Source organism: Amphiprion ocellaris, chromosome 14, assembly GCF_022539595.1.
Source record: "Amphiprion ocellaris isolate individual 3 ecotype Okinawa chromosome 14, ASM2253959v1, whole genome shotgun sequence".
Lineage (NCBI taxonomy): Eukaryota > Metazoa > Chordata > Actinopteri > Pomacentridae > Amphiprion > Amphiprion ocellaris.
Window position 1 is genome coordinate 10460361 of NC_072779.1, and position 124811 is coordinate 10585171.

Sequence of the window (124811 nt, forward strand, 5' to 3'; positions counted from 1 at the left end):
TAGATGAAGGAGGAGAGGTGATGAGGTAAGAAAGTGGGTGTAAAAAGTGATATTTTAGTGCTGGAAGGGGAACAGGGTTGAGGACACCGGAGAAAGAAGAGTGAAGGGAAAAATATGATAGAAGAAGAAATGAGTGTCAGGAGAGCAATCCTGGGATGCCTAATGAGGAAACAGCAGCAGCAGAGTTAAACCAGGGGAAACAATAAGTGGGCCAGATGGATTGCTTCTGAATATATAAACAGCCTCTGTCTTGAAACCAGGAACCCCTGCATGAACTCCATCTGAATTGCCCCTGCACTGCACTGCACTCCAAATCCAGCCTCCAGTAAAAGCTATTTATTGCTGCATTTTTTTCCTCTTTTTTTAAAACTGTGTATTCTTCCACGTTTGAACCTTCGCAGCCACTAAGTCTTAACAAAATCTATTAAGCAACAAAGCAAAACAACAACATCCAGCGGTTTTGGGCGCTGCTGTGCTCTGTATGAACCCATGCATGGATGGCTCCATGTTATTCCGCTTCAGCACCCTCCCAGAAAGGCCGCAGGTGCGCATGCGCGGCCAAAGCGCGCTACCGCAGACAGGGGGCGTCAACATGGCGCTGTCTCCTCGACGACCGCACTGACTGCAACCTGCCAATGAGAGAGAGACAGAAAGAGGAGAGAGAGAAGCGTAGGCTACCGTTCCGTCAAGCCTCCGTCCTCTTTTTTTCTAGCCCTATGAATCCCTATACATTTTCAGGAGGATAGGGTGAATTCAGAGGATTTTTTTTTTTTTCAAAAAGCGGCGCTCCCCCCCTTGTTTTTCCTGCGCAGTTGGATGGTTTTTGTGCGGCGGTAGCAGCAGACGCCCGAGCTTGTAGAGCAGGTGTGAGAGACAGCGGCGACCGCTCCTCTCCTCCCTGTTTCCAAAGGGGAAATGTCGAGCGAGAAGCCGGTTTCAGCACCACCGGGCTCTGCTTCTTCGCTCACGGACACAGACCGAGACCCCCATCCTCCGCCGGGCTCCTCCGCGCTGCAGCAGCAGCAGCAGCAGCAGCAGGTCGCCGCGGGCGCTGGCTCCGGCTCCACCGGGGAAAGGATGGTGTCTGCAGCCGGCTCTATGGTTCTCCCGGCCGGGGTGATCAACCCCGCCGTGCCGATCAGGAATATCCAGATGAAATTCGCCGTGCTGGTGGGCCTGATCCAGGTCGGGGAGGTTAGCAACAGGGACATCGTGGAGACGGTGCTGAACCTGGTGAGTTAAGCGGGACCACGCAGTGTTGGAAAACAGAAGGGAAGCCATAGAACACAGTAGAATCACTGCGCCCTAACCCGCTATGTTTTATTTACGATGCTTCACTCCCCTGGTTGTGTGGCTTTCAGGGGATGATGTCATTTGTTTGTTCGGAACATGGATGTGTTGTTTATTTTCTTCATTTTCTGTAGATTAAGAAAGGAGCGAGGCTTCCTGTTGGGGGGAGGATAAATAAAGCAGTATTATTGTAAAGCTGAATGAAGCATGTGACCCCACCAAGGCAGTGAGGGTTGTCTGATCTCCAGCCATTGTTGACTAAATGACCCGTTTGCGGTGCAGACGGGCAAAAGACGTTTAGAGTGAAACTGTGCGGAGTGTGCAGGTTATTCTCCTGACCCCGATCTGTGCCCTGAAGTGATGCATAGGCAGTTTGCAACAGACGGCGAACGGTCACAACGTTGCGCACAACACCGAACCCCCCCCCAAAATCGGAATCAAATCGATTTCCTAAAGAGCCGAATCACGTCTGTCAGCACGGAAACACAGTGATCCAACGCGGACAAAGGCCGACTAGCATTAATGCTACCCATCGACATATGTGTGTGGATGAGAATGGCTCCAATTTATGCACAGGCCTATTGTTGAAGGCTGGGCCCTGCATCCTGTGCGCAAAGGAGTGATGTATAGGTAGCTTTGAGGCGGTTAGTGCTTTATATTACTGTGCTTCAAACCGCGATTATTTATGGAGCAGATATACGTTGCCACCCCCCTCCTCCTCTCAGCTTTTGCCCCTTCACATCGGAGGTTGTGTCGGCGATGCTGGGCCTACCCCCTACACAACACATCCAGAGGATTTAATCCAGCCGGGGGGGTTTGACATGACTGGTGTGCATCGTTACGAAACAGATGAGCAAAATGCACAGGTCCGGAAGACTTAGAGGGATATAGGACGTGTGTGTTGGCTGTTTTCCCCTCTCCATGCATCAGGCGATGGCGTGTACTGCATGATATTCCATATCTGCCAAGGAAAAAGGGGGGCTCTGATCATCTGATCGTTTCTCTTTTGAGGAAGAGGTGGACTAATATAGAGCTGGTATTTAAACTGATTTCAGTGCAGTGTTTTCTGGACTATTTCAGGGTTTCATGTTGCCAGTGGCCTATTTACTCAGTGGATGCTTGGAGCAGGACAGCCTACAGCTGGGCTAAGCCATTTTCCCTAACAGTCAGAGTGGTGAGCCATCCTGATTCAGGTTGCCTCTCATCTCCCAATCGATTATCGGTAGTACACGGAAGAGCAGAGGGGCTTTGCTGGCTCACTCCAACCTTGTTTCCTTCTCGTACAACCCCCCGGGTCGCACAGGCCGATAACCATCCATCCTGCTTCATGGCCTCCTCCTCATCCTCATCCTCCTCCTCCTCCACTCAGGAGGGACGGAGAGAAGTGATTCTGCCTGCATAGACTGGCTTGGCAGGGCAGCGCCATGCATTTAAAAGCAGGTGGAGAGGGGTTGGGGGAGGAGAAGAGAGAATGGAGGAGGAGGAGGAGGAGGAGGAGGTTGTAGGATGCTGCAGTGGCTATGTGCTCAGAAATCACCAGCTGATGCAGCGGAAGAGGAGAGTACTCTGGATTGGCCCACATCAGATCAGTGAAAGCTCATCAGAGCATTCATCTGAAATGCACTCTCTGGTGATTTTTATGTAAATACCTGCTTTTAGGCCAACATTTTTTATTTGTGGACGTTGGTCCGATGCATTAACGCACAAAAGGCCCGACAAATTAAAGCAGTATGCGTTGGTCATACAAAGCCTTACTTGCTAAATCCTGAATTGAACAATCAGTTCTGGTTTGCAAGGCTGCCAATAGCTAAGCCTGTTAGGGAATTCTGCTGCCCAGCTCCTTAATTAAAAGAGTTGAAACAAAGAGGTGTGGAGGCAGGAAACCTCAGTGGTCATGCTGCTGGTACAATGAGTCCACTGTGACCCAAAAGCTGATCCATTATTCCAGTCAATGTGGGAGACCACAGCAGACACATTCTCCGTCCACCGTGGTCGTATTGATCAGATCCCACTGCGGCTTCTGGGAACAGATGGCTTGTCGGCTCTATCAGATACGCTCCCTGTTCTATACGGCACGACGCTGGCCTGTGCCTGGAGATGAACTATGGAATTAAAGAAAAGAAAAGGAGAGAGATAACAGTTGACATGGCCAGAGTGCTGCATTGCTGCCTTGTGTAGCGCACAACTAATATATTGAACTAATAGTATTTTTTAAATACAATTCAACACTTGCAGTCCATGCAGTGCATACGTATGCGTGCATTAATTGCGTGGGGTGCTAGCGGTGAGGTGCTCGGCTATTATCATCAACAAGGCATCACAGTTGTCAAGGCAACACTGCTCTTTGACTGCCTGCATCCAGACGCTCGACCACCTGGTGTTGCTTTCCACTTCCGGACTTCTCACACAGCACTCTGTCACAGCGCTTCTCTCTATCTCTCATGCTTCTCCTTTGTCTTTCTGCCTCCTATCATGTGCTAATATTTCTCTGCACTAGACGGCAACAACAAGGACCAAATCAGAGAGCAAGGTGCGCTCCAGTGCAGCTGTATTAGTCTATAGGGTTGATTTATATTCAGATGGGTAAATTTATTCTCAAACCTCCCATAGGGGTTGAAGTGAATTGAGATTTGGCTTCGAAGGCCGTAGCGTGTGATTCATACAATTTTCATACTTCAGTGATCCCTACATGGAAGCATCTGTGATGTTTCTCTTCTCATTTGTTCAGCTTTTTAATTTGTCACCAGTCCGTCCATGTTTAGATGTGCATCAAGACGGCTAATGCAAATGTTACAGCTGAGCGGTTCTCAGCCTGGGAGTTTAGTCCCTTCCAAGGGGCTGTGAGATAAATCTGAGGGGTCATGAGATGATTAATGGGGCAGGAGAGCAGAAGCAGATTTATTTTTCCAGATATTCCTTTAATCTTTGATTTTTTTCCCCCCTCTTCTTGAGAATTACTGAGCAGTTTTTAGCTTTTCAGGCCTCGGATAAAACCGGACAACAAAATCTCTCGTTGGTTGGCCTGGATGTATTCAATTGGTGATGCTCTACTTTGTGGACAAACAAAAAGGTTGGATGTCACTATTGCAGATGATACTCCACAGGACAGGATACTTTGTGGTGTAGTGATGGGCCCATTTACTGCTTGTGTCATCCCCTTTAGAAGACATTGCTTTCTTTTTTCTCACTGCACTGCTGGTTCTGTGGATTGAAACCTCATATGTTTCTCCTCGATGTGCAGCCACTTCTCTTCCAGCCTCTGCTTATTTGTGTTGTGCTGTTGGTTATCCAGAGAGGAAACCAGGTGAGGAGCAGAGTTTGCTGACAGAAGGAAAGGGGTTGACATGTGACTTGTCTGTCTGAACCCTACTGTCATTTCTTATTCTTTATTTGAAGTACTGAGACATACATTTCAAATGCATCCACAGACAGTACTGTCATTCTTTCTGCCTAAGTACAGCACCAGCTGTGCTTATTTATAGGCAGCTTTATCTGGTTGTAATGCTTTTTTGGGATCAAAACAGTGAGTTTCTCTGGCTTAGAAAACGATAGGTGACACACTCCTGGTCTTCATGTCGGCACGTTGCCTTTTATGTCCTCATGCATCATCCTCCTTGGTCAGATGCAATATCTTCTGGCAGTGTCAATCCCCACCTGAGCTCCTTCAGAGGTCCCCCCGAGTCTCTGTTAGCAAACGTCTCATTATCCTTGTCCACACACACTCCACAATCACCAAGGTCACCTGATACTGAGTCCACAGCCAGCAGAGTCGGAGTCAGCACAACATATTGAGTCACACAGACCCAAAAAACACACATGCGCTCACTCAGATGTGCTTATTTTGACATTGAATCATGAATACAGACACAAACTCAAACTACACACATTTTTTTTTTTTAACTCTTTTCTGAATGATACCAGAGAAAGTTCAAGGAAGATGAGGAAAAATGAGGGTGTTTTGTCATGTGTTCAGCACTGCTTGACAGACTGTCTGGAGTGCAGCGACACTGGCATGCTGATTTATACCTCGCAGATTTGGAAAGGAATAGGTCGCCTGTTTTCAAAATGTATTATGCGGTATGCCATTTTGCCCTGAGGTGGTTTGAAACATCAGTACTGAGGACTCAGTTTAATTGAACCGATCATCCAGCTTGCCCTGTGGCTGCAGACTTGGGGCAGAGGCTAACTATTTCCCTGAAGCGCCGTTATCTGCTTGTATGGCCATGCAGGCGAATAACAATGCGTCATTGTGCTTGCACAGCCATGCTGCTGAGTGTCCCAACAAACATCTCACTAATAGACGTAAGTAGTCGAATAAATAATGCATTTCCTGGCAAGTGTGGATTGAAATATACTTTGACATAAACACAACAGATGTTTATTTAGATATACCAGTTATCTGACATTGAGTATAGTGTTGTTTCCAAAAGACATTTATTTTCCACTGTGTTTTTTATTGTAGCTATAGTGCACAATTAAAAGTAAACAATAATTCAATACCAATGCCATCTCCAGGTGAAGACCTTACAATATTACATTAGAGAGAGAAACCCAACAAAAGACAAAGAAAAGACAGTCTTAAACATCACTATGTTAGTCTGTTTGTCAGTGAGATTACACAAAAACTAACTGGCCAAATTTCATGAACTTTAGTGGAGAGGGGGGACCACTTTATTTAAAATTGTGAGCTAGGGCATTTCCCCTGGTGAATGATGCTTTTTGAAGAACACAAACGTTGCAGGTTTCAACTTGTTAAATGTGAAGATTTGCTGTATTCTTATTTCCTGTCTTAAGTGACGCTTAATTAATTCGGGCAATGGACTTTCAAATATAACAAGACTAAAATAGATGCGCGATTTGAAGACATCATCATGGGCTTTAAAAAATTAGAATTGTATTTTTTTTTTTTACAAATTTTTGACAGACAATTCGACTTATCAGGAAAAGAATTGAGTGATAATGAAAATAATTGTTAGTTTTAGTTTGTTTAGTTTATATTCAGCCAGAGTTACCTTTTACTGTGATTTTTCATTAAATTTGATGTAATGTCAGCGTAAAATAGCATATGAGACAGTTCCAATCATTGTGTTTAATTTCTCCATTTTACTATGATTGTAGTAATATTTTCTGTTCACATGCCCATTTTCACTATATGTATTTGGATGTAATGTTAGAAGTACTTGTGTAATCTCCTTAAAATGAGAAAAACAATGAATAAAACATTGTCCATTACAATTTCAAAATGTCTTTTTTTAAGGTGAGGGTCAGTCCAATAAAAATATTCATTCTACCATCACATAAGACAAAAACCGCTTCAGATCTCCACAACGCAGAAACGGCAATTTGAAAGAACAAATGTGAAAATAGTTGCAATTTTTTTTCCTGTTCATCGGCTAACCAATTAATTGGCTGATCATGTCCACTTTTAATGCAAACTTAGTTATTTCTGAACTAATTTCTACTTTAATTTTTGTGAAGAAGAGCAAACATCATGCTCAAGCTCATGCTGGAGCAAAGAGAAGACACATCAGCAGCCTCTCACCCTAAAAACCCAATCATTTGCTTCATAAGAATCAAACTGAGAAACATATGCTGTTTTGTAGCACTGATGCAGTTGAGATTCACACCAGTTTCCGCTGTCTGGTGGCAGGAGGGAGCAGGTGGAGATGAATTTCAAACAGTCACAATACTTTAAATAAGAGTGTTCTTATCAGTAATAGGAATTAGAATGGCAGTTGTTCAAGAGCCATGACTTGTGTCAATTGTGTCACATCAGAGCACTGGGGATTGACCCGTAAATGAAGTTGTTGTCATGAAACCTTACACAAGTGTAGTAGATGTATGGACTGTGAGGAAAAGATCTTTTCTTTATACCTTTATTTTGGTACAAAAATAGGACACTAAAATGTTTTTCATTAGATTTCACTGCCAATTTGTTCCACAGCATTGCATTGTATTATTGCTCTCTCCCCATTCACTTAGTCTAGTTAACCCAAAATAACTGCACAGGGGAGTTACCAAAATGGTTGCTGAGTGGTGAGACTTGCCTACAAGTACTTTGAAAAAGTGTCTAAGGAACCCTGAAATTTCAACACAAAAATGTTCTAAAAGGAGGATGCACATTTTGTTTCTTCACCGGGTGTTTTGCAGTCTCCTGCCAGATCATATTTGGGGGTTATTTTTGGGAAAGATTAGCCGCTGTAATGCTGCAGAGGAGCTTAGTCAGTTTGTGCCTGGGGTCCACTGCCAGTGCCGGTCCCGACCCGAGGGAGAAAACTCAATGTTTTTACATGTGGTGACCTGCCACTTTAACTGCATGAACACACACACACACACACATATACACTCTCTGTGCCTGTTTGTCCCTCTCTCTCGCTCACACACACACATACATACGTGGGTGTGTGCATGTACGAAAAGCTGGAGGATGGAGGGTGTGGCTTCTGCTGCAAGGTCATGAGTGACTTTGCGATCTATCACACAGCTGGGTTGTCCTGACCCCTGCAGGAGCCACAGAGAGCGTGAAAGACAGGAGGAAGGAGATGATGTGAGAAGGATGCCCTTTTGCTGTAGGGAGAGCGACGGCGGGAGAAAGGTGGCGAACTAAAGATAGCAAAATGATGAGAAGCATTCAGAGAGTTTCAGAGGGGAATATTGAAAAGTCTGTGATTGTCCTTCAGGTGTTCTTTTCTTCGGTCCAGCTGTATGGTGTTCTGTCGGGGTCTGATGAGTTCCAGCCCCCCTGTGGTGCCTCATCACGCTGTGGGTATCGCAGCTCTCCCCTCTGCTCTGCACCCGGTGACACAGCAGTGAAATACAGTAGGAAGCCCATGGGCCTTAGTACACGGCCGAGTTTGCACAGTTTTTGTACAGAGCACGAGAGATGCCTTGACATTTTGAGATTTAATTGGCCATTTTTCTTCATCACTCAGGTGTCACTGTGTGGGATTAGCTTGTACTGGCTTGTTAGCATGAGCAGCTCTGTGAAATCAAGGTCACCAGTGACAGCTTCTGCCCGCCGAAGCATCCTGGACAAATGTGGAAAACCCGACAAATATCTGGAAAAGGAAATTACCCAATTAAAAATATAAATGTCAGATTGCTCCGTAAACCACAAACCCTTTCAATCCCAAATCCTCTTACTGGGATCTGCTTGCTTCAGACTTGCATGAGTCTTTTTAAGGTGTAATACTGATTCCTCCCAGCTTCATTATCTTTTCAGTTTCAGTCCTTCTGACTTGGTAACACGATTTGTGTCAAACTCTCACCGGCCTGATTTGTATGCGTGCCTACGAGGCATCCAGCTAAACCGTTCACCTCTCCGCGTCTTAAAGCACCTCAATCCTCCTTCACTTTCGCTAAATTCCTCCTCATCCTTTGTTAGCTGCTATTTCCGGATGTCTGGATTTTTCCCAGGATAAGCCATGTAAGATTTTGGGGGTGAAGGCACCTTCTGGGAATCGGAGGAACACAGAAAAAAATGTCCCATCCTTGCTTAACGACACGTTTTGTTAGCTTCCTGTCGCTTCCTCCATCTCTCCATTCTTTATCTCCTCTAAGCACATCCATCCTCCTAACCCCTCGGTGTAATCTGGTCCCCCGCTCCCTGACTCTGGCTGGGTGAAGCGGCTGGTGGATGAATGTGGATGATCCCTATTGTGTGGAGGTAATGGAGCTGTCTGCATTGCCGTCCCTCTCCGGTTCCTTTTCTCCACACACACTTTCTCCTTCTACTCATCTTTTCCACATTTTGAGCTAAGAAAGTCTGGTGGGAGACAATTTGTGGTTAACCATACATCTGCCATCACCTCTTACTTACTGTAGCTATAGGCTTTTGTCAGTGTGGATGTAGAAACTGGAAAAGAAGGACGGGGGAGACGACATAAGAATCTTAGGCCCAGCTGCTGCTGTCACCGATGAAAGAAAGTGACAGAAAAGGATCGCAACACTGCAAGAGCTGCAATGACTGTCTGAAGCTTCAAACCACCTATTTTGTGTTGTTTTTTTTTACCACTTTGAAACACAGTGAATAGTAGAGCCTTTTGTTTTAGTGCTCTAAAAATTTTGTTTGCGTTGGTACACAGATTAATAATCAGCCATATAGAAATTGCACTTACCTGCTACAGAAGTAAAAATTATGAAGCAAAAATGAATTTGACAAGGACAGCAATTGCTCGTCGTCAACTGCTGAACTGTGGTAGAATTTAATTACTGTTAAACCCAACACTGACATTCTCTTTGCTTTAAATAAGCTTATTTTCTGATTGAAGTTGTAGTAATCATATTCATTCATTTAAGTTTTGTTGATTTTAAAAAGTGGCCGGGCATTTCGACATGAGAGGGTTCGATTAAGATCAATTTAATTTTTAATTTTTAATTTAACCGGTCAAGTCCTTATTGACAGTGGTGGCCATCCACTACTTCACAGGTCCTTAGGCATTGAAGGTGGATCAGAATATAGTTGGAGAAACACAGTTATTGAACATGTGGGGTTTAAAGACTTGTCAGTGATGCTGTAGTCATTACACTCCGATGCTGGAGAAACTATAAATTGCAGAGTTTGGCATTTTACCTGCAAGTAATTTTCACCTTGTACTATGAATGTCTTTTGTTCAGTTTCCTCAGGGTTATTACACCCAAAATGAATGAGGACAAATTCTGAGATTGCTCTTTGAAATAAAAACTTTAAATATAGTCAAAACTTTCTGCATAAAACGTTTAAAGAAATAAAATGAAAATATTACGTAAGCCCTAAGAAATAGTTTTGCTTTGTCCAACAGTGAAAAATACTCAGCTAAATAATGACGGATGCCAAAGACAAACAAATGCATTTGTAAAACCATAAAAAGCCATTGTTATTCTTATTTAGTAACCAAAATGATGACTTCATTATTAAAGCATTATTTTGTGAATCAATTTCCAGTTACTTTTGCAGACCTAGTAAATAATTCATTTGTGCACTTTCATGTAAAGGCCACGAGAAGCTTGTGCTCTTGATCATTCTTGTTGTCTTCCTCTGTGCTCTCTATTTCAACACTATTGTGTCTGGCTGGTTCATGCTATTGTGTCTGCCCCTTTTGTGTGTTTTTTTTGTCTTCCTAAAATGTGTGCATTGTCTGTGTGTGCAAGGGGGGACGGTGGGGGCCATATGGGGATCATTTCTATGGAGTCTTCATACACAGCATTTGGCTCAAAACCGCTGCTGAGACTTGGTTGTTGCTTAGTGTGCATCTGTGTGTGTGGATGTGTGTGTTTCTGTCTGGCACCCCTACAATGCGGTAATCTCCAATTTATAACAAGCTGCTTTGTTTGAATTACCTGGTGTTTGTGCGCTGGCGAGTGTGTGCCCCCGACATCCCCGAGAGTTGATAAATGAGTGTTCCTACAAACCTTTGCTTTAGTCTCCTACACCTTCATCTGCACATTTTCTCTGGCAACGTTCACAAACACACACATGCACACAAAAAAAAATACACAGTCCTCTCTTCCTTCTTGTAGCTCACATCATTGCCTGGCAGGGGTGATTTTATATTCATGCTGGCCTACTTCGCCTCGCTCCCTTGGCTCCACACACACACACACACACACACACACACACACACACACACACACACACACACACACACACACACACACACACACACACACACACACACACACACACACACACACACCTCACATCTGCTTTACTGGAAGTATATCTAACTCTGTAGCTATTCATCATACTGCATACTGCAGTGGCCGAAGGTTGATTATAGCCAACTTTGTAGTGTGTGTGTGTGTGTGTTTGCATGTGTGTAACTTTCGTATTCCACTTCATACATGTAGCGTCTCCCTGCTACGCTCATACATGCCCTGCAGCCTGCAAAACAGTGTCAGTAGCTGCAACAAGTCATTTAACACCACATTAGACTGGTTTGTAGATCGACACTCGGTCTCCAGCCAAAACATTTTCTCTTTCTGTTTCTTCCATCTGCACCGAGCGAACAATCCATCAGGACGGCGTGTTCCCCCCTCCATGAAATAGACTTTAACTAGTGACTGCAGAGAGAGCTGCAATCCCTAAAGGATTTCATCTAATAAATCCACTTCAGTAATGGCAATGAGCTCTAGATGAAGGGGAGGGTTAAACAAGGATTTTTTTTTTTTTGGCTTTCAGAATGGAATTTTTCATAAGACAGCACAGCTTGATAAGAAAAAAGCCTCGGTAATGATGTGTAGACTCAAAAGAGAACTAGTTAAACAGCTCGGACAGTGACACAACATGCTTCTTTATTGTGCTCCTTTTCTGTGGAAGTGATACATTCTGACTAACACTGCTGCAGCACTGGTTTTAGCAATAAGGTTTGGTCTGTGTGCTCTGGTTCGTATCAGCAAGGGAAATAAGAATGGTATCATAATCTTCTGTCGAGTACCCAGTCTTTATTTGACAATAACATTCTCTATGAGGGCTGGATGTCCTTCCAGTAGTGTTGATGACTGATATGAGAATATTTTAGGCCTATGTTTGACACCATGACAAATTTACGTAGTCTGTTGAATAATATTTTCACACAAATTCTAAGATCCTGCATTGTTTAACAGTTAAAAGTGACTGCTGGTTGGTACTTACTTTCACTTTAAAAAAAAAAAAACATTAATTCAGACTTTGCTACACCTTTATCTCTCGATAAGTAAAAAAAAAGAGGCAAAAACCGTGTGAACAAAAGACTGCAAATCCATTAAAATTGATGACAAGATGTGGATGGTGTAATGTTGAGACCAGTAAATCACTTGATCATCATGGAAAAGAAAAATGTTGTGCTTTTGAAAAACAGCTTTTCAAAAAGCAGCAATAAAATACGCTACTCAGGAAATAAATAGAGAGCTTGGACTTTAAATTAAATAAATGAAGAGAATGAAAATTCACACTTGCAAATTCATTTTTTAACCGGTGAAAATCAGTGCTAACAGTTGGACGAAGGTCTGGATGTAGGGATGAACCATTCATTGCTTTTGAATTGAAATCAATATTTGAAACAATGCATTTAGCAAACTGCAAAGTCTACAATTTTGGAAATCCAGGGTTTTACATGTCATGTCTGTGGTTTTCAAACCCATGCCATCACCAGGTCGATTAGGACAAACAGGTTGTGCAATAATATGATAATGTGGAAGAGTATTTTTGAAAGAATTTTGAATGCAGGCACCAAAACAATGATTTTGTTCTGGTATTGAAGGTTCACATTTATTCATTTTATGCTCGAGCACAATTAAGAGTGTACAACAACAGTAGGGGCTTCTATAAGTGCAATGGTGTATGGAGCTAAATGCTAATAGCAATGCTAACCTGCACACAATAGCAGTTGTAATATGCTGACGTTTGCAGGTGTAATCATCATCATGGTCGCCATCTAGGCTTAGCATGTTAGCATGCTAACATTTGCTATTTAGCACCAAACACAAAGTACAGTTGAGACTGATAGGAATATCATTAAGAAACTTTCCTTCAATGCTTCCTAGGTTTTTCCATACTCCTAGTGGCTGTAACTCTCTTTGTCCCTTTCGCTGCAGTTGTTTTCCTCTTTAGCTGGGAAATTATTGCAGATTCACATAAAATGCATCACTACCGACCACAGATACCAGATTTTAAACTCCACCGTCCTGCAAAATACAGAAAGATTTACCTCGTGGTGATAGTCTCAATCAGCATTGTCTGAACTTGTTGGGAAGACCTTGAATATAACAAATGCTAATTGCTAAGTAGAATTTCACAATTCAGCATTAAGTTGTCTTGAAAGTTACTGTAGTTTATCCCGGACAGGTCAGTGTATATAGCATGGCAATCCAACCAACTTTTGCTCAGTTTTCAAGTAAAACCACAAATGTAAAGCTGGTATGCATTGTGCCAATATATCCAGTAGATGTTGACACATTTCTCTGGATATGAAAAAAATTCGACCTACTGGTGGCACTAGGGCAAAGTGATGGAAAAACCAACACTGATATCCCTAGAGGTACATTACTGTGGATATTGAATTGAATTTCTATACACTGTAGGTGATTCTAAGAAATGTAAGCTGGAAATCAGACAACGTATAGTCCTGATCCATCCTAAGAAGTTTTCTTTCCTGGCACCAGTAGCACAACTGAGATTGATATCTTACAGCACCTTGCCAGGCATTAGCTTCACCCCTCCTGCGAGCACTTTCGCACTCAGAAACCCTGGAAGAGAGAGAGATGAAGGAAGAGGTTTGGAATCCAGTGCTAGGCAGTGATGGTGACTCACCCTGCGGACTCCTCTCCACCTCACCCACCCACATCCTCCCCAGCACCACTCCCCTCCCTTCTTTGACCCTCACCCTGCCTCCACCAAGCTTGGGCTCTGGCTCCAGGAAAACTGTTAGGTTGGAATACAGAATATGAATGCAGAGAAGCACGCTCCTATAATCAAGCTAATGTATGGATCCGTAAGAGTTTCAGTCTGAGTGTGTTTGTTCGTGTCACCGCTGGGGTCACAAATGGAAATTATGGTTTATTTAGTTACACAAATAACTAAATGGGTATTCGACTAATTTGGCATTGCTGTTATGGATCACGCACACATTGATTAGTGTGTATCTATTGTTTTAACTTCAGATATTATTGTGTTGTTTGCCTGAGGGACTGGATCTACACAGGAATGTTTACCTCCAAGTAAATACCGTATATATGATTTCTGAACTTCCTGCTTTTGATTTTCAAAATTGACTCACTCATCCTCCTCCCCTGTCTGCAGAGTTATTTCTCCTGTGGACATTACTCTAGACTTTAGAAATTTTTCTATTCTATCTTAATCTTTCAATCCCTTTGAAGTCATATGTGTTTATTTTCTATTCCAAGTGTCTGGCCTTCTCAAAAAAGAGAGTCGGAGCTCTCAAGGCTGCAAGTGCATGCTGGCAATGCGCTGTGATATTTGAGAATGGATTTTGTGCTGATATGACCTTTTGATAGGAAATTGTTTTTTGTGAGTGAATTTGACATTTGACATCATCATCCGGGGAGCCTGAATTTCTTTGCAAGGAACTAGCTTGATCACATTCTGCACCCAAAATTCATGTGTGACTGTCATTATGCAATACTCTTGTTGTAATTTAATATTATTTCAATTAACTTTGACGGGAGCTGTGTTGGATATGGGCCACTGATACCAACTACATGGAGGCTGCACTGAGCCATTTAACTTTAAACAGCACTGTTACCAATTAAAGATTAAATATCTAGTAATCAGCGTTTCAGTGTTTTGTCTACTTCATGCATAATAGATGGTTGTTGCAGATATGACCCTTTTGAAACTTAACTCTTATCTTCATCATTCGGAGTTTCAGTTGCAGCTGTTTGAATCTTAAATGTCTCACTTAGTTCTCCATTAGTATCCATGAAAATATCCTCCAGGATGATGGCACGGTTTCTAAATTATTCCATCGAAATGGAATCTATGAGATAAAGTATTAATGTATTAAATCCCTGAAAGGCATGCAAATAAGGCGAAGTTTCCAGTGTTAGACAGTAAAATAAGGTTCACGTTAAAAAAAAAGAAAAAAATTGCCTAAACACGTAAGACACTGGAATCATAGTTGATCACCACAAATGCAAACTTCAAATGGTCCCCTTTCAAGGTTTAACTTCCAAAGCATGAGATTCTGACAACTGCTACACTGTTACTGCTGTGTCTGCTGTACTTCAAACAGCACCGGCTTCAAACGGCGTGTCTTCACCACTGTCCAGTGTGGAGGACAAGTCTGAAGTAAGGCTGATGTAGTGACAGGCCTATAGCACAGAAACACCTTGACAGCAGTTGAAGTTGGAGCTGATTCTCTGGACCAAACCTCTAATTAAAAACAGGTTTTCTCTTGCGTTAAAAATAATAAGTGGTATGTTGAGAGCCAAGTTTGCTTTCAGAGTTTCCATGTGTTTCTTTAGCTCGGAATTACAGTCTGTGATTGTCTCGCTTGACTTATGATTATCTTTCGGGTGCCCACTGTGTGTGGTCTTTTTGTACAAAAAAACCCCCCCACAAAGTGCATCTTGCTCAGTGTGTGTGTGTGTGTGCGCATTTGTGTGTCATTCCCGACCCTGTCTTATGATGATGGATTACTGAGACTCATTGGTGCTGCTTGCTGCCTCTCTTATCCTCCATCAACTGTGGCTCAGTGGAACAGTGCTCTCCATTGTTTCACGGATGGCGAACACGCGCGCAGGCTTGTGCACGTGTGAGCACTGACATACATGCGTGCACACATGCTTTCTGCCGCAGCGCACACACTCACAGCCAAACCAAACAAACAGATTAGTGATCCTGAATTGCCACCAGCTTGGCCTGAGTCGGGTCTGCAGGGCTTATCTGGTGACCTTCGAACTTAACATCGGCTAGTCCACACCTGCCTGACCTCAAGGTTAGACGCTCAGATACATTTAGAAAAGGTGATGGTCACTCATAACTAGATATGATTTGTTGCACAGATCAATTGTTCCTTGTTGAGGCTCAGTAAAAATAATGAGTTCGTAGTGACTTGTAGCTCTCTCTTGTCTTTATTTTCATCTCTGACAAACCCAGTGAGGTGTTAGCAACACACAGGATGCCCTGTAGGACTTTGCTTCCTCTCAGCTTTTTTAAAATGAGCACATTTGAAATGAAAAAATCAGGAGACAAGGCGTGAAGGCCTTGTTAAAGTACAAAATAGAAGCCTCGAGTCCTTCCTTTCGCGGCTTCTGTGACATTAACACACAAAAATGTCTTTCCTGCTTCGCATCTTGAAGAAAAAAACAAAAAGAGTGAAAGTGAGTTACCTTTAGTCCTAGACAGAATCTGCTTTTTCCGTGTAGAAAAGGGCAAAAATGTGAAAGACAGCACCTGAACACCTGCCTCCTACATGCCATCATTTAACTTGTGCCTTCTTTCTGCTCTCTGTGACTGGTAGAATCCAGCAGCATGTCTCATTTGTTTCACGCTGTCCCTCCAATGCTGAGCTCTCAATTACTCCCTCTCCTTGATGCTACTGTTCTCCCTGCCTCGTAGTTTTTCTCTTTGCACTTTGTTCTTTTTTTGTCCTCTCTCAGAGCCTCGCTACTTTAGATGTTTTCTCTCTCCTTCGCTCTCCTCGAGACCTTTTCGTTCCCTGTTGAGAGAAGGCCCTTTTTAACGATAAGACTGAAGGACTTGAGACATAAATCATAAAGGTTTCTGTTCTGGTAAGGCCCAGGCATTTCCCTGAAGGAGGGTAGGTGTCCCATTGCTACTGGAGGTTTTAGATTTTCTTAAACGTTGATGAGGCTATGAAGAAGATAAATCTATGCTCATCCAGTAATTTGTGCTTTTGGGTTCAGGTGTTGAATTACCAAAGATCCACATTTTCTTGATATGACTCATGGCAAATAGTGATTCTGGGATATTTTTGGGTCTATAAAGCTAACAGTGCTGTCCAAATTGCAAGAAGATGCTCATTTGATAATTTGTTAGACGTTCTGCACGTTCCAGTGTTTTTGTTGTCTGATCAACTGCGGTGGCTATCACTGCTAATGCTAGCTTGTTTTGATAAAATTCGTGCCTTTCTTTTCTGTCAGTCTCGTGTATTCCTTCCTGCTGTCTAAGACCCAGCTATCACTACATAAAAGTGGATTGACTGCCCCCCCCCCAAACTGAATAAGCATTAGCTTGAATTGTGTTGCATAAAAAAAGAAAAATGTAAATTTATTCATGAGAAAGTGCAGTGGATTATTATTTTAGCTGAGAGGCATGATTCTACACAGTGGTTCAATACTGTCAGTCTCAAGCACACACGTTCAGTCACTAAATGTATATGACAAATTGTTTGATGCGGGGAATATACACAGAATTGAAATTGAAATATCCATCTCCTTTTTATCCATGGTTCAAGAATGGCACGAAAATGACTTTAAATTGGCGGATATTTCCAAATCCAGATTTCCACTGAAATCTAATCAATTCTTCTTTGGCTTACAGCCTGCCAGTTCTTCAGATTTAATGGAAATTAATAGAAAAAATGATATTAATTCAATATCCCACTGACAGACAAACAGCCAAAAGGCAAAAACAACCAACTTGGCGGATATGAATTTTTTAAAACTATAATGCCAAACTTTTTTCATAACTGCAGTATTTTCTGTCATAATAAAACCACCATAGAATGTAGATTTCCATGCAGACGCTAGAATGCTGTTTGGAAATTGTGAAAGCTTTGTGAATCTATAAACAGTGCTTGTAATAATGTGTGTGAGAGTGTCATGTGGTGTTCTGTGGGACAAAAAGGGAAAAATGTTTTTTGTTTGTTACCCAATAGCATGTGACAAGGCTTATTGCTAGATCCGTTACTAAGCCTCTTTGGCCAATCAGGTGGCAGACATTTTAAACTGCAGTTGGACGAAGTCAGCTTTGTGATCACTTGGCTGCAGTTCTCAGTTCCTGCAGTGTGTATGTACGTGCATGTGTTTCTGACGTGGATTTTTCTGTTTTTATTCTTTCCTGAGAATATCAGCCATGAAACAGTGCAGCTCTGTTTTGCTGCTGCACCTTCAAACAGTGTGACTCTCACAACTTTGAATTTGGTGCCATTCATATCTTGCTGTCACAGGCTTTTAGTCCTTGAAAAATATTGACTGTATTAATACAGCAATTAGTACAGTTGCAGCTTCAGCTGTTTGTCAATGAACTTTGCAGCCCCAGTGACGGATTTCCACCGTAGCTTCTCCCCGTCAGTGTATCTGTCAGCAAAGAGAGCAGGAGCTGTCCGTTGTGCTGAAAAGAATCTGCTGTGTTTGACTGTCTTCTCTATTTATCTGTCATTTCTTTCTGCTTTCCCCAGCAAACATTCACACCATTACTGTTACTGTGCATTTCCTTTCTGCCCTGTTTGTGATGTCTGACCTCACTTTCATGTGGCCTCTCTTTCCCCCTCTTGATCTCTTTCTCTTTGCTGCTCTCTTTCTTCTCTGCTCTGCTCTTTTTAAAGCTCCTCGCCTTCCACTCCAGTAAACAGACTTTTAAAAAATTAAATTTGTTTTTCTTTTACAAGCTACTCATATGCAAATGAAATGGCACCTCGTTATTATTGGATTATTTTGTGTAGATTCTCTGCAACCGTGCCGTTCTCTTCCCCCATCTCCAGTGTCTTCTCTTTTAGTGTTTACTCATGCTGTCATTCATGTGTGTTGCTGCGGCTGCTGTGAGCGTGTATGAATGTGTTAGTGACGAACTCAGTGAGAGTGTTGGTGCGAATGACTAAGACCTACAAGACTTTTTTGCAATGAATTGTTTAAAAGGCTTTTGCCCTTTGAATGCTGAGTGTGTGTGTTTTGACTGACTTTCTCGAATGTGTGCGCGAGTGTGAGTGCGCGCTTCTCTGTGTGTTTGTGTACAGTATGTTTTAAGCTTGCACTTAAGGTTTGAGTCAGATGTTGGAGGCGGGAAAAGGCACATTGAAGTGGTCTGCAACAAACTGGAGTCTTTCTAGAGGTTTTCATGGAGACAGATCTCAGTAAGTATTACTGTCTCATCTTGCCTTCTCTCATGCCTCTTTTATCCCGCTCTTTGGTTTCTGGCAGTGTTAATAGAAACTGACAAGCCAATACATGGGAACGCTCAATAGCTTTGCTTTTCTTTGATGTATGTACAGATGCACGTTCGTGGTTATTTTTGTGGAAAATGTGCTCAGGGTATAACTCTTGGCACAGAGAACACAAATGTCAGTGTTTTGACTCTAATAGAACTGCAGAGCATACACATATTTGCTAAATTGGAGGCTTGATTGGAATTTGTCACCTTCCTCGCACAGCGGCCTTGACAGGATCACACTAGCTCATTGGATAAAAGCCTTCTTTGCCCATGGGCCACAATGTTTATGCATACATGACTTTCCCCATATGCCAAATTAGGCCCTGAAACGGTACAAGAACTGAATAGCTAATTTTGCATTTGGTGCATTATGGTCCGCACTTACTGTATATACTGTGTACATGTAAAACACAAAGACTAATTCCCTCTGAAGATTTGCATTATAGTTATTTTCAAACCAAATTTGACCTTTGCTTACTAAGTAAAGCCACATGACAAGAAACAAACAGAAAGATCGCTTGGGCAAAACAAATTGTTACAAACCCTGATCCAAAAATACAACGGATAAGCGCTCTAAACCAAACCTTTAGCCCAGCTTATTTTCTCCTGTTTTCTCTATTATTGGCCCTGTGATTGGATGGCTTATGTGTGGGAGAGAAGTGAGAGAGATGAAGACAGTGTTGATGTCATAGAAAGAAGCATGGCTGCGGCATGGAGCTGCTGTATGTGGCTGACGTATGGGCTTGTAATGAGATGCCATCTGCATGTTGTGTAGTTCGTTCCGGTCTCAGTTGGCAACGTTAACTTCTGGGTGATTTTTGTCTTCTGATGGTGGCTCATAAATGTCTAGTTGAGCTTTTCACTGTTGGGTAGGGGGAAGATGAAAGGTGGTGCTATACAGGCCCATTAGTCTCAGTGCAATCACTGAGAGTGGTTGGATGGAGATCTGTCAGTTTCTAGTGAACCATGGTATTTTTTTTTTTTTTTTTTTACATATATAATGCAACCAATAGCGAGGGTGACGCATTTGGCTTAAAAGGTGGTGCAATTATCCTTTAAATTAATTTTATTTGTCACATATCACAAACAACAAAAACAGTTCTGACATACAGTATGCTGACATTTAGAAAATCACACCCAGATTACTGTTCATGCTACCAACTCTTTGAGGCTGTACTTTGGCACATTGGTACCATGCTCACACTAGTCTGACTCACCTGATGTAGACTTAGAATAGCAGTCAGCCATTTCCACCATATAATTCACAACTATCTCCTTCCCTTCCACTATTTGCATAACACAAATTTTAAGAAAATCCCTTCCCTACAGGAAACAACAACAGTAAATTACATGCTGAAAATGGCAAATTTTAGTTGGTACAATACAGCAGACTTACTCTTTTTGTGACCCATTTCAATAACAGTGCTTTCCTCCATAGTTGCAAATGTTCCCCATACCACTGTTTTGCAGGGGCACCGTCACTGCATCCTGGGCTTAGCACTGCCCAGCATGACTCTAATTTGTCAAAAGAAATGCAAACAAGCAACAACACTCTTTCTTCATATCAGAATGAGGAGAAGTCATACCATTCCACTCATGTTCTGAGGAGACAGGTCTGGTTATACAAGATGACTGTTCTCACAGCAATTATACTCACATAATGGTATTTTATTTACCATGTTCCCAACCGCACAAAATGTGACCAAGGCTGATTGGAGTGTTCAACAAATAGAAATTTTGACCTCATTATTGTGTTTTATTAGTTGCCAAGGAATCACCAGTGCCATTAAAAATTACCTATCTGTGCCAAGGTAATCTGTCTAGTGCTTTTCAAAACACAACCTGTTAACCTGCGACGGAGGGAAAGTCAGGGGATCACCAAAGTCAGTAGTATTCATCCTCTGAGGTTTATTAACAGCTGTTCCAAACTCCTTGGCAATCCATTTAGCAGTTGCTTAGTTATTTCACTCTACAGTATTGGACTATTAGACTAGTAAATATAAAGATGTGCGGTATATAATGCATCATCTACACGTGTATAAAACCTGTGTAGAGTCAGTGTAGTTGTGGCAGGTATCCTTGTCTACAGGTTCGCTTATTGTCAGATTTTGCTCTGTCAAGTCACTTCAAGTCTCTGAGGAGACTTAACTGCCTGAAGGGATCTATATCATTGCTGTGTTGTATTGTGTCTCGTAGACTCAAGACATGTGCCTGTGTCATTTAACGTTACTGTTGTGACTCAAAATAGCTACCCAGGTCACAAAGTGCTTGATTCATGCTGGCCTAAACCAAACATACATCCATCCTCCAGTGTGGATTTCTGTAATCAGTGGTGAATTTTTGCAGTGTCTGATGTATGTGTTGAAACTGTATTTTTCTGCAACGAACTTCCCTTTCCTCCTCTCGTCTCTCTCCAAAGCCTGAAGTAAAGGCGCTACACTTTATGCAGAACAGCTCTTAGACATTCCATACACTCGAGGCTGATGATGTTTGTTTTGCTGACTCCTGCATGTGTGTGCTGACTATGTGTGATGTTGTTGTTCTGTATAGGGTTTCATGAGCGGGGGCTGTTTCTTGTCCCATCTGCCATCTGTGCCTGCACTGGTACAAAGGCCCATGGGAAATGCAGTCTACAGGGCTGTCCCCTCCTCCCTCTGTGTCTGGAGGCTACAGTCAGTCAACATGTCTTTGTTGATTACTATCACAGAGACAGAGACACATACGCTGCCCTTTTCTATTTCAGCTCCTTATCCCTAACTTCCATTCCTTTTCTTTACAGCTTTTCCAATTTCTCTCACACTAACATTCAGAGAGTTACTAACCAAGGGCCTAAACTAACCGTATTTAGCTATTATGAATTTATGTAATTAGAATTTTTGAGATTATTCTGTTAATTGTTTAGTGTACATAGTGTACAAATATACTCAGTTTACAGCGATATAAAACAAAAACAGAAGCTTCAAAGCTGCCAAGGTGACAAATCCATATTGCTAGCTGGTCAAATAATCTGTCCAAAACATTACAGTCATCACTATAAGATAAAGAAAAGCAGTGTTTATCACCAGCCTATATAAGGAATCAGTCCTAGTGAGACACACTATAATATATTTTGTTTTCAAATTTTGCTCCAAATCTTATTCTTTAACCCATTTTATTGAAGCCACTAAGCTCACATATATTCTCAACCTAAAGCAATGGAAAAACAAGATTAGAAGAAGTTTATCCTCTGAATATAAATCTGATCTGGTGATAAAATTAACCGCTGCTCTTATCAATGCAGTTTGCCAAAAATGAGGTCATGCAGAAAACAGAATGTGGATTATTGAGTGTTTAGTGGCCAGTTTAGCCCTTGTGTAATCCATATCTTTGCAGAGATTTGCTATGGTCATCACTGGAGCACTAAACCCTCCACTGCACATTGTAAGGCTGCAGGCAATAAAATTGCTCTGCCGTCCTGATAAGAAAAGCACAATAGCATTCAGCTGCTGTCTCGCCCTCATTTTCTTTCTCGCTCCACCTCTCCTACCCAGTCTCCCAAACGCACTCTTTCTCATCACTGTTTTCCCTTCTGCACAATCTGCTTCCTCTTGCCCCTTTTGCAGTTCACACTGTTCATCCTCTTGTTTGTTTTTTCTCTCTTTCATCTCCCTCTCTTGTTCCCTTTTTGTCCCCCCTCGCTCTCCTTCAAATTTTGCTCTCCTGCGCTCCGTCGAGCCCTCTTGGCGAAGCGTTAAGTGTATAATCTGTGATCTCATGTCTAGATGGGCCTCTCGTCTCCTCTCACTCTGCGCACAAAGGAGCTGAATGGTCGCAACTCACTCAGGGGACACAAATGAGTAATGAGCCGCACACAAATGCACACACCAAACAAACACGTGCGTGGCTGCGCCTCTCCAGCGCACTCCCAGGGGCTTTGAAGTTGCATATTGATGATGCCAGTTCCAGAGGCTCAATTGAATGTGCAGAGGAGGTAGCTATTGACCGTCCACTCGCCTCTCTGACCTGTCATCTCTGATGGGCATAATGAGCAACAGGTGCCTCTTTTGCCAGGTTTGGCCTTGATAGAATATTCAACAGTAAGTCATAGTAATCAACCAGAGTAATTGCTTGTTTGATGTGCCATCACAGCACTACACCATGGGCTGTGAGAGATTAAATCATTATTATTGTGATTAATGTATCCCCTTTCAGAATACACTTTGAATAGCTGTGTTCAAAATCTGAATGAATCAAAACCAGAATTTTTATTATAAGGCTACGTAAACCAACTAAAAAGCAAACAATTGGTTTAGTAAAAAAAATAGGTTCTCTGGAAAACCAATGATTTGACACAGTTGTAAAAGGTTTTAGCATATGGTAAGTTTCTCAGCCATTCATTTCAGTGCCATGTCAAGACATTCTCACATGTCACAGCAGGAAAAGCACAAGTCTAAAAATTCCGTTTAATGATTGCTACATTCCATTTAGCTGCTTCAGTTCTGGGTACTGGTATTGGCCTCGCTGGCTCATGGTCATGACATACTAGGGCACTTGAATAGAGTCGCAAATGAACAGCTGCGGTTTTATATTAGGCCAAAATAAAATGAAGAGACCTAAAGACCTGAATCAAACAGCCTTTTTAACTTCATATTTTGTTTGTTTTATTCTCGTCCTAGATGACTCAGGAGCATCAAGCTGGATTACACAAAACCTTAAAAGGAGGTTTCAATATTTCATGTGACATTGTCTTTTTTTAACTTTTATTTGTTGTTGAGTAGAGAGAAAAAATGTGTGAGGAAAGAGAGCAGGCGAATGACACGAAGCAATGAGGGATTTTAAACCACACTGCTTGATAGCACCTGCACCCACACGGTATTTCCAGAACAATAGTATTTGCTAAGCTAAGTTTGTATGGTTACATTTTATCTCATACTCACGAGGGTGCTACATGTTCATGTCTGTGCTTTTTAAACTATGCAGTGACTATTTTGCCAGAAATTTGCCAAAAAAATTTAAGGTTGGAAGAAAGTGGTTTACATCTAGTCTCAACAATGAGCGTTGGATTCTGTTCACCTTCACCACGATCTTTCTCTTACCTTTACCATGTAGTGTTATTTGAAATTAAGCAAATCTTATAATAGCTATAGTTGGAATTTTATAGTAATTATGATTCAAGTCATAATGTAAAAGAGGTTGCTTGTATGGATGAACCTGTAGAAATGATCACTGGCCGTCTACAGCTTTATTGTGTTGACCCACTCTGTGTTTTTGGCTGCAGCCAACAGTTTATATTTTACTAAAGAAGCTCTAAAAATCTATTGTTCACCATCTGCTCAGCACCAGTGACAGACACAGTTAGCAGCTAGCTGGTAAAAACAGATAGTGTAGCAGCTAAGAGGCAGATACTCTTCAAAGCTGGGAGAGACCAAAAACAGAGCTAAAAGAGAGTTAATGTTGGACTTTGGAAACACAACTCCTATTGAATGCTGATGGGATGTCAAAATGTGGAATAGGCCTTTTTCATAGAAGACATTTTAAACTGTTTTAGTACGAAAGCCCAGATGTTAATCATAAGGATCTCTTCTTCTTATTCAAATATCCCCCTAAGCCTTGACAATGTGACAATCAGCCCCCATTTATTACTTAAACCTTTACTTTTGCTACTGTTATGCATCCTCACTGGAAGAGGCCTTTTACCATTGGAGCAACTCAGTTTCAACTCAACTGTTCCTGAGCAGTTTAGCTGGTGAGAAAGGGTCACATGGACACAGGGAGTGTTTGTTTTACCAACCTCTTATGAGAGCTGGTTTTGGCTGGTCAAGGGGCCTGCTCATATAAGCTCTTTGTGGTGTGAAGACGGTCCTGGCACTCAGACACCCTCTGCCCTCCTTAAACCCCCACCTCCCTGACACAGCCTGAGTGATGCCAAGCTGAGTGCCAGCTTCCTTCAGGGTTTGAATGAGCTGCACTGGAAAGCTGATCAGGACAGAATTAGAAACAGGGGAAGCCGGCGGGGGAAAGGTAACACGGAAGTGTGCGGGTTACGGAGCTGATATGTTGCATGAAAAGTGAACTTCGCATGAGCAGTGTCTGGCAGACAGACTTCTCTCAAGGCCATACAATCTCCACAATATGAGGAGATTAGTCATCAGTGATAAGCCCAGTGAGAGACATTCATACATTTCAGACGAAATGTGTTTCAAGGTTAAACATAACATAACTGGTGCTCTAAGCATATAACATGCAGACTCATATTCATGTCTACCAGCTCCAGCTTCTAATGTTTTGTTGTCCACTTCCTTAGCAACTGGTTGATGACAGACTGCTTGATTCAGCCGCCAGTTTCCTTGATGTTTTGTGTGTGTGTGCGTGTGTGTGTGTGTGTGTGTGTGTGTGTGTGTGTGTGTGTACATGAACGGAACATACAGAAACGAGCTGTGCGCTTGGGGAGCAATCATTGTCATAATGCTGCCAAAGCAAATGTCTTGGACCCGTTGCCAAGAAGGCCGTGAGGTCAGCGCCTCAGAGGAGAGAGGAAGGGTGGCAGTGCCAGGCCTCTTTCTCCTGAAGCATGTGGCATAATGTGTGTCCCTGTGTATGTTTGTCCTTTAACCACCAGGGGATGTGTCGGCGTAGTAAAGGCCTCTTGTGCGTGCTCAATGATGTGATTACTCGTCCCTTTTGTGAGTGCTTTTCCCATTACGGGTGGGAGCCGACATTGTGGACTCGCAGAGTGGGGTGAAATGAGAGACTGAAGGTTACGAGTGTTTACGCAAAAGAATCATGTTCTCTCATAAAACTAATTAGCAATCTTTTGTCGGTGTGCACGATGGCGACGGTGATGGTGCTTGAGTGCGCTCGAGTGTGCTCAGGCTGTTTGTGATCAACCTTATTGCTATTTAGGCAGCACGTTTATTTATACATCAATTAAAAGCGCCGTTCGAGCAAATAATGGGCTCATGCATCTGTCATTTTTACTGAAGCCACGTGAAATGGAGAACATATATTTGATGTGAATGTTTTCATATTGGAGAATATTTTCTCCCGCACCCTTTCTGTCTCCCTTTGGCTTCTTTTTTCCGCTGATGTTGGAGGTCCTGGCAGCTCTTGGCAGTGTCGTCCAGGATTTAATCGCCTTTCCAGATGTTGCTGCTGGTGGAGGAGAGATAATAATTATCGAGACGCTTCCTTCTTTTTCTCCCACCGTGTTTTCAGCACTCAGGCTCCTTTTTTTTTATGCTTATTGTTTGTCACGAGACTCAATTTGTTACAGTCGTTTGCATCACCCCTCTCATCTTGCTGTGATGTGCCGTACATGGGTGGCAAGTGTAAGCAGAGAGAGATTAAGCCTTTGCTGTACATGTGTAGGTAATACCCCGGGGACGTGTGCGATCCTGTGTTCAAGTCGCTGCGTATCCCCGAGCAAGTTTCTACAAAGACTGACTGCGCCGTCTTCGCACCCCTTAAGCTTCGGTTGCGCGGTATATCGAACATCTTCAGTCTGACAGGTTGTGGGTAGGACGCAGTGGTCCCCAGCGAGCTCCGTAATTGGGAATCTCAGAGGAGAGGGGAGAATTCAATGTGGGATGAATTAATTCTTCCTGCCTTTATTCTATACCTCGTTCAGGGGTCCTCTCTAATCTGTGCTAATGTGTTCGGAGTGCACTGGATCAATTCACTTCGGTGAGACAGAGGGACAGAATGAGAGAGGAGTAAGAGGCAGTAGCTCTGACTGAAGAGAGGAGAGGGATGGGAAGCAGGAGACGAACATGGAGACTGTTTGATAAATGTTGCGTTAATGACAGAGGCCTGATCAATCATAAGGAAGGAGAAGGAAACTATCATATTCAAGGCCTAACCCTTACTCTTTAATGTGTCATTGGACCTGAGACCAAGTCTGTCGATGGGACACATCTAATGAAAGCTGCTGTTACTAATGGTCAGTTAGCTAATGTTCCATCTTATATCAATATTATATACAGAGGCATCGTTGTTCTTCAAAGTGATGTCTGTAAGAGCTTCAATGACAAATAAGTCACATTCTTTGTGGTTTACTCACAAGTCAACATTGTCTTTTTTTGCATATTTGGATTGCTGAAAGAATTCAACCTGTGATTTTCTTTTGGTTACGAATCATCCAACGTAACCATTTATTGAATGAGTTGCTCTTTCTCAGTTTTTTACTGCTCAAATTGAAAATGCATGTGAAAATAGGTGGAAGGAAACACACTTTTCTTCTGAACAGCAGCTCCAGTTGTGGGATAACATACTTAAAATCTACTGTAGCAGTAGTACAAGTAGAAATGAGTAATGAGGTCGGTCAGCTGATTCAGAAATGCCTAATTTGAAACAATATTTGACTACGTTTAACACTGGCCACCAGGATGTGTTTCATTATTAATGAATTCAACTTTTCCTCTGTCAGTTGATGAATATGCATGTTTTATTTCATAAGTTTCAGTGGGGAGTAAAAAAATATAAAATCTCGTCCCGCATGTAAGACAGTTTTTGCAATTACAGCTACACACACAACACAGTTTGTAAAATGACAAAATAATCATCTCATTAAGATAAAAGTTAGCCGAGAATGCACAGACAGTAACTGTGAATTAATTCCCTGCCCTGCTCGGAAGAGTTTTTTAATTTTTTCCCATTTAAATGTTGTTGAACCGAATGCAGAATAAATTATCGAGAATGAACCCCCTCTGCAAAACACCACCGTTTTCGCTTTTCTTTTCATCTCATGGTAACACATACTGACTGTACTTGATTTATTTTCATTCCTCTCACTGTGCAGAGACCCAATAGTCACAATGTTTACTCGCTGCCTTGCGAGTTCGTCATAATCTGTTGCATGTTTCTGTTTCATCAGATTTAATAACCTCAATGGGGCTCTCTTAGCTTGCTGGTTGCCATGGTTACCCTGTTTCCTGGATGGTGTAGTATGCTGAGGATGAACTGTGTGGGTACGCTTGTGTTCATGTGGTGCATGAGTGAATGTGTGTGTGCGTGTGTGTGTGTGTGTGCGTGAAGCACAGTCATATGAAGGCTGTACTTTTGCAAGTAATTACAGTGCATCAGCCATTAGGAGACAGAACATTTGCACTCGTTTTTAAAAGTATGGTATCCTGTGACTAATGCCATCTGAGAGGGCCGGGACTGAAATTTGTGTTAATCAGTGTCTTTGTGTGAATCTGCGTGTGTTCGCCTGGTGTTGTGTGCGTTGGATGTAGTAGAAGGGGCCATTTTTATGCCTGCTGCCGTATTTTCAGACTGATTGTAGTTCAGAGAGAAGAGTGCTTTTCTCCTCACATTAGAGGGAAAAGTGGAGATAGTGTTTGTGTGTGTGTCTCTGTGTGTGTGTGTGTCTGTGTGTCTAGATGAAGGACATTTATTTGTTGCAGCATGTGTGGCCCCTGGCAGAAGAAATGCTTTCCTGACCACAATCAGCATCCATCAGAAGCCAAGCTTACTTCTCCTGCAGACAAAAGGTTAAATGCTTCGCTAAATCATTCACTCTTTTTGTTCTCTCTCTCTCTTTCCACCCACCCCACCCTCCCAATTCTTTCACTGCCTGCCCTCACCTTTACATTCGTTTCCTGTCCTTTTCCTCGCTCCCCAAAACCATACTCCTCCTCCCCTTCCATGTTGTCGTCCTCCTCCCTCCTCTCCTTCCCTCTTCATCATCCTCCTCCAGCTGGTGGGCGGCGAGTTCGACCTGGAGATGAACTTCATCATCCAGGAGGCGGAAAGCATTGGCTGCATGGTGGAGCTGCTGTCCCACTGCGAGGTGACGTGCCAGGCCGAGATCTGGAGCATGTTCACGGCCATCCTCCGCAAGAGCGTACGCAACCTGCAGACCAGCACCGAGGTCGGCCTCATCCAGCAGGTGCTGCTCAAGATGAGCACTGTGGACGACATGATCGCGGGTGAGACACATGGAGGGACAACTGAAGACACAGAGTGCACAATGACAGAAAAAATCAGGAGTAGCTGTACTGTATGTTGGTATTAGCCATCTGAACCTCAAGAAGTTTCTGGGTGTTTTTTGGTTCTGTCATATCTTTACTCACTGTCGGCTCAATTTTTTTTCCACAATATTAAGTCCTGCACCTCTGTGGAAAAAGCACAACCATAAATAGAAGCAGATAAAGTGTCCTCTGTGCAGCATAAATAAGTTATATTGTCTTAAATCATAAAGAAACAAAAAAAACAAAAGTGGAATTTTCTTAATTACGCTTTGATTGTTTATATTATCTTTGATTTTTTTACAAAACTTAAACAACACCCGGATTGTTCCAAATGACCACATGTGCTACTATCACTAGAAAAGTCATGGCTCTATATACTGTAGATACTTCATTCGTGTTTTCTACCTGTTCTGTGTAAACACAGCATAGACATCCGTAAAATTTTGCCCTATGACTGTTTGTTACAGCCGAGTCACTCATGGCTTCATGGTTGCACTATGGATTTTGATAAAATATCGCAGTTTTAAGCATGGATTTGTTTAAATTTTACTGATGAAATAGCATGTCATAGATGACTCATTCAAGGACACTGAAAGTTGAACATCTGACGATTCTTTTTGTTTTCGCATATGATGAAATTTTAGCGATTTAAAAAACATAACGGTAAACAAAAATATAACGTACTTTTCAAACTCGGCAGGTTTTGAGGTTTAAAGGGTTTGTATCACAATATTAATTCTGTATCAATACATTATATATTGTGATATGGCAAATGTCTACACAGAAGGCATAAAATTATTAATTTTACACCCACAAAGAAACCTGAACATGTAATTGTCATAATTTTACATTAAGCTTGGTTTGGAATCATTAAATTGTACAGTAAGTATAAAATTGGAATACAGCTACCTCTAAATTTGATGTATGATGGTAGAATTGCTGGCAAGCTGAAAGACAAACACACACAAATGTTGAGAGAAAGCTTTGTTGATCCTCATTTACCTGTACTTTCAGTAAAATGTGAATTAATTATTATTTTGTACCACATTAAATGAGTTATTGAATCAGAATTAGGTCTTTGATCACAGTTTGATCTCACTGCAAATGTTGAAGTCAGTGCTAGTTGGCCAGAAGTGAATAGAATTATATAGAAATACAGACGCACTCACTTATATAAACACTGTAACATATGCTCACACTGTCTTATGTCATTAATTTATGTTGTTAAGTGAGCACGAACGCAGGTGTTGTGAAGGTCTGTTGTTTGAGCTAGATTTTCCCTCTTATCCTCAATGTGCTCGGCCCAGGCAGTTAAGGATTTTCCCGCAAATGTCTTTCAAAATCACATAAAGAGCTTTTGGAAAGTTGGAAAGAGTGAAACTCACATGCTGTGTTGAAAACAGCATTCCTTAAGACTGCATTCTGGTATATCGGAGGTGCTTTTTGTTAGATTAAATATCTGATGTAGGACTATTGATGGAGAAGTTCAGACCCAGTGGATGAAGATCTGTTTGACTCACCCAAGGTTTTTGGCCAAAATCTTAAAACAAAATGTATTTCGAGCGTGCATGCGTGTTTGCCCTGCAGTCACACATCCAGAACAATCCATGGCAATCCTCCGGTGCAGCAAAAGCAGAATAATGACCTCTGTGTGTTTCTGCGTGTGCTGCCATTTGTACAAAGGGCTTGATTGCAAAACAGCACATACACAGTCACCTCTTTACATGATCATATTGACCTTGGCTTCCCTTTAATGATGCCTCTGAATGCATATCCTCTCCTCCCTTCCCCCCCCCCCCGAGTGTCCTCTCCGTCCTACCTACCGCCTGCAGGATAATGTGTTTTATAACTTCTATGACTTATTACTGCTCACCACAGCAGAGTATACGCCGCTTAAATCAATTTAATGCCGATTCTCGCAGACTGCCTCCATGAACCGTGATTCTAACACTTTTCTAAAACTATTTAAAATGACCTACATGGATTGATCGCACCAAAAAACAGAGCTTAGGGGTTTTGAATCTAGGACATTGTGTGTTGCGTTTTCCTGTCACACCAAGCACCTCGGTGAGCTAGCCTTCTCCTTTATTCCCTGTCGCTGGGCTCTGGCTAATGAAATATTGTGGGAAGGCTCTATTCATATCTAGCAGGCCTAATGGGAAAGAAGAGCCTTTCTAAGCAGATTGCCTCACTCTGAGAGGCTGCGCTGTATCTCTGCCATATCCACACTGATCTGTTGTGGTTGTGTAAAGTGAAAGTCAATGAGGCAGGAAGGTCATTCTGACTAAACAAAAGCCTCAATGTGGCATTTAATTATATGCCTAAATATTCAGAGGGAATTGTTTTTAAGGCCATGTTTATATAATTTCATAAGATGTAGTTATTCAGCATGACTTCTTGTATGGTTGTTGACAGATTGTTACAAGGAGTGACTATAAAAATGTAAACACATTAAAGGAATGGTTCAGTAATTTGGCAGTTAAACTTGCTTTCTTGCAGAGAGTTAGGTGCAAAGATTGATACCTCTCTGTATGCTAAATATGAAGCTAGAGCCAGCAGATGATTAAATTAGCTCTGTATAAAGACTAGATGCAGAACAAAACCGTCACTGGCCTGGATAAGACATATATTTTTTTAGGTTTTACATTTGTGTTTTGGTTCAAGGTGTTAAAAGACAATTTTTGTGTAACTTTTCAACAAAATCTGGTTCAGCTGTGTCCCCACGCAGTGTAGTTTGATGTTTAGTGTTAATTAATGCATCTAAATCTGAGCAAAATAACAGGATTTCCAATATGTCAAGAGTTACTTCACAGAAATGTAGAAATAATTTTCTAAAATACATGTGCAGCTGTTTTTTTTTTAGAGCTGGACATGAACTGATCATACAGTGCTGACTTCACTGCAGTAGATGCTGTTTTCAGTGATTTTAAAAAAAAGTTTATTTGAGTTTTTAATAGAAAGGTGTATAATAATAAATTAGCATTCATTAAATGTCCGTTTTGCCAATGTGCTAAACAGTTTCTCAGTTGTTTGAACTCATATTACCTGAGGTGGAGGAAGTACTCAGATCTGGTAGTTATGTAGTACCAATACCACAGTGTAGAAATACTCTGTTACGCATAAAAGTCATGCATTTAAATGTATACGTAAGTAAAAGTACAAAAGTATTGGAATCAAAATAAATATAAAGTACCAAAAGTAACATACTGTATTTCACCATAATATATATCATTGGATTATAATTATTGATGTGGTAACGATAATTGAACTACTTGCATCTGATGATTTTTTTTCCTTGAGGATCAATAAAGTTTTATCTTAATGTACAGAATTCTGTTATAACATATTTGTTGATTATATAACTAAAGTTATTAAATAAATGTAACGGAGTAAAAGGTACGCTATGTGCTTCTTAATTGTATTGGAATAGAAGTGTAAAGTGGCAGACAATGGAAGTAGAAGCAATTAAATGATGTACTTAAGTATTTGAGTAAATTTACTGAAATACTTTAGACCACTGCATGTTACTTGATGCTTCAAGATCATTATATACTAACGCAACATTCATTTATTGGTATGAATGCATTCACCATGCTAAGTAATGCTGTGCACAGCGACTCTTGTTGAGAGTCAAGGTTGTTGTGTGTTTTGTTCACAGCGGAGCAGCTCTGACTACTCGGGAGGAGGCACTTGAATTTTAGCTACACAGAAAAATAAATTGCTCAACACTCACAGTCTTCAAACTGTCTCTGTCTTATGACCTCACCATATTTTATCAGAGAAATGTCAGCAGAGGGCTTTCCAAATGCTGATTCACAAACACACGCACACACACACATGTATTCGGGGTGTCTTCCGCTCACTTCCTGCCTCTGTCTGTGTTTTCCCAGACCTGCTGGTGGACATGCTGGGAGTCATGGCCAGTTACAGCATCACAGTCAAGGAGCTGAAGCTGCTCTTCAGTATGCTGAGGGGAGACAACGGCATCTGGGTGAGTTGGTGGCGACTTTACCAAATCTCTGCGTGAAGTGATCAAACTTCTACGTTGTGTGCGTGCAGCATTATATTTTTGCTTTAAAAAACACACTCAGACACACACCTCTATTGGTGCTTTGCAGGTGCTGGGTGGCAGACATTATTAGAAGTGATTAGCAAAGACATCTTCGTTATTGTATATCATTTTATGTCGTAAATTCCTCTTTATTTCATTTTGTGAGCGTGTCTGACATCAGAGCCTTTATATAGGCAAGTCATTAAGAATCACTTATGCAGCACTCCATTGGAAATGGCAGAAGGAGCTTCAATCCAATCCCACTGTTGGCGCAGACGGCAGCAGACTAACAAATGCATTAGAGAATCTCCGGTCTGTTTTGACAGGAGCTGGTATTCATGATTGGATTCAGTAATTTTCTCTACAAAGACACGGACATATTTTACTGTTAAAAGTCACGTTTTGATTAATTTTGCGAAAAATGGCTTAAGTGATCATCATTGTGTCATTATAAAAGTGTATATGTTTGGACATTTAATTAAAATGAAAAGCTCCTCAGGATTTCACACTGACTGTTTGCTGCTAAAAAAATGAAATATTTGACTGTTTCTGACAAGCCAGTATTCGACAATTAATGGTGGTGGAAGTTTAATTTATTTGATGCGAGATTAATTATATAGCATGGGTTTGTTTGTGTGTCATTAGTCTGGATGTCGCTTAATGGGATGATTGTGCTAATAGACTAGAATAACAGAGGACGGGTGTGTATCTATGTTTGGATTGATTTGTGAGTGTGTGTCAAGACAAGGGCAATTTAGTTCGCATTCAGTGCTTTGTTCTCATCTAATTGACTTTATTAATGTAACAGAGGATTGATTATGTTACTGTTGTTGAGTAATAAAAGCATGGTGGAAAAAAAAACGCAGTGACAGCCCTATCAGGTGTGGAGGTAAAACAGTCGGCACAGTTCAGGATGTTCACACTCGCTATACATATAGCCACTATTTTCTGTTACTGAGCTCTGCTGCGCTAAATGCTTTGCTCAAGGACTCATTTTTTTCTCTTTTTATTCCATCCTGTCAGACTGTCTCACCACATCTCCTCATCTCTAACTTTCTCCCACAGTCAGCCAAACAAGCTTTTGTTATCATGAGCTGCCAGAAAGGGATTTTCTCTGCTCTTGGTTATTGTCAAGGGACTGGAAAAGAGTTACAGTTATTAAGTTAACTTTGACATAAAGTTCTATTGCACCTGACTGCTTTAGGCTTTTATAGTGAGAACTCATCTACTGTTTTTTGTGGAATTTTGCCACCAGTGTGCTTGCTCTCCACACTTGCTGATTCATGCTTACTCTTAGCGTTACAATGCGCATTTTCTGTTAATGAGATTAATTCAGGAGCTGAGACTTTCCAAGCGCTTAGTACAACCTCAGCTTACATTGCTTCTTGTTATGTCACCTTAGCTGCTCCCTTTAGTTTGCTGATTGGCTTGGCTTCCGCTCATTTGGTGTAGTCGATTCCAAGTGGATGCTTTAGAACTGCTTTGCAGATTAAGGACGGTTTTATGAGGCTAAACCTTCCCCTCTGACATCCCTGCTCTCTGTGGGGTTGGCAAATATGCGATTCCTTGGTGTCCGCCAGCTTATTCAATATACCTCCTCGTCAATCTCCCCCTCCACTCCGTCATCAGCAACCTCTGGTCACTGATCAGCGGTTCACAGCAAGACCATCATCTATTCCTCCAGCCCTCACTCACTACCTCCCGTGTCCAATAACTATCGCCAACCCATCCACCTTGCTGCTATTTCCCCCGTCTTCTCCAATTTCTCCTCCCCCAACAGCCCTCTCCGGAGACAGATCGATTAAAGGGTTGCCATGGTATTGATGGGCTGTTGACGGTGGGGGGGAGGGTGCCGGTGATTGAAGAGTTATTGATCCAGTGGGGTTGTGGTAGAGATGTGATGTCACACCGTGTTTCTCCCCTGTGAATCTGTTAGGTAGCATCTGTCATGTAATAATGACAATCACTCTCTCCTCTCCTCTCCTCTCCTCTCCTCTCCTCTCCTCTCCTCTCCTCTCCTCTCCTCTCCTCTCCTCTCCTCTCCTCTCCTCTCCACTCCTCTTCCTCCTCCTCTTCCTCCTCCTCTTCCTCCTCCTCTTTCTCCTCCAGCCAAGACACGCTATCAAGCTCTTGTCGGTCTTGAACCAGATGCCTCAGAGACACGGTCCTGACACCTTCTTCAACTTTCCAGGCCGCAGTGCAGCGGTGAGACTGACCACTTACACACAAAATAATAAATACTCAGATTTACTCTCTACGCTCCCAAATTGCTAAAGAGCCTGTCGTGCCATTCTTGTTTGCAATTCATCAGCGCATCTTAATTGGCACTTTGCTCCACTAGTGCGAGGAGTTGAATGGTGAAAAAGGAAGTAATGACTAACTGAGTGACATATTGATTGCTGTAAACATTTGCAAGAGCTCCTCTGATGTGTGTGTGTCCCACTCCAGGCTATAGCGTTGCCACCGATTGCCAAATGGCCGTACCAGAACGGATTTACTATCAACACTTGGTTCAGACAGGATCCTCTCAACAACATCAATGTGGATAAAGACAAACCGTACCTCTATTGGTAAGTAGAGCATCATTCATCTGGACTGTTGTATAATGAAAATAAAATCCCTGTAATGGCATACTGAGACAGAAAAAACCCCATCGTAAAGTCCTTGTTCTGAACTTAAATGAAAAATCTATTCTTTGACGCTTTAGGACTGTCTGAGTGTTTCTATTAGCCACGAATCTTTCATTTCTTTGCCCATTTTGTTGACCCAATGACATCACATTGATATTTTTGCGAGTGCAGTCACAGATGAGCTTGATTGAAGAAAAGGAATCAAAAACATCAATGGTTTACATCATTTTTTTGTGTCAGTCATTCAGGATCACAGTGGAAGGGTCTCTTTGTAGACTCAGTCATCTGGACAAAAAAATAGTCTAAAACATGCAGAAATGCTTTGGCTTCTCTATCGCCAGTGCTTAATTCTGCACTGCTTTACGGAATTTTACTCTTTGTGTAAGAAGTGCAATTAACTGTTGCTGTGCAAACTTGCTTCTGCTCTCACTATTGATCTGAGCAAAGAAAAGCACATGGTTGAATGAAGCGAGTTCAGCCCTGCTCCTTCTAGATGTCAAAATGTATTGTGGTTGGAGTAAGAGGAAACTAACTGAAGTGAACACAGATGGCGTGGTTTGAAGGAGAGTGTGCTGCACTTAATCCCAGCATGAGAAAGCACTTAATACACTGCAGACTTTTCCTCAGTTCTAATAATTTCCTACAGTAGCTATCAACCCTGTGCAGGGTACGTGAAGAAATACTTGGGTGAATATAACCAGAGTTTCACTTGGTGCTTCTCGAAAGGTTGAGAGGACTGGCGAGAATAGGAGACTGGTTTCTGTTGCTAGAGTCTGAAAATGGCTTTTGTGCATATCATGTTTTTATCCTTGGGAAAATTGTGTTTTTTTTGTGCTGGAAGACACATCATGAGTGAAATAAACAGTCAGGGCCAAGGGTGAACATTTTTACCTTGAAGCCGCAGAAATACAGATGACAGTCTTAGAAACAAGGATTCAGACTTCTGGGGTTTCATACATGACAAATGGAACAAACCAGTCCCATCAACCTGCAGTGAAGCTTTCATTATTAATCTTTAGAATCAATTTCCCATTCCAACACGAATGACAGAAGTAATCTAATTTTACAATGTGCCATTGCGTAGCGTAGAGTAGTTTTATGGTGTTTCAGTAGAGTTGCAAGTAAGCCAGTGTGCTCGAGCTGCAGTGACTGGGGAGGGATGTGTGGAGAAAGTGGCAGGGAATTCATATATGTGCATTTCCTGAAGTAAAAGCAACTCTTCAGAGTTACGTCTAAGCTATTTTAGGGCAGGAAGATAGTTTAATGGAAAAAAACTTTTAAATATAATTTTATAAGATAGAACAATATAAGAGAGATGAGTAGTAAGAGGTTTATCAATCACCAGAGATGTATTTTAAGCAACAAGCCAAAACCCAAATATATTCATTGTAGGATAATATATTAAAGTGAAGCAGCAAGTCCTTACATTTGAGATGCTCTACCCACAGAATGTGTGGCAGATTTGTCTGATAAATGAGAAAAACAATTTATTTTCAATTCTTTTAGTACTACCAAAATTCTGAAGTTTATCCATCTTGGCAGTGTTGCTGTGTTCAGCTTATTTCATACCAGCTAGCCAAAGATGCCTTTTTGGCCACAGACACAGAGATGCTCAAACAGCAAAATGTGCATCTTTGCAAGTATTAATTCCTCCTCCTGAATCCTGCAAGAGATGTGTTTAAAACTTTACTTCAAGCACTTTCGCTATTATTTTTCTTCAGAATTTGCCAAATGAGGCACTGCAGATGATAAACACTTAACTCATCAGACTGAATGACATGGACAGGAAGTTAATAGATAAACCGATAATGAATTGGAACATAACTTTAAATGTCAAGCCTCTCCATTAAGACTGTGCTGTTGGGTGGATGCCTCCGCGCAACTCTGGACCTCGCCGGCCTCCCTGTTTCTGTTGTAAGAGCAAGCCGTTAGCCACTATGAAGCTTCATTAACTTTGACCTTTTATTTAATTGAACTCCTTTACTCCACCGCTCGCCTTCTGCCCTCCATGTCTTCACTCTGTGGCGCTAACTAGCGGCATCCTCCCTTCACCTCTCCCTCCTCGCAGAGCCAAACGGTGATTCATTACCGACAGAAAGGTTTTGCTCAAGAATCAGGGAGCTGAGTTGTCTACAGGGAGGATGACATACATCCGTTTATTCTACAGATACCATCAGCAGAGATGAGCTGTAATCATGAAAAGTGTTAGGATGTAAGCCTGTTTCCTTAGTAACCGTTTGTCAGGTTGTCATGGTAAGTGAGGTGCGAGAGGGAGGGGGGGTCGTCCTCCTCTCCTCTGGCCCAGGTCTTATCATCCTCCCCCAGATGCAGCTGCTACTCCAGCGGCCTGTCTGATGCTGGCCTCCGCAGATGTATGAAGGCCATGATAACACGCTATATGCACTCCTAATGTTTACCGGGGATTCACTTGAGCAGGATTTATATCTGCTTTCTGGCTCTGCTGTGTGTGTGATCCTTCTGGGCCTATTTTAGAAGTGAAATGTGTCTTCTTGTTTCATGAATAAGCTCAGCTGTGAGACTGGGTTTTACATGGGGGTTACGTGTGTGGGAAGAGAAATATTATGTGGGGAAAAATGGAGGGAAGGGGATTAGTAGTGTTTCTCACAAACCTGTGATCTGGGACCCCTGGTGCTGCTGCAAAGAGAACACTGAAATCCTGCTTTTTGTGGCTGGTACTGGCTTAAATCATGTGATATGTAGGTGTGAAAGGTACCCTGCGAATATTTTGGTCAACTGGATTTCTTTTGGTGCAGTTTCATCTGTAAAAAATAGTTTGCTTCCTTTTTCATTTGTAGTTTCTGGTTTGATTGAAACTTCAAGGTCAACATGTAATTTAGTCACACAGAAACTTCAACGCTCCAGCACTTATATGTACCAAAATTAGTTTTAATCCAGAGCCAGCAGAAGGAGTTATTTTGAATTGTTAACTAATTGAAATGACTGTAATTCTCTCTGATTCTTCTGCAGTTTTCGCACCAGTAAAGGAATAGGCTATTCTGCTCACTTCGTGGGAAACTGTCTCATCGTGACATCGTTGAAGTCAAAAGGAAAAGGCTTTCAGCACTGTGTGAAATATGATTTCCAGCCCCGCAAGGTAAGAAAACACACACACACAGTTTGGAAATCCTGTGCCACTTGTTAGATGAGAGAGCATCAGGAATGTGTTGCTGCACTTCTATCTCTCCCTGCACTCGCCGGGAATGTTGATGAGTCTCGATAAGGTCTGTCAATTAAGACCTGCACGCTCCCCCTCTACCGCACCGTCAGCACTATGCTACTGTCCAGATGCACACATCCCTGCGTGCACACATAAACAAACACACATCCGCTTGATGAGATGGCCTTCCGCGGTATTTGCTGACCCAGTAGAATCCCTGCGCTGCCTAACAAAGTTCCCAGTGGTTCCATTTGATCAATTTTTTAAGTCACCATGTCTCACAGCATTTTGTGTACCGTGCGCATGTGTTAATGTGTGTGGACATGTGTGTGTGTGAGAGTGCGGATGCTTGCATACACGTGCGATGCTGAACACTCTCCGCTGAATTTCCGTCTTTCCTCGGGGGAACCCGTGTGTTTTATCACTGGAGAAGATGCTTTTTAATCAAAGACACTCACACACACATGCATACTGTTATTGCTGTACAGTATTAAGATGAGCAGAGGGAGGGAAACACACTGTAATCATCTCTGTTAGCTCACCTGCTTATAGAGTTACAATCTTAGCTTGTTAGAGGAAATTCTCAGTTTCTCAGTTCTCAGTTCTGTGAGGACATGAATTTTAACTAAAAACATCTTGACATACAGTAGTTGACTAAAAAAGCTAAAAATTAATCACTGCACAGCAGAAGGCTTGTGTCAATATTCCCCAATAGTTTAGTGCTTATTAAATAACAAAGTGCAAAGGTACGAACAACACATTTTGCTCACCGCAGGCTTCAAGAGGTTTGCTTTTACTGTAGTTGAGTCAATATGATGCATTTGGCCTCCAACAGAGCCAGTGTACAAAATAATGTACAAAAATATCTAGTACTTTGAGGCAGGCAAGGTAAGGCATCATCTATCAAACAGCGAGCAAACGGTACATTTAAAAATAAAAAGGGAAAGTAAAATCAATTAAAATAAAGCTCTCTTCACATGAAAAAGAAAATAGGAAAGGTCTTAATCAGCATGAAACACAGTTCTGAAGAGAAACTCCCACTTGAACTGTTCAAATACAAGAACCTAAAGGAAAACAAACAACTGTTCTTCTTTTCTCTCTAATTCAGTGCATTGTTGCATGAGAGATTATTTTAAATTCATCATCCTGTTTGTGTCCTAATTTCTGAATGGTTGTTGTATTTTTCAGTGGTACATGATCAGCATCGTCCACATCTACAACCGCTGGAGGAACTCCGAGATCCGTTGCTACGTCAACGGTCAACTGGTCTCCTACGGCGATATGGCCTGGCATGTCAACACCAATGATGTAAGAGCACTAATGTTGGCTTTGAGATGAGTAATGAGTTTATTTTAACTGCTTGTGGTTAAATGGGTTTGGCTCTTAACTCATATATTTGATTAATGACGGTTAAGAGAAAAAAAATCTCTGCTTCCAGATAAGTGATTGTGTAGCAGTCTCAGAAATCCAGTAATAGTCTGGCTCTAATTTCCTCCCATTGTGATACTGGCAAACATTTGAGTTTTGCCCTCTGCGTTTGTCAGCTGGGCCAGAGTTGCCCTTGGGCCCCTTTCCAGCACAGTTCACCCAAACTCCAACTCCCAACTTTTTCATTTAGCACAGGACAGGTAGCCTGACCTCTCAGTGGCAGCCTGGCCCTCATTACTTGGGGTCATTCTCGGTATGAAATTCCTTGGCCTTTACGGAAAATGTTTTACAATTCGTGCAACTCGGAAAGACTTGGAAGAAGCAAAAGATCAGGTCTCAGAATGTGTTGATGCTATCGGGGTTTGTTTTGTCCTGGAGGCTGTAGATACCATTTTGAAAAAGCAGAAGGGTAAAGATCTCATTGAGATAAAGGGTATCAGAGGGATGCAGTTGATGAAAAGCGAGTGGATGGAAAAAATGTAATAGCAGGTGATAGCAAAGTTGGAGCGGAGTGATTAGAAACCAGCAAGTATCAAGAGTTCATCAGTTTTTCTCCATCCTCTGTGTTCATTACTGTTATGAACTTATGACCAGAGATGAAAAATGGGCAATAATTAACTCCTGAGGTGTCTTACAATGTAACGATCAACACATTTCACCATCTTAAACCATGTTAGCACGTTGAGTTCCCCATTCCCCTTTGCAAGACAAAAGCTGAAAAGTTTGAAATGATGGCTAATATTTTCTTGCATCCTTTTTTCAGAGCTATGATAAGTGTTTCCTGGGATCGTCAGAGACAGCAGATGCTAACCGGGTGTTTTGTGGTCAGCTGGGAGCTATTTACGTTTTCAGCGAAGCTCTCAACCCAGCTCAGATCTTTGCCATTCACCAACTTGGTCCTGGATACAAGGTAAGACAGCACCCACAAGCTATCTTACCTCCCACTACATTGTGCATGCAATTTTTGGCAGGTATAAACATCCCAGAACCCTGGCGATTTCATTGTCATCGTTGCTTAATGCTGTCTTTCCCTGTTCACATTGTCAGCTATTGGTTGCTGATCATTCCTGCTTTGTCAGATTCAGTGTATCTCTTACATTGGTACCAGTTTGTTGTCATTTGATGTTTATACTGTTGATTCTCTGGAGCACAAGGTACCTGTTTTATGTCACAAAGCATCTTTGTACTTTTTTTGTGTGGGCAGTGGCAGTGGTTCCTTTTTCGATCTATCCTGGCAACGTATATGAACACAAGTGCTTCTTCAGCCACACCACCATGTTCCAGATGTGTTCATTTCAATGGGGTATTATTTAACACTGCAACACATGTGAAGATGGATATTTTTACAAGTCTGTTTTCAATTTTCAAGTGAATTGTCAGTGTAGAGATTGGTTGGGTGAAAGAAAAAAGACTTTTCAACCGCTTATCCATTATTCTTTTTTAGCTATTTCAGTTGTTTAACCACTGTTAGTCGACTATTGGGACCATTTTCCATTACATTCAGCTAAATATTTCAACTAGTTACCCATTACCTTTGGATACATATTTGAGGTGTTAGGTTTCAAATATTTTAAAGTTATTTTTTGCTATCCATTTTGCATGTTTATCCATTGATTTTTAATATAACTTTTCAATTCCTAGCTATTTCACTATTTCTACATAGAACCTAAAAACATCGAGCAGTTTCTGGGCATTTTATGCTCATGTTTTTACTCACAGTGGGTTCTTTTTCACTGTAATTCAAAGTCTTGCACATCTATGGAAAGGGCACAACAATGGCTAGAAGTAGAGAGAACTTGAAAATATCTTTCATACAGAATGACAAAGCTGTAATTCCACAAATCATACAAGAAGTAAAGGTTAAAGTAGATTTTGTCTGATTATTCACTTTACAAAAAAAATGTAAAACCTAGACTCAGCATGTGTAACATTTTTTCAAGTGCCTCCAGTGTTACCAAGACTGGAAAAAAGGTTCGCTCTATGTACTATTGATGTTTTACTATTCATCTACATTTTTTCATTTGGCTCCATACTTCATTATACTCTGTGTAAAACTTCAACCCAGCTCCACTGAAAGTCCTACAATTTTTTGCTGCTGAGTCATTCGTGGCTTCATGGTTGTGCTGAGGAGTGTTGAATTATTCGTTTTCTACAGAATATGGTTAGATCAAACCATTTATTTTAGGAAAATATATGAATGAGATATGTGGAATAAAATAATTTTGATGTAATATCCTAATTTTAATCTAAGCATTTCCAGTTAAACAGAGAAGTGGTTTATTGAATGATGAAAAGCTGAGAATATGTCAATTTGTCCATCTAATTGTTTTTTTTTTCCATTGAGATATGGCGTAATAATATTTATTCTTTTATAGATAACATGCCTTTCAGCTGGCAGCTGGTTTTGGGTTCAGTAAGTTAATATTGACTTCTCTGCTCTCTTGGTGCTAATATGAGCTACTTCTTTTTAAAAACTAATTTATGAAGAAAAATTTCAAAGTAACTTAAAAACATAATATTATATGTCTAGACCCCATTTTTAACAAGTACACATGCTCAAATTTAGTTTAGATTATGCAAATGTGATGAAAATGTAAAACATATCATAGCTCTCATAACCTTGAAGCAACAGGTTTTACTCTCCAAAGCCCAGCTTTTGACAGTGGAGTTGTCTTCAGTGGGGTAATCCAATCGGCACAGGAGTTTTTCAGTTTAATTTATTATGTTCCTGTCAGTCATGACATCACCACCATCGGTTTGAGACGGGGCTGGAATTCAAAATCTCAACACTATATCATAATGCGGTGCAGCTGAAAGACACTGAGTGAGAGGCTGAGTTGCAGTCTTCTTCAGAGACCTTAGAGCTGCATAGGTTTAAAGCCCATACCCCAGCTTTTCATTCTCATGAGGTAACAGAAATGCATCCGTGCAAATGAAGGGTAAGTTCAAATAGATGGAAAAAGATTAGGTTGAAGACGGCACAACAACAACATTTACAAAGATGTTGCTAAATACTAAAATCCACTCTTGGATTTTGCCTTCAAACCCCAAGTCTAGACACAGAACTTTGTGTTCTTATAGTGATAAAAATTATTCAAATGAGGCTTCACAATGTTGAATGTCGAGCTCTGATAGCTTTAGAAATCACCATCTCTGCCTTTTGGCCTGGCTACCGGTGACACCTGAGATGCCGCAGTACCTTGCCAGCTGTCTGCTTCTTGTTTTGGCAGACTTTCACACCTCAGGCCACTTACAGCTTGTTTATGAAAGTGTCCAAAGCTGTCAAGACTTCAGCACCATGAGATTGCACGAATATGCGGCTGCTGATGTGCAAACAGCTGCTGGTATTTCAGAAGCTCCATCGGAAGAGCAAATCCTCAAACAGAAATGTGTTTTATCTACCGAGACTTCGCAACGGATGGAGAAACATGCTGATGACATGCAAAGCACATATTTATACAACATGATGTGTCGAGCCTCGTCTCACATTGTAGCGTTGATCACACATGTTGAGTCTCGCATCTTTCTCTCATAATCGTACGCTTCTCCTAAACAGTCTCCCTCACCTATTACAACAGAAGGCTTTTTATAGACTAGACCTTTCATACGTTCCTCCTAATAATCACGTACTTGGCGTTTTGCTGTCTCTCTGCCATGAATACTGATTTCTCTCTCTGTCACAGCCCACACTTTCCCGAGGCTGATCAGTCAGATGATTGCCTCGCTGCACGGCGGAGAATGGGCTTCTCAGATGCCCAGAAGAGACCATTAAATGGCTCAGTTGTTTCAAAGCCTCAGGCCTCGGTGCTTGTATTGTAATGATGAGTGCGTGGGCTTCTTTTTCGGACGGCTAAAGGAGGACGCTAGTGCGACTCCGTTTGTGTCACACAGCTTCCTGCCTTAATGTGAATGTAGGCCAGTTCTTGTTCTCGCCGCTTCACACGGATGAAGCCGTGCGTGTATGACAAGCTGCTCCTTGGGTATTGCCTGATCGGCGTCGAGGAAGACTGTATCGATGTATACTGTGCAGTCTGTAGAGTATGCAGCCTGTTGGTCATGCGACTGTCACTGTGCAGTAATGAGGAGTGAAAAAGCAGACAGACGCTCTGCTTGCTCTGCTAAAGAAGCCTTCAGCACAGTGAGGGTGCTCGTGGTCTTCTTGTTCCAAGCGGCTTATGATGGCCGACACACTGTGTGTACTGATTGTCTGTATGTGTGCACAGTTCAGCGCTTCCATGCTCCCCTAATGACGAGAAGAAGATGGAACATAACATCTTGTTTTTTTGTCAGTGTGGGCTCTGGTGAAAAGAAACCTCAAGTGTTAGTTTGTCGTTGTGTTTGTGTGTGTGTGTGTGTGTGTGTGTGTGTGTGTGTGTGTGTGTGTGTGTGTGTGTGTGTGTGTGTGTGTGTGTGTGTGTGTGTGTGTGTGTGTGTGTGTGTGTGTGTGTCCTGTCGCTCACATGTTGCTCAGTGTGTTACTGGTTGCACTCTTCATCAGGGGTCCAGATGTCGTCATTGCCGAGCACTGCCAACAATCTGGACACAACGTAATTAATGAACCGTGCGAGTCTGTCTGGACACCTGTATTGTATGCCTGTGCACATGCCTCTTGTGTGTATTTGTCACAGTGAAAGTCTTTGTGTGTTGTGCGTTTATAATACTGAACTTGTAGAACATTCTATTTCATAAAAACAGAAATGTATTTGGCTCAATAACATATCTTTCTAGAGCTGGAAACCAAATATGTAGTGTTTTTTTACCTATTATTAATTAAATCTTGATTTTCTTTGGTATATTGTGGTATATTTTAAGTTTTTCAGGTGATTTACAGTCCTATATTTCTATTTATGACAGTATTTACAAGCTTTATGAGCTGAATTATTTCCAAAATAAGTTTTACAACATTCCTGTCACATGCTGGACTTCACATTTTTGGAGGGTTGGCCTTTATTCAGCAAACTGTCTAGAGATGCAGGGCTGAGCTGAATGGATTAGATGTGTGTGCCGTTATCACTGCAGGCCAGTGTCGTATCTGCAGCTGTCAGGTGTGAGAAAGGCGAGAGTTGTCGCTTTCATTCCTCTGTGTGTGAGGGACACATATGCCTGTAAGCGTTGCTCTGTAAAGCTTTACATATGTAAAATTTTGCACTTTTCTGCACTCTTGCATGTTTCTCCTGCTACCTGTCGAATGCCTCCGTGCATCCCTTAATACTTTAAAGAGTCAGCAAAGCTCTTTTGCACTCTGAGCTACCTGCCCCCCAACTCCTTTTAGCACGACAACATAAATACAAGCTCACATTTGCAGAGCCACATCGGTACAACTACACACACGCTGTAAGTGCAGCACAATAAATGGGCTTACGCTGCAGAAAATGTGCATTTTAATAAGCGTATTAATTTCACATTCAGGCAATTTGGTATTTTTTGTGCCGACTAACCTTCAAAATAAACTGAAGAGCGATTTATTTGTGTTTGTGATTGATTATGCGTGCACAAAGCTGCAGTCTTCTAGGTTGCTTCTAATGGATACGTTTTTAACATAGCTGTTTAATGGGGAAGCTTTTTATCACCAGGTCATCAGCCCTTGTATTTCACTACAGTAATATGTTGTGAAGTCAGAAAATATGAACATAGGCATGCTGTAATTGTCATTAATTATTCTTGTGAATGATGTTTTGCTGTGTACGTAGGTGTGTTTGGAAAGTGGATTTAGATGCAAATTAGTGTTTGCCTTTATAAGTTTACAGCATTTACGCAAATTTTTTGTGATTCCGATAATTGTAATGGTGAAAATTGGTGAAGTTGTGCTCAGCTGTTAGATGGAGTTAAGGCTGTTAGATTCTGTACTGCTTGGTTCAAACTGCTCAGGGCGCATGTTTTACTATAGACCTCAGATGAAAGGTTTAGAGCAAGATGAGCCTGGAGGCCTGTGAGCGGCCCGAAGCTTTCCTGTGCAGTCAGGCTGAGCAAGGCACCTGGGGAATGAGCCGCTTGAAGGGGAGAGCGGCCCCCGCCTGGAGCCGCTGCAAAGGTTGGCAGAGCAACTCGCTGGCCTTTCATCTGTAGGACTTCGTATGTGTAGCAGCACTGCTGCAGGATACACAGACCCACAGACCTGTGCAGACAGACAGATATAGCCATAAAGGCACAGGCACACAAAGTACAAACCACAGTTGCTACAGTTTGTGCATCGACAAAAGGCACGTATCTCCATTTTGCACTTTCTTGTGTGCTTGTTTAAACATGACTTACAATTTCCTTATATACTGTATGCCAAAGATTTGCAGAACTCATTTCCTCTCAAGAATAGAAATAACATGGTGAAGATGTGTTAGATTTCAGCTGGATAAAGACTTAACAGCTCATGGAAAAGGTTATATTTTTGCAATATGTAGAAACTGAATAAGACAAATGCGTGTATTCTCTTTTTTTTGGTTGGGAGACTACAAGGAGAAAGAGATAAATTTGGATCTCTGAGTGCTTCTCTCCCACACATCCGCTCCCCCTCTCCGTCTCTTATTCTGGGCTAATTGAATTAGTGCCCGGGTTAGCACTGTGTTCATTAAGCTAATGCTGTGTTGTTTACACACGACTCATGCTGCAATTAGGCAGACTCCATTTTAGGCGTTGAACTTGTGCACGCAGAGACGCTGCCCTTGTCTCTGGACAAGTCATTTTGTCCCTCCGACTCAAGGTTTTTCCCCTCACGCAACCTCTGACACCTTCTGTCTTCTCTGTCGCTGCAGAGCACTTTCAAGTTTAAGTCGGAGAGTGACATCCACCTGGCTGAGCACCACAAGCAGGTGTTGTACGATGGCAAGCTGGCCAGCTCCATCTCCTTCACCTACAACGCCAAGGCGACCGATGCCCAACTCTGCCTGGAGTCGTCGCCCAGGGAAAACCCGTCCATCTTCGTCCACTCACCGCACGCACTCATGTTACAGGTTGGTTTGATTCCACTGAGTGAGTGTTCATCACATGGCTGGCTCTAGACCTCTAAATCGCCGCCCACATCTCTTCATTTGTTCAACCATATGGATGATTGAAGTGAAATGGAATAACAGTTCAGTTTGATTTTCTTGCTAATTTGTCACAGGCTGAGTCACACCTGCTTCAATTGCATTTGTGAAAAATCTGTAGTATCCGCCTTGTGTGGACTGCTGTATGTACAGGGTTTACCACAGATTTTCACTGTAGATATTATTAAGTAAAACATATGAAATGCAGTTACTGCTGTACCCTTCACTCAGTGTAGCTGCCATGTAGCTCAGACTTTCAGATTCTTCCTCCAAATCTCAGCTGTTTGTTTAGCCCTTTACAACATTATGCTTGTAGTTGTATTCAAGCAAATATGCTTCCAAGTGTCCTTCATTCAAGGTTGGTTGGCCTCTTCTTCGCTAATGATGGTTCTTTTTTTTAATATCACATCTGATTTCTAAGAATTTCCTAATTTGCTCAGTGTGTGAAAACTGCACCAGCAATTCAAGCAGCAAATGCTGTAGTTTACAATGATGAAGGCGACAAGTGAGTCATATTTCATTTTAGTTATACATTACTTTCATCTAGCAGAGGTTGTGTAGTCAGCTTTATCCTGAGTTAATTTCAGTGAGTTGAAGCGGCTTATAAAGGTATATAGGTGCCATTTACAGTTCAATGGAAATTTCCAGTTTTGCTGCAATTGTGATTATTTCAAAATTATAGGATTTAGTGTTTTTCTCTCTGGCAACAAAAATGTTTTCATCAGTTCATCAAATAGCAGATGTGTGAAAGGAAGATAATGGACCAAACAACAGTGTGTACATCACGGTTCAGTTCTGTTGCAGTTCAGGAAGAAACTGCAGGTTTTAAGCTTTAGTTACAGTGCAAAATTGAGGTAATGATATATTGGAAATGAGATGGATCATCTGCTGTAAATTTGTATATAAACTGTTTATCTTTGAATAGCAGTGCATGATTTTGTCCATGTGTACATACAGAATAATAATCTGTCAGCACTAATAGTCAGTTTCCAACCCCCAGGACGTGAAGGCCATTGTTACCCACTCCATCCACAGTGCCATCCACTCTATAGGAGGCATCCAGGTCCTGTTCCCTCTCTTCGCTCAGCTGGACTACAAACAGCTCAATGACAGCAGTGTGGACACCACAGTCTGGTGCGTAATCTATGAAAATACATGGATCTCAAAGAGCAGTGATATACTCAGTACAAAGGATTTCTAGCTCAGGAAACATCCCAAAATGCAGGTTTTGACTAATGACCAACACCTACTGGAGCTGAACCTGAGAGTGACCCAGAAACGAACCAGGGAAAAGGAGAGGAAGTTTAAAAAAAAAGAGGCTTTAAGTGCAGTTACATGAAGATTAATGTTCTATGTTATGTGGGAGAATTATCTTTCACACAAAAGACTAACCTTAGACACTTGTGCTGTAGGATTATAGAGAGCATGGGCTTTAAGTGTGAAAGGAAGAAGAGGAAGGTGGTTTTCCTCGGAGCGATGAGGGGTTTTTAGAGAGTCAGAGTGTCTGTGTTCCTCTCCCTCAAAGATCTCCCTGATACCGCTCCATCAAACGAGCCCTAATGCAGTTACATATCAGGCAGCATCTGCACATCATGTTAGCACCAGCAGTCACATCATTTATCAAATATGATCAGGGAGATAACAGTAAGAAATTAAAAAATTGAACTCCTTATGGAAACTAAATGAAAGAGAAGGTGAGACGAACGTGCTGCAGGTTTTCTTGCCCCTGCGTTTGAGTACTGCAGCGGAAAACATGTTAAAATCCATCAAGGATTTCTACACAGCATTTCTGAAATGTGTGCGTTCGATGTGTATGTTGCAGTGCGACCCTGCTGGCATTCCTGGTGGAGCTGTTGAAAAGCTCAGTGGCCATGCAGGAACAAATGCTGGGCGGGAAGGGCTTTCTGGTGATTGGATACCTGCTGGAGAAGGTCAGTGCAAAAGTCCCCACAGTGGAGAGTTTGTGTTTCATGTTATATTTATATGGTATATTTAGTTTTTTCAAGGCTTTAAAGGTGTGTGGCTTTATAACGCTTATGTAACTACATACCTTCTTTATATTGTATAGTTCAGTTGCCCTTACACTCATGCTTAAAAACTAATGTTGTCGAAGTCAAGCCAGATTTATTTACCTGTTTGACTATTTAAATTTTAGAAGTGAATGTAAAGATTTTCAGATGCATTAGGTTTCTTTTTTGGGAGGTTTGGTATTTACAGTGGGAAATAACAGACAGATTTGCTAAAAGAATGCCGCTGTGGAATACAGGAGACAGAGTTCACATGAGCATTTTCTAGCATTACACTTGGTGGTGTAAACGAATAACTCAACACCTCTTTCACCTCCTAACGCAGGCACCTAATACGATGCAATAAAAAGCATAAGGCAGCAGGTGACTGACTGCATCCAAGGTTACACCAGCGGTATTGAAAGTTAACAGCATCTCCTGACAAAGTAGCAGAAATAAAACCTGTGTAATTTGAATTACGCTGTTATGAAAATTGTGGTTCTTAGACAGTGAAGCGAACAAGTGCAGGACAGTTTTTCTGTGGTGTTTCATTGGCACACATGCCGACTGTGTATGTACTTTGTATACTGTAGTATGGATACAGTTATCCTGCGTTGCATAACATTAAAAAAAATTACTTTAATTGTACTCTGTTGCTAAAGCCTTGCCCTACTTTAACCCTTTGAATCCCTGAAGGGCATGTTATTTGTAAAAACATTTATCAGAGCCAGAAACTGAAAAAGAACAAGGTCAAATTATCAACTTGTGTCAACTTCTGTGACGTATTGTTCTGTCAGAAAATTTCGCCAAATATAAGCTTAAAATTGTGACATTTCATCAAAATCAATTTATCATTCTACATGTCGTATTTTGAAAAAAAAAATTAGGAACTTGCACCAGCCAGATCCTGTAAAAAAGAAGAAATTCTGCACTCCTTGGCGCAACCATGAAACAATTTGTGACTCAGCTGCAGCCAACAGTCACATGGCAAAAATTCAGGGACCAAAGTAAATAAAAACTGCAGATAGTAAAATATCTGTCGTATATAGAGTCATAATTTTTTCCAGTATTGGTAACACTTGTAAGCTCTTGATGTAATACTGCACGAGTTACATTTTTGAGCTCTCTCCACTTCTAGCCATGGTTGTGCAGCTTCCATAGAGGTGCAGGACTTTATATTCCTCTAAAAAATGAGCCCACACTGGAGAAAAGGTGTGACAGGAGCAAAAAAAAAACACTTAGAAACTGGTTAATGTCTTAGAGGATTAAATCATTCCAGGAAGATGTTATTTCTATTTTTAGTCAGAACCTATTGTAAAGACATTGAAGAGATATTAAAACTCAACAATGTCATTTTAAAAAAAGCAGCTTTATATGACTATTCAGCGGAGTTAAATTACAACTAACGTTTGCGCTTCTTTGTCCAGTCATCACGAGTCCACATCACCAGAGCGGTACTTGAACAGTTCCTGTCCTTCGCCAAGTATCTGGATGGTTTACCTCATGGAGCGCCTCTCCTCAAACAGCTCTGTGACCATGTCCTCTTCAACGCTGCCATCTGGATACACACCCCCGCCAAGGTCTGCTTATTTTTGTGCATCTCCTGAAAGTGTGTGTGCGTGTAGATGTGTGACCTTGCTGCAGAAGAAAATAAAACGGAAAATGAAGGTTTGAATAATACAACTAATGAGGTGACAGACAGAGAAAAACAGATAGAGAGGACTCATTTTGTGATTATAGCGTTCACAAGGTTTTGGCTGAATGCGAGGAAAATTGAGACAAGCATAAAAAACGAAGAGGGAGGAGACATGTTAGTGGCCTTTACAATAATATAATAAATGAGATTGGAGGACGTGAATGGAGGAAGTGGCACATCAGAAAAGGACAGAACAAGCGAGTGAGAGGAAACAAAGAGAAAAAGTGACATTTGAAAAGACCCCAGGACAACAGAGAGATGCGTAGCTCCTCTTCCCACTCTGAACTAGATGTGAGTGTTGCTGGCATCCCCGCAGGGCCAGTCAGCTCCTGCCTCCATGATTTTCAGAACTTCCCAACTCCCTGTCTTCTCCCCTCTGACCCTGAGAGGCGACTGGCTCCCGAGTACAGCGGCGTCGCTCTTCAGGGCATGCTGGAGAAAAAACGGTGGAGCAAGCAGTTGATGGGGAGAATAAGGAGTTTGTGAAAAGCCAGTATCCAACACTGCATAAATATCAATCTCAGCTGTCAGCACAAACAAGTTCAAAGTGACGACATGATTGTTTATTGGGCTTTTACCTTCAATCGAGTGCCAATGCAGAAAATTACAGTGACTAGCCAGTAAACATTAACACAATTCAGCAGGGTTATAATGAGAACAAGGCAGGAATAATAAATGTACTAAGCAGCAACATGCAGAAAATCTTTTAATCCTTTAATCTTGCTTTCCCTGTACCATTCAGTCTCCCATTGAGCTTTATTATTTTCTATTTCTCAGAGTGTTGTCATTACCTTCATTATTAGCAAGAATAGCCTTGGTCATAGTCAGGAATTAATGAAACAGTTGAAGTAATCATATCTGAACCGCATCTCTCCTAACGTCTCCCCCTGCCCACATTGAAAGTACAGTAAGTTTATTTCGACCAAGCATTCGTGGTGAATATAATGCTTTCAGAGATGGAGAAATGTTTGTTTTTTTTTTTTTCCCTTTCCTTTTTCAAAGCCATTGTTGCAGCATGGCAGCGTTACGCTATGATCGAGGAATTTCTGACTTTTGTTCAGCTAAACTGGCTGTAAATCGCACCAGATAAACAGCTCAGTGTGAAACCTAATGTAATGAAGGCCGTTTAAGTCAGCCAAGTACACTCTCCTTTCTAGATGAGCTGTGATGTGGTATGGTCAGGCCGCGGCACTCCGCTAATTTCATCCACTTAAACAGAGCTACCTCGTTAAGGCTGGTCCTTAGCGTCGTGGTCACTGTAATGAGCTCAGAGATTTGTGAGCGTACAGCAGACTCATATCAGACGATGGAGAGGATTGGTTGGAGGAATATTAAGAGAGGGAAAAGGGAACAGAAGGAGGGAAGGAGCAAATGAGCAATTCTAAATGTCAGCGCTGGTGAGAAGCTCCTCAGATGAGCCTTGATGGCTTCAGGCACAGAACAACATCAAAAATAATACAAAACAGAAAACACTGCAGGGAAGTTTCCTCTCATTTCCCCTACGGGTGTCTTTTATCAGTTAAACTTCCTTTTGTTGTAGCATTTTAAACACATGCTGATGATTTGTTCCTACCTAGACAATTTGTATGTGTGAATGTACCTATGTGGACACTATAAATGGATTGTGTGTGCATACAGGTCCAGCTGTCCCTCTACACATACCTGTCATCGGAGTTCATCGGCACCGCCACCATCTACACCACCATTCGCCGCGTTGGCACTGTCCTGCAGCTGATGCACACACTAAAGTACTACTACTGGGCCATCAATCCTCTGGAGTGCAGTGGAATCACCCCCAAAGGTCTTGGTATGTTCACACCGGCATGCAATTTGCACATATGAAGGCATGAACACTAACTGTAAAAGAGTGAAGGAGACATAAAGAGTCCCTTTGGCAGTCCTGATGACCGCACTAGTGAAGCAAAGACACTACCGTGACCTCTTATTTATAGCTGCATATACAGCATTCTATGGCAGTGCTTGGTTCTTTGGTCTCAGATTCTTTTCAAGCCAGAATTTTTCTCATGCTCTAAACTTTTGCTTTCTCTGCTCATCTTAACCCTGTGAGCCCCAAAACCAGCCAGCAGGTTTGAAGGGCATGTTGTTTTTTTTCAGATCGTCAAAATTATACCATCTATCAAAGAAAGAAACTGTAGAAACAGGAAAAATATATATGTTATCTCTTCTAAATCACTCTGCATTACATGTCTCATGTTAAAAAAAAGGCCCAAAATGTATCTTTTTCACTAACCAGATTAGGCTTAAAACAAAAAAAACATTCTACGCTCTTCAGCTCTTCTCTATGTACTTACATAAAGCACACTATTGAGAAAGGTAAAAACAAATTAAAAATGTATGCAGTAAAATATCAACAGTGAGTAGAGCCACCATATTTTCTTACTGTTGCTAAGACCTGTGTGCACAAAAACATTGGCTCAAAGTTTTTTTTCAGTTTTTGCTAGATAAATTATTCACATTCTTTATGGTTTGTGGCACTGACATCTATGTCATGCTACACAGAAGACATTTCTGAGTTCTCTCTACTTCTAGCCATAGTTGTGCTGTTTCCATAGAGATGCAGAGCTTTATATTACAAGGAAAATGACTCCACAGTGAGTATATATGTGACAGGAACAAAAACAAAAAAATGGCCTGAAACTGTTGATGATTCAAAGGGAACATATTAAACATTTCTCTCCTGTTGTCACACAAAAGTACAAAGTTGTCATTTCACAAGTCTTACAAATATTTTTTAAAAAAAAGCATTTATCTTATGGTTTTAATATCAGTATGTGACATGCATCAAATATGTCATACATTATACCTCTGTCCATCAGTTTGCCCATCCATGCGTCTTCTATGATTAAGGACAAAGGACACTATTACATTCAAGCCAGTGAGCTATTTTGCTGGTATTGTGCTTGTCATGAAAATATAGAAGATAGAGTAACATTTTATAGCTAAATACTTAGAAGAGTTTAACTATAATACTCAGTGACATATTTCCTCACAATCTGTCGCTGTCACTCTTACAAATGAAAGCAGTAATGCATGAAGGGTTATTATAGGGTCTTCTAAGGTTGAAGAGCTTCCGTATCTTAAAATAATCAGAATTTGTTTTAACAGTATGTTCTATAGAATTAATATTTTCTTTCACAGTGATAAGTGTTTTATAATTTTAATAACCTTACCAATACAGCTGGAAGTCTTCAGTACAGTTATATGAAGGCAGTAAAAACTAATTTTAATTGTATGTTGTTTTCCTATTAACAGTGATTTCTGGGAAAAAGATGACCTTTTTAGAGTCAGTGACAAAAATAGAAATTGAGTTTTTTTTTTTATTACAGCTGAAAATTGAGGTCCCTTATTCAATAATCAATGAGACTTAAATTAGTGAGCTTAGTGTTTAATAGCTCTGAATGGCTTTGCTAGTTTTCAGTGTCATGCCAGGTCCAGTAATTACAGCTACGCTAAGTTGTACAAAATTCAGATAGCTGCGTGATCATCGCTTTAACGTAGGATCATGACAAGAAAGATGTAATGTTTGCCACGTGCACAAATTTCACATTACTTCAGAGGATATTATATTGACTTACATTCGTTTCCTGGAGACTTACCCCAACCCTAAACCAAAAGCTTTATGCCAAAATGTGTTGATTTACCATATAAAGTCTTCTTTTCTTTCCCCAAAAAAGTCTCCACAATGTAAAACAGTTCTCAATATGTTCCCATAACATGAATAATTCAAGTAAACACAAGGTCACACACATATGCATTATGATTAATTCTCTCTTCCCTTAGCAGCTTCTCACAGTAAAAGGCTGAGCAGCTCCATGGTGCAAATGTTGCTGTGTATGTGAGAGTAAATAAGACCATTTCAGAAACATTCGTTTTTTTCATTTTTTAAATTTACCTGTAAGCCACTAGGTTTTTTTCTTTCTTCAGAAAATTAATAATGCAGCCTACAAAGCCTGTGTGAAGAAATCTTTTATATTTGCCGATATGTAAGCTCATCCTTTCATTCTTCCTGTGAATGAAGTGTGTTTGGAAACAAAACTACAAAAAGATCTGTCCATATTTGAAAAAAAAAAAAAATCACAATTACACAACACATCGTACTTCAACCACAACACGGTACCAAATCAGATTTTACTTTTCCGTTGTAATAGAGCAGAGAACAGCGTTAACACAGAAGCTGCTGCCGTACACTTGAGCCTCAGAAGGTCGGATTAGACCTTTCTCTTTAATCAACCACGTCTTCTGCCCGGGACCCTCCGCTGACTAGGAGTACGCATCCCATGTCGCCATGGGAACAGACGGATTTGATTGGCAGATCCAAGGGAGCCTTTGGAATTTCTAATCAAGTGGCTGTCTGGCTTCTTCTCTGTTTGGCGATACTGTTGTTTGACTGCTGGGATTTTGCCCTATAAGAACCACCGATAACAGTACAGTAGCAATTAGCCTCAGATACGTTCTAAGTGCTGTTCAAAGCTAAAAGCTGCTTGTTGTGGTTTGAAAGTCTGCATAATGTGTACTTGGCTATACTGGATGAGTGTGATATGCACTCATTTCCATATTAATGGACAGATAGTTGGATGATATTGGGGGCTTTGTGGATAAAGACGTATTCAGCTGTGTCTGAGGGAACAAGGTTGAATTCAAGTTGCAGATTTTTTCGTATTAATGTATTTTTATCCTGCGACTGCTTTGAATCGGCTTAGAAATACTTAATTTATCACTGAGTTGTCTTCATATTTGACAAATAACTTTATTTATTGTTAATAAAAAATAGCCTTCAGGACCACACAACTGAAAAGAAAAAAAAGCACTGTACCTAATAAGTCACTCCAGGCCCTTTGCATTTACAGTACATTGCTTTTGAACTCTGCTGCAGAATTATAATACCACGGAAAACAGTAATTAAATGTCCTCTGTTGACTGAAAAAAGAATGTAGCTGAGGCAAATTAACAATGACATAAAGGTTCTCCCAACATGCTTATATTAGCTGAGATTTATTTATTTATTCATAGTTTTTCCTTATGCATAAGGACTTTTTCTGTTTATATTCCATGATTTTATTTTCATGTATTCACATTTAGTTGACCTGACATGTCGTAAATCTTACATGTCAGGCAGATTGACAAACAAACCTCAAAGAAATTCAGGTTTTTACATTAAATCAGCATGTGTGTGCAGTTGTAGCAGGAGGCCTGAAGTCACAACCAACACACACTCATGTACGTATACATGCACACTCACAGATTCATGAATAGTTTCATTAAAGAAACACCTCTTTGACTCTTTACGGGATGCCATTATCTAGCAGGAGAAAAACCTCTCATTCTTTATCACAGTGTCTAGATAAAACTGTTGAGTCAGCTCAGGAGCATAAGAAGAAGAAAATTAATTTCAAAGAGTAAAAAACGATAATTGAAGCTGCCCCCGAGAAGCGATTTAGATGAATGTAGGCTTTCTTCGAGTCCTCTGTGAACAAAAGACTCTTTAAATCGGAGGTTACTCTCACACACGTTCACCCGACGCGTCCGTGCACTCGTTGGAGCTGCTTCGTAACCATGATGGATGGTCAGTGTCACTATTCCAGCAACATGTAGCAGCTTGACAGATAAGGATGACGGATCACAATGGATTGCTTCAGTGTCATGTTTTCGCTTTGTGAAGAGCAGGTGAGGCGACTGAAACACGCGCACACTCGCGTGATTCAAGGGCGGCAGAGCGTGACAAAGAAATGGAGGGACAAGCTTCATATCTTCTTCCTTTCACACCCTCAGTCTTTTATGTTTCCTCCCAGCTTACTTCCGCTGGCTAAGCAGCAGCGGGTCAAATATCGGTTTAAATTTCTCTGAGAGGACGCGCTTGCATTTTATTTTCAGCATACAATAAACACTGTTTGCCGTTGCATTACTCTCCCTTTGTAGCATGCATAAAATAAGGATGATTCCAAGACGTCCTGACACAGCAAAGTGCACAGAAGCAAATGTGCACAAGCCAAACATCAAAAATGTTTATTGTTCCTTATAAACTGAACAAGACTCTGTTGGGAAATGAGGTTTATTGTGTTGCTTCTGAGTGTTTATTTGTTAATGTCAGCTGTGGAAGAGTAGATGTGGAAGATGGAGAATGAGAAGGAAAGCAAGAAGGAGAAAAAAAAGTCTTTATCTGGCTGCAGTGGGACCATTAAAGCAAAAAAATGCCCTTGTTTTTAAAGGGTAGGTGTTATATCGCTATTGCTTTGATCTGAATCAATGCATCTTTTAGACTATTTGGCACCACATTCCATTAGCAAGTTTTTTGGCAGCAGGTTTGAGACGATTCATCATCGCCATAAGCTTCGAGTGTATCAGATGTGCACATTAAACACCTCAAAAATGAGTTAAATACGGGTACATCAATGAAATTCCACTGCCAGCGTCTGAGTCGCCAGTTCTTCTCTTAAGCGCTTTAAAAGTGCTGGTATAGATAGCTCAGCTGGCTGAATGGGTGACCCATAAATAGGGGCTGTAGTCCCCGACGCAGTGGTCATGGGTTCGAATCCAGCCCATGGCCATTTAGTGCATGTCGTTCCTGCACTCTTCTACCCATGTTTCCTGTCTCTCTCTGCACTGTCCTATAGAATAAAGGCCAAAAAGTATCAGAATGAAGAAACAAACAAAAAGGCCATGCATCTGTGTGACTCTTTGAAGCCAACAAAGGTCTGTGGCGGTTGAATAAATGAATAACGGCGAAATACCCAATGCTACAAGAGTGGCGAAAGATTTTAGGCGCACGTGAGAAATGGCTTGGGTTGTTGCGTCAGATGCTTTTGTGTTTTTAGCTTGATTATTTCTTTGTAGCCCCCTACAGCAAACAACTGATTGCGTGCCAGAGCTTGAAAGTAGATACAGTTGGATTACAGTGGTTGTTTGGTTTGGATCATTTCGACCATCAATCACATTTTTGTAAATGACTGTCTTTGCTTAATAAGTTAGATTAGTGCAACCATAAAATATCTAGATTGCCAAATTGCTACTGGAGTTAATGACAGTGATTTACAGTTCTGCCGTGGAGTGAGTGTGTGTGCGTTTGTGTGTGTTTACATGTTTTTCACAGCTCTCCGGGAAGCCTAATAAAAAGTGAATATCAGTAAACAGTAGGACTCACTCAGACAGAGCTGCAGACTTATGCAGCTGATCATTATCAAGTACAAAAATGGATTTTTAACAGGAAATTATTTTTTGTTTGTGTGTTGCTTTGCTTAGATGGACCGCGGCCATCCCAAAAGGAGATCATCTCGCTCAGAGCCTTCATGCTTCTCTTCCTCAAACAACTCATACTTAAGGTAAACTAAAAGATGCTGATTATCATGATCTTCATCACATAGTTTAAGCTTCAAGAAATGCACTTTTTTTCCCCCCTATTATATTCTCTGTTGTTTTCCGCCTGGGGTTTTCTGGCTTAATCTAAAATGTGTGTGTGTGTGTGTGTGTGTGTGTGTGTGTGTGTGTGTGTGTGTGTGTGTGTGTGTGTGTGTGTGTGTGTGTAGAGGAGACTTATGGATCAGCAGCCTGAATGAAACACTGTAGCTTTTGTGTTTGGGTGCTCGTATTGATTTCCCCCTGCATTTGCATGACTGTGAGGTTGTTGCTGCTTCACGGTTAAAATGCATTACCCCGGAACAGATTTAATGAAGTCATCTGAGGTTAGCAAGAAGCCAAAAACAACTGAAGATCATGAATGTTCTGGTTGATGTCTGTTTTTCGTAGGACCGAGGCGTGAAGGAGGACGAGCTGCAAAGCATCCTCAACTATCTGTTGACCATGCATGAGGTAAATGCTGACTTCTGTATTAAAATAGACACGGAGAGAGAGGCCATAGAGAGACACTGAGAGTGGCTGAGTGGAGCTGGTGACGAAATGTGCATTATAAATTGTGGGCTGGAGTTATGGTCCACTTAAGCGAGTGAGAGTGTGAGTCAGCTTTGGTGCTGTGACAGCATGAAAAATGGCGCAACAATGGACTGAACAGAATGTACTCTTCTGTAACAATTATAGCTATTCTTTCTCTGAAATACCATCTGCCCTTCCACAATCACCCCTTTCCTACATCCACCCCTGCAAGCGTCTCTTTGTCTCCTTAACCCTCTGTTCGTTTGTCCCTGCGGGGGCTTTCTCCTCCTCCTCACCTGTTCAACATTGGTTTCTTTCCTTTGCAGGATGAGAATATTCACGATGTGCTGCAGCTGTTGGTGGCTCTTATGTCTGAACACCCGGCGTCCATGATCCCTGCGTTTGACCAGAGAAATGGCATAAGGTGAAGGCTGGCCTCACATTCACGAGTATAGATTTGACAAGATCACACTGGCCTAAAAGTGTCAGTTTTATCCATTTAGACATTTTCTGCTTGTGTATTTTGATTACACCAAGTTACCATTACGATATAAATTATTTTGTATCACCAGACTCACCCTCTTTAAAGAATTCACAAAGCGGTTTTAATTATATATCTGCTCATGTCTCTTTATGTTTCCATTTATAAGTCAAGAATTTTAAAACTAGGATAGAAAATTTTGACTTTCTGATGTAAAATTTTCCAAAATCAAGTGTTCTCTGGATTAATCACCTCACGACAAATTTATTATGTTTTCCCTTATAAGCAAAGAGAATTTTCAGTTTTCTTCCACAGTGGTTTCATACAGCAACCCTACAACGAATGCTTTTCGTATGGTTAAGCCGTTGTTTATATGTTCAGTTACAGTACTGATGTGAAGAATACAAAGGGTAGCTTGAACCAAACAGCAAGACTTTTCAAAGATGGACTCTGACTGTGCTGGTAATTCCCCTAAAGCACAGCTACACATGGATGTCTTTTAGGTTGCTATGGCAACTCTTCTGTTGCTAGAGAGCTAGTTGCAAACTGTGTTGTCTTTTTTTATATATATATTTATGCCCTCTGTGTACACTGCTTTGAAGAAAATGCTTCAGTCAGCGCACGTGTTGTTAACTGTAAGTTGGAGGATGTTTACTGAGTATCAGGCAGCAGGTGTTTACTACGCACTGAAGAACTCATCGATTCTTTTTTTTCTTTTTTTTACTTTTAGCATACATGTGAGGTATTGTAATTCTTCCTACTGACATGTGAAATGTGTGGCTGTGTGTTTGACATGTTGCAGGGTGATCTGCAAGCTGCTGGCCTCTAAGAGTGAGAGTATTCGGGTCCAGGCCCTCAAAGTCTTGGGCTACTTCCTCAAACACCTCGGTCACAAGTCAGTACCTTTCTTTGTACTTTCCTGATACACCGATCAGGCATAGCGTTATGACCATCTTCCAAATATTGTGTTGGTCCCCTTTATGCTGCTAAAACTTCTCCTATCCAGTGGGCCATGGACACAGGACCTCTGGGGATGTCCTGCTGCACCAGTGAGTTCTGTGGGTCCGGTGGGTTGCAGGGTGGGACCTATCTAGATCAGGCTTATCCTTGCACATTCTACAGATGCTCAGTAAGATTTGGAAGTGCGGAGCATGGAACCTGGGTGAACAGCTCAGCTCTTTTCAGCAGTTTTTCCTGTGCGTCTGGGTGCATTGTCCTCCTAAGGGTGGCAGCTGGCATCTGGGACTGCTGTTGCTATCAGGGGTGGGGGAGTTGCTTGACCTGCAATGTTTAGGTGGGTGGTACATGTCAAACATCCACATGAATGTCAGGACTCAAGGTTTTCCAGCAGAACATTGCATTATGACAAGATGATCGATGTTATTCACTACACCTGTCAGTGGTCATAATGTTGTGGCTGATCGATGTATATTCCTCTGTTTTATATTCAACAAATGTGGAATCACTGAATCACTGAGCACCAAAATTTCCCAACTCTTTCCTGTCATAACTGAAACACAAATGCTGCATCAGTGTAGGGAGATGGAGAGGCACCACATATCATAGATCAGAGAGCGAAGACGGCAGTAAAAAAACGGAAAAAAAAAACTACAGCAGTGCCGTCTCCACTGAGCCTTCGAAAGACTGTTTGTTTGTGTGTATGTGAAGATAATGTCCTCATCATCACGTCCAGGCGGAATAATCATTTTGACAGTGCACACTGGCAGGGAGGTGGGACCTTGATGAGCAGCAATGAATGCTGGGGGATTTATTCATCCCATGTGACACGCACGCCTCGCGCTGCACGACATGAAAGCAGGCTGCCGTGCTGCACCTGAGCCCTGCACTGTCAGTCCCCCACCTCCTTAACATCTGCTCCAACCAAACATCCTGTAGGGCTGCCTCTTTTGGTTTACATGTCATTTCAACACTTATGGAAATTTAATATCGATCCAGAGGGCACTTTAGTGTTACATAAAACAGGACACAGTACAGCCGAACACTTTGGCTCTAACTTTATCGAACATGACCTATTTCTTGTGTTTTACAGATAATCTGGTGATTTATTGACTTAAATACAAGATAAAAAAATAAGAGTTCTGCTGTAACTTTGATTTGTTTCAGAGCGATTGATTTTTTTGCAGTATTGTTGATAGCTGACACAAATTACAAAATGGTTTAGATTATATTGGGTTTCTAACAAACACCTTAATGCTCAAGTTTTTCCTCATTAATATTAAATGTTACACCTGCTTTCTAATAATACAATTGAGGAACTGCTTGCTTGCTAATGCCATCTGGTGAGAGTTAATTAGTAATCTTGACAAATCTTTCGCAGTTTTCTGCAAAATGAAAATGCCTTGCAGGTGTGTGCACCTCTTGAGAGATGATATGTAAAAATGCACTTTTAGCTGTCTGTGTTTTAAGTGTGTTGTGTAGTGTAGTGTGTAGTGTCTCAAGTCCGACTGATGCAGATGGTAGATATTTTTATTGTATGATAAAGGTTTGTCGTAACAGCCATCCTCTGCATTGGCCTACCAAGTTTCTTATGCTTATTTATTAGTGGAGAACAGATTAAAATAGCAAACAAATTCTCAACTCTTTTTTTAAACTACTCACCACAGCATATGATTAAATGTTGTGCAAAATGTAGTCAGGAATATACAGACGCTTGGAGCATTTTTCACTTAATTCAATTTCAAAAATACTCCAAGTCAGTCAACCCTGATTTCTGAGCCTCTCAAGTTAAAAGCCTCTTAGAAACATAAATTTCACCCACTACCAAGGTTAATAATCAAAGCTAACAAAGTTAACAGCCACATGAGCATTGCCCCGGTGTCTCCTGCATTGTTAGCGTAGTTCTGTTAATGCGGCTTGTTAATTTCTCTTGTTGGTATTCAGCTCTTTATCCTCTCTGGTGCCATCATAACTGACAGGGCCACATGTTGCCACCTGCCAATATCAGACCGTCATCCGGTCAGTGACAATCAATGCCACTTTCAGCTGTCATAAAGCTGTTATGAATGTGTGCGCTTTTCTTCTCTGCAGGAGGAAGGTTGAGATCATGCACACGCACAGCTTGTTCACACTGCTGGGAGAAAGGCTGATGATGCACACCAACACAGTCTCCGTCACCACCTATAACACTCTATATGAGGTAGGTGATTGTCTCACAGCAGCTTATTCACATGCTGCGTTTCTATAGTAATGTTACGCAGTGGTCTATTTTGAGGAGGTCGATTTAAAGGCTTTTGATTGATTGTTGTCAATCCTGTGTCTGTGCAGATTCTCACAGAGCAGGTCTGCACTCAGGTGGTTCACAAACCGCATCCTGAGCCCGACTCCACCGTCAAAATCCAGAATCCCAGTAAGTACAAAAACACAGTCGCTTGCATCTCTCTGTCTCTCTGTGTTCTTTGGTCTGCCAATAATGCAGTTCCGTTTTAATGCGAGTAAACAAACAACAAAGCTGGAATTGAGAAACCGACGCCGCTGCCATCTCCCACTTATTGATCTGCCGAACATTCTCCTGTCCCTCACATTTTTCTACCTCATTCAAAAAACATTCTCCTACATTTGCTTCTCCCGCTCTCTCATCGTGTTGTTTTCTCCCCATTAACTGGTTTATTTCCTCCCACCCAGTGATTCTAAAAGTAGTGGCCACCCTGCTTAAGAACTCCACTCCCAGTGCTGAGCTGATGGAAGTCAGGAGACTCTTTCTTTCAGACATGATAAAACTCTTCAGCAACAGCCGCGAAAACCGACGGTAAAAACCACACAAATGACTATACTTGCATTTATTCAGCTGCTTCTTTCAATGATTATTGTTATGTTTTGAGATGTGAGAAGCCCATCCTTCAGCCCAGCTCACATACTCTGTTTGTGTTGTGCACCAGCTGCTTGCTGCAGTGCTCTGTGTGGCAGGACTGGATGTTCTCCCTCGGATACATCAATCCCAAGAATCCTGAGGAGCAGAAAATCACGGAGATGGTGTACAACATCTTCAGGATCCTTCTCTACCACGCCATCAAATATGAATGGGGAGGCTGGAGGGTCTGGGTTGATACCCTGTCAATTGCACACTCTAAGGTAAGAGTGGGATATGTACATTTCAGAAAATAGTCTTTATCACATTGTTACATAACAGCTCCTGCTGAAGCACTTTCATTTGTAGATTCAGTGTGTTGTGTGGCTAAAAATGAACAAATACTAATAGTGGTAATGATTTGTAGATATTGATATTTGACTGAAGATATCTTTAAAGCTGAAGTAAAGCATATTCGTTTGTTTATATTGACTTGTTATTCAAGGCAAGACCCAAAATGAAAATATATCAATTTCAATAACTGCTCACTGCTTTTCACTGTTCAGTGATGGGAGTTTAACTCACCCAGTTAGTCATCACAGTGTGAAAGTGAGTGGACATTATAGATGGAGGTCTAAGAGCCCCGAGAGGCTGGTGTCCCAGTTTTATCCATGCGGCCTTTGGTTTAGATGATCTATGAGCCTCCTTAGACCACCTGTTTGTTATTGATGCAGAAGTTAACCTTGACATTGCTTATGATCTGATCACATAACCAATTACACTCCACCATCTGTAACAGGTGACCTATGAAGCCCATAAAGAGTATTTGGCAAAGATGTACGAAGAATACCAGCGTCAGGAGGAGGAGAACATGAAGAAGGGAAAGAAAGGCTCTGTGTCCACTATCTCTGGACTTTCAGCTACGCCCGCTCCTGTTGTCAATGGCAACCTGGAGATCGATGACAACTCTCAGACACAGACACCTGAGAGCGAGGCTGAATACAGCGAGGGTGCTGGCGGCGACTCACGCAACCTCCTGGCAGAAGGCGCTGTGAAGCGACCCAATGGAGAAGCACTGACTCCTGGGGAGCAGAGTGCTGGTCCGGGGGTGAGGGTGGAGGTCCACGACCTTCTGGTAGACATTAAAGCAGAGAAGGTAGAGGCCACAGAGGTAAAGTTGGATGACCTGGACCTCTCTCCAGAAGGCCTCGGTGGAAGTGTAGGTGGAGGAGGTGGGGGAGGAATGGAGAATGGCCCTCTGGTGGAGGTTGATTCTCTCCTGGACAGTGCTTACTGCTCTGTGGTTCAGAACCTAAATGGGAATCTGGCGCCTAAAGATGACACGCCAGGATCAGGGGTTGGAATAGGCTCGAGTTTGGGGCTTTCAGGAGTCAACCTGGAGGATGATGGGAATATGGGTCCACTCATCACATTGGCTGATGAAAAAGACAGTGTCCCGAGTAACAACGGATTTCTTTTCAGCAAGGTAGGACGTTATATGAAGATTATTCTCACTGGTTAATTAAAATCTTATCTGTGGAGCCACATCTTTTCCTGCAGTCCAAGAATATAATTTCACCAATCAATCACTGTTGTATCTCTGCGACTTTCCATCCTTCTTTCTTTTTGTACCTTCCCAACATTAAAAAAGTTATAGCCACAGGCTTTTCCTAATGTCTTAAAGCGAGTCTATATTTCCTTACGCCATTCATGTCTCCCAGGTTGATGAGAAGCTGCTCCCGGCTCTGGCAGCCACAGATCCCCTTGTACTGCCCAGTCCAGACCAGCCCACTCCATCCGGTCCAGCTCACTCCAACACCAGCGCCAGCGATGACCTCAGCCTTCTGGCCCACATGACTAGCTGTGGCTCAGATTTAACACAGACCCAGAGCCACACTCCTGGGGAACTTCCAGAGGATGGGCCCTTCAAGATCCAGAGCCCTCTAGCTGACATCAGCTCCATTGCTGAAGCTGAGAGCCAAACCCAAATCCAAGGAGCTTCAAGACCAGATTTTCCGGAGGGAGAGGGAACATCCGGTGCAGAGGGAGAAGCTGTGGGGCTTAAGACTGGGGGAGACACAGCCAGCACCACCTCTGATACAGAGAGGTCAGATGATGGGAAAGACAAGGACACAAAGAAGATCCAAACTACTGCAACCACTCAGGTGTGTTTATGTGTGTTTGTACACTCATCTGTTAGTGAGTTGCAAGGTCACTTTTATTGCACTTGTACCTGTGTACTGTAGTGGTGCAATGAAGCTACAGTACATGCTGTACTTTTTATTCCTTGTATGTATTTACATTTATAAAAATGTGTGGTTTTGATAAATCGGCATTCAAATGAAAATGCTAACATTCTCCAGATTCTGTTTTTGGATGTCTATTCCTGTCTTTCAACTCAAGGTTAACAATTCTTAGATGGCTTTGACTGGTTGTATTTGCTTGTTGGAACTTGCTTAAATATAATCACATCGCTGGGGGAAATCGCTCTTTGACCTTCTCCACTGAGATTTATCCGTTCAGTTCACGGATTGAACAGACTCTCTCGTTTCTCTAACCTGCCCATTGTGATTGACTGTGTTGTGATTAGCTTGAACAGCTCTGCCATGGCCAGATTGTCTAAGCCAAAAAAGCTGCCCACGCATGGGCTAAGTTTTCCTACCAGTTCAGTGAAAGCAGAATAAGTAGCTGCCTGTGTTTTTCTTTCAACAACTGTAGCAGAATTTTATAACTGTATGTATTCCAAGATTGGTATTGAACCAAAAGGAGATGCAACCAAAGCCCTCTGCTGGCTGATGGAACTGTCATCCTCTCCACTGCAGGCCCTCCATGGTCGTACTGCAGCCCAGCTGGAGCGCGACCTGCGTGTCGATCTGGGTTTCAGGGGCATGCCCATGACAGAGGAGCAGCGGCGTCAGTTCAGCCCTGGCCCCCGCACCACCATGTTCCGCATCCCAGAATTCAAGTGGTCTCCGATGCACCAGAGGTTGCTGACTGACCTGCTGTTCGCCCTTGAGACGGACGTGCACGTGTGGAGGAGGTGAGTTAGGCTGTTTGAGATGCATCTTGCTTGCAAATCAGGCACAGAATAAGATTAACTGCATTGCATGACTATGTTAGTTTACCATTTTTAGGTCTAAAATTGATTGTAGTAAACTTGTGAATGTGGTTTTAGAAAACCGTCTAATATGTCGCAGTAATATTTCTTATTCCAGCAGCTAACGTTTGCACTGTTTTTAATACATCAATCACATGTTTTGAAAAGTAAATTGGAATAAAGCCATTTAAAAACAAAAGCAATACCTGTAATGTACACAGTGTCTCAAATTGAAATTGTGTTTTTGTATCAACTCTCCAGCGTTTATTTTCTGTTTCAGCCACTCCACCAAGTCAGTGATGGATTTTGTGAACAGCAATGAGAACATCATCTTCGTCCACAACACGATCCACCTCATTTCTCAGATGGTGGACAACATCATCATCGCCTGTGGAGGCATTCTGCCTCTCCTGTCTGCTGCCACCTCCCCTTCTGTAAGTGGCTCCACTGCACCCCTCTGTGGTGGGAGAGGGAACTGCAGGTCAACAGCTCATACAGGCCTGTAGCTCAGGATGCCAAACAGACTTGCAAATACCTGCTAAACATGCGTTGATCTTGCGCGATTTTATAGGTTAAAAAATGTGTTGTGTGTTTTATTTGTTGCTTTTTTAACCTATGAAATCATGGTAGATCATCAATGACTTGAACAATTAGACTAAAATTGTCTTTAGTTTGGCCATGAATTAAAAATTTTGTGAACTAATTAAACTTTCAAGAACATTTTCTGAAGTCCTCTCATCAGTATCTTTATGTGTTTGACTGTCAATCTAACACTTCTTCTGTAGTATTTTGACCTTTATTTAAACTTTGTTCTAATCCTTTTTAATTAACAATCAATTTGATTTGATAGTTTGCTAATCTATTTATTTTAATCATCTTTACATTTTAATCTTTCTTTTCCTCTCTGTGTTACATGTATTTTGTGTATTTTCTTGTCTTTTTTTGTCTCTGTTTTTGTCTGTTTTGCATGGACAGAGTTCTAAGAGTAGTGCCAACACTGTAAGTTGCGGTTTCTTCCTCTCTTTCTATTCTACTAATACTTACTTCTGGTTTATTTATCATTGTGACTGACACTAACATTTGCCTGTCTGACATCCATAGTGTTTCTATTTGTTGTGCTCCTCTGCTGCTTATCAATACTCCACCTTATATTGTTTATATCTATTGTGGGGATGCCTTGATCTCTGTGCCTCAGTGTATTTAGTTCTTTAAGATAAAATATTCTAACTCTGTTAGAATATTATATGAATAAGAGGGATAGAACAGCCTAAACATACAAGAGGTGGATCAATACTATAGAAAACAGGAGCGAGATTATTTAGAGGAGAAAATAAATAAAGCATATTTTATAAGAGAAAGAGCATGAGAGTTTTCCAAAAATCCTTGGGGGTTGCATCTGCTAAGCCTGTCCCATTTGTATCAACACTAAAGAAGGCAGGAGGAGCCGGACCCCAGAGGGGGTCAAAGGGAGAGGAGGTGACCCCTGTTCCTGGGGGAGGAGGCGCAGGGGGAGAGGTGCGTAAAGAGCCTGAGACTCTCATCATCACCAGAAGAGCTAAGAGCACCAACCCAAGCCCTTCTGTCCTCACCTTGTGTGTCTGTTATTTCCCAAATGTCTGTGCTCACTTGCTCCCGATGAGCCTCCAGATGCTTGCACTTTGTCGGCTCTCCACAGCCCTGCACATCCTGCTTACTGAAGCAGAGACACAGCAAATCACACACTTGGTTTTAACCCCTGCTATGCTGCCATCCGATTTCTTTTCAGTGTCGAATTTGGTAATTAAAGGGGACTTGGTTTGATTGTGTCATGATCAATTCAAGGCTAGCTTTACATGTCCCTACACTTCTACTGTTACTGCTAATCAGCCACACTGCTACTGTCACAATCCCACTGTAACCATTATCTGTGTGTCATCAGGCTGTACTTCCTGTGTGTTGTGTAGAACACCTCATGTTGCCAGATTTCATCATAAAAGTCTGTTTTTCACTGAACCAGCATGATACTCCAGGTTGCTTTTCCTGTTTGTTGGTACAACCAGCCATGACTGTTGCGGTTCTGCTCATGTAAGACCCAGCTGCATACATTTCCTAAAGGCCTACTTCTGTTGTTTTTTAAAAAATAGGATACTAAAGGATTTTACCATCTTTCGACAACCAGTGAGAGATCATCCAGCTCACTGTGTTTACATCCTAGTTTTTCACTGATTAACTGGCGAGCTCTGTGTCTATTTTTCCTCCCTTTCTCAGACGGAGTTGGAGAACATTGAGGCAACACAGGGCATGTCCTCAGAGACAGCGGTCACTTTCCTTTCTCGTCTCATGGCCATGGTAGACGTCCTGGTGTTTGCCAGCTCCCTCAACTTCAGTGAGATCGAGGCAGAAAAGAACATGTCATCAGGAGGGCTGATGAGGCAGTGTCTCCGCCTGGGTGTGTGCTAGTTTCATGTGTTCAGTATTAACCAGAATTTATAAAACGGTTCACTGTGGGATTGAAGTGACTCACAGCTCCTTGGTCTTGTTGAGAACGGCTGCAGATAGCAGGTATTTTTATTAGCAATGAATTTGTTGATTATTTTTTCTGATTAATAATATTATCCTAGAAGAACGTAGTACAAGTGCCTATTACAGTTTCCCCACAGGGGTTAAAAGTTTAGATTGCCTTTTTTTTTACATCACATAACTGTAGATCTAATAAAGAAGCACCAATTTGTCATTTTGCTTTACTAGCTGACAACAGAGAGGTTGAATTTTTGAAGTATAAAACAAAACATGTCAACTTTTGGCAATCATTTTCCCAATTAAAAATGAGTGTTTAGGTCTGACCAAAAATAGATTTACATTGCTACAGATAGGCTTATAGTCACTGGAGATTTCTGTTTTTGTAACTTTTCACCTCTGAGTTAAAGTATTCATTTAAATTTTTCTTTTTCTGTATCATCTTTTTCTATTCCGAGCTGTGAGGGGACAAGATGTAGGGTAACACTGTCCACATTGCCAATTTACAGCAATGTTTTGATTATGCAGTGATGTATGAGTAATATGTGATAATACCTGCAACAAAGATGACTAATCAGTTTGCCATTTTAATAATAATTGATTATGCAAGTCATTTTCTCCAAAAATATCACATATTTGGTCTTTTTGTGTTTTTTTATGTTCTTATAATTAAGTTGAATATTTGGAGACATTTTGTGATGTTACAGTGAACAAATAGTCAAATTACTGACAAGATGAGTAACATATTAATTTAGAAGTGTGAATTTGTTAACTTCATTGCTACATGGGATTTATTTTCCTTATGCAGAACCTTAAACTGTTCAAAGAATGCTTTTACACAGCGCTCTGCATCGAAAACACCACAAAGCAGAAAGCAATCAATAAGTCACTGAAGTGCCATGAAATGTAAAAGCCCCAGCCATCATACGATACTTACATGTTTCTTCTCCACCTGTCCTGTCTCCAGTTTGCTGTGTGGCAGTTCGGAACTGCCTGGAGTGCAGGCAGAGACAGAGAGATCGGAGCTGCAAGTCCTCTTTAACCAGCAGCAAGTCACAGGACAGCCTCCACAGTGCCTCCACCGCCAGCAAGGTACCACAGACACATGAATCAAATGCACATCCGGCAACAGTCAAAATCTGACACAGAAACATGCATGTGTAAGACGCAGCACATTCTGACATTCTGTCTTCCATATTTAGCAGGATCCAGACAGACTCCTGCAGGATGTAGATATTAATCGTCTTCGAGCCGTGGTTTTCAGGGATGTGGTAAGTGTGTGTGTATGTAGGTTTGGTGTACACAGTGTTTGCCTGGTGATAAATATAAGAGAAAAATACCTGAATGTTGTTTTTTTTTTTTTTTTTGCTGAATAATTTTGTGTGCTTGTGTTGTTTTTCCGTAGGATGACAGTAAGCAGGCTCAGTTTCTGGCGCTGGCAGTCGTTTACTTTATCTCAGTTCTCATGGTATCTAAGTACCGGGACATTTTGGAACCCCAGCGAGAGATCGGCAGGTCTACCAGCCTATCAGGGAGAAGCATCCGCCACGAGATCAACTCTCCAACCAGTACAGGTGATCCTTGTTGTTCTTTTGTTGCAGTATCCTCAGTATTAGAGGATAATTTTGGATTAGCCAGCGGTGACTCATTGTTGTAATGTCGGTGTAGTGAATGCAGCCTTCTGGCAAACAACAATGCCTTTGTCAAGAACATAAAACCATTATAAGAAAAAAGAAAATGGAAGAAGAAAGAAGCATATTACTTGGCAGAGAAAGGCTTACAGGCTTGCAAGCAGGAAGAAACAACAAAGAAACATCAAAAACAAGCAATTTCTTGACTATGCATTTTACACAAAGAAATTCTCCTTGTGCAATTATATTACTGTTTATCATAGAAAAGAATAAAAATCACATTGCATCCTTTATTTCTGTCTCCAGAGCACCCGTCCACAGCTTTCTCTGATCGTGACAAACAGACCCCCACCCCTGTGGATGACTCTCCCCGGGCCGGACTCCCGCACACGGACTCCGGCATCGGAGAAGAGGGTCACGTGGCCGGATCCCTCAACGGCTCGGAGATGGGTCTGGGCCTCGGGCTCGGCCTGGTGGGGAGAGAGACAGACAGAGACCGGGACAGAGACATCGGCGGAGGGGGAGGCGGGGGAGGAGGCACAGATCTGTTGTGCAGTCTGTCGTCCGACGTTCGGAGATCACAGGAGAGCCTGCTGGACTCTCCCCACAACCCCAGTTCCACCCCCAACTCCAGCCAAGCCCCGCCTTCGTCCATCTCCAGCATCAGTCAAACAAACAAAGGCATCAACGTCAAGGTGGGTCTCTGACAATCCCCCATTCACACCTGGCTGAGGGGATTTGTCTAAATTCACTCTCTGGTGACCGATTGTGAATTCTTTCTTCATCTGATATGGATTCAGTTTTAATATCTATATTTTTACACTCTTATTGCTAAATGTAGTTCGGAAATGCATTTGCTTTTACCATGTATTGTTGTATTATTGGGGGTCACATGCATCCTAGACAGAATGGATTTTTTTCTATATATGTACCTTGCATTTAGGCTATTGATCCATTATCTATACACCACTTACTCCTCATTAGGGTCGTCGGGGGGCTGGAGCCTATCCCTGCTGACTTAGGGCGAAGGCAGGGGACACCCTGGACAGGTCACCAGTCTATCATAGGGTTACACATAGAGACAAACAAGCACACTCACATTCACGCCTATGGACAATTTAGAATTACTAATTAACCTCAGCACATGTTTGGATGGTGGAAGGAAGTCGGAGAGAACATGCAACCTCCACACAGAAAGATCCCAGGCCCAGGCCAGGATGTAAACCGGGGATCTTTCTGCTGCCAGATAACAGTGCTAGCCACCGATTATCATTTAGGTTTTGTATATTTATAGTTTACTGCTTTCTCTTTGTTGAATTTCACCTGATGTTTTTGCAGCATAATAAATATTAAAGTGCAGACTGAAAACAAGTTACAACATCCTGATACTTCTCAGTTTCGCCAGCTTGTCTCTTACACCATCGTCATCATATTTTGTTGTTCTCTCTGAAATCCAGGAGATCCTGAAGAGCTTGGTGGCGGCCCCCGTCGATGGTGGAGAGCTGGGACAGGACTCTGGGCCGACACCCTACCACCCAGACCCTGCCCTGAAGACGCACCCCATGCTGCCCATGCAGTTCCACTCCTTCGACAGGTCAATCCCAGCCACCATTTGACCTATAAAGGGCTTTAGAACAGGCAAAAACATCAGTCAGTACAGCTTGACGCATCCATCATTTAATCAATTGTTGCAGCCAATACTGATACAGACACGTGTAATATACTGCTGTTTGTCAAATTGCTGTACATCAGTTTTGGAAAAACAGTGTGAGCAAAAACTGATCAGTTGCCTTGTTTGAAGAAAACAATTCTCATCTTTGAACAAAGCTTTTTGGATGACACTATTTACAAAGATACTGTACTTCACTTGCCAGAAGTCATATTGGTATTTTTTATTTGATTGACTCTTAGATAATGCACAAACGAGAAAAGCATAAAAATGTAAATTCAGCATCTTCTTCTTTTCGGTGATAGTATGACACCGGAGATTAATTTTCTCCCCATTTTTGAAACAGATTTTGAACAAAACTCTCATAAAAACGGAGATGTTGTTGCTGCATAATACAGTCATTAGACACGATAGGACATAAACAAAGTCTGCAAACAGGTTTAAATTTTTGCTTGTTGTGTAAACTGTTACCGAACAGACTCTCCACTGAGTGATGACCTGCTAATATCTCCTGTGCATCACTTAGTCTCCTTGATCCTGCCCTGTCACAGTCCTTGAGAGCTAAGTTATTGATTGAAGACGATGTGCATAATAGATCTTTGAGGGCTCCATATCCATCTCCAGGATATCCACCCCATGTATCAAGCCTGTCTTCATAGGTCAGACAGGCTTGATACATCTAATCCATCAACAAATATAAATTGCAAGTACACTGCTAACAACAAACAGTATTTTCAAAATGTTTTTAGGTAAATGTATATTATTTCTTCTGAGCAATCAGAGCTGTATTATTCAAACTTTTAATACTGATTTACTCACCATTCCAAGATTCTAGTTACAAGATTTTAAAATGGTGACATTTTAGAAAATTGTATATATTTTATTGTGCTACATCTTGATAAATAAGAAAGCTCTTTATTTTAGTGTCTTTCTGTTGTAACACATAGAACCTTGAGGAGGTAATACCTTGACACCAATTAAAAATACATCTTTGTTTTTCTGTCTGCACAAAACAACAGCACATGGTGGTACGCTTAAAAAAAATTACGATTTTTTTTTAGAGCTACTTACATATTTGTTTGATGTTAAAAGTCTTCTGTCATGTTGTTGCTAAAACTTCCAAAAGTGTTGATTCCGATGTCATCACCTCACAGATGTTTCCACACACTGCTAGCAACTAGAGGAGACAAAATACGACAGTGGAGCATTCAGTTAAGAACTTTGTGTGCATAAAACTGGTGCCTTTCTCTCTCTTCTCTTACAGGAGTGTCGTGGTTCCAGTCAAAAAGCCGCCACCCGGCAGCCTGTCAGTCAACACTGTGGGCACGCCCACCACGAGTGGAGCAGCCACTGCCGGCAGCACACCCAACATTTTTGCGGCTGCGACAGCAACACCCAAGAGCATGATCAACACTACAGGTGAGAGACAGCATGCAGATATAGTGCACTCACAGATATACATCTTCTTCTTCACACCCACATCTTTGTGATGCTGTTAAAATTAAATCTTGAACGTGTATCTTTGAATAGTTTCACTAGATATTTTATGTGCTGCCTCTATTTCGTGTGCATTCAAGGAGAGGCAGCAGACAGACACCTGCAATATGACAAAGGTGCTGGTGTGAAAGACCCACAACGAATTCAAAGGCTGCTCAATCACGCAGGACTGAATTTCTTCTCTTGTTCCAAAACTCTTTGGTGCTTCACTCCGCTGTCCTTTGACAGCAACAACAAATAAGAATAGAAACAAACTGAACCAGCAGATCCTTCAGGATTAGCTGTAGCCTATTTCGGATCCAGATGAATGAAGTTGCAGACAGCAGAACAAGTGTGGAATATCTTAACCATCAAGTTATTTAATAAACTCTCCTCTGCTGGGCAGTGTACTTGCCACATGGTTCATATTTAATACTCCATGCAAAAAAACATGCATTTGATTTTCTTTGAACCAGATATGATATTAAATAAGAGCAAATTTAGGATAACAAGAGGAGAATCTAATACACATCAGCTGACAAGCAGGTCAGTGTCGCCTCGTGCTCAGCAAATGTATTATAGCAGATTGGATTTGTATTCAAGGCTTTTCGAGCCTGTCAGACACAATGTACTGTATCATACATGCATAACAGTCAAGGAGCAGAGCTGCTCCCTGGAATGGATTCTGTATATTGATTGCAAAGCTATTTTCACAAATGGGGGCCTATTACCAGCAGACAAGCAGCAGCATGTCCGGTGAAATACTATCCAAATTGAATTTGGGAGCAGCCGATCCACAGCATTAGTACATTTGCTGTATTATTATCCTGCATGCTAATCGTGGCCACTCTCGATTCGTGTTTCTACTATACTTGTTTTATTTTTCACCACTCTCTGTCCTGTCCAGGTGCCACAGACTCTGCCTCGTCCTCCTCCTCCTCCTCTTCGTCGTTTGTCAATGGTGCAACTAGTAAGAATCTGCCCGCAGTGCAGACAGTGGCACCGATGCCAGAAGACACCATGGAGAATATGAGGTCAGAACTCCCACCATCATAAAGCTCCTAATTGCTTCAAGCATTCTGTTTCCTCCCACTCTTTCTTTTTTCCTCCTTTTGTTCTTATATTGATTTATCTGTTTTCTTGGGAGTCTGTCTCTTTTCCACTTCATTCCTGTCCCTTCATCCTTCCCAAAGACTACTCACCAGCAGTTCACTCACACAGTTATCACTGATATTATAGAATTAGATAAGTTTTGTCTGGAATTGGCGGAAACAGGGGTGCGCCCCCATCCTTTTTGAGACTCAAGTAAAAAGTACGTGATTTTAGACATTGTAATTATATTAGAATGTCAATGGAGATGTAGAAATGTTCTGACATATTGGAATAATCAAGCAGAAAAGACGAAGCTTTGATTGCTAATTTGACACTTGTACTGGGTGGCAAACGACTAGAAAATCAAAAGAAAAATCCAGTTCCAGATTGATTTAGCAGCTGTCTACATTGTTGTTCTTTAAAGGTGACATTAATTATAATAGCTACACATATTTTATGCTGTCATACACAGAAACCACCAACACATCTCACTCAGTCTACACTAAAACTGTGTTTTAATGTCACAATTTACTGTAGAGCATGAAAACAGCACCGCTTATTAATACGCCGTGATATTTTCTTGAGCTTGACGGTCTTAATGGATTCCGGAGTACATATTTGAAAACATGCAAAATGAAATTGTCATTAACATAAATCTGTGTTTTATTTGTGTTTCCGTATTGTGTAGGTGTCACTAATCAAATATAAGACGATCTGCAGTACGAGGCTTTTACTAAGCAGGAAATAGCATCACAAGAAGACATTTGAACACTGCAGCACTTTGTATTGTAACGTTTCTGTTAATGTCCTCTCTCCTTTAGACGTGTTAGCAGATATCCACTCTTCTAAATGTGCACACACACGTGAGCGGGCGGGTGGGTGCGTGCGTGTGCTTGTGTTCCTTAATCAGTGTGCGTGTCTGTACGTGTGTTTTTGTGTGTGTGTGTGTGTGTGTGTGTGTGTGTGTGTGTGTGTGGTTTGTATTGCAGTGCCTATTGTGAGGTGGCGCAGTGTGCGCTGCGCAGCGGTCAGACGCCCCCTGAGCTCAAGTCTTTTAGCTCTCTGGCAGGCTTCCAGGCAGCCCCCCGAGATGCAGGACAGTGTTTTAGGCAAGGAGATACTCGTCCTGTCCCCATGCCCCTCCCTCTGCCCCACCTCCACCACACACACCCTCTGCTACGCCCGACCACTACTAAATGTTCCCAGAACGCCATGCAAGAAAAGACAGACATCTCTGCTTCAGGGAGATGCTAACAGCCTCAACAGTTAGCATCGCTTTTTGTTTTAGGCCGGCAGCTTCTATTTTCTTTACATCCACAGCAGCACAGTCATGTCTGTCACTTCTGGCATGGTCGCCTTTTCACACTAACCCCAAACTCCAGATCAGACCTGAGTCAGACTGTCTTGTTTTAACCTCCACTGCAGCTTCTGCAAATGTCACTCATTTAGTCGTTTCTAAGCAGGTTAAAACGACATTTCTAAACACTAGTGACCCAGGTCTGTTTCAGAAATCACATGCTTATAAGGCCAAGAACATGTTTTTAGCCTGCTTTGCTGCCTTTCTTTCCCCATTTCTTAATTGAACATAGAATAGAAAGTATCTTGCTCTGCACATGATCTACACCTGTACACGCATAAAGACACTAAGAAATGCAAATAAAAATTCAAGAATTTCCTTCAGGATTAATAAAGTTTTACCTTATCATTTCTTATCTTATCATATAGAGATGTATAGCATTTATAACTAAAGTCAAGATACAATATATTAAGTGCGGTCTAAGTATCAGGCTTAGTTTTTATTGCATTTGCAGGTTGATTAGCTCTTAAACTATAATACCATCAACCTTTTCTTACCAGTACTAACCCTGACTAGCGCTTCCATTCCATCATCACGTATTTGACTCTGTAAATTTTTTGTCTTTTGTGTCCATTTCACACCTTTTTCTATTTCTTTCACTTGCCTTTTCCCTTCTCCTGTGTTTTGCTGTGCTTCCCTCTCCTCCTTTGTTCTCACCTGTCTGTAGGTGAGAACAATGCGTTCATGCTCCCTTTTCTCACCGACTGTATTCCCCCTGAGGTTTTTTTTTTTTTTTTTGCCTCATGCGCTCTTCTACCCTCATCTGTATGTTGCTTATTTTACCATCACTCCTATTCCCTTCATCTGTTTCTCACTTATTTTCCCTGCCACAGCATCACCACCAAGCTGGAGCGCGCTTTGGAGAAGGTGGCGCCTCTGCTGAGGGAAATTTTCGTGGACTTTGCGCCCTTCCTGTCCAGGACGCTGCTGGGTAGCCATGGGCAGGAACTGCTCATAGAAGGTACAGGTGCTGTACACGGCTCCTTTTTCTCTAACTGGCGTCTCTCTGTGGAGTCTCCTCATTCACTGTCCCTCACCGCGATGTTTGTGAAAGACTGAGAGCGAAAGGGGAGAGTGAATGAACCGGGTGAGAAGTTGAGTTAATGAGCGAGTGCGTGTCTTTGAGCTGGCTGCTTCACTCATTCGTCAAGCAGGTATGAAGTCAGCATTTTGCACTTTTTTCAACCCAGCTAGCCAGATATGTCAACATTTTTAGATCAGATTACGTCAATTTCAACTTTACTTGTATTATAGATTGTACTAAATGTGTCCTCTCTCTGCCCACCTGCTTCCTGGCGTCCTGTTTTTGTGATCCACTGTCTCAGTGTTGATTTCTCCCTCTTCCTCTCCTTAGATCTGCTCCTTCTCTCCTCCTCCTTCTCCTCCTCTTCCTCTCTTTCCTCATCTTTCCCTCTGCTGTTTGTTCCTGTCTTTTCCGTGGCATGCTTTTTATAAACCTGACTGTGATGACTGTATACGATAGCAGAACCTACTTGACACTACGCTGTCTACTTTGATGATATTTTTGTGTCTCGCAGTGGTGAGTGTGTCAGAGAGAAAGAAAGAGAGGCTCCTGACTGTGCTGTGTGTCTCTGTGCTGCAGGTCTGGTGTGCATGAAGTCGAGTACGTCTGTGGTGGAGCTCGTAATGCTGCTCTGTTCTCAGGTTGGTAGCGCCTCGCCGTCTCCTCCCTGCCTCACTGTTTGCTTCCCTTCACGCTTTGGAGACATTTTGTCAAAGCCTGAACCCATGTTGTCAATTTGTCACACTTTCATCAAATTCTGAAGTTTTTTTCCTGTGTGTTTTTTGATTGGTAAAGTTTAATGCACGCAGGGAGCTGTCCGGTTATTGATTTGCCCTGTGTGGCAGGATCGACTATGTAATGAGTGCATTGCAGATGTAATAGAATATCAGCTTATATGCATCATCACAGCAGTTTTTCCTCATCAGTAGTAAGGCCACAAAGGTCACACGCATCTCTTTTTTTTTTTACTCAACAAAACATCACAGATTAATAATGTAGAAGTTTACGTGGCATGTTAATGTATTTGCGTTCATAACCAGTATCTCAGTTTTGCTAAATTCTAGCAAAAAAAAGTGACACTTACCGTTTCAGAGCTTTCCTCTTATGGCGTAGGTGACCAATTTTCTTGTTCTTTCAAGTTATGAAGTTTGTCTCCCATCTCCTCTGCGTTTTCTTGCCCTGTAGCAGCTCGTCTTCTTCGAGTAACCTCTGTGCACTCCTGTTTCTTCAACTCTATCACCGAGTCTCTACTTTCCTCGCTCCATTTTTTCCTCGCTCCATCTTCAATCGTGGCCAATTTTAACAGTGTTTCAGTAGCAACTGCTTTCATCTTCTACCGCTCTCCACACTGCACTTTTCCTCTCCACCACTCCCTTCCCTTTTCCCCCCTCTCTCCTCCACTCTTCTGGGCGTCTGCTTGTCAGCATGTATAGTATTACCATTGGCTCCGGCCCTGTCTGCCATTAGAGGCCCGGGAGAGCGAACCCTAGCCCAGAAATCGATCCTCTGGATGGGGGGGATGTAACAGGAGATAGTCCCACGTGTCCTTCACAGCCTTAAGAGCCAGTGGAGCTAATGGAGCTCTGATAGTTTGAGGCTTTCAGCCACACTCTTGTCCTGCTCAGAAGTCTCCACTCTCATATGCACAGACACTCTCATGCGCTTAGATGGGTGCATTTTCGCTGACATTCAGTGGGCTCTTAAGGTGCTTTTTCGTGCTTATTTTGAGCAGTTCTGTGTTAGTGTACACTGTTTAGACTGGCGATGGTAGATGATGAAGCTGTTTCCAGAAAGCTGATTACAACCTGCTTAGCTCTCTCAAGCAGGTTTTGATGAAGAAACAATATTCACAGTGGAACAATATATATTCTGATTTAGCTCTGGTAACCATACACAATGCACATTTTTGTGCTTTATGGTAACGTTGAATTCACCAGATTTTTCTGTGTTTGTATATTATGTATTTTTTAACAAATGTAACCTCATTCTATTACCAACCGTGCTTCAACATGGTGATTTTGATGTGACTTCTACACTCAGGAGTGGCAGAACTCCATTCAGAAGAACGCAGGACTGGCCTTCATTGAGCTCATCAATGAGGGAAGGTAATCCATCACACTGAATGATATTTTCCACACAACTCACTGTGATTCACACATTAGCAGTATTACTGTTATCAGTGCTCAACAACTAATGGCTGTGATAGGGTCCTAATGGGAATCTTGCCAGGATAAGTATACAATGCCATGTGTGTTCAGCAGGAAGTCGAATCATTAAAGTGCAATTAAGTTTACAGCTGATTTGGGCCGGTCTAATTTCAGTGCCTGTAATTTTGTCTTTTTTTCATTACTCCAAAGTGTTTATTGGACTATCATTCTAAAACTTAGAGAGACAAACAATACCAAACTGAAAAATATAGATCCACAAGAACATTGATGTCACATAATGTTTACTCCTACACACATAAGCTTAAGCTCAAATCATGGATCAGGCTAATTACATTCCATCTTGTTGAGAATCACTCTTGAACTTTGCTTCGTTTCTCCCTCCTTCGCCAGACTTCTGTGTCACGCCATGAAGGATCATATTGTGCGTGTTGCCAACGAAGCCGAGTTCATCCTAAACAGACAGAGAGCCGAGGATGTTCACAAACACGCTGAGTTTGAGGTAAACACACACGACACCACTTCTGTTTGTCAAGACACTGTATGTTAGACTGCAGATGAAAGTGAAGAGGTGAACATGTAATGCTCATTTGTTCAATTGATTGCCACCAACAAATACCTGGATTTAAAAAAAATTAATTGTACCTCAAAATATCAGGAGAGATTAGTATGTTAGGTTCTCTTTTATTAATGAGTGTTTCAGAAAAGACACTTTCAGGCTCATGTTGTGCTTTGGGAAACCACAAAAAAACCTACAGAGTATTTCTAACCACTAAAGAAAAACAACAAATAATCCTTCAATGACTTTGCTCTGGAAATTGTCTTTTTATTATGTACATTATTTCATGTCTGAATTTGGTAACTTTCAATGAAAATTACAAGCTGTATGTTTAGACCTTAAAATTGTGAAAACTAAAATTTAAACAAATATTATATTTTAGAGTTAATTTGATAACAGTGTTGTACAATGATCAATATTCATTTTTGAACATAAATGCATAACATATTCTAATATTTTTGACCAGGATTCCTTAAATTTCATCTAAATTAGTCTTGTTAGTGGTCCACAGTGGCCAGCTTTTATATTAATGAATCCGTTTCTAAATAACCTGAAACAAATTTTTGGCATTTCTATACTAAATGACATGTACCCAGTATTAAGATATGACTGTTAAGCTAAATCACTGATGGCATATATACATTTTATTATAATCAAATATCCTTGTCTAAAAACCTAAAATGTACTTACATGGTTCTTCATCTAAAGGCTTTAGTGGTTTAACAAAAAACTCAACAAAAAACACACAAACTGTACAACTGAAACTCTTTCCTTGTTGCCACAAATCTCTTTTTTCGATATAATGTTTGGTTTCTTCCTTTCTCCTCCAGTCTAACTGTGCCCAGTACGCTGCGGACCGGAGGGAGGAGGAGAAAATGTGCGATCACCTCATCAGCGCTGCCAAACACAGAGATCACGTGACCGCTAACCAGCTGAAACAGAAGATCCTCAACATCCTGACCAATAAGCACGGAGCGTGGGGCACAATGTCACAGAGGTGAGCGGAAGATGCATTGAACTGTCAAATTACACTGCGGGACATTTTCAGGTTACCGTTTATGCACGTAGGATGTCATTTGACAGCAGACTTTGCACCGCTTCAGTGCTCAGGAGGAACGCTTCTCGCATATAAGGAGAAAATTACAAGAGTTTGGGCAGGGATTTTTTTATATAAACTAACAAAAACAAGATTCATGAAACACTCAACACTGATTTAACTGTACAACACACACAAAGACTTGGCTCTTAACATTGGAGCTGCCTGGTAACTGTGTGTGACTTATTTCTCCTTATTTAGCACTCACACACACCTGTTAAATCCGTGATTGCTTGTTATCCGGATCTGCCTCCAGGCTGGCAGCTGCTTTAAGGGCATGTGATGCAACCTGAGGACATGGGACATCTGAACCCTGTCTTCCTCATGTCACTATTGTTGAAAATTGTAAATGTCAACATGCATGCTGTTGTAAAAGAAACCCTTATGATATATTTAACTTTTTAGGACATTAGCATAATTCATATTGAAAAATTTATCAATTTTATGTTTTTGTTCTCTCAACTAAATTAAGCCAGTTTTTGGTATTTACAGACTGGGAAAGGCCCTTATGGTTAAACACTGCCCTTTATCCCAATAATGAGAAACCTTCTGACTGTAGGAAATTAGTTTTAGAAGTTGCTAGCGTAAATGTCACATGTAAGTTCATCTCTAACTTCAATTTCCCAAATGTTGTTTGCTACCCACCACTGAAATGACTAATCTTTGCTCATCCTCTTTTGTGTCTTCAGCCAATTACACGATTTCTGGCGCCTGGACTACTGGGAGGACGACCTCAGGAGGAGGCGGAGATTCGTGCGAAACGCCTTTGGGTCCACTCATGCCGACGTGTCACTCAAAGCTCTGGCCGACTACGGTCAGTAGTGTGCACAAATACTAAAATCAAATCAGTCTGGAGCTGCTTTTTTTCTTACTCTCATCTGCAAACAGGTACAGAAGAGGAGGAGGAGGGGGTCAAGTCGAAAAAGAGTTTCCGCAGCCAGTCGGTGGTCACCCAGAACCCGGAGGCCGAGTTAATGCTGGAGGGAGACGACGATGCTGTTAGTCTGCTGCAGGAAAAAGAGATTGATAACCTTGCTGGTAAGATGCAAACAAATCAAGACACACAAACAGACACAACGTTAAAGTCCAACTAAACATCAAGCTGTCTATGACTCTTGTTTTTAGTACGTTTTCGTCCAAGACTTTTTACCTCCAAAGGCAAGTTGGACATTAGAAAGCTTTGCAGCTCCGCTAACCATCTGGCTGATTTGTCTGACTCGAGAAAATTATGCCTTAATTGACTAAAAATTGATTAACAAAATCAGACTAAACACCTAATTTCATCCAGTGCTTTCTCTCTGAGTTTTAAACCTGATAGGTCATTTATTTAATGATAGAAAAAGTAGATGAAAAACAGGAGTGATCTTGACTAACCTGAAATGACTCTGTATGTGTTGTTTTTGACTCCTTATCATGAGCTGCTGTCAGTGCTGTGAATACCTAAAGCAGCAGAACCTGACTGATACATTCCTCCCCTCAGGCCCTGTGGTTTTGAGTACTCCAGCTCAGTTGGTAGCTCCAGTGGTGGTGGCTCGAGGCACTCTGTCCATCACTACCACCGAGATCTACTTTGAGGTAGATGAAGAGGATCCTACATTCAAGAAGACGGATGCTAAAGTGAGAACGGCTTTCCTTTATTATTAATCAATGCATGGAAAGAGAAAGGGGGAACAAGACCAAATTCTCTGCAAGATTTGGCAGATCACTAAGCTTGAGAGTTGTTTGCATTTTTGCTTGCTACTTTTCTTTTTTTAATTATTTTTTTTATCAGTGAGATCATACATAGTGTAACATTCATATCAAGTTCAAATCATTCAAACATTACACATATCTTTATGCACATATATGCCATGTAAAATATCACCTAGTAGTCTAAGACACGTTTCAATGATACTGACCTTTCAGCTACTGCTCTCCCTTTCATTTTCAATTACATTTTAAGCAAATGCATACATTCCTGAACCGAAAAATAAATGAACAAAGAAGCTGTCATTTTTACTCATCTATTCATAAAGATACACTGACAGCACAATCTGTTTGGTAGGGGGGGAGAGAAAGAATTTTTCTGATTGCATCTTTATAGAAAATGTCAGTCTTTCCATAATGTCAATGTCATGTATAATTTTATACCAATCATCTAATGTTGGAGCATCTGGTTGTAACCACTTCTTAGTCAAGGCCTTCTTCCCTCCCACAAGTAATACTCTCATTAAGTATTTGTCTGCCGTACTGCAGCTCCCCAATACAGTGTGAAAACGTCAAAAGGAAAAATTATTTGAAATACAGTTTCCAAACATTTATGAACGTCTCGCCAAAAGGATGTGAGTTTGCTTGCTGCTTTTCTTTATGTTTAAAGGGTTTATTTTCAATTCTGTCCATCTTCAACAGGTCCTGGCCTACTCTGAAGGTTTGCACGGCAAATGGATGTTCAGTGAGATCCGAGCTGTGTTCTCCAGACGTTATCTGCTGCAGAATACCGGACTAGAAGTCTTCATGGCTAACAGAAGTAAGCTTGCAGAGTTCTAATGACTGACATTACAATGCTGACTGGAGTGTGATGTTGTATGTAACATGGTCCCATTGCATTGTGGGACTTTTAACCCCTCTGAACTTAGTGTTGAGTAAAGAACACTGACACTGCCTGTACTGTTTGTGTAAATCTCCTCCAGCCCGTATAATGTCCCATTGCATACCTAGTGTATTTAGATACTCTGTTTGGTACCGTCTCAACGTTAACTAAACAATTAACTCTACTTTGTCAACATGTTGACTGTATCTTCTCTCTTCTTCTCTCCAGCGTCAGTGATGTTTAACTTCCCTGATCAGGCCACCGTCAAAAGGGTCGTCTACAGTCTCCCTCGGGTCGGCGTGGGAACGAGTTACGGTCTGCCACAGGCCAGGTTTGTACATGATGTACTCATGTAGTCCAGTTTCGTGTTAGAAATGCAGTTACCGGGTTTGATAGAAGGAAATATATAATGCATTATGTATGTGTACGTCTCAGGCGGATTTCCTTGGCCACTCCTCGTCAGCTCTTCAAGTCATCCAACATGACGCAGCGCTGGCAGAGGAGAGAGATCTCCAACTTTGAGTACCTCATGTTCCTCAATACTATTGCAGGTAAAGTACACGTGTAATGATTTTCATGAGCTCTAATTCCGCTGTGTTTGTTATTGTGGATCTTATATAACATATGAACAGAACAGTGATCAAACAGATGACTCTGTCTCATGTGTTTTTCTTCTTGAATTAGTGGAAACAGTGCTTCCTGTTTTCATAATTTTCTCTCTGCTCTGTGATGTGAACATTTGTTTAGCTTATTTGTTGGGAAGATTTTACTAATTCAACTTCATGTGGTTGCTTTGACAGTTGCTATTGTGCTGCCATGTTCAAAAATAACTGCACAGCCAGAAAATGCACACTTGTCTTGTTTGCACATCTCTTCATGCCCAGTTTATAAGAATAGACCAGTTAGATAAATATCAGCTATATTGCTGACCTGTAAATGCATATAGAAAAACACTTAAAGACTGTAGACTATATTCAGTGTGATACAAGTATTTAAGAATTATATACTAGAAAATTTGTACAGTAGTAGAAAAAAGAATCAATAAATGAAACCATATTTTATAATAGGTATTGAATGACGTATGTAATAGAAATACAGAATGAGGTTCAATTCTGCATGAAGATAAACAAGTGAATATTTGTTTAACTCCTTTAGAAATGCTGGCATGTTGCAGTTGTCAGCAGCCTGTGCTTTTATTCTTCTCTCTGCTGAATTGTCTTTTTCTCACACTAACTTACATCCTTAGTTGGCGTAATTGTAAGTCTGCCGCTTATTCTTGGCTTGGAAGTTAGTTTCACTAATTAAACATTTCAGCGTGAGTTTGGAAAAAAATATATAGCAATAGTCCTATAAATAAGCTTTACACTTTGGTTAACAACATTATAAAATGTAATAATCTGATCATTTATAACACAAAGCGATGTTGTAGGATCCTCCTGTGTGTTTTTATAGTAGCTCTTATAATACACAAACAGACTACCAGCTGGTCAGCATGTTGTGACAATATGAGGGCATCTGGTGATGCAACTAAACTGAAACACTGACACATCAGTGCATTTAGTTTGTCATTTTTTTCATCTCCCGTCTATCTTTTGCCCCTGCAGGGAGAACTTACAATGATTTGAACCAGTACCCTGTGTTCCCCTGGGTCCTGACCAACTATGACTCAGAGGAACTCGATCTTACTCTGCCCGGCAACTTCAGAGACCTTTCCAAGGTTAGAACACTCTGACACACTTTATGCACCAGTGAATTTCATGTCTCGAAGATGCTATAATCCCAAATGAATAGGAAAGTACAGCTCAAGTAGTATGTTTAATATACCAGGATTCTCCTCTTGTCACATTCCCACTAAAAGTAAGGAAAAAATGAGCTGCATCATATCATTGTTCCCTCTACCTGCTATCAGCGATGCTCTCTGAAAAGAAAATAAAGATGATTTTTTCTTATAATTGTTGACTTGATCCAGTTATTTCTATTTTTTCTAGCCAATCGGTGCGCTGAATCCCAAGCGAGCAGCGTTTTATGCAGAGCGCTACGAGACATGGGACGATGACGGCACACCTCCTCACCACTACACAACCTTATACTCCACCGCTCATTCAACGCTGATGTGGATGCTCAGAATAGTGAGTGTCTACTTAACACACTTACAGACTGTAACATTCAGCAGCTATTTGAACGCATGCCAGACACTCAAGGCTTCTTTTGAATCGTACGTGTCTGTTTTTGTGCCTGTAGGAGCCATTCACCACGTTTTTCCTCAACGCTAACGATAGTAAGTTTGACCATCCAGAGAGAGCCTTCTCTGGTATCGGCCGCTCGTGGAGGAACTGCCAGAGGGACACGGCTGATGTAAAGGTAATTACTCCTCATTAGTTAAGATTATTGGAAAACAATAAATTCAGCCTGAAATACGCCACCATTTGAGAAACTGAAACTGAAAATGCAATGAAGCTAATCACCAAAAGTGTTGTGTTATTCAGTTTTGAAAACACCATGTTGCTGGTCGTCCTAGTTTTAAATGAAAGGTCTTAAAATACATGAGGAGTGCCAGTAACTGATACAGAAAGCATCCAAACAATGTTCACAGCCTTGGATCTCTCTGGTTTACTGTGGTTGTTTACTGTCATTCCAATTATCAGTGTTATTATCTTTATTGATACCCCCAAAAAATGAAATGTGCGACTTTGACTCTCTGTCTGTAGCCACTCTATAGTCTCAAGCAATGTCCTGATGTCTGATTGGTTAAACGTCACAAGTAGCAGCCAATCAACAATGAAAACTCCTGTTATGAGCACAGAGATGTGCATTTGCAGATTAGATATGATTGACAGGCTCCCCACCTTCACATGCTATTAATATGTTCATATTCAGTTATAGTAATTATTATTAATGAAGAAGCGTAGTTATGAATGACAGGTTCCCTGCTCTTACATGCTTTAAAATGCATCAGTTCCTTCTTTGACTACCACTAATCGGCATAAAAATAAACCATATAGGTAAAACGTTATTGTGGTTCATTTATAAAGTAGCCTGATAGGGGAGCAAATGAATTTTTAAATATGTATATTGGCAAAAACTGCTCCTTTGTGTCTGCTTTCATACAACACTAATTACTGTTGTCATCTCCCAGATTTTGTTAAGTTGTTGGTAGTAACTTTGTTAAATCAATAATTATGTTTCTGTTGTGTCAATTAGGAGCTGATCCCGGAGTTCTACTACTTGCCGGAGATGTTTGTCAACAGTAATGAATATGAACTGGGGATGCGTGAAGATGGAGTTCCTGTGTGTGACGTGGAGCTTCCTGCTTGGGCCAAGAAACCTGAAGACTTTGTCCGCATCAACCGCATGGTGAGATACAATCGTTTCTTAAATATGATAATTTTTTTTGTCTTGCTTTTACATGTCACTCCACAGAAACTGAGCATATTCTTGACCTTTCTTTTTCTCTCTCGACACCTCTTACTCTGTCCAGGCGTTGGAGAGCGAGTTTGTGTCGTGCCAGCTTCACCAGTGGATCGATCTAATATTTGGCTACAAACAGCGAGGGCCTGAAGCGGTCCGAGCTCTCAATGTGTTCAGCTTCTTGTCTTATGAGGGAGCGGTCACCCTGGACAATCTAGACGCTGTGCAGCGTGAGGTTGGTTTCTATGACAACACATCGGCATTGACAGATTTGCAGATTATTATTATTATTAGTAGAGTGCAGAAATCTCCTTTACATGAGTTTCTAGTGGCACAATAGTGACTGATTGTCAGCCGAATAAAAAATCTGAGAAAATAGTTAGTTCAAAGTACATACAGCGCCTGTCAATATTCACCCACTCTGAATACTTTAATCTTTTTGTTTTAAATTAGTATTTTACGTATTTTGGCGTTACTTTGCAGAAATCTGTTTTTACTTTAACGTTGAAGTCTTTTTTTGTAAATTCTCACAAAAGCCAAATTATATTGAAAATGGTTCAGTGTTGAAAAACAAAAAAGAAGAAGCCTTCCCAGTACAGTGAATACTTTTTATAGGGACTGTACAGTACAAATAGTATGTAGTCCAGTGGTGTATTTCTATGCATATTTAGGAAAAATAAAGAAAAGAAAGAGGAAAGTAAACAGGTGCGTGTTCCTCATTCTCAAATGTGTGTATTTTTCTCCTTTTCTTGTTCCTCTTCTTCTCTTTTTCTGTGTTAACTCTGTCTCTTTGACTGCAGGTGATTGAGACCCAGATTCAGCTCTGTGGTCAGGTTCCCTCCCAGCTGCTGATAGAACCACATCCACCACGCTCCTCCGCCATGCACCTGGTGAGAACTCCCAGACAGACTTAGCAAAGCTGAAAGTGGCTTTAAATTTCTCTGCATATGCCTACAAAAAGAGGAAAAAACACCAAATCAAGTGTGGTCACATATTAGTTCTCAGCTACAGCTACTGAAATACAAAACAGGAAGCAAGTTTTTCCCACTTCTCTTCTTTTATTATTCATTTATTAGCCAACTGTGTGTTTAGAATCTACATTGTTTACAGCTATTTTTCATATTTTTAAAACCAATTATTTTCCGAGTCTATTGACGTGAATGGCCTCCATTACTCCGCTGTATGGATAAGTGGCATTTTATTACATACAAGTGTATGTAATGAAGTTTTTAGCCCCTCTGTCCTCCCTGCTACCCTCAGCAGCATGAGGCCTCAGTGTCTCTGCATCAGAGTCATCCATGTCAATCCCAAACCCGTCAGTCCTGAACTCAACCAGCGCCTCCACCTCCTCTCCAAGGCCCAGAGCCGCCGCCCTCAGTGTGTGCACCTGCTCTGACCCTGTGCTCCCACTAATATACCTTCTCCCCTCCCTCCCTCCCTCCTGTCCCATCTGTTCTGTCTCTCCCTCTTCCTCCGTCTCCATCCCCCACCTCTCCCCCGATCCTTCCCTTCCTCCTCGCTCTGCCCTTTTTCCTTCTCTTCTTTCTCTGTCTGTCTCACCAGTGTTTCCTTCCCCAGAGCCCTCTGATGTTTAAGGATCAGATGCAGCAGGACGTCATCATGGTGCTCAAGTTTCCCTCCAACTCCCCCGTCACGCACGTCGCCGCCAACACCCTTCCTCACCTCAGCATACCAGCAGCCGTCACCGTCACGTGTAGCCGACTGTTCGCCGTAAACCGCTGGCACAACACAGTCGGTGAGTCCGTGGGCTGTTTTATAGACGAAATGATTTAACAGTGAATCAGAACGGTCATATCAGTATCCATGCAATTAAAACCAACCTTCTGAAGCCTGTAATTTTTGTAAACTCACTGGATGTAATTTCAGTGGGTGTTCGTGAGCCCTCATTTTGTTGTTTTTTTTCTTCTCACCGTGGATGCGGACATAGAAATATTTGTTAATTAAAACCTCAATTAACCTCATTAATGACCTAATTTGCACAACGCGCAGGGTTTAATTAATCATGGTAATTATGGAGGGTCATGGGGCAGCTCAAGAGACTTTAAATATTGATTGCCACATGAGGCACTTAATTTTTAAGCAAAGCCTGGATCAGAGGTTCTGTCAGAAAGCAGTCGACCTGCTGACTATAAGAGGTGGTGTAGCTTATGATTTATTCTTTACCATTTTATGACGTGTGTATGTACTTGTGTGTTTGTGTGACTTAATATTTGACCCATAAACCCTTCAGGCCTCCGTGGAGCTCCGGGATACTCCCTGGAACAGGCTCATCATCTCCCCATTGAGATGGACCCTCTCATAGGTCTGTGTACAAACATCCCCACAGCAGATTTTATTGGTTTTATATTTTTTTAACACTAAAAAGAATACTGAAAGCTTCTAGCCAGACTTTTTTCTTTATGTATGCAGCTGTAGAATTGTCTTACATCTATCTTAATATTAATGATGAGTTTTCTGTAAGCAAGAGAATGAGGGCAGTGAGGTCACTGGAGGTGCTGAAGTCGGTGTATTACCTGATACATGAGGAGTTTATATACACATGCTACTTAAACACAGGGTGCAAGATCTGCAGGGCTAGCAGATAGCAGCATTGTCCTCAATTAAAACTCTGACCTGAACACTGAATTATAAGAAAAGGTTGGAGTTTATTAGATAATTTGTGAACCATATTGTCTTTGTATGCCTTCATTAACCCAATGACATCTCCATGTTCTGTTGTAGCAAACAACTCAGGCGTGAACAAGCGTCAGATCACTGACTTGGTGGACCAGAGCATCCAAATCAACACACACTGTTTTGTGGTTACTGCCGATAACCGCTACATCCTGGTCTGCGGCTTCTGGGACAAGAGCTTCCGTGTTTACTCCACTGAAACAGGTTGGTTTTTCGATTATTTATAAGGCATTGTGCAATTAGTAAACTAGAAATTTACTCAGCAGCAATTTATGATTCTGTCAGAAGTCCTGTTTTGAATGTGTATATACATTATTGTGTAAAGATTTGGAAAGCTGTTTTTGACCAATATATTAACCCCAAAACTTACCAGTGGGTTTCAAAGGCATGCTGTCCTAACAAACTCGCCAAAGTGACACCATGTGTCAGAGCCAGAAACTGTGAAAACAGAAAGAATTGTAGAATTTATAACTCTCTGACTGTCCTTGAAGTACTGATTTGTGACATGCTGTTTTATCTGAAAGGTTAAATGGTGATATTTCATCAAAATCACTTTGTTCTGTGTGTTTCATTAAAAAATTTCCCCCCAAAATGTCTAAGAAGGTTCTGTAAAAATCAAAATAAAAAATTCTGCCGAACAGCGAAGACATTAGTGATTCAGTTGCACTCCTCTCAAAATTCAAGGACTTTTCAGCTGAGCTGCAGGCTGCATTTAGACAGAGCAGAACCACGTATAAACTAAATAAACATCTAAATTTAAAAACATCAGTAGTATATAGAGTCACCAGTTTTTTCCTGTATTGCACTTGGAAAAAAGTTGTACATGTTGATTCTAGGGTATTTCAATTTTTGCTAAGTCAGTAGTAAGATGAAATAATTTTTTACTTTTTTGTTTTTTATGATTTATGACAGGATAACATTATTATACTGCATAAAAGGCAATTTCTGAGTTCTCTAATTCTAGCTATGTTTCTGCTGTTTTCAAAGAGGTTCAGGATTTTGTATTGCACTAAAAATTGAACTCACAGTGAGCAAAAGTGTCTCGGGACGCTGCTTGGGGTTCAGAGGGTTAAACAGATGACTCTGTAGTAACCAGCCTGTTTGTTTAACCTGCCATCATGAAGTAATTTTATCCTCTAAGTTGTCATGGCCTTCAAACCTGAGTAGAGGACACACACTGACTAAGATGTCTCCCTCCTTCCTCTCCACAGGAAAGCTGACCCAGATAGTTTTTGGCCACTGGGATGTGGTGACGTGTCTGGCGAGGTCAGAGTCCTACATCGGAGGAGACTGCTACATCGTGTCAGGCTCTAGAGATGCCACTCTTCTCCTGTGGTACTGGAGCGGACGACACCACATTATAGGGGACAACCCTAACAACAGTGAGTGGAAGCAGCATGTGTGAATGACTTCCTGTGTCAGTGTGTGCATGAACATGTTCCTAGTTCAGCAAACGGCTTCTAACCAGAGACGTGTGGCGGTGTGTGTCTGACTGTGTTTTGTTCAGGTGACTACCCAGCTCCCAGGGCCGTACTGACAGGACACGACCACGAGGTGGTGTGTGTGTCTGTCTGTGCAGAGCTGGGATTGGTCATCAGTGGAGCCAAAGGTTTGTGTGTCTCCAAAAATTTAAAACCCTCTGATGCATTTAGAATAGTAGTACTAGCTTGACTTCACTGAATACTAATATCTTTGCCAAAGCTGCATGTTTTGTTGTATTTTCTTTAAAAAAATACAAAGCCTCTATACTGTTTTGCTTTGGTGTTGCCTCTCAGAGGGCCCATGCTTGGTCCACACGATCACAGGGGACCTGCTGAGGGCCCTGGAGGGTCCAGAGCTTTGCCAGCGGCCACGTCTCATCTCAGTGTCCAGCGAGGGACACTGTATCATCTACTATGAGAGAGGCCGCTTCTGCAACTTCAGCATAAATGGAAAACTGCTGGCACAAATGGAGGTCAACGATTCCACACGGGTAAGGCTTTTTCTTGAAGTATTGGATATTTTGTGATGCAGATTTATGAATGAACAGCCGCCTCATTCACCCTTAAACCATGAAATATACCTTTTCAGGCACTGCGAGTGTCTTTGGACCTCAGTTTTTCTTATTTTTTTGTCTCTAGGCAATCTTATTGAGTAGCGATGGACAGAACCTGGTGACAGGAGGCGATAATGGAGTTGTGGAGGTGTGGCAGGCATGCGACTTCAAACAGCTTTACATATATCCAGGCTGTGATGCCGGCATCCGTGCCATGGACCTCTCACATGACCAGAGGTAAAACAGACAGGCAGGAACTGGCTCACCTCCAAGGCGACAGCAGAGGACAGTTATTTTAGCCAAATAATAAATAGGCCCAGGGAAAGTGATATAATGAGATTTGTTTGATGTCCTGCCACCTTTTTAATAGGTTTTCATGCAGATGATATACATTAGATTTTCACAGAGAGTCATTTCCTGTGTTGTCTGCCCTCAGGACTTTGATCACTGGCATGGCATCCGGCAGCATTGTGGCATTCAACATAGACTTCAACCGCTGGCACTACGAACACCAGAACAGGTACTGAGGTGGACAGTGTGAGGAAGAGGAGGACGGAGAGAGGAGAGAAGAACAAGAGGGAGAAGAGGTGAAGCATTCTGCTGTGTATCTGCAACGCAGGGAAACTACAGGTACCGAGACGAAGGAAAAACAAGTACCGGACCTAAGGCTCTATTTCCCTTGTGAAGTTTACTTGATTTGAGGATGCGACAGCGCTGGTGGAAACAGCTTCCTCTGTGCATACGTGTACGTACACACACACACGTGTGTAACCACAGACACATAATACCTAGAAGATACACACCAAAACCTGCTAATAAAATAGAAAGACTGCAGAGTGGGGGGAAAAGAGCAAGTCAAGCAGACCTTCTAGAGGTCGATCATAACCGTACCACTCACAGGACCGGTGCAGTTGCTGTTCCTGGTGCGTTTAATTCTTCACAAACATGACTTTCGTTTTCCCTTTTTGTTTTTTGACCTCTTTGAAAAATTTTGTTCTATGCTTTTCTTTATGAGGGGAGTTCAATATGGGAATTGTTTGGGTGGACTATAAATTAAGACTCCTTCAACGTGTCTAAACTGATTAGAAACGGTCAGATATGAACCAGCCCCACCCACTATTCAAAAACCGGTGCTATTGGCTTGATCTTAAATTCACCCTTGAAAAATTGCGTGGGGGTTTTAATTTCATTCTATTTAGTTTAATTTGATCTGGGTTTACTTCATTTTAAAATGTTCGTTTTATTCCTTTCACCCACAGCAGGGTTAAATCTGATTTTTATGTAAATAAGGCTCTGCCACCTTCAGAGTCAACACTTGTTCTTTCACTACACAAACTGCGCTTATCACCTTTAATTTATTAATGACTTGCTGTATGTAAAATACTGTGTAATAATTATTATAATGTTGACAAGACTGATGGTAATAAAGGTGGTGTCAAGGATGGTGATTGTTTTGCCGGAGGAGGTAATGATACAGAGATCTTGCCAGTGCCACCAAGGATGAAGACCACAAGACTGACATGATTTCCTTTGTATATTTGGTGATTGTTTTGTCAAATATGTACATATAGTCTTGGTTCAGGCTTGGTGGGAGACTTAATCAGCTGAATAAGACTGAAAGCGCAAAGGAAAGCTTCACTTACCCACATTTGTTGATTATTTAAAAAAAGAGAATCAAATCAATGTAAAAGTTTGTTTTGTATTTGCACTTTGCACCAATCACATATCATTATTTATTAGCTTGGTTCTTTCTGGTCGGCTGCCATTTTGTTTAGGTCCATTTTCCTACGGGATTATTTGTGCATTGATGTTTGTATTTAAAGCGTTGAGCTCATGTGTGATTATAAGTTTTACAACCTCACAGTTGTAAGCAATATCATGATTCTGTAGCTGATAGAGGCGGGACGGCGGGAGGCGAGAGGATGAAAGGTGAGATGTACTGTATGTGTGAAGCCATCTTGATCAAATGCGCACATGCACATACTCTATCGACAGGTTCAACTTACGTATCCAAAAAAAAGGTTAAATATTTTTGGATCTATGAAACCCTAAAAACTATTGTATTCATGTTTTATTGCAAAGATGTAAAATATGACATGTGTGAGTTGGAAAAAAAATCATGATAAGAAAAATAAAATATGCAAAGAATTTGATGACTTATTCATGTTTTGTTTTTAATTGAATATAATTTTGTTTACTTTTATTTTAATGTGCTTTTCTTTTGCTCACAGTAATATTTTTGATGTAAATAAGGCTTTGCTTCCTTCTGAGTCAGCACTTGTTCTTTCACTATACAAACTGCAGTCATCACCTTTAAATTTTTAATGACCTGCTGTATTTTAAGTAATGTAATGATTATTTTAATGCTAACAAATAGTGATGCCAATAACAGGGGAATCAAGGATGGTGATGGAGATAATCTTCAGGTAGAAAAAGTACAACATTTCCAGCCTCGACCACCAGCTTTGTCGTTCCTTAAGCCTGTAACTCCAAGCTACTGCAGTGGAGCATCTTAAAGGTACACAGTGTTAAAATGTGCTTGAACTGGGTGATTTGTGTCTTCCCAAACACCCTGGCTGGTTTAGAAATGGCAGAAGATACTTTTAATGATGTCACAGAGGAAGACTAGAATGAATTGTGGTGTTTGACAGGATTTGATTTAATGACATGCTCCTAATCCACCTTAGAGTACATGTAGGCTAAATATACAAATATGGCAGCACAGTATCTTCAGAGTCCAACAGGAATATCTGTAGCTGTAATGTTCATATATGACTGTAGTCTACTTCAGTACCTCCAATAGGTGCTTATGGCTCACTGTGTAGAGTGAATAAACCATTGTTTGTTTTGACCAGTTGTGATTATCCCCAGTTGACATGGGCGTGATTCCTGAACGATCACCAGGTGTTAAACACCTGACAGGATGACAGTGGTCCATATAGATGAAGCAGAATGTTTGTAGAGCTGATCGGTAGCACAATGAATAAAACGGTGGTTTCGTAATTTTATCGCTGGATTACGTGGTTTCGAATCCTCTCACCTACTTGAAAAATACGTGTTTTTTATTTCGGCCCGCACGTTTCTTTTTACTGTCTGTAGATGATATTTACATGGATACAGACTTCATTATGTAGTGATGCCGACGTTTTTCGGTGAGGTCTTCTTTATCTGGTATCTTTATTTCACGTAAATCCAGATCTGATCGTGACGAATCTGCCGACGAAACATCTGGAGACGGAAACTATCGCCAGTTAACCTGATCACCTGTTAAACTGGAACACCGGAACCGTCTTTGACTTTGTGTTTGTGCATGCTTGTTGACCTATGTTAGCCACTAAAAATGCAAAAACTTCTGTAGAATGGTTTGTCCATTCGGGGCTACCGTAGCAAGATGGCGGTGCAACATGGTAGACTCTGGAAAAGGACCTGCTCCCTCTGGAAATATACAGGGCCGGTTTTAAGGTAACCCAAAATATAATTCTTATTTTTACTTTATGAAGACATAATCAGGATTATTATGTTCCATTTTTGCTGATATGTCCCCTGAAGGAAACAAAAACAACAGACTCACTAGAATTTAAAGTTGCTGTTTTTGTGTTTTTTATAACTTTGTCACATTAACACACTAATTTGGTAACTTGCTTAACTTTATAACAAATGTTTTTGCGTAATTGTTATTTTGAATGTGCATTTTTTTGCTACATTAAACCAAAAACTGAAATAACTGACCAGTTTTTAGAGATAGCACTATGAGCCTGTTAATCCACTTCACATGCTTTGCTTTCCCCTTTGCTTCTGATTGTGCACTTTTATTTTGTCAGTATTGATTGATTTTGAAAAGTTGCCTGTTGCTGATAGCTGAAACCTGTGTATGTACAGATCACATGCAATCTAGTGATTTACTGCTTGACATTAATCCTCCTAAATTTATAAAGCAAATAGAGCCTTTAAACATCTCATTTGTAATCGAAATGATAAGCAGAAGTGTTGCCCTCACTCCATCCAAAATGAGGACCACAGATAGTTTTTTTAAAAGTAAATATGATTTTTGAGTCCATGTTTCAATATCTACAGAAGTTCAACGGATTTTATTTTATGATAAATGCTTAAACGTGTGAGATCCATGTGTTAGTTTGGCAGATACCATCACCTCACATTAAGCTTAATGTGGTAACAATGAGGATTTGTCAAGAAAACTAATTGATGTGTCGTCTCTGCTTTCTGAGCTTTTCTGTTCTTTATTGAATTTTGTGTGGCAAAGATGAATGAACCTTTTTCACATAGTTTGCTCTGAATTTCTGGTGTATATTTTTTTTACAATGTGGAATAAACTTCATCTCACAATGCCGAAACATAGATGATGTATTGTGAGGTGAGCCATTACTGTAGCTTAAGTCAGTAATACATACAAAGACAAAGCTGCTCAGAGTTCACCTACTTCGGTCTCTATGGAGACTGGGATCAGATGTCATGTGGGATGACAGGCAGGAGATGGTAATCCGTTACGCTGGTAGATCTGTCTGTCAGGACGGGAATTTCAGCTTGTAGTTTATGCCATTTTTGACCTGGTCTCTCTGCAGCTGCAGTCAGACGGTGCAGGTCTGTCAACAGTCTTCAACCTTCATTTCATTCTCACCTCCACTTCCACAGCGCCATGTCTGCCGTCTTCTTTGTGTAACCTCTTTTTCCTCATTATGAGCCAATTTGGCATGTACACAGATTGCAACCTCTGAACCTCAGGCGCTTTCTGAGTGTTTTTTGCTTCTGTCACATTTTTTTCCTCACTCTGAGCTCACTTTTCATTTGCAATTCAAAGTCCTGCACCTCTATGGAAGCAACAAAACCATGACTAGAAGTAGAGAGAACTCTGTTATAGACACAGTTACAATGGCATAAATTATATAAATATATAATTTGAAAGAAAAAAATCCTTTGGTTATATATTTTATAAAAATTTTAAAGACCTTGTACATTTTTCTGGGTGTGTCCAGGTGATTCTGCATACTATAGACATGCGACTGCCCACATTTTGTATTTGTTTCCAACTTCTCTCTGGTCTGTGTGAACACAGTTCAGCTCAGTTCAGTCAAAAAAACAAAATGATTTTTTGTCAAGTTACTGTTGGTCACAGCTGAGTCACTAATGGTTCCGTAGTTGTGCCAGTAAGCACAGAATTTCTTGTTTTTTGCAGAATCCTGTGCATGCAAACTTTTTTTTGGATGAATTGTAAAAAAAGGAACTGTAGCACAACTATTTTGATGAACTCTGACAATTTAAACTTACATTTGGTTGTTTTTCTGAAGAAACCATATGTCAAGCATGATACATTCATGCACCGTAAGAAAGTTGGAAATGCGGTCATTCTATTTTGCAGGGATTCTGATAAAGAGAAGTGAAGTCATTTTGACAATTTTTAATTAATATAACATAACTTTCAAACCCAGCAGCAGGCTTTGAAAGTTCAGAGGATTAATGTAGCTTATTCTTTCATCTCAAAGTCTGACTCAACAACTAAGACACATGCACGCATTTCTGTACGAAGTAGTATTTAATATTATTATGATGCTGTTTTTGCAATGTAATCTACAGACATTTTGAGACATGCTGTACAAAACTTCACCTTAAAACAATGCTATTTCTTTTAAAGTAAGTGACACGTACAACACAAGACAGGGAAGGAATGATAATTGCTAGTTGCTCATTATGTTTTTCCTGCAGAGACAAGGCAGTTTCTCAGGTTCATTTGTCTTAATTGTAAAACTCGGAAGGGTCACTCTCACCCCTCAAGACCTCTTCATCACATTGTGAGCTTTATTTCCCCTTTGCCCTCGGAAATTGCATCGACACTCCAGAATTACTGGACCATCAGGATTAGAAAATGCATGCATGGAGTGTAATACCATGTTGTCAGCATCTTTGCAGCTGACAAAGTGTTTTCGTGTTTCTATGTCACAATGTGGAGATGTCACGCCTCTGTGTGCTTCATGTGTGTGTGCATGCCTTCGTGTTGCGTGCACGAAGGAGAGCACATAGATGTGTATGTGTCTCTTCTATATGTGCTCCTTCACATTCCCCTCAGGTGGAGAGCGAGGAGATGGTCGACCTCTGAGACGAGATGCTGCAGATCTCCATGTTGGTGAAGGAGCTTCCTCCCTCGCTGCTGCAGTCGGGCACAGAGGAGGAGGAGGAGATGATGTTCTTCAGCCTGTGGAGAGAGATGATGAGCAGCGTCAGCAGGAACACCAGCAGGCCGAGGAAGAGCCACACGTAGACGTAAACGTTGCCCGGACGTCCTGGAGATGAAGCAGCCGCCGACGTGGAGGAGGAGGTTGGAGAGAAACGGAGGAAAGTCCCATTGTCTACTGAAGAGATTCCAGTCTCGTTATGGTCCACTAATGGGACATCCATCCCTGACATCCTGGCTGATGATTCACCGCGGGTTTGCAAGAGAGATAAAGAAAGACAAGTGAGATTTAATGTGAAACAACAGAGACACGCTTAACTTCAACATTCATTATTTAAACGACCTGTCAGAGAAACTCTCTTTTGTCTGCTGGAGCTGCCAGGGAATCGACTCTCTCTGCAGGACATTTAGGCATGGCAGATGCTTGCTGACACAAGAGCTTTCACCCACGTCCTCACACAACCTCTAAATGACTTTTGCTGGCGATTAGACAGAAAACAGAGAGCGCTTCTGCAATTCTAATTCTGCACTAACAAGAGGCACAGATGCAGAATGGACTTCAATCAAAGTAACAGAGGCAAACAATAATAATTTAGTTTTGTTGCCTTGGAGCACCAGATTGAGAGTTCAGGAAAATTAAGAAATGACTTGCAAACATTACTACAATACATATTACATTTTATTGCATTGCCCTATATGGTCACTGCAGGCATGTGGCATTTACGTGCACCAAAGAAACAGGCCTGAGTAAATCATTATCTTTAATTGTGCTATAATATGTAGAATCTCTATTGAAAACTCATGATCAAAGTATAGACAAAATACACATAGGTGTGTCTGACATGGGACTTTAAGGTTGAAGTGAAGATTAGGATTCTCAGTATTATGACTTGACAGCTAGAAGTTGATGCAATGAGAAAAAAATATGATCTGTAAGGATGATTTTCTGGTTAACAAAAAAAATCCTACAGATCCTGGTCCACTGTGGTTTATAGGGTTGTTCACATGTAAAGTAGGTGAGTTTGTTAAATTTTAAGAATCATGTCTTCTATAGTGACCAAACAGTAATGAACAGCAGGGGGAGTGCTTGTCTCATTGAATGCCTGTCAGACTTCGTGCCTGGAGTTACTCATAAATGAAGGCACCCTTATCTGATGAAATTAACCTCCTCCTAATCAGCTTTCACAAAGACAGCTGAGAGCCAATCGTCCTCCCATGTATATTAATACTGCTAATAATGTCCCATCTCAAATTACTGCATGGCACAAAAACTGGCTAGAAGATGGGGCTGAGCATTGAAATGTAGAAACACCCCCATCCTTTGTGTTTGGTGGGAGATAGAGGGGGAAGGATAAGGCTGTATTTGGGTTAGGCCAGCCTTGTGTCTTGACTTGATCTATGACAGTGGAGAAAGACACTTCAAAGGGAGAAATAAATGACCATGACCAGAATGAAAGCAAGAGGTCAGCACACACTCCTCCTCTCACAGCGGTGTGCCCTCGCTTCCCTCGTATCCATCATCCCTCCCTGTTCTTCTCTCTCCATTTCATTACTCATTTCACCGTGTCCCATGTGTGTGCCCGGCCACTTGCATGACATTGAGGGGAGTGAAGTAAACTCTTTTCAGGAGCCTTTGAGATTCAGTAACTGGCTGTGTGGCCCCTATTGAGAGCACATTTTACAGTGTTTTTGTACAGAATAGCACAGCAGCTTCAATTTAAAGAGCAGTTTACAGAACACTAAATGTATATGGCTAAGGGGCTGCCAGGCATAAATATGTTTTCCACTGGTGACTGGAAATGTTACTGTGACAATGTATTGTACAAATAAGAGCAGCTTTTGTTAAGTCGGGAATGACACTGAGTTTTTATGCAAGCCTGTGCTGGAAACATCAGACTTCTCTTAATTAGCTGCTGACTGCCATTAGTGATTAGCATTAGTAGTTCACTAATTGGTAGTAGAAGTAGTCATTTGCAGTCAAATGACTGTAAAATGTTTAATGCACACCAACATCAGTAATTTGTTTGATGTTGCCAGAGTCTGTACAGGCAAGTCTGAGTATCTTGGTAACACCTCTGGGCAGTTTATTCTGGTTAACAAGACCAGAGGCCTGTCTAAATAAATGAAGAGGGAGCTCACTGGGACATAAAAACTGCATGTATAGACTCAGTAGTCAAATTTAATTTCAAAAAACACTTTAGCATTTTGGTGACTTTGCCCCAAAATAAAATATTTTCCCCTAAACATTATAATTCAGCTACGCATGCGTATAGTCTCACAACAGCATGATTTAGTCAATGCGACCCGATTGGCTGGATGGTTATTAGTTTGGCTGTTAAAAGGCAGACAATTGGCTTTTTGGGGTAGGGTTGGGACGTGAAATACAACCGCCTTCTCTGACATTACAGAAGTCTCCCATAGACTTCTATTCACTTTTTTAAGTGATGAGTCTCTCTTGTATAAAGTCTCTGGTGTTACTATATGATTTTTTATTCTGACCCAAACAGTGTCTTGTATATTTAGAGTGTGCTAGATTTAATAAAACTGCAGAGACACAAGAATTATGATGCAAAGTTAAGCCCTTTAGGATAAAAATAAAGCATCCATCCATCCATCCATCCATCCATCCATCCATCCATCCATCCAGGCCAAATGAGATAGATATGTAATTATTTAACTTAATTCTCGGTCTATCCCCAGTAGGACATGCACAGAAACCTCCAAAGCAAAATGCAAAGCAGCAGCAAATCTACACAGAGGTCACTTCACATGTCCAGGCTCTTCACCCTATCTTTAAGTCTGAACTCAACCACGCTAGGAAACCTATTTCAGCCGCTTGTATCTGCAATTTTATTCTTTCGGTCTCTACCTACCTACATTGCATGACTACAAGTGAAGGCTGGAACATTAAATTGAGAGCTTTGTCTTTTGGCTCAAATCCCTGATCACCCCAGAAGTCCAGTACAGCACCAGCATTACTGTATACGCTGATGATGTCCATCTTTCTGTCTACCTCATGCTCCATATGTCCATTAGTCATGAACAAGATCCCAATATGGTTAACCTCCCTTTCCTTCATGCAGCAGCTAAGCCCCAACCCAGTGGAAGCAACCCACCAGGTTCAGGCAGACAGCTATGTCCTCAGACTTGAAGGTGCTGACTTTCATCCTGCTAGTCGGGATCAGATGCCTACTGTATTAGCCAGCAGGTAAAATGGCTAGTTAGACTGTAGGTCATACAGTAAATGTAATTAATATGTAAGTCTGACTTTTCAACCTGTAAATCAGTTGTGTTTGTGCAGTATTTCTACCATCATAAATATTCTCATGTTTAATATTGCACTGGCAAACCCTTTAATTTAATTTGTTGTACCAGTTTAAACACAGCCTTCAGTTTCAGCGAGTTTCATTTTGCTACAAAACTTTTCTTTCGTGTCACTTATGAAGTTTGGCAGACCGCTCTGTCCCCAAACTCTTTTCTTCTTCTCCAGTTATTCACTCCCTTTCATTCTCTGTCTCTCTCTGGATGGTCTATTTGACAAGAACTCTGCTCTCTTTAATTTACAGCCCAAAGTACCTTCAGGGAGATACACAGCATAATAAGGAGGGATGAGTTGGGCTGCAGTCTTTTTGTGATAACATAGTCTCTCGCCCCAGCTCAGTTTTCTCTGTCAAATGTTCCCAGTGGTAGTCCTAACCCAGTGAAAAACTGTCTCATCGCTTTGTTAGCGTACATTGTCTCTTTCTCCCCAGACTCTTGTCAGAGTTATAGTATTGACATTCTCTGCACAGACACTGTCTTTCCCTCCTTTTGCTGTCATGCATCAATGTGTCTTTTCTGTTTTCTCTCAACAGACTATCACCAATTTCATTCCTGAAATGATCAGAACATTTGCATCTGCAATGTGTAATTTCACTAAGTGATCCTTTTTTAACTCCAAATTCCACCTCTGCTCAAAATAGACACATTCATCTGAAACATCCAAAAACAGGACATTGAACTCCTTTCTGCTCATCTGTCTTCAGATATCTTCTTCTCTCCCACCTTTTCCCTCGTCTTATCTACCGTCCTGGTCTTGTCTCTCCATCCTACTCGCTCCTGCTCTGTATAGGTTGCTGTCGTTAATGATATGTTGTTTTGAAATCTGTGATGAAGCTTGTTCATTGTGATGTGAAGTGGGTGATAATTGTGCTTAATGATGCTTTTTGTATCCAGGCAACAAGGTGTGCTCCGTTCTTTTTCAAGCTAATCTACTTTAAGAGGGCAGGCCAGGCAGTCCCGCTGAGTCTGAAGAGGTTACGTACGCATGCACACACACTCCCGCCTACGCTTAATAAATACCGCTAGTTATTTTCCTTAGGAATAGCTGCAAATGCAATACAGAAAAGACCAAGGCCTAATTGGGAAAATGGTACAATCGTTACTGGCGAAAATTATATGAACATTGAAAGCTTCTTCTTTTTCCGAGAATTTAGCCCGTACGTCATGTTGGATACGTGTAGTTTATTCTTGTCACAAAATTGTCAGCAATCTCGAACATTTTGTGCTTCTTGCTGAGTAACAAAACCATGGCTCCTCTATTTCTCCATTTCCTCATTTTCTTCCGTCTTAAACAGTAACCCAACACTAACACTTTATTTCTGTAAATTACTTCTACAGATACTTTATGACACCGTCTATTGCTCCTGGTTTCATTTTTTATTTCTTTTCAGATAGAAAATCAGGGATTTCAGCCTGGTATGATGAAACAGTGTATGAATAATACACCAAACCACTTGGTGAATTATCACAACACTTTTTTTTCTTTTTGCAAGCCATTTCATGCAATGCTGTCCCAATAAGTGACATCCTCTCCTTGACCTCAACCCTAATATTTCACATCATTTGAACACCGTACAAGGACTTGCATAGACATGACACACAGGATATCCCTCAAGTGGAGTGCAAATTATATGCAATCCTGTGATATTATGTTGGGGATTTTTTTCCTGAGATGCGCCTTGGGACACTCCACTTCCTGACTCTAAGGATGTTCAGCTTAGAATGGGGTGTTAGCCTACTCTTTCAACACCACGACGAAATGGAGAATTTTACTTCCCTCCCTGGTTATAAGGTTCAGGTCTGTTTTACTGACTGTATATAAAGGTGGACAAACCTTCTGTGATGTTACCCATATGTGTTCTCACCATGGTGTACTGACTTTGCCAAAGTCCTGGCTAACATGAACATGCTTATGCCGGCCATGCAAATGTGTATGGGCTATAGAACGTCCCACAATGGCACCCACCTGTCACTCAGAGAGGCCGCCGATATAATTATGCATAATTTTAAGCCATAGTAAAAATTTAAACGGATGGGTTATATAAAAATACTCCTCCCATACAGTTGTCATGAATGAAGGATTTAGCTATAGAGACCAAAACCAGTTTTTATACCAGGCTATTAACATATTTATCTGTCGTAAAGTTGGCAGTTTTAACACGGAGGTCAGTGGGGATTGACTCGCCTTTGAAGCAAGTGGCCATTGGAGGAACTGCAGATTTTGCATAAGGGCTTTGATGTAGACTTTTCAAAAACCATTAGGCACCTTTTCTCTGAGTCCATATATCTGCAGTTTTGGGAGCTGCCCATAATTTATCAAAAGATTGTTGACATATGTATGTGGTTGTGCTGCCCACCACAAAGAGTCAAACGTGGATGGTGTTGGGAATGAATCTGCGAGCATCTGGCTGCTCTGTTTTGATTAAGTTTGTATAGATTTTTGTATTTTTAGTTAAATGTTTAAATGTCTGCAAAGGATTTTTAGATGTTCTTGGCTTTCCTGGCTTTTCTTGTATTCTGGCTTTTGTTGCTCTGTTGCCACAAGCAGGAAGTGAGTAAATGAGCAGCTAATCAAACTGAGAATGGAGCACATGTCCAATTTTTTTAAAATATTGTTTATTTGCAAGCATTGTTTGCTGTCATGGTACTGTGTCCCACTCATTCCTTGACTGTTTCGTGTCTCATGAACTCACACCCAGACACCGCAGCAGTTACGTCAGAGGGTTTAGTGATTAAGCCTGGGAGTGGAGATTGGTGGTGAGCCATAGAAGTTAAAACCACTGGGCATCAGCACAAAGCAGATTTTAAGGGGGATTTAAGATAATACTTAAATTATCATCATCTTATTTCTTTTTTTCTTCTGTGTGATAGGTCTGGGTTTAATTTTCTCCCGCTTAGATACGTTTCGATGCAGTCATGCCTCGCTCACTACCTATTCAGCTAACTTTTCTTTGATTATCTGGGCCTGAGCGTCGCTACATCTCATTACTGAGACTGAAAGAACAAATTGCTGGCTATTGAGGATGGAATTGATTTAATTTTTTGTGGAATTTGTGGCTCCCTGTTGTTTATCTGTCTCCCACTGAGTTGAAATGTCATTTGTCATTGAGTCTCCGAAACAACAGCCTGGCTTAACGTCATGTTCTGTTTTGTGTCTGGCAACCACAGGTTCTTCGAAACAGCGCAATAATAAATTCTTCTATCAGTTTGATCTTTCATTTGTCATGATCCCCGTTCCAGCCCCTGCCTTTCTCCCTTTTTTCCCCTCATTCACCCTCTCGCTCTCCCTCTCCTGCAGTGATCAGCTCACCTGCCCGTAATCACCTCACTCTTTATAAGCCCAGCTCATTCATTTACTCTCCGCCAGACCATAGACTCACATCCCCGTAATCCTGCCGGTCCCGATCTGTTGCCAACCAGCCTGCTTCTAGCCTCTCCTGCCAGTCCACCTTGTATCAGCGACTAACACACTTTGTAACTTTATTCTACTTTATTTGTGGAGAGTATAATTAGTCCTTGTGGTTATTTTAGTTAGGTTTGGTTTTGTCTAGTTAACCCTGCTGGTTTTCCCTGAGTTGTAGCGTGAGGTTTTGTTTGTTTAAATAAACTCCATGTTGCTCGTATCTGTCTGTCCTCCTCTGTGTCCACACCTGGGTTCTCTGATTTGCCCCATGACATCATTACTTTCCCCAATTTTGTAAGGATTGCTTTTAAACATGAACATCCATCTAATGTGCAAACCCTGTTTGGAACCTAAGGTGACCCTTTGTTTTAAAGACATTGCATTCTGAGTTTTACTGAGTTCAGAGTTCAAATTTTTACAGCTGTGAGGTCAAACCAATGCACTGTACGATAAGGTTTAAGGTCTGATACGGAAGTCCTCTGGTTTTTCAGCTCAGTACACTTTTGAAGGTGAAATTTAAAAAAAAAACATGTACAGCATCCACTTGCTCCTCTACCTGTCAATTTCCGTCAGAGGAAGGAAATCTCGCCAAGTGTCAGACTCACTCAGGTGTGATCTAAGCTGCTTTTACACCTCCTCCTGAGCAGATATTGCTTTTTTAAAAGCCAGAATAACTTCTCTGTATGACTGGAAGCTGCTGATCTGAGAAGAAATAACCTGACTGGTCTCAGGAGTCATTCCTGGAACCTGGAATCACCAGACTTTATATGATGGGGCTTATACATCTCCTTCTTTAACAGCTTCATACAGAAGAAGCCTCTTCCCCTCACTTCCAGTCAGGGTTGTATAGAGTCCGGGTATTTTGAGGTGGTTCAGCCTTCTTACTCTTAGGTCTCCCAGCCTGGTGGCCCTCGATAGGTTCTTGCAGAATTACTCTTCCTTTTCACTCTCAGCTATGACTTCTTTCTTCTTTCTGATTAGGTATTTCAGCTTTTTCAATGTCAGCAGCGGCTTCTCGGCTATGTCAAGAGCTTTAAATATATTCTGTGCAGGCTTGGCTCTCTGCTGCACACTCTTCAAACTGGGCTGCCTTCAGCGAATTTCATTTCTGGAGTTCTGCAGCTTTCTTCTCTCACTGCTGTACCTCTGCTTGTTCAGTCTTTTGTCCGCCACCAAGTCTGTATCTATAGGCAGTGAGCCTTGACTCCTAAAGCTCCCTTTTGTCCTAATCAAACTCCTCCTTGATCTGCACAATCTCTGCAAGTCACTCCGCAGACAATCTCCTCCTTGGCTGGTGGAGTATGTTCAGCCAAACTCCTCCTGAGACACTGTGCTGTGTAGCTTCCTCTGCTCCACTTTCTCAATCTGTTCTTCGCCCTTCATCCTGCTCATTTCCTCACTACGTCTGTAATCTTCTTCGCTCAAACTGTTCTCTGTATATTCTGCTCAATTTGCCTTTTCTATTGTGTCTTCCACATAAATATCTTGCACTATTGTCCTATTTTTCACAGTTTTATTTCCTGTTATATTGTATTGTATAGTATTCGTATAAAGCTTTTATTGTGTATGACTTTTATAGTCAACCAGCTTTAATAATATGGCAATAAAATCATAACACAACATAAATACTGTTTATTTGCACTGATCCTATTTTAATGACCAAATGTATTCTCTGAATATTTATGTTCCTGGTATTGCGCTTGTATTAGTAAATGCCTTGTTTTTATATTCATATTACTTTGTTCATTCAGGGCCAAACAGAAACAGCCTTGGACTCCATTCCAAGTGAGATGCGTTTTGTTTTCTGTTCAGTTGTGGTGTTGGCCCTTCACTTCATGAATAATGGACAAAATGCACGTGTGGCAAAATGTCATGGCATTTGGGCCATATTCTTTGGAGTGTGATTGTGTGTGTGTGTGTGTGTGTGTGTGTGTGTGTGTGTGTGTGTGTGTGTGTGTGTGTGTGTGTGTGTGTGTGTGTGTGTGTGTGTGTGTGTGTGTGTGTGTGTGTGTGTGTGTGTGTGTGTGTGTGTGTGTATGTGTATGTGTATGTGTGTGTGTGTGTGTGTGTGTGTGTGCGTGTGTGTGTGCGCGCACACGTTTCATACTTTCTCATACTGTATTCACACCACATTTCTGAGCAGACAAAGGAAAGCAGAAATACTAGTGATATTTATTTCATCCATATGCAATTTTCGCTCAAATGTGAGATTGCCGAGAGATAAAAGTAGCCTGAATTTCAAACGTGTTTAAATATCTCATATTCTAAGCCAGATCAGCTGAAAACAGACCTAAGGCTCAACCCCATGAATTCCAAATTGCTTCTGCAGCCCTGAAAATACCACAGATAACCCAAGTATGTGTCAGAGATACGCAGGAGTGATGAAAGAATGAAGAAAGTGATGCTTCAATCTGTGTCAGAAGCTCGCAATCTTTTCAATATCTTATTAACAAGACAACAAGTGATGTTTTTACTCATCATTTAAGATACTGGAGTAACATACGCCAATAAATGTATTCCAAGCCTCCAAATTTAGAAATAATAGGTAGAACTGGAACAAATCTACAAAACAATAAACTCGTGTTTATTCATTCCTGTTACATTTGAATGACAAAATCTCACAGCACACCTGAGAACACTCAAAGCGACACCGGGGGTTGAGCACCACTGTTCAGCTATTATCTGATTCTCTCAGATATTCAGTGCATGAAATCTCAAAAGGCCAAATTGGAAAGATATCTCAAAGGAGCTTTCTTCTAACTGATAGTAAGGTAACATGAGTTAAATCTCGAGCAGACAGTCGGAAACATTCTCAATAGGAGGACTGTTTTTTGGTCAATGGCCAGTGTAGATAATGAGCTCTTTTGCTTTGATGTTTGAGTGTTTTTGTGTATTTCTGTGTGTGCGTCCATTAGTTCATCCACGTGGTGGAGCGTATTTTTACACCTCGTTTTCATATCTGTTAATTACTCCTGATACTTGTGAGTGTCGTCGCCAATACATTTGTTTCTCACACTTTGTTTCTCTGCCTGCAGCTCATTCGGTCTCTGTTTATTATGATGAACGGAGCCACATATCTTATATCATTTTGAACACAAACAGAACCTGTTCTTGTTCTCGGTGCACTGAAAGGACGCTTTTATGCCCTCATCCTTTTGCTCGCAGTCTCAGTTGAACAATTACTCCTCTCATCACTCACCTCTTCCCTCTTTTTTTCAACTGCCACACAGGATACCCGCTCATTTTCCAAGTTACTGAATGAATGCATACACGAATTGTCTTCACTCCCTTATATTAACCTTGTTTACTGGATGCTGCAACTCTGACACATCTCATGGAAGATTAGAATCTTTCTCTTCATTTATTTTACTATTTCACGTTCCATGTTATTGTCTTCCTCCTTCTAACCAACTATGTGAGGTGTCTCCCTCCTCTGTACAGGCAGTGATAAACCACTAAGTAAAGTTGCCGGCAACTGCAAAGATAAATTCGAGGTGAATAACAGCTCTTTGAATTCAACAGGAATCCCCCACTCTTACATATCAGATTAACACTATCCCTGCTGTGTCTCTCTCTTTGAAAACAATTTGGAAAAACTTCATTTAAAGCAGCCGGAAGCATTTGCAGCATGTGTGGGATTGCTTAAAAAAAAGAGGAAGAGTTCCAGACCTTTTGATGTGTGAGGCAGCTGCTCCCTGCTCGTTCACGTTGTGCAGAAATCCATCCCGTGTTTGGTCTTTCAGCCGAACGAACCAGATCTGTTGCCCCTGAGATCTTCCCCGCGAGCCTGTCCACTATCTCTCTTTTCTCTGTCTCACTCTCTCTATTGCTCTCTCTCTCTTTCTCACTCTCTCTCTGTGGCACAAAACACTACAGCTGGAGTAGATGTGGCTCCTTTGTGAATGGACTCACAACTAAAAGAGAACACATGCAGACCTGTACAGAAGCTACAACTAATGAATGATACAGATTTTTCAAAAATTCTTGGTTCCTTTAGAAATGCTGGAGAGGAAACAACAGATGCAGTCCTTCTCAATCTAATCTCATCCCCTCTCTCTGTGACTCCCCCATCTCCGCCCTCCCACATTTTTTCCCTCCCCTTATTCATCACCTTAAATAATGATCACATCCACCGCACTCATCCATTCATCTGCATCAGCTCGTTTGTTTTTGAGCAGATATTCCTCACAGTTAACATTCTGCTCAGTAGGTAGTTAACAAATCAGTGGACACAAACACTTGAGTAAATTCACTGATAAATCAATGTTTGTCATTGTCGACATAACCCCACACGATCCTGAGCCTGTGCTTCGGTTCCGTTGTTTGTGTGAGGGACACGGCCTTGTTCACTGCTCTCAGCAAACTGCGTCAGTAGATAGCATCCAATGGTGAGCAATAACCGGCTGCTGTTGTGCCGGCAGACTGAGCCTCCTCAAACAAGTCCTCAAATCGACAGACTGAATGAGAAAAGGGCAGCCCAAGACCAAAGAAAAAGCCTTTAACACCTCTCAGTTTCTAAGCGCAGCTCTCCTCGCCTCTCTTCATCCTAAAGCTCTTATCTTGTATTTTCATTCGCCTTTCTTCGCACTTTCTGTCCTTCCCATTTCCCCTCCAAACAGCGTGTCTGTTAACAGCAGCTAAGCACATTTGCTCTGTAAAAAAATCTCTTTAGGCAAGCTGAACATGAACATATGCTGAAGCAAATTACATATGAAAGAGGATTGTTTTTCAAAAGGCTTTCCTTACTTTTGTTTTTACTGTAGCTGCAACACGAGATTTTTTTTTTCTCATACTATATCATTTTGTGAGCAAAAACATACTGGATGGGACATTTTCTCAGTTTCTAGTGGCAGCAAGCTGTTCAGATTTACTAGGATGGGTTTTGACACGTGTGACTGCAGTTTGACAGAATATATTAAAGACTAGTTGCTGGTATGGGTTCAGTCTGTGACAGCAAACCCTCTCTTCCCTCTGCCCCTGTATTCCCATGAAACTTCACAGACCTGCTAGATGCCCTCAGACTTCCCCACCAGTCACGATCAGCTGATTACTTGTCAGCGTCAGTGCCTGTTCCCATTTCCCCTGTTGCTATGTACAGTAACAGTCCGCTTTCTCTTAATCCTGGCTGGTTTGGTTTAGTGTTTCTTTTCATCATTGCATTTCAGCCACTATTTCTTCGTTCCTTGTAGTTGTTTATGTCTGTCTCTGTCTGTCTATCCATAACAAACCGCAGTAATTTTTCAATGTAATTGATGTTATCGATATTTCTGAAGCACTTTTGCCTCTCTGAGTCTGCAACTGGATGATCTTTCCTGAGCCCGGCTATGAGTAGTAGCTCTGTAAGGCTGTGCAGGAGTGTTTTGAGTGGACTACCAATGTCGATATGCCACACATAAAGATGTTACTTGGTTAATTACAAGCTGGTGTAGTGTTTATTGTTTTACTCATCTCATCTCGGATAAGCACACCAGTATCCATCTGCAGCCACAGGACTATAGAACAAGTCACAGCTACTACAAGACTCATTAAGTTAAGGGTAATGTCACACTGCTAAGTCAGACATTGGTTAAGGTTACTGTAATGGAGGGTTAGTCTACAATCACAGACTACTGAATGCATTGCACACATTATACTTTATGCTAAAATTGAATATAAAGCATTGGATTCATTTCAGAATCATTAAGAAAATTAGCATTTACTGAAAAAGCTACATATCGAAATCCTTTGAAGGTCTCTCAGCAGAGTTAGTCGAAAAACAAGTCATAATTATGAAGTGAGAACTGATTTAAACAAACTAATAAAGAGTATAACTGTCTGCGGAAAATGTTTTGCCGACTTCACTGACAAATAGCAAGAAAACACCACAAATTAAGAGAAAACTGTATCGAAATGACATGCATGGTCACCCAAATTCACCAGTTGAATGAGTCTCCAGGCTGCTTTGTTGAACTGACATTAAGCCAGCTGTGCCTTTGAGGCCTTGTTTGTGTTTACGCATGGATGTTTTTCCTGCTGGGAAGCCAAAGCACTGATCAGAAGATTTTAGCAAAAGAAATCAGAATGACTTGTGGAGAAAATTACTGACCTGACTTTTCATGAGAGCAGTGGACAATTGAATTGGAGTCTATTGGAACCAGAGCTTTTGGGAGTCAGCACCTAGTGGTGCTCAGTGGTATTGGGCTTTTTGGCACTTCTGCATTGACTTCACTTTTCACAGCTTGTTGCTACATCCATCTTTTATGTGCAGTGTACATACGTTACGCCCCTCCAAATTCTCTTGCAGTCCACAGACAAACCCTTCATAATTAGCATATTAGCATACTGTCATGCTTAAGTAAACACAAAGCAGAGATAAGGCTGATGGGAATATGATTACATTTGCAAGTGTTTGTTCATTTAATGAAGAGCTAATTCAAATTTCTAGGAATCTGGGAAACATGGCTATCTGAGTCAGAGTTGGGATTTTTCACTGAAAAGGTGAAAACCTCAACCAGCTAGTGATGCTGATTGAAAAGTCACAAAAGTCACTGAATTCATATTCAGTTGACCTTTAATGTCTGCACCAATGATTTCAGTCTGGGCCAAAGAGACTGACTAAGAGTAGCATTACTAGAGCTGCTGCTATAGTGCCAATGCTTTCATGCGTTACTCAAAAGCTTTAAAGAGCTTTGCTAAATCATTTTGAAGTGAAACACTCCAGATAATGCTAAGTCTCAGTTGATCTAAAATAAAATTTGTGCATGACTCTGAATCTCATATGAGCTTGTTAGCACCTTAATGGTATTCATGAAGGTGTTAATTGCGAGGCAGATGACACCTGTCCCTGCTCTGTGAAGGGGAAAAAGGTGCCTCCTCTTCCACAGATGCCTCTGTCTTCAGCCATCTGCCTGCTGACATGGGCACCGGAGGGGAATAGCAGCAAAGGAGAGCAGAGGGGAGAGATGAGATGACTTTATTTCACGTCCAAATCCAGCATTAACCAACATCACTCAGTTGGTATTCATGTGTAGCTACTTCAGACAAAAATTTGACAGCTGTGTGAAGAGGTCCTGGATTCATCCGATGAGCACACATCCGTTTGTGAATATTTTCTTAATCCCAGCCCCAGAGGAGTTTAAAAAAAAAAAAAAGTTGATAAATATTTTAATAAGACACTGTAGGCACTGGTGTCGACTGTGTTGAGGAAGAAACCAAGGACAGAGGAAAGTAACGGTGCACATCATTTAATTATTCTAATAATTATTTCCCCTGGCCTCCTAATCACACTCTGGAAGGCTGTTTTCTATTTCTATCGTTGCACTCACACAATATTTCTCATTTTCCTGAAGAGGGAACATGCTGGGCATGCATGTGCTGCCTCTGTGCAAACTTTTGTGTGTTTTTGTGTTGCTTGTATGTGTGTGTGTGTGTGTGTGTGTGTGTGAGTGAACACAAGAGAGGACTGAAGGATGGAGATAAGAGCTTTGGCCTCAACTGGCTTTTGTCACTAATCCCGGAAGGCGAAGAAGTGTCCGCCGATTCCATGTCATTCCCTGATATCCCAGCCTGTTCTGATTCCATTCCATCCTAGCGCTGCCCTTGTGAGGACAGCAGCCTCTGCACTGCATGTTAATGAGAGGGAGATGGGCGGCAATGGGGGGTGTAACTCTATTTCGGGGGCTATTTTGGGAGAGTGTGTGTATGTGTGTGTTTGGGGATTTGACATGCTGCTAAACCCATGTGAAGACAAGTTAAAACTTTATGATAAAAGACAAGAAAGTGTCACAGCATTAGTTGTAAACATGTTCAAAGTTATGTGGATTTTAGATGCGCCGCCAGACATGATTTACATCTCTCTGGTAATCAGGAACCAGTCTGAGAGAGGCTCATAAAAATAAAAGTTAAGGACTTTGATGAAACAGGAAACAGTAACAGGGAAATTGTATCACTTGTGTCGTCTTGATAAGAGGAGAACGTTTGCATCTCTAAACTTGGATAGACAGCTAAAGCGTGTTTTGTCGTTTGTTTCCAGCACTATTTGTGATGTACACTTGTGCTTTCAAAAGATTCCAGCCCATACACTCCTGTTTTTGGTCTCCACAGATCTTAGGGCACCAAGCAGAGCGAACATACTGAGGCGTAACAGCGACACACACACACACACACACACACACGCACACAGACAGACACACAGGACAGCAGCCTGACAGACGACTTGTCCAGAATAACAATGAGAGATATGCAACGTGATGCTGGCGCTTTCTCCAAAACATCCCCCCCACGAGTCGGTGAAACAGGCAAAAAACAGCAGAAACTCATGTCCAAGAAGTCCAACAGCACACTGAAACCTTTCGAAAACACCATCCTACTAAAACCTAACAGTCCTGGCAATTTTTTTTCCCCCCTCTGTAGGGTGTACTCTAAATTCATGAAAGAGGAGAAGAAAGAAAAAAAAATGTCCTCAAAGTCAGATTCATTTGAATATATGAATAATTTAGTGCTCCAAAAGATTTGGGGCCCTTACATTGCAAATAAAATTAAAAAACGCTCTTACTCTCTCACACTCAGGCATTCATAATTCATATGTTCCATAGCTCAGACTGGGAGATATTTGATGCACAAATTGGCCACAGAAGGTAGTGAGGATACAAGGACAAAATGCAGCATTCTGCCCTTCAGAATAATTACTGAGTCATTTTGTCTTTCTACATTTTTGAATATCAAATGACTGGCTTTACTTTACTTTCTCCCTCTTGCTCTCTCTCTCTCTCTCTCTCTCTCTCTCTCTGTCTTCCTTTCTCCCCAAATAGTTAATGAATGTGAAAAAAAATGCAGCAGCCCCCAAAAAGTAAACAATTAAACTTTCATCAAGGGTTTGTAGCATTATTGTGACACGTGATGATATTCCATAAAGTGTTTCTCTCTGGTTATGCAGTCTGTGTTTATGGTGTCCTGATTTAAATAACATAATTACTCTCCTATTATAAGAAACAGACAATAAGACTTTCTCTCTATTTCTGTCTGAGCTAATTTTCCTTTAATGCTCTTGAGTTACTAGAGAGATGGTCTGCTTTATTGGAGGAAATTGGCACCAAACTTCATATACCCCCACAAAAAGTCCTTTGATCCACATTAGAAGCCATTAATAAAACATTAAGAGAGTACAAAGACTGTGAAATTTTGACCTTTAGATAAGAGACAAAGAGAGGTTCACATTTGCTGATTGTTAACCTGTTTTTTTTTTTAACTTCACTACTCTTCAAATCCTCTTTGATCTCTCTCATTGCCAATAAATGCTGCTAATCGGCCTTCAACCTGACATTACCATTTTTTGTAGCAGTATTTTCCTTTTTGTGTTTGCATTATTTTTGCTACCCTTCATACACAGTGCAGATGGACCACAGAGATATCATACACTCATGAAAATGCGTATTTTTTAGACTGAGCTGCCAATAAAAGTTGCATTCAGCTGCATGTAAGCTGTAAGCTCTCATCCAGTGTTTTTCCTGCAAATATTTGCTAACCTGGATGCATAATTACTCACTCTCTCTTTGTCGTGACACGAAAATGATGATGAGCGGAGGATTGTGGGTAAAGAAGAGCTAAAGTTGGAGGATGATACATCTGAGGATATCACAGTAACTTTTGTTGGCATCTAAATGTGCCATTGCTGACAAAATATCACAAAACAGCGCCACTTTGGAGATTTATTTGACTGTGATTCAGAAATTTGAGGTTTTATTCCTGCAAAAAAAAAAAATAATGCGATTCAGGAAATAAGCCTCTGCAGGTTCCTGTTCATTTTCTTATCCTCCAGGTTAGAGTCCACCTTCTTCTGTGCTCCTCTGCTCTAGATGAGCCTGTCTGTTCTCAGCTATGATTCTCCTTGAAAGCACAGTATTTTATAGGTGACTCTCAAACACCCAATACATCTGGCCTGAGCCTGTCACCAGCAATGCATCACACTAATGAAATGGCACCAGCCCAATGCTATCTGTCAGGAGCAATCTGCATCTGCTTAGGGACTGAACGGAAATGAGAAGGAGGGATTAAAAAAAGAAGAAGCCAGAAACGCAGAAGAGACTTTGTGTCCCTCGAGCAGGTGCCATGTTTGTGTTTTTGTGTTCTTTGCGCGAGTGCGTGTTTGTGCTCTCCCTCCTCTCGGCACACTGTGAACACATATCGATTTTATTTTGACAGGAGAAAATGGGCACAGCAGGCCACCTTATCCCCCATCTCTACTGGAGCAAATAGGTGAGGATATTTCATCAGGTCTGTGGTAGAACAAGTTCCAATGCATCTTATCTGTCAGAAAGAAAATTACTCCTGTTCGTCTCTCTAACTTGCCTTTTTTTTCATTCTTCTTTTTTCTATTTTTTCTTTTTGATTTGTTTCTGCCAACCTTGACTTTTGAAGGAAGTGGTGCTGAAATCTCTTTCAGCTCCACAAATGATGATCTGGTAACCGGAGATGAGCGGTGATATAAACACCCGAACAACAGCAGCTGTCTAGCACATGTAAAAATGACATTTAGCTCAAATGAAATTAGGCTGTTGAGTCATGATGTTAACCTTGTAAATTCCGAAACTGATTTAAGCCAGTGCCATAAAATGTGATTTTCCAAGTGGAGTTTTCTTATTAACCTAAGAGATGTTTGTTTTCCATGACTTTTTGTATCATAGAGCATAATTTTTTATACAAAATATATCAAATTGCTCATTTAATTTCACATATTTTTGGAGGTATAGATTATATATCCTTTACATTTTTTTCATTTCAAATGTATTAGCTTTTATTGTATTTTTACGATGTTTAAATAATGTTAGCTCTACTATCCTACACTTTTCCATAATACATTTAGAGCTACAGTATATTATTACATTAATGTAGCAGTAGGATGGTATCTATCATTTTTATAACTTTAAAAGAATTAAGGTCTATCTTAGTGTTACAAAAAATATAGCAATTTGCTTATTATTCAATAAAATGTGGGACAAGACAACAGAAAAGGATAGATGATTATGTTATTCCTACTATGGGGACATAAAAATTCTGTTTACATGCAAGTTGTCAAAAATTTCAATACAAAATTTGAATCTGGCAGAAGGTATAAACCTTCAAATCAAAGTTTTATTTCCATTAGCACCCCTTATTTCATGCACTTCTGCATGGTGATAAAGTCTCTGACAGAAAATGTTACTCATATTGCCGACATCACTTCTTATTTATTTCCTGAAGTAACTTTATTGTGCTTAAATTTAAACATTGAGTCAACATAACTTAATATAACAAGCATTCAATCAGAATAGGCAAAGATCCTACTCTGGTTAAGGAGGAAGGTAAATGTCATAAAAACTAAAAGTGAGGGGGCCTTCCATCACATTCAGCGGCTGGGAAAGTATTAAGAGTGACGGTTGGCTGAAGGTTCAAGAAGCAGCCTTGTGACCAAAAGGTTGCAAATTGGAATCTTTAATCCTCAGCTGTTCCACTGAAGCTGCTCAGGAGCAGCATGACAAGCCGGCAGTTAATGCTCCCCATCCTCTCCAGCTCCCCTCGGCCCCTCCATGACATACCTGCACTTCTTGCTGTGACTAGATTAGAAATTTAAACAACAATAAAAATAGCTTTAAAAGAGCCACCAGGCATTTAAACATCCAAGTGGTTTGTAGCTGAAAAAAGACACATAAATCTGAATCATTTGGTACTTGAAGCGATGGGATGTTTCACTGCTTTGCATCATCTCCATTCCTGAGTGAGCAAAGGTTCACAGCTATTTTGAAAAATTGCATAAAACAGGGTCACAATGTTACATGGTCAGTTATGCTGTTATTCAAAACCATTGTAACTTTTTCAGGTTGCAGTTCATTATTATTGAAGAGAAAGTCTGCCATCTGATGGACAAAATACAAAATGCAGACACTCAGTCTCCACTCAGACAAAACGGAGAAAAGACTGTTTCCTCCTTTATTGTCCAATAACTATTATACTCATATATCTTTACATTGCATTATTGCTGCAGGACTGTAACCATGCCATTACGGTCCGTGTATTTATCTGGCAATTGGATTTTCCGTTCTGAAACAGGTATTGAAAAACAAAAAACGAGTGGTTATTTGATTTTCGTTTTAAAATGCAAAAATTAAAATTGAAATACAAGGCGTTTTTCCTTTTCATGATCAGAAAGTGATATACGAAATTTTAAAAATGCTTTGATTTTCATTTTATATTTAGAATAACAAAAAATAAAATCAGTAAGAGAGAAACGAAAAAACGTCAGTTTTTTTCATTTTCTGAGACCGGAAGTGGTCATCCGCAAGTGTGGAGCCAAACGACAACAAGATTCTCAGAGGGCGGAGCCAGAGAGCAGTGATTGGTCAGACCATAGATAGATACAGAAGACAGCGCTAGCGTATCTAGACTTCTATATATCTATGGTGGGCATGTCTGGTAGCATCTCTGGCCAATAGTATGTGGCTGCAGCTACAGGTCTGCACCCACAGGGCTGCAGCTACAGGTCTGCACCCACAGGGCTGCACCCACAGGGCTGCAGCTACAGGTCTGCACCCACAGGGCTGCACCCACAGGGCTGCAGCTACAGGGCTGCAGCTACAGGTCTGCACCCACAGGGCTGCAGCTACAGGTCTGCACCCACAGGGCTGCACCCACAGGGCTGCACCCACAGGGCTGCAGCTACAGGTCTGCACCTACAGGGCTGTACACTTCCTTTAAGTTTAGAGCACTTTTTATAGATACCTAGCACAAGAGATGATCACTAAAGTGCACAGTTTACGTTTTAAATTGATGAGTTCACTCAAAATATACTTACAATACAAAAGGCTTATTCAAGAAGTATTCCCCGTTCATTTTAACCCATGTAAGGTCTTCTACACTTGATTAAGGGGAGGAGCCAAAATGATGACCTCCGAAGCCTTGCTGCCTGGCTGAACCACGTGACTGCTTCGGAAAGTGGTTCAGATTTTGCCGTGAGGTTTGACAGCAACATAACCCCTCAGGCTCCGTTCAAAATGTGGGTTTTTGATAGAGAGTTGCGGTCAGTTGAGAGTTTGAATAGCTTGAATACTAGAGTTTGGAGAGTGTTTATATAGTTTGGAGATTTAGGAGAGTGAGGAGAGAAGGATGGGTTTTAGGAAGGAGCCAGCTAGGACCAAGATTTTTTGGTCTACGTTGAAGGATTTTAGCTGGAATATTCCTTTGAACGAACTTTTTAAGTTTATGTTCAAGCATGTTGGGTGGAATATGCCATCAGACCAACCTCCAAGGTCTACAGTAGTGAATTTTAGGTAGAATATACCGTTAAACTCACCTTTTAGGTCTACATTGGAGGATTTTAGGTGGAATTTTCTACCGAACCGTCTCCTAGTCTACATTTAAGGATGTTTAGGATGGTATATTCTTCCAAACCAGCTTCTCAGGTCTACAGTTCAGGTGAAATATTCCTCCATACTGACTTTTTTGGTCTACATTGAAGGATTTTTTCTAAACCACCCTTTCAGGTCTATATTTGAGGTTTTAGGTGGAATATTCCTTTTAACCAGCCCCTCGGGTCTCTTTGAGGATTTTGGATGGAATACTCGGTTAAACCAACATTTTAGGTGCATGTCCAAGTATTTCTGGTGGAATGTTCCTTTAAGGTGGATGTTTGAGGACCTTGTAGTTGGAATACTCCCTGAAACTAACCTTTTAGGTCAACATTCAAAGATTTAAGGTGGACTATTCTTTTAAATCAACCTAAATTTCATGTTTTGATCATTATCAAGTGAGAAACCTCAATCCAGACTCCTCATAATGACGTTTGAGATTTATACTGCTGTTATTTGTTTAGTCCAGACTAAATGACAGAAATCCACAACTGCAATTTTATTTCAGGACTCGGTTATTAAATGTCAAAACAATCCATGTGAATCTAAAAACTCAACAGCTTTACGAACTCTAAAATTAAACTCTCCACAAGGATCCAAAATAAGTTGGACTTCTACATGAGAGCTTTAATTATTCTTCATCTACTTCCTGAAAAGTTTGGTCAATAAAAAAGACAAAAATTAATATTTTCAGCTGAACTAAAGACAAACTTTGTGATTTTTCTGCTCACATGTTGTGTTGTTGTAAACTTACTCTTTCAAATAAATACCCGCCTAACCCCCTGGAAACCAGCGTTTGTCCTGTTTTTGTGTTGCTCCTCGGTGACCCCAGACAGCCGGGTCGTAATATTTTTTGAGCAACACACCATACTATGACGTTTTTACAATGATGGTTCTACTATGGAACCAGCTTGACATGTTCAGGTGTTCTTTGTGTGAAAACTCAGAGATTTCAGGTATCAGAAAGTGGTTTTCAACTTTCTTTGTTAACTTTCTGCTTCAACTTTAAACTAAATTTCCTTCACTGAGCCAACCCTCTGGACTTCCAGTAAGCTGTGTTCCTATTGGCTGTCCAGGTGGCTGCTTGGTGTTATCAGGAACACCTGAGCAGCTCAGTGTCTTCCTGCTTTATTTAGCTGCAGCCAAACATTTCCTCTGCTTATCTTCACCACAGAACCGGGTTTGGCTCTGTTGCTTTAGTTTGTTTTTTAGGCGTTGGCTTGCAGCTTCCAGCAGTAAAATCATCTTTAATGTGTTTCTTGGTGTGTTTTAGGGCCTTGTACTGGATAGTTGTCTTGGTAAATGTGGTTCTTTAGCCACAGTTAGCACATGGTGCTAATGTGTGCAGTGATTAGTGGATTTGGTGCAGCTGCGTTGTGTCTTTATCTTGGCTGTAGTGAGTCTTCAGAGGTTTTTGGTCAGACACATTCCCTATTTGTTTGAGAACCAACGTTGGTTGTCCAGAAGGTAAGAGTTCCTGTCCTGATTCTCTGTTATCAGAGGTTCTCTGGTAGGCTGCAGGAGACTTCAGCGTTTGGGTTGTGCTAGTCTGGTTTTTGTACGCTTTCATTTGGACGACTATCTTGAGGCCCCTCCATGTGGTTTAGTGAGGTTTTCTGCAACAGTTCTACAAAGCAACCTGCAGCAGAAGAGACTCTGAGAGTTTTTAGGAAGTTCTGGAGACCAGACTTTAGAGCAGCAGAAACATTTGTCAGTAGTTTGAGCAGGAGAAGGTGAGCTTCAGAGTAGAAATGAGGAGAAGGAAACCTTTTTGACCCGTGTGGTGAGGTCCTGTACCAAGAGTTTGAGCAGGTTGTGAAGAGTCTGTAGTTCTTTGGTCTGAAAGCACAAGAAGAGTCGACTCATTAAAGGAGAAAACAGGAGATATTGTTGGTTCTTCTGTCGCTCTGCAGTTTCCAGTTTCCTTAGACTGAATATCAAGTTTATTTTTTAAATGATTTCCCATGTGAGCCCAAGAAGACTTCAATAAACTCCTTCCATCCCCTGGACACATGTTTTATTATGATGTTAAATCTTTTTTTTTTTTTTTTTTTTTAATGTTTTTGAGTTTTAATCATAGTTGTAGCATAGTTTTTTCTCTTTGCGTGTTTAGTTTTGTCATCTGTGTGAAAGGTGCTAAACAAATAAAGTTGAATTGATAAACTGAATAATTGACTAACTCATGATTGTGACAACAGAAGTATTTTCATTGTGATTTAAGGGTTTGTTTCATTTTTAAGGTTGGGGTTAAAATCTTGACAGAAAAAAAAGATTAAAGAAATAAACTACATTTAAAAAAGCAATTAAATCAAAGGAAAACATTTAATACAACAAAACAAAAAGAACATTAAACATTAAATACAATTAGATTATATTAAACAGACAATATTTAATTAAATAATTAAACAGAAGATACAAAAGATGTAATTATGAAATTAAACAAAATTTTTTAAACAGAAATATGAAACATTAAAGATGAAATATTTTAGATAATTAAACATTTAAAAAAATACAATTAAACAAGAAGAATATTAAACATTTTTTTAAAAAAAATACAAAACATTTATTTAGGTTATTAAACCTTTAAAAAGACAAAACATTGAATTAAAAAATTAAATGTTGAATTAGAAAATTTAATCTTAAAGACAATAAAACTTTAAATAGGAGTTAAACAGAAAATACAGTGAAGCATTTAAAAAGAAAATTAAACATTAAAAGGTGGTAAAACATTTAAAAAGAAAAACCTTAAAGATTTAATCGAAAAACTAAACAGTAGGAAAGAAAAGGAAATTTTTCAAACAAGCCGATAAAACATTTGAAAAAAACAAACATTAAAAAGACAAAACATTTGGAAATCAAATCAGCCATTAGAAAAGAATAAAAGGTGAGAAAAGAGCAAAACTAAACATTTAAGAAGAATCAAACTAAAGACAAAACATTTGAAAAGACACCAGTTAAACTTTAGAAGATCAAATTAAACAGAAGAGACAATAAAATGATCAAAAGAGCAAAAACAGATAAAGGTCTGAAAGCGTTTTCTAGTCTGAAATGAAAACATCAAGTTGTTTCTTCAAACATTTCCTCTTTCTATGTTCTTGGTTTGATTGTGGACAGATTTACTAAGAACTCCTTTAAGAAAACTGCTTTCCAGATAAAATCTACTAGTAGTTGAAGGCATCGATCAAACTAATGTTACCTTCTGATCTCCACAAACTTTACTGTTCAGTGAAGAGAATCAAAGTTTGTTGAGGATTTCTAAAAAACCCACAGGTGAAGGTCTGAGAAGAACTCAGATGGATGGTCTAAATGTGAAATCAAGACTCATGGTCACAAGTATTAAGGCTTCTGTTAACCAGAAAGTTCAAACTAAAGGAGAAGTACTGAGAAACTTTTAAAATTTCAGTCCTCAGACTGTCTAAAGGTTCAAACTAACAGAGAACTACTCAGGAACTTAGAAGATATCAGTCCTTGGACTGTCTGAAAGTTCAATCTAACAGAGAACTACTGTGGGACTTAGACAATTTCAGCCCTCACACTGTCTGAAAGCTCAGGTCCTGAGGACTCGGGAGGTGTGGAGGCTTTGGAAAGTCTTGGAACTGAGGGTTCAACCCTCCAGCACAAAGGCTGAAGCCCAACCTCCTGAGAAAAACGGTCGAGACGAGACTCGAGTTAAAAAAAAACTCGAAAATGACAAAAAATAGATGATAAATGCGCAAAAAAAAGAAGAATTAGTATCTGAGCGAATAGCTCAGGAGGATAAGAGACAGACTGCCAAGTGGAAGGTCGCAGGTTCAAGACCCACCACCGGCCTTTTTCTTTCTTTGTCTTTGTCAGGATTTTGAGAAAATTTAAGAAGTGTCTGGTCTTGAACCAGCGACCTGCAGCTCCATAGGCAAATCCTTAACTCACTGAGCTACAGATCAGATAAAAAGAAATAAATTCGTCGTCCCTTTGGCATCGTAGTTTCTGAAGTCACCACATGGGTGGAGCCAAGGCGGAGTCTGGGTGGAGCCAGGGCGGAGAGTAGGCGGGGAGGTGGGTGGCGGCCTCCCCCCTCTACTCCCCCACCTCCCCCCACCACCCACCACACCTTCCCCCGCCCCACGAGTTCTTCGAGTCTCCACGAGTTCTTCGAGTCTCGACGGGTTTTCCCCAGTTTCTGGAGTTTCCACGAGGTCGGAGGCAGAACAAGTTGTCATGAAGAGGTGTTGAAGTCGGCCAGGATGGACTGACTTTTTACAGTGACTAGAAGGAAGACGACTAGAAGAGCAGGTCTTTAACCACCATCCATAAAATCCATGGAGTTGGCTCCAGAGAAATGAAGGGAGGTCAGCTTTATCAACTTCCATCTAGATGTTCAACTTGATATCTTTACTTTGACATTTTTAGCACCACAGACCTTTAGTATCACACTTTATTATCATTTATTAGGACTTTAATGGAATCCACCAGCAGATTTAGTTTTTGCTGAGCACCTTTGTTCTTGTTGTCGTGGGACTGCAGTATTTAAAACTGTTCCTTCTATTTGACCTCATGTTTATTAGTTTTAGGGGAGAAAGTTATTTTAATTGTCGATTAGTCTCTTAAAAACCAAATAATAAATTGGATTAGTCAAGAGGTTTAAATTTCTTACGTTGTCATATTTTAAAAATGACAAAAAATATGAAAATAAAGTGTCTTGAGACAATTTGACCTGTAACTGGCGTTATATAAATAAAATTGAATAAAAATTGTATGTATCTTGTAATGTTGGAGTAATTCAGCCATATATGTTGGAAAACACATTTTCTTTGACCATTAATCTGTTGACTGTTTCCTCGAGTAATTCATTTCTTGTTTTGATTTATAAAATGTCAAACTCAAATATATTCAGTTTACTGTCATAAAAACCAAAAAGACTGACATTCATGATGCAGGAATCAGGCAGTTTTCCCACTTTTTATCTTAGTTTAGTCAAAAAGATAGTTGATAATGTGTGAATTGTTGCAGCTTGTGAGCCGTAGAAGGTTTTAATCTTTGGGCCGAGTGTCAGAAAACATTTAGAAACCAACATCAACAAAACACAAAGATTTGAACATCATTTGCATGACAATGTCAAATTAAAGGACATTTATTTCCAACGTAAATATGTGATATTCATCCTCTGGAGCTTTCTCTTCACATCGTCTTCCACCTGGACTGGTTTGGTTGGGAGCATATGCAACAAACATTTGAAAAACTGCACTTTAACATCAATGAATGACACTGAAGTTTAATCTCTACATAAATGAGTCTGGATGTGCTGCTCTGTCATTAACTCCTAAGTTTAGGGAAAGTTCAAACAAAAGAGGGCAGTTCAGATAAGACTTGAGAATGACCTTAATTTGAACAAACATCTCAGACTTTCTGAGCTGCAGCACCTCTAGCAAGATATTTTAACAACAAGCAACTCAAGAGATGCAGAAGTTGGAGAGAGTTAGCTTTAGCTGAGCCAAAGAACATGTGGGATGCTAACCTAGCAAACATTTCAGACTTTTCTCTGTGAATTCTGAGAAATAATTTCCTATTTAATGACAGAGCTACACATCTTAACTCAGTCTCATTAAAATAGACTCTAATTCAGTGTCATCCATCCATATTAAAGTGCAGTTACCCAAAATGTTTGTTGCATGAGCTCCAACAAATCCTGTCCAGGTAGAAGGCCATTTTGACAAACAGGAAGTGGATGATTCCAAGCAGATTTATAGAAGGGGGAACCGGACTGTACTAAGCGTGGTCGAGTGTAAAGGGGTGTTCTGTGGGTTTTTAAGGCTGATAATGATTATTAGTGAGAGATTTGGAGTAGATAATCATTTGCAGTAAATGAAAGTATTTAAAATCTTGGAGTTAAACTTAGAAGAACACAAACTCTAACAGAAAACTTTGTTGATACGTTTTTGTTTTGTTTACAGATGTTAAGTTAAAGGAGTTTTATTCGTGACGTATAACCAATCAAATCACTCCAGAAGACAGAGCGACCACAGGTAGATAAAGGTTCAGAGCCAAAGTAGCACCATTTTTAAATGTATTTATTACCGTAAATCAGTAAAAAAAATAAAACACTGATTATCAGTAAATCAGTCAGCCCACAATTACAATTCTACAATGTATGTCTCTTTCCTTTGACTTGTTATTTGTACAATATATGATGTATATGATGGCGTTTTTTCATACCAAAGGCTATACTATGATGTTTTCTAAGAGACATACGATGCTACTCTGTTCTGGCCCTGGGCCGATGCACTCCTCCTCTGTTTTTTTCTGGATTGTACTCAGCTGCATGCCTTCGTCCACCCGGCCTCCGTTGACTCGTCCCGCCTGCCGTCTCTGGAGCTGAAGCTGGACTGGAACAGACCAAAGTACAGTCCAATCACGATGCCAGCTGCCTCTCAAAAGGCTCCTTCATCTGGCAGGTGGCGGCACTTCTTCTGAGGGGAAGCTGAGCTGGCCCTGCAGAACTTTGCAGATGTGTTCCAGTGGTTGGTGGATGTGTAGGGAGATAGAGAGGGACCTTTGAATTGTTCAGAAAGGAAAACAGGAAACCCATTGGTAGTTTTAGTTTAGGGTGCTACTGCGGTGTGTTTTTGGGCTTGAAGAGGTTTTTTTTTGTATTGATTATCTTATACTTTGTTCCTGGTTGGAATACCCATCAATGTCAACATGAAGTTCACTTTTAGTTCTGTTAATTTATTTTTATTTTACTAACACCCATTTGCTTTTAATCCCCTCACATGTTGTGCTGTTGTAAACTTACTCTTTCAAATATGTACTCGTCTAACCCTCTGGAAACCAGTGTTTGGACTGTTTTAGTGTTGCTCCTCACCTACTTCGGACAGCCAGGACATAACAACGTTTTGTGGACCAAAGGCTGTACTATGACGTTTTTAGAGTGACATGCTATACTATGACGTTTTTAGGGCAACATGCTATACGATGACATTTTTAGAGCGACATGCTATACTATGATGTTCTTTGGATGACATGCTATACTATTATGTTTTTAGAGCGACATGCTATACTATGACGTTTTAAGAGCGAGATGCTATACTATGACATTTTTAGAGTGACATGCTATACGATGACATTTTTAGAGCGACATGCTACGCTATGACGTTTTTGAGCCACATGCTATACTATCACGTTTTTAGAGC

At 41.0% G+C, this 124811-nt stretch overlaps 2 protein-coding genes and 1 long non-coding RNA gene across 17 annotated transcripts; 1 reads left to right on the plus strand and 2 right to left on the minus strand.

Annotated features, from left to right (window-relative positions):
• The first annotated feature begins 610 nt into the window (after window positions 1-610).
• Window positions 611-93529, plus strand: nbeaa (neurobeachin a). Of its 14 annotated transcripts, none has more exons than XM_035943027.2 (61): window positions 611-1233; window positions 28557-28788; window positions 32721-32821; window positions 34991-35086; window positions 35330-35451; window positions 38500-38626; window positions 39878-39997; window positions 40881-41027; window positions 46864-47061; window positions 48137-48270; window positions 48959-49067; window positions 50570-50722; window positions 52477-52645; window positions 58096-58175; window positions 58600-58662; window positions 59049-59146; window positions 60006-60098; window positions 62252-62360; window positions 62489-62570; window positions 62846-62969; window positions 63100-63292; window positions 63808-64494; window positions 64730-65173; window positions 65831-66048; window positions 66386-66539; window positions 67081-67104; window positions 67537-67620; window positions 68353-68533; window positions 69569-69693; window positions 69804-69872; window positions 70007-70175; window positions 70539-70927; window positions 71690-71826; window positions 73166-73320; window positions 74285-74411; window positions 75459-75578; window positions 76660-76793; window positions 77430-77491; window positions 78891-78955; window positions 79409-79517; window positions 80405-80571; window positions 81360-81484; window positions 81559-81708; window positions 82151-82287; window positions 83059-83176; window positions 83468-83570; window positions 83675-83790; window positions 84844-84956; window positions 85228-85368; window positions 85481-85600; window positions 86441-86593; window positions 86718-86882; window positions 87448-87537; window positions 88211-88403; window positions 88899-88970; window positions 89390-89545; window positions 90553-90723; window positions 90849-90950; window positions 91117-91313; window positions 91462-91613; window positions 91813-93529. In XM_035943027.2, the coding sequence occupies exons 1-61, from the start codon at window positions 916-918 to the stop codon at window positions 91901-91903; spliced, it is 9153 nt and encodes a 3050-aa protein (XP_035798920.1). In that variant the 5' UTR covers window positions 611-915; the 3' UTR covers window positions 91904-93529. The 14 variants fall into 14 exon arrangements, with proteins under 14 accessions (XP_035798920.1, XP_035798923.1, XP_035798921.1 ...); XM_035943030.2 differs by having other exon boundaries at window positions 88226-88403; XM_035943028.2 differs by having other exon boundaries at window positions 69807-69872.
• Window positions 66434-78264, minus strand: LOC118469568 (uncharacterized). Of its 2 annotated transcripts, none has more exons than XR_008603930.1 (4): window positions 77935-78264; window positions 72973-73078; window positions 67695-71859; window positions 66434-66562 (listed from the first exon to the last, which is right to left on the minus strand). It is a non-coding gene; the product is annotated as an uncharacterized LOC118469568 (long non-coding RNA). The 2 variants fall into 2 exon arrangements; XR_004846473.2 differs by lacking the exon at window positions 66434-66562 and having other exon boundaries at window positions 69176-70299; window positions 70513-71859; window positions 77935-78247.
• Window positions 93530-96905: 3376 nt separating the features above from the next.
• LOC111588257 (serine-rich and transmembrane domain-containing protein 1) lies at window positions 96906-108365 on the minus strand. Its single transcript, XM_023298524.3, has 2 exons — window positions 107954-108365; window positions 96906-97798 (listed from the first exon to the last, which is right to left on the minus strand). Exon 2 carries the CDS (start codon window positions 97791-97793, stop codon window positions 97452-97454), a length of 342 nt encoding a protein of 113 aa, XP_023154292.1. The 5' UTR covers window positions 97794-97798; window positions 107954-108365; the 3' UTR covers window positions 96906-97451.
• Between the last annotated feature and the right edge of the window lie 16446 nt (window positions 108366-124811).

Coding starts and splice junctions, on each gene's coding strand:
- LOC111588257 (XM_023298524.3), bottom strand. CDS start 97,793: ATGTCAGGGATGGATGTCCCATTAGTGGACCATAACGAGACTGGAATC.
- nbeaa (XM_035943027.2), top strand. CDS start 916: ATGTCGAGCGAGAAGCCGGTTTCAGCACCACCGGGCTCTGCTTCTTCG. Junction 35,452..38,499: donor GACAAACCGTACCTCTATTG/GTAAGTAGAGCA, acceptor ATTCTTCTGCAG/TTTTCGCACCAGTAAAGGAA. Junction 90,724..90,848: donor AGGGGACAACCCTAACAACA/GTGAGTGGAAGC, acceptor TGTTTTGTTCAG/GTGACTACCCAGCTCCCAGG.